Source organism: Crotalus tigris, unplaced genomic scaffold, assembly GCF_016545835.1.
Source record: "Crotalus tigris isolate CLP2741 ecotype Arizona unplaced genomic scaffold, ASM1654583v1 scf7180000018371.15429387391:27106975, whole genome shotgun sequence".
NCBI classification, from domain to species: Eukaryota; Metazoa; Chordata; class Lepidosauria; order Squamata; family Viperidae; genus Crotalus; species Crotalus tigris.
Genome location: NW_024096970.1, coordinates 21,492,913 through 21,637,091, shown reverse-complemented (window position 1 = coordinate 21,637,091; position 144,179 = coordinate 21,492,913). Strand labels below are relative to the sequence as shown.

Here is a 144,179-nt window from a genome sequence, read left to right as displayed (position 1 = left end):
AACATGTGCTTGTAGGTACCAAGCTGCTTTTCTTGCTGCATGCCAGAATACATATCCTGCATATTTTAAAATTATTCTTAAAAATTAAAAGTCATAATTACCATTTTAGAAAGTATTCACCACCCTCTTGACATTTTTGGTTTTTGAATGTATAATTTTTGTTAAAAGATTTACATGAGATTAAAAAAAACCTACAGAAACATAAAAGGAAGTATAGAAAAAGGATATGTAAAGTGAAAAAAAAAAAAAAGCTACCTAAAGAAGCAACTTCTGATCTTTGTAATTACCATCTCCGCTGTCCAAAATTATATATCATGGTTCCCTTCTTCCCATAAACAAACCTTTTTAATTAATAAATCCTAAAATCAATTCCTTTTTATCCATTTTCAGCAAAAAGTCTACAAAAGGTTTTCAATATTTTATAAAAGCAATTTATTTCCTCAAAAGTCTAGCCATTTCTGTAAGCTCAGCCATGTTCATAATCATTCCCTATTCCAGTTTTTTGAAAATGAAAATTGGAATTGTGCTCACCCTGTCTAGGAAAAAAAAAATAAGACAAAGCATCTTGGGGAACTAAGGGGGAGGTGGGGAGCACGCACATCTCTTGATCAATGGCACCCATTTTATAAGAGTGCCCACAACATAGTTCTAATATTCGAAAAAGATCTACTGGCCTCTGAGAATACATAATCAACAGAACATCAGATCAGATTACTTTGTTATTAAAGCTTTTAGGCAAAATATTTTGGTCCAGCTCTGGTACATGAGAGAAAGAAAGTGTGTCAACAGAATTGTTTTTGCCCTTTTGGCACTAGCATCTAAAACTATCCTATGAAATAAATGAGCATTAAATTCAGGGCAGACATAATAAATTATTTCTTCCCAGATCTCTATGCCCTTGAGTATTTAAGACTTGTTATCCTGTGAAGGAAAAGCTTAAGAAAAAATAAATGAGAGGCCAAACCGGCCACCTTCTATAATTTGGATTCTTGAAGTAGGGTCTGTGCACGTGATTTGCTTTGGGGTGGTGGATAGACATGCTTGCATTTAGGATGAGATAAGATGCATAACCTAGTGAGATTGGGAATTTTGTGCTGGATGCTTGAGTTAGAAGAGAGATAGAGGATGTTCTAAACTACTGTTACAGGATATAGTGTTGGGACATAGTCTGATGAAAAAACTTGAGTGATTTAATAAAATTGTGGATTTTAGAATCTCTGACCTTTCTCATGATAAATTAAGTTGGTGATTAGGAAGAAGGTACAGTAGATGTCATGTACCCTATTGAGACTTCAGCTTAGCTCATACTAAATGCTGACCTCTGAACCTGGAATAAAAAAACACCAGCTCTGCTGGTCCACCAATATCTTAAATATGATGGCTTGATTCATACAACAAAGTAAGATAATGACTGAGTTCCCACAAAAGTCTTCTTAGCCTCTTCCACAATTTCACCAACCTTAACCCAATGACAAATGTTTGAGGGCCAATATAGAATTGTAACCTAACTCTCTATATCAAACACTTCTAGGGACCCTTCCAAAATAAAAGTTGGGATAGAACAGAAATATGAAAAGGGAATTGGAGTGAATGGATCAAGAAAGCATACATTTCCTAATCTGGCGACTCCCAGATGACAATATTGGGAACTAATATTCAGCATGGGAAAGATCATACTAAAGGTACATTGTGTATGCACTTAGCCATAAAAATTAAACTAAATTCAGTGGTACAGAATTGCTCTCATGTCCTGCTTAGATTTAGGCAATCTAATCAGAATGGGAAGTGGGATATTGTGAATTAGAAAGGCTTTTGATTTATCTAGCAGGTCCTCTGATGTTCTTATAGCTTTTGAGGATAAATTGAGGGTGTCCTGATTAATGAAGGTAGTAATATGAGGAGAAGGAGACAGTGATGGAATGATTTGTATACTTCCAACTGCAGTTTGTGGGATCACATTGGTGGAAGTCTCCCTATATTAAAATTGCAAACAGGAAATTAGAGCAAGAGGGAACAGGTAAGCCTGGACCTTTTTAATCTAAAGTTTTAATTATTTTCATGTTTGCAAAGGGTGTTTTTTAATGGGAGGAAACATTAAAAATATGTTTCTATTTGCATAATTCTGGCACCTCGGGGTACTGAATTACTGGTTGAGACCTGAATCTAGATAATAGCAATGCAACATAACACAATCCAGTAATGTTTCTCCTTATCCAAATGCCCAGGTCTAAACATTATTGCATTTTTGGTGAACAAGGATTGTAATGCTATAATCTTACACAATCTTCAATATATAAGTGGACACTTGCCAAAAGAAGTTCAGTACTATTATGTTTGGCTTTCGAAGAACAAATTTCTCCAAAATGAGGACACTGAAGAAAATAAATCTAAAAGAGAGAGTCAAGACATTCAATTTTCTGCAAGCTCCTTGGAGATTATCCAATGGTACAAGAAAAGAATCTCAGCTATATATACATAGCTCCTGTTGGAATAAGTATCAAAATATCTGAGAGGATTCCATAATATTTAGAGGTCAGAGATGATATTAAAAACAAGAAGATGTATGTCAAAAGTATCTTGCCCAAATGAAAAAATTAATGTAAACTCTGGCAAACACCTGGCAATAGTGAATAAAATATGAAAAAGTTGAACAGAGTGTTAAGTCAAGCAATCCTGTTTTCTAACCAACTAGGAAGTCACTGGAGGCATTAAGAATTAAACTAGGATAGTGAATTACAAAGAAACTGAATGAATTCTTCATTACTGAGAATGTAGAGCAGGTTTGTGTGTCCAAACTGTCTTTTTCATAGGGAAGATTGGATGGTAATAATTAGAGATAAAGTAATTCAGGCTTAGAGCCAGTTTGGTGTAGTGGTTAAGGCAACAGGCTAGAAACTGGAAAGCTGAGTTCTACTCTTGTCTTAGGCACAAGCCGGCTAAGTGACCTTGGGCCAGTCACTTTCTGTTAGCCTAGGGAGGACGCAATGGCACTTCTGAAAAACTTTGCCAAGAGATTTGCAGGGATCTGTCCAGGTAGTCTCCAAGAATTGGACACATTTGAGTGGAAGAAAACTAGCATGATTCAGTTATCTTGCTCCATTTGTTTTCCAGGAAGTTGGAACTTTGCTTCTCTGAAGAAAACCATATTGAAGAAATCTGCCTCTAATCTACACCACATCTATTTCTAAAAATGAGAAGTTTGTGTTTAGTTCAACAATGAAGCAACCATAGTGACTTTTACAAATCCTGTAGAATGACATAATTTGCTTTATGCTGACATATTCTGATTTATAGCCAAATCTTGATCAATGGGTCACAAGAAAAAAAATCTGTCTATTTGGGTAGATTGAGGTAGAAAGGCAGAAGACATAATTAAAATATGGAGCATTTGCTCAACCTGCCACCCCCCCCACCAATACTTTTAAAGTAAACATTGTCAATTGCAAATGTCAGTGCATTAAGCTACTGTTAAAGGCAAAGTACAGGGAACTGTAGAAAATTCAGCAGTTATGTTCCCACTGCATATTCTTATACAAATCACTATTGCTACTTATCAATACTGTATTTACAACAATGCCATGTATATCTATTTCACAGGACTAGTAAAAAGTGAAAAAGAGATAATGGAGAATTTCACATATTGTGATGAACTATGATTTGTTTAACAATGGTTCAATAAATAGTTGGCTAAGTTCATATTATGTTCTAAGCCATAAACAGTGATTTTCAAACAATGATCACTCTGTTTGCCCAACATATTGAACTCAAAACAAAGAAACCACATTATGGCTTAATGGGATGTCAAATCAAGACATAAAGAGGCCTGTGCCTCATTATCTAACATGATCTCTCAAGAACTGTTCCGCCTGGAAAGTTGTGCATAGAAGGGAAAAAAATACTAAGTGGAGATGCTAAAATTCCAAGAAAATAAGACATATAGATTGTATATAAGCCTCATAGAAACCACATGAGTAAATGTGTTAGCTCTTTGATCTTTAGAATATACAGAAGAATTGAGTGGGTACCTAAGCAGTGTTGTCATGCACCACTGTATTGGGCTACAATACAAATGAAGGATAATAATGTCCTCAGGTTAAATGTGACTTCCAGAAAAATTTCATTACTCTTGGTGTTCTGTTATTGCCTTCTTCAACTTCCTGGCCTAACCTAGAGCTTACTATTCAAGGAATGACCGGCCCATACCTATCAAACTTCCCATTACAGGCTGAGTGCTACTATGTGCAAAGGCAGACAAAAATAGAAGGAATTTAAAGAAAGACTGAAAGAAATTAAAAGATTCCAATATATTCTCCAGTTTTGTTAAAATAGAGCTCATTTTACAAGTGTGCATTCAACTGAAAGTTGAACAGTACTTCATAGTAATGGAACCAATGTGGAGGTGATCTGACAGTTTCACACTAATGCAGTGTGGCGATGACGTTGTTGGAATGAAACCAGAGAGAGACCCAAGTTTAAGTCCACCCCTGCCCACAGAAGACCACCGGGTAACTTTGGGCCAGTCATCTTCTTTCAGTCCAATCTATGTTATAGAGTTGTTATGGGGAAAATGTAAGGACAGAGCACTACATGTGCTGACTGGAGTTTCTGAAGAAAGGCAAATAAAATGAAGTCAGGATTGTATCTCTATTATGTGTGAAATGCGCCTTCTGTCCTTTGAATCTCATTCTGCAATCTTCCTTGCATTTTTATTTGTTTAAAGATCACATCTTAAAAAATAGAGCAGAAAAATGCATCGTTTCTTGAGGCCTCTTGTCAGATCAGAATAGAAAGTCAGACAAACTTAAAAGAGCTCATCTCATTCTCAGTTTAGTGGGAATTTGAGTTGGGATTTTTTTTCACAATTCCTAAAGTAACTTTGAAACTCTCCCCTATATAATAAGCCTTTTCCCTTTAGGATTTTACATCAGAGTTTTGTTATTTATGGAGGGAAGGTACAGGTTTCATGCAGCTTAGAAAGCTAATGGAGAGACAAATACAATAAGAAAATCATTGAGTTTTTACAGAGCTTGATATTCTTAGGATTTTGCACCACAATTCTTTTGTTTCTCCTCAGTTCTCCTCCTCCCCTCTTTTTTGTTTTGTTTAGGTTGCAGCAAAGAAAAAAAACAGTTTTGCTTTTGATACTTTCCTTTCTTTAGGCAAGAAAATCTCATGGAAGAAGAGTTTTATATCTACACTGTGATTCTTCATTAGAATACACAGTGTGTGACAAATATCATCTTAGATTAGAGTTAGACTTTGCTACATTTTTTTTTTTATCCTTAGCTTAGAACTTGGCAGGAAGAGCGGGGAAAAACAGAGAGAGTGAATTGAATATATTTTTGCTACTGCTTTCTCAGGGCCTTTTTGCCAGTTTAAAACATTTCTGAATGTATAAACATGAACAATGGCCATAATTTTGATTTCATTCCTTATATATGCAAAGATGTTTATCTTTGCAATTTAAAAAAAATCCCACTGGTTTAACACTTGTTTATTTTAGTATTCGGCTCATGCACATCCCAGAGATTCAAGTTAATAAGAGTGAAATAATTCAGTAAGACAATTGTGGTGAGATACCACAGAAACCAATGGCCTAGGAATAACCAGGCTTTTTTCAGCTACAATTATCCAAAAGATTTAAATTCTGAAATTTAGTCAAAATAACATGTTTTAATTTTATACATGTTTAAAGGAAACCAGAACACATATTATATATTTCCATTTCCAAGTAAAACTTTAATAAACTTCATAGCCTCAATGTTTGTTCCCTATGCTTACTTATTGATTGATTTATTTAAAATATAAGTTTTCCTGATCCACACAGAAGAGGACAACCAGCAGCAAGGTGGACGGACTTAATTACAGCAGCAATGAGTGCAGGATTGGGAGACCTGAAGGGCTAGAGACAGATATTCCTGGAGAAAATCTATCTATAATGTTACTAAGAGTGACATTGACCTGATGACTATCTGAACCCAAATAAGTAGGTCTGTTGGAACAATGTAGCTTGAACTTGCTTCTGAAAAGCAAGGAAAATTGGTGCCACTTGTACTTCCAGGTGTTCCATAAACTGGTGAGATCCATCACCAAGAAAGCCTGTCCACCCCCTGGGTAATTAGGTCCTTCATATAAAGGTCTTCTCTGTGACGCTACACATGGGAGGCTCTGTTTTCAGTGCATCTTTTGATCTGAAGATGGTGTGCATGCAAAGCAGGCTAGCACATGGGCAATATTAATCTTTCAATTAGGAAAATAATTAAACTAAAAATTCTAATTCCAGTTTATTAAAAAGTCAAGAGAGATAATATTGGAAAAACTACTATCAGTAGTTTTTAAAAAACAAGACAATAAACAATAGATATAGTAGTTAAAAGCTATCTGAAGCCTAAGTCTAATAACTCACTAAAGCTGCTTAAAGCACAATCAGATGTAAACTGAGATTCTGCACACAAGAAAAAAAAATAGAATGTAGATTTGGTTTGAAGATAAAAGACTTTATAAATAAAGTTATCTAAGCATAGATGGAATTCCCAGAATGGAACTGAAAATTCAAACTGACCCATCAGCGTGAGAATATGATGCATGCTGCTGTTATATAAAGTTGAACTATACCAGGGGTGTCAAACTGCCGGCCCATAGGCCAGTTGCATCATATGGAGGCTGCGCCCACCCCAACTGTGGCAATGCAAAAAAAGTTGCGATATGTCATGACACGTCACGTAATGCGGCGAGTTTGACACCCGTGAACTATATCATAGGAGGGTGGTAAATGATAATGTTGTAATGCAAATCTGGGTAATGCATATCCCTGATTATTGCTACCTCTGTTAATATCTGTGGTGGAAAGGTTCAGATTCAAGTCCAAACTCAGCCTTAGAAATCCACTGGGCAAATTTAGACCAGCTTTTCTCTTTGTCTAATTCACAGAATTATTGCTGGGACAAATGAAGAGAACTTTCATGTAGCAGTGTGAGTAAAAGTAAAATATAAATCTAAGAAATACTGTTTGACTGGCTTTCATCTAACATTTTCGTAAAATAGTTACAATTCCATTCGTTTGGGCTAGGGAATAAAACACATTATTAGTAGAACCTGTTTCTTGGCCACGCTTAGACTCAAATTGCATAATTAATATGACATTTAGTATAAAGACTCCCTTGAGTCGAGCGTCTAATGATTATATGGGCATATTTTTGAGGTTTTCTTGGCAATAATATGAAAATGCATTATCATTTTCTTTTCTTCTGGGATACATTTTGGGACTTCCCAATCTAACCTATAGCCACAGAACTATTTGATTATCTTCCTTCCAAGTAGTAACTTTAACATTTTCTGAGATCAGCCTAGATCATCTGTGCAATCTGCTTTGAGCAATCTGACATTTACATATGCTTAATGGATACAAAGTTTTACAAATTTAACCCACAAGATAAATCATTTAGAATGTTTTGGGAAGTGTTTTTTGTGCTTTGCACATTCATTCGATTTTATGATGCCTATTCTTGAGTAACCTTCTGCTTCTTCTATAATTTTTCTTATCACAGAAAATCCATTAAAAAGGACATCTGGATAGCTATAATTGCTTCTCAATTACTAACATTAGGAACCCTATATATATGAAAAAATTCTAAAAAAAGAGCTCCTCACAAACCCTTCCTTGTCCCCCTCAGGATATAAATTTCCTTTATGCTTCCCAGTCTACATGAAAATGGCAAAAAATAAATGAACATTTAAATATTGTATTAAGTGTGTAGGTATACTGGAATATTAGTATTGAGCTGATTTCTGTGAAAAGCATTATGTATTGTGTGGAATAATGCTATCCCATATGAAAGAAATAACAATAACTGCCTCAAAATTTCATTCCAAATCCTAGATTCAAACCAGTCATCATTTTGTCCTTTTCTCCACAAAGGTTCAGCTTTCTTTTTCTAGAACAGTGGTTCTCAACCTTTTTAATGCCGCGACCCCCAACCGGTTGTAAGTCGAGGACTACTCAACCGGTCGTAAGTCGAGGACTACTCAACTGGTGCAGCACCGTTTGCAGAATGGGACTTTTGGCGGCTCAGCAGGGCAGAGACAGCCTGGACAATTCCTATTGGCTTTTGAAAGCCAATAGAATTAGACTCTATTCAAGAGAGTCTATTCTATTGGCTTTCAAAAGCCAATAGAATAAAAGGGAGTAGCGCAGCTAAGGAAAAGGGGAAAAAATGGCGGACTGCATTGTTTGGTGACCCCAGTGAAATGGTCGTTCGACCCCAAATGGGGTCCCGACCCACAGGTTGAGAACCACTGTTCTAGAACTTTTTAAGGACTTACCTCCTTCTGTCACTTTTTTCAGTCCCTATACAATACGCATACACTGTGTGGTACTGTTAAGCTTCATTGGCAGGATCTACTCTATATGCATTTTATACTGGACAGAATATTCTTTTTTTGTCTTTTCTTCAAGACTTCTGGTGCCCTGTGGAAACTGGTCTACTTGTGCAATGAACTGATTTGTGGGGAACTTACAAAAATGACTGCAATTACTATTAATTTTTTGTCTTTTCTATTTAGTGTTTCACCTTTTGATTCACCTTGATATTATAAGATATTAAGCATGAGACATCTTTGCTTGTTGGCTTCTAAAGAGACCCTCTCTTCTATTATAATAGTAGGGAAAATTTCATCTGTACTACTTTAGGAAATTGGACATTGTCTTCAATCAAACAACAATTGTATTCAATCAAACAATTGATAAGAGATTGTATTAAGAAACAAACATGGATATTTGATCCGGGACCAATCAGGTTTAATTTTGGGGATCATTTGGCATAGTTAAGAAGCCATGGTAAATTTTCTACGAGTTGATTACAATAACACTTTGTTAATAGAGGGTTTTGGAATTTTAATTTTTTTATTATTATTAATGTTCTTCCTGTTAGCTATTTTGTTATTAATATAACAAATAGGTGACAGGTTGGTAATTTATAAATGGAATTAGTAGTTTAGTAATTTAAAATTCTTTGGGTCTGTTTTACAAAGGGTGGGAAAGTAATATTGTAATATATTATCAGCATTCAACTAGGGAGGACAATACGTGTATATGTGTTGGTCTCCTTTTTTAATGCACCTTTTTTAAAATGTCTTGTTTGTTGTGTTTTTTTTCTTTTTTTTTCTAAAAACATTTTGGTACTGTTTTTTAAATAAAATAAAAAAATAGTAAAAGAAAATAGAGAGACCCTCTCTTTCAGACAGCAAAGAACCTATGGCAGCATACAGCCAGAAAGTTTGGAGAATTGAATCTGGTGTCTAAGATCAAGATAATCTAAAACAGAAATTAAGACCTTTCAGGAAAAACTGGACCTAAAACCAAATTCTCTTAATTGAATACAGGTAGTCCTCAACTTATGTCCACAGTTGAGACCAGAATTTCTTTCGTAAGTTATTGTGATCATGAGTTGGACCCAATTTTACAACCAATTTTATTATGGTCATTAGGTGAATGCCATGGTTGTATGTGCAAACCCATTCTTCTGAACTGACAAAAAAGTTGCAAATTGTGACCATGTGACAGGAGGACACTGCAATTAGTTGTACATGTGAGTTGGTTGCCAAGCACTCAAATTACAATCATGTCACTATGGGGGTGGTGTAACAGTTATAAATGTGAAAACTGGTCATAAGTAATAATAATAATAATAATAATAATAATAATAATAATAATAATAATAATAATAATAATAATGTGCCTAGAAATAACAGGAGTCAGTAGAAACATCACAAAATTTGTGCAAAGATCGATGGCACAATGGAAGACACAGTTGCAGATCAATGGTGAGAGGCTGGGAGAGGTTAATATCAAGAGAGGAATATTTCAAGGAGATTCATTATCACCATTACTATTTGTTATTGCACTGTTTCCTCTGTCAACAATACTGAATAACTCAGGACATGGCTACCAAACATCAAAAACATCTACCAGACTATCCCATCTCCTTTACAAGGATGATCTGAAGGTGTATGGAAAAACATCATCTGAAATAGAATCGCTGCTCAACACTGTCCGTATATATAGCCAAGATATTGTTATGGAGTTTGGCTTGGACAAATGTGCCAAACTTACTATCAAACAAGGAAAAGTAGTGAAAACTGAAGGAATCAAGATGCCCCACGAAAATAACATTAAGAGTCTGGATAAGGAAGAGTACTACAAATACTTGGGTATCCTTCAAGCTGACAACATCAAGCACACTGAAGTCAAGAAAAAGATTAGAGGTGAATACATCAAGAGAGTGAAGAAGATCTTAAAGTCCAAAGTCAATGGAGGAGATACCATAAAGGCAATCAACACCTGGGCAATCCCAGTAATTAGATACACAGCTGGAATAGTGGACTGGATTCAAGCAGAACTAAAAGCAATGGATAGGAAGACCAGAAAAATAATGACAATGAATCATGCCCTTCATCCACGCAGTGACTTTATCTACCAAGGCAAATAGGTGGGCGTGGAATGCTACAAGTACATCAGATGGTTGAAGAAGAAAAAAATGGCGTTGGAAGAATATCTGAAGAACAATGATGAAGATGTACTGAAATTAGTATATCAGGAAGGCTTACTGACTACTGGAGAGACCAAACTGGCCTACAAGAAAGACCAAATGAAGAACAGAATAGAGGCATGGGAAGACAAAGCACTACATGGCCAATACATTAAAAAAATAGTTGGGAAAGTAGATAATAACAAGACCTGGCAATGGCTGAAAGCAGGAAAATTGAAGAAAGAGACTGAGGGACTAATTCTGGTTGCACAAGACCAAGCCTTAAGGACAAATGCATATAAAGTCAAAATTGAGAAGACAGCAACAGACAGTAAGTGCCGCCTATGCAAAGAAGCTGAAGAAACAGTGGACCACCTGGTAAGCTGTTGCAAGTAGATTGCACAGACTGACTACAAGCAGCGGCATGACAAAGTAGCAACAATGGTGCATTGGAAGATCTGCAAAAAATATCATTTGCCTGTAAGCAAAAGCTGGTGGGATCATAAAATAGAGAAAGTCATAGAAAATGAAAAAATTAAACTGCTCTGGGACTTCAGAATTCAAACAGACAAGCACCTGCAACATAACACCCCAGACTTAACAATTGTCGATAAGAAAGACAAAAAAGTCTGGATAGTGAATGTGGCAGTGCCTGGAGACAGCAGAATAGAAGAGAAAGAACTGGAGAAGATAACAAAATACAAAGACCTACAAAGAAAAATAGAAAGACTGGCAAAAGCAAGCAAGGGTAGTACCAATAGTGATAGGCTCCCTGGATGCAATCCCAAAACAACTGGAGCACCACTTGAACACCATTGGCATTGACAAATTCGCTATTAGTCAATTGCAAATGGCGGCCTTACTAGGAACTGCTTCCATCCTGCGACGATATCTGTAATACCATCAAACATCCACAACTGCCTATCCCAGGTCCTGGGTAAGTACTCGATAGGTCGACAAAATGCCAAATCCAGTCTGAACATCTGGCTGACTGTGCAATGATCCATAATAACAACAATAATAATAATGACATTGGAAGGGACCTTGGAGGTCATTTAGTTCAACCCCCTGCTCAGGCAGGAAACCCTATACCATTTCAGACAAATGGCTGTCCAGTCTCTTCTTAAAAACTTCCAGTGTTGGAGCATTCACAACTTCTGGAGCCAGGTTGTTCCACTGATTAATTGTTCTAACTGTCAGGAAATTTCTCCTTAGTTCTAGGTTGCTTTTCTCTTTTATTAGTATCCATCCATTGCTTCTTGTCCTGCCCTCAGGTACTTTGGAGAATAACTTGATTCCCTCTTCTTCATGGCATCCCCTGAGCTATTGGAACACTACTATTATGTCACCCCTAGTCCTTCTCTTCATTAAACTAGACATACCCAATTCCAGCAACCGTTCCTTATATGTTTTAGCCTCCAGTCCCTTAATTATCTTTGTTGCTCTTCTCTGTACTCTTTCTAGAGTCTCAACATGTTTTTTATATTGTGGTGACCAAAACTGGATGCGGTATTCCAAGTGTGGCCTTACCAAGGTGTTATAAAGTGATATTAACATGATCTTGATTCTATCCAGTGGTGGGATTCAAATATGTGAACAACCAGTTCTCTGTGTGGATGCCGCTTCCAGAAGTCCATTCTGGGCCTGGGCAACAAAAAATTAGCTACCGGTTCTGCCGAAGTGGTGTGAACTGCTGAATCCCACCACTGATTCTATCCCTCTGTTAATGCAGCCTAGTATTTTGTTGGCTTTTGGGACAGCTGCAGCACATTGCTGGCTCATATTTAAGTGATTGTCCATTAGGACAACGAGATCCCTCTCACAATTACCACTATTGAGCAAGGTACCACCTATACTATACCTATGTCTTTGGTTTTTCTTGCCTAAATGTAGAACCTTACTTTTTTCACCATTGAATTTTATTTTGTTAGATATTGCTCAAAGTTCAAGTCTGTCAAGATCCTTCTGTATCTTAAGCCTATCTTCTGGAGTGTTGGCTATTCCTGCCAGCTTGGTGTCGTCTGCAAATTTGATGATTTCCCCATTTATCTCCTTGTCCAAATCATTGATGAAGATGTTGAAGAGCATTGGGCCCAGGACAGAGCCCTCGGGCACCCCACTACACCCCCCCCTCCATGTAGATGCGGTTCCTTTGAGGACCACATGCTGAGTACGGCCAGTCAGCCAGCTACGAATCCATCTGGTGGGGATGCTGTCTAACCCACATTTTTCTATCTTATCAGTAATAGGCTGTGGTCTAGGTTGTGAGGACTAGAGTTTTTTCAATATTGCCGTAACTTTTAATTGCCAGTAACTAATGATTGTAAGTCCAAGATTTCCTCTATAATATGCTCCTGATACAGATTTCTTTGTATGATGTACTTTTTAAATTTTGACTATGAAGGTTTTACATGATTTATGAATGAGTATTTCTAGTCACAAAAATTATTTGATTTTCTGTGTTAGTATAGTGTTCCACCATGGCAAATCATCTTTTCAATTTGTTTATTATAGGATAACATAGAGACAGACATGAGAATGTTTTCAAGATTCTGAAACACCCTGAGGCTATTGATTTAAATAGTTTCATACAGTATTGTGTTCTTCTTGTAGCTTGTAACAATGTAATTTTTAAAACAACTTGCAGAATCCTGTCAAATATACCATTCCTGCAGTAAACATTTGTACCACAAACTGAGGCAATGATGTGGCAATGTGGAAGACCATTGTTATTCCAAGGAGTTTAGTGACATATTTTGATTTTTTCTCCATATATTAAAAACAGTTTAGAACTCATTGTGAGTTAGCCTGCTGGTTTTTATTAACTCTTCCTTACTGAATAAAGGAGAAGAGGGTGGAACTTTACATAGCTTCAAAGCTTTTCTTACTGTGAAAATCTTGGACTTCCAATTCCCATCCCAAAATCCTGTGTCACCCAGTCAAAGTCAGGTCTTGCAGTCTTCTCATAGCAGGACCATGGCGTTATGGTGCGTTATGATAAAAACCTTGGGGTTGTGATTTGTTGGGAGCTTCTGCACTGAACTTAACATTGGTTCTTTGGAAACTGACTGCCCTTGAATATCTCTGCTGTCATTATTAAGGAATTCCTGGCAGCTTTTGAGATTTGGCTATCATCTTGTTTGGTATGTATGTTGTTTATGTTATATTTTTAAATCTGTTTGCCTGAGTTAATAATAAAGCTTAAAAACCCTTCATTTACTGTAGTGTTCATTGTTCAACTGGATCCAAAAGAACCAGTTGCCTGCATATCTGATCACTGCCCTAATGCTTGGCAAAACAGGTAAGTCATAATTTCATAATACACGTAGCTACTTCTTAATCTCTTACAGCACCTCAGCAGCACTTTTGTAACATGATCTGTCATGACTGAAAGAAAGTCAAGTGAAAGCATTGTAAATATATTATCAAGATACTCTGCTATCTGTCAATTACAGCATGTTAACAGTCACTGCAAAGCAGGAAAGGAACAATGTAAAAACATCTCTGCACAGAGATTCATAGTGGAAGCAGACCAAGCAGTTTCCTGATTTTCAACCACTCTGAAGCTGAACATATAGGGAGAGGCAGCTAATTACTAGCCAAGGAAAATCAGAATCAGAGGAGTTGGAAGCTATTTATGCCAGAGCTGATTTAGCATTCTCTCTCTTAGGCAACCCACTTAGTCAGGCTACATGACACTTCCCTGTACTAGAAAAAAGAGGGAGTAGGCACCAATCACTATTTCTGTTGATGAGATATCAAAGTACTGATTCCATTTGCAATAGTGGCAAACATCTGTAGCTCAGGTGTAGGATGAAGGTGAAGGTTTGTTCTCCGAGCTCGTGGGTTGTGTTGTAATTCCTCGCCAGCCAGTGGATCCGGCAGCTGAGTTTGAGGACTCAGATGAGGAAGAGGGGCCTGGAGTGACATTAGAGTCAGAGGAAGGCTCTGAGGAGCTCCAAGACTTACGGTTGGATGAGGAGCCTGGCCCCTCTACTCATGCTTGGGCTGAGACACAGCTGTGCTGGGAGCCTGAATTGGACAGTGATGAAGAACAGCTGGGACAAATCCCAGATGCACGAATGTGCAGACAGGAGAAGCAAATGGGACAGAGGAATGAAATGGGGAGGCTCCAAAGGCAAAGGAGAAGGGATTAGGAAGCTACACCTTGGCTGTATTATAAAAGGGGAAGGTGCTGGTTGCCGAAGCAACCGTTCATGCTGAGGATCGAGTTTCTGTGGACTGTGTTTATTTGCCTTGGACATTGACTCAGGTCTGTGAGAATAAAAGGGATTGGTGTTTTCTTGCGGTTCCTATTTCTTGTTGTACTCCTTGTGAGTACAACAAGGACTCACGTAGGCTGGGACAGAACAGGTTGGTTTCTGGATGTTTTATTACCAGACTAGGTAACATCAGGCAAGATGGTACCTAGCCTGGTAACAAAACGTTCAGAAACCAATCCACAAGCTCGGAGAATGAACCTTCACCTTCATATTGGTTCCATTTCTAAAATTTTTAAATGGTAGTATATTAACAATGGTTTCCAAGGCATGCTTTCTTAGTTAATTCATAGTAAAAAGCTATTTATGCTCATTTTGACTACATATAGCATATGATTCATTTGCAAAACATCTAGTTTAATGCTGTATTAACCAATAATTACATACATATCTCTGAGATACATATGTGTTACATGGAGTTGCTGTTGAAGACCAATCAAAAGCTACATCTGGTCCAAATTCAGTGACAAGAGCGATGATGTGCATGTTAGAATATTTGCAAGCAGTGCTTGTTGCCAGTTGGCTTCTAGGTGCAATCCAAGGCACTAGTTATCACTTCTACGAAAAAAAGGCTAAATGCATAAAAACCACTGCTGTATTCCATTTCTCCTCTCTAATTATTAAAACAAGAACAAAAATCTCCAACTTCTTGATGAGATTTTCAAAATTTATAGTGTTTAGTTAGAATTCTGTTTGCCTTGGAGCAAATACTATAAATATTAAATCTAGGGAGGAGGTATGTATGTGGTTGATTCTACTATGGTGTGTCCCTTTTGTGTTACCACACTAAGTAAATAATTAGATTCACTGTTCTGTCTCTTTCTGTTGTAACTGTCAGGACTAAAACACCAGATTTTTGTTTTTAAAAAACAAGAACAAAGAGCTTTGGGTCAGTGGGATCCCCATTTGGAACTCCATGCAAATGGCAGATGGCAGAGTTTCAGTTAGTTTGCCCAGTGCCAATGGCTGATTTGTGCATTGCTATTAGAAGTCTTTACACAGAATGATCCTGAGTCCTTTGGGAAAGGGGTGATTACAATTCTCCTGGTTTTCTAGCAGCTGAGACTTGAATGATGTCTGTAATTGGCTTCTCTGTGTATAAATCCTGTACCTTTCTCTCCAGAGACATGGTGGTGCCATAGGCTGAGCCTTTCTTCCTGCTTCCCAGCAGAGATGGGGAAGGAAACAGGGAGAGGGGAATAAAAGGCAGGTGATTGTGTTTTTGAAAGATTATATAACTCTGCAACTATAGAAAATTTACCTTATGGTAATGAGATATTTCCAGTCTCTGAAAGTAAATTATTAATTATGTAGTAGGGGTCTGTATTTCCCTCTGTGTTTTTGTTCTTCAATGCAGTTCTGAAATTAAGATTGAATGTTGCTCCTTCTGTTTTAAAACAAGGAATCAAAGAGGGTTTTTTTGTTTTTTGTTTTTAAAAAACAAGAACAAGGAAGTTTGGATCAGTGGGATCCCCCATTGGATTCCCCAAATAATGTTATCCAAACTCCATTACACTGTTGAAAAAAAAATCTTCATCAGGGTCCAGTTCAAGCCGGGAATAATCAAAATGGAGACTGCTTTAGAAAGAAGGCTATAGTTTATTAAACAGGAGAGCCAGGCAGAAAGATGGCTCTGGGAAAGCTGACCACATGTATTAGGGGGTGGTAGGGTTTTATACCTTCTTGAGATTTTGTTTGGAGTTTTTCTTGTGGCATGAACTTTGACCTGAGTCTGAGTGTGCCTTTCTGGTATTCTGATGGTGGTAGGTTAATCCTATTATGTCCCAAAGGTCATATCCTGCTTCCCTGGGGGTGTGACTATGTCCTGTGTTGGATTTTGTGTATGTGAGGGATTGTTGATTCTAGGGATCTTTGTTTTTCTAATCCCATCTTCATGGCTCCAATCTTTTTGACAAGATTATCACATCTGCATTTCTGCAGACCTGGTTTCTGTTTGGGGCACAGAGACTTGGGGGCGGGGTTCTGCCTTTAAGATCCTTTGGGGAAATATAACATTCTGCCTTTTAATATCCCCAAAAATATTTCTTTCTTTGGGAGGGCTGACTTTCCACAATCCTCCCTTTGTGCCATAACAGTGTGGGTGACACACACATTTACTGGCACAAGATTAAAATTGATCTGGTCAGGGAGGCTTGATAAACAAGCTTTTAAATTGTTAAGCCAAAAGAGAGAGAGAGAGAGAGAGAGAGAGAGAGAGAGAGAGAGAGAGAGAGAGAGAGAGAGATGGGGGAGAGAAAACACTAATAGAGGCAGAAAAAGATCCCTCGGCAAAAGTTCTGTTAAGTGTAAAAGAAATTTATAGTGTCCAATATTCTATGCCAATTATTTTAGATGTTTGATGCCACTTTAAGTTTTCCAGTCAGGTTGTGATGACCCAGGGCACAGCACAGAGGCAATGCAGTCAGCTGGCAATTCAAACAGTTCTTTTATTGCTCCAAATTTTCCCCAAATGCTCCCATGTTTGCTGGCAAGCCTCCAACACACACAACATACACACACACACACACACCCCTTCAGCAGACTGTGGCTGAAAGTAGGTTCCAATACAGTCTGATTAGCATAAGAAAGTACTCAAGGAGTATAGATAACAAGGAAGAAAACATAAACTTAACGAGTCTGTTTGAATCCTAGCTTGCCTGAGCAGTTTTCAAAAGAGAGAATCTGAAATACAGTCTGAGGTATTTAAACATACAAGTAACGTGGTCAGTCAATCCAATAGTTCGAGTTTACAGGTTTCCAAACAGAAGTCACAGAACAAGAGATCAGCAACAATACACAACACTCCAAGAATCAGTGTTTGTTCCCAACAAATGCCATTCCCCACAGTGTCTCCTTAAATTTCAATCTCCAGGTGTTCCTTGTGGAGAACAGCGGACGCTCTTCTCCTAAGTAATTGAACCTGCCTGCATTGTTCCCTCCTTCTCTCTACTCTGTGTTCTAGGATCAGGTGGGGGTGGCTCTTGTTCATTGCCTGAACTCTGCCTCTCCTGTTCCAATCCTGAAGGGCCCTGGCCTGCCTCGTCCTGCTTTTCCCCACATTCCTCTGAAGCCACAGACACCTCTCCCTCGGCCTCCATAGAGTCCTGTTCTAGTTCATTTTCCTCTGCAGATTCAGGCTCAGATGGAGGCATGACATAGGTTTGCACATTCCTCAAAACTCCTCACAGCCATGTTTGCCTCAGTACATAACCACTGGCTGCCCATTTTCAAGGGTTTCTTCCTGCCTTAGCTCTTAATTCAGTGCATCCAGGTTTGTGATGTACAATTAAGGTTAATGCAATCTATTAAATTGCACACAGTGAGCCCTAGGATTCTCACTATGAGTCCCCCAGTGCAACATATTCAGGGCTTGAGTTTGGAGATCTCTTTCCTGCTACCTCCTCAGTGAAGGCATATGAATTGCAAATCGCCTGAGGGGCTTGATTCCCTCCTCCTTGGAATTTGTAGGAACCTGTGCATGCAAAGCTTTAATGCCATAGGGCAAGAACCAGCCTAAGGAGCTTTACTGAAGGTAGGTGAAGAGGATAGACTCAGTGTGATTCTGAATGGTGTGTGTGTGAGGGTGTGTGTGCACGCATTTGTGCATGCAGCTACTCATACAAAACAGGCAATACAAGTATCCTGGACAAATTTTCCTCCCACCAGACAGAAGTCCAAGGTGTTCAGTACTTGCAGTGCCAACCATTCCCTAATGCCATCCATTCATGAATCCATTCAACTGCTTAATTACAATACAAATGAGTCAAGAAAGAAAACCTTAAAATGAGTTTCTGCCCTTCCCCTATTGTTTTCCCAGTTGTTTTCTGAGGCTTCACGTGGGGGCAAATGGTTCCAGAAATCCTTCTTTCCTCTGCAGCTTTCCACAGGCATTTGGATGATGGTAGGACTTGGGAAGATCTGTTCCATTCTGGTTGCATGATGGCTGGATTCAAACCCAACTTCCTGGCTCAAATGGATGGAAGCAGCATCTGGGTCAGTGTGCTCTGCTTCCAAAGGTTGTGGAGGTCATCTGTGTAGGACATAAGGATATGAGAACAAGGTCCCCTCCCCCCTTTCTGAATGACTCTCCCACGAGAGGCAGACAAAGGCATGGAGAACAGAGGATAAGAAAAGGAGAACTAGAATTGGGCCGGGGAGCTTTCAGACAGAGTTTGAAAAAGCATTAATACTGCAGTTGTTAAACAGATAAGACCAGTCACAACAAAATGAGGATACCACAGATGAGGACAAAAGAAAGGTTGGAGACAGATAAAACACATTTGCAACAGATACAGAAAAGGAAGAATGAAACTTTTCCTGTAGATGAACTTAAAACATTTCCTCCTGACAACTTTGGGCTATTCTTACAAGGAGAGAGAGAGAGAGAGAGAGAGAGAGAGAGAGAGAGAGACAGAGAGAGAGAGACAGAGAGAGACAGAGAGAGAGAGAAAGAGAGAAAGAGAGAGAGACAGAGAGAGAGAGAGAGAGAGAGACAGAGAGAGAGAGAGAGAGAGAGAGAGAGAGAGAGAGAGAGAGAGAGAGAGAGAGAGAGAGAGAAGAACACATTTAACTTCACCCTGTTTGCTGGCCAGATAAACAGAGTGAAGGTATTTTCCTTTTGGTGATTTATTTTAAGCAGAATTTTAAAATTCTTGTCTCTAGGGATTAGGGATACCCAACAGTTACAGTTACCTCACACACAAACACTTTGACACACATACACACATGAAGACTAGGAAAAGAGAACAGAAAAGGGAAAAAGAACTCTTAGTTTTACACATCCTGGTCATTCTCACCATAAATCTCAATTAACTCAAATTAGGCAAGGCACAACTCTTAAACATATCACGTGATTGCAGAGAGAGAGAGAGAGAGAGAGAGAGAGAGAGAGAGAGAGAGAGAGAGAGAGAGAGAGAGAGAAGCTGTTCCTATATATATATTCCTTTTATGTACCTTTATTTAGCCAAATTGGTTTTTCCTGCTTCATTCCTGAGCAGAGTCTACTCTTGCATAATTTGCATTCCCACCTGGACAGGCAATTTGTCCTGGCCCCAGGCATTCATTAGTATTCTTAAAGGAGACCTCCCATGCTCTTTCCCACTGTCCACGATGGGACTCCAAGGCTTTCTCCTTGGTCTCTCTCAACCTGCGGAATACACCACCCATGGAATACACCGCCCCAACAGGTGGAAGTACCTTGGTTTTTCAGGCAAATGGCCTGGGAGGATTCTGTCCAAGATTAACTCAGAGTACAGGTACTTCCTTTCCAGAATAGGGCTCTGCTCAGTGATTCTTAGCTAGTTGTCCAAATCTGATTCTCTCAGTCACTTTACCATTCCATTTTTACACAGCCTTTCCTTTTTTCCTAACAAAAGGTCCTGTGATCTGGCCAAACCCCCATGCTTTCCAAGGTCTGTCACTTGAACAGATCCTTTCTGCAGTTAGGAAAGGCCAGAGAGAGCAAAATCCAACTGTGATTGGGAAAAGGTCTTCTCACTCACACACAGAGAGACATACACACATTTCCCTTGCTCTCCTGGGCTTTAAAATTAAAATTTAGAGCTACTAACCTTCTTTACAAAGCATCCCTTGAGCTCAAACTCAAAACTTCCTTTGCTATGCTCGCTTCACATGGGCAAGGACTGGGAAATGCATCCACAGAGACAAGGGGTCTGCTGCTGGCAAAAATGAGGCTTACCAGTCCCAGTCCAGTCGAGAGTTAGATTGGGTCCCATCTGGGGTACCAAATTGTTGAAAGAAAAATCTTCATCAGGGTCCAGTTCAAGCTGGGAATAATCAAAATGGAGACTGCTTTAGAAAGAAGGTAGTAGTTTATTGAAGAGGATTAGCATAAGAAAGCTGACCACATGTATTGGGGGTGGTGGGGTTTTATACCTTCTTGAGGTATAAACTTTGGAGTTGTTCCTGTGGCATGAACTTTGACCTGAATCTAAGTGTGCTTTTTTGGTATTCTGATGGTGGTAGGTTAATCCTATTATGTCCCAAAGGTCATATCCTGCTTCCCTGGGAGTGTGGCTGATAACTATGTCCTGTGTTGGATTTTTGTATGTGTGAGGGATTGTTGATTCTAGGGATCTTTGTCTTTCTAATCCCATCTTCCTGGCTCCAATCTTTTTGACAAGATTATCACATCTGCATTTCTGCAGACCTGGTTTCTGTCTGGGGCACAGAGAATGGGGTGGGGTGGGGGGTTTCTGCCTTTAAGATCCTTTGGGGAAATATAATATTCTGCCTTTTAATATTTTCCAAAATGTTTCTTTCTCGGGGGGGCTGACTTTCCACAACACTTCGATAGAACAGGTAGAATAAGAGGCATACCTTTTTATTCTCAAAGCTATTGCTGAGACAAGCTTTCTTTCCATTCAGGAATGCTGATGTTACCAAAATGCTCAGCGGCTCTGTTATTAATTTATATTTTTCAGTTCCCCATATCCACAGCTACTTAAAAATGCAAACAAGTATTTGGATATAAAAGACAATAAAAGCAATATGCTGATTGAATTTTTTCCCATGCATGCTGCAGGCCAAATCCTTCCATTAATGGAATGAAGATAACCTTGTAAGTCAAGAATATTTCACCACACAATTTCAGTTAAGAAATCAATTACTCTCAGCCTAATCATGCAGCAAACCATGTGGAAATGTATAAGATTTAACTAATTTGGTAGATGTATTCTTACACACTGACTAGAAAGAAAGTGCTACAAATCAAATGGTAATTACTGATTGCAGTATGCTGAAAGGATTCTTTAATAACAGAGTTCTTGGCCTGAGCTACATATATTCTCTTCTATGCTTTAATAGTTTAGCATGATTAAATACTTAATGGAGATAGTGTACTGCTGATTAAAATAAAGTTCCAATTGTCAGAACTATTTGCTTTCTCATCCTCTGAATGGATGACATTCCAGTCACGCTAACAGAAATCTATTATAGGACATTATTTTCCTTTTCTTTTCCATGCTGCTCTCAACATTCTCGCCCAATGTCCAAAGTATCCCCCAAATCTCTAGAACAGATGTTGAGGATGCAAGGAGGGATGGGAATCACTCAGCCGCATTTCACTGATGGATGTAGCTATGTTAGCAGAAGAACTGCTTAATTGGATAGCACTGTTTATTACATCAGAACTCCAAAAATATTCCCAGAGAGACTGAATCAAGGGCATGTGCTAGAAAGGTCAAGAACCAGTTCTTAACTATTAATATTTCTCGGTCTGTCACTCTAAATACTGGATACGATTTTGGCACTTTCTCTTTTATTGAATTACATTTTCTCTTTATATTTGCACTGAGATTTTTTTCAGGCGAAAAATATATACACATTATAATGATTGGTAGCAGCATCTGGTTGCCAATACAACAACAATCCTTTCCCAGATAATGCACATGACCATATCTTATAGGAAGTATACAGTATTTAACTTTAAATCAGCCATGAATAGTTACATTGCCATGGTTATAAAAAGAGTGCAAAATGATTAAGAACATATTTTAAAGGAGAATAAAAGAGAATGAGATAATGATCACTGATGAGAATAAAAGAGTTATCTTTCTATGCAAAATCAATAGCTTCCACCTTCATTTTAAGGGACAAATCTAACACTGACCTGACTCATGGCTTTAGCTATATTTTTTAGCTGTATTGACATAAATTAAGCCATGGATGCTTCCACATTGCCTCTTGAGTCTCAATGTCAATGCATTTGCTACAAATCATGAGAAGTTCACATAACATTTTGATTTGTACGTAACTTGAAGACATGTTTGAGTTCACAAAAATGGGTTGAGTTTATACTGAGTGGAACTGTAAGTGGAATGATGTTTGAAACCTATCAGAAATTCAGTTCATAATGGTCCAATTTGGTACATCAAAGCAGCTATGGAAAGTTTGCTGGGAAGATGCTAATTCCTCTGGTTAAAGTAAAGTCTAGAATAGCTTTCTCCAGCTCACTGACCTCCAAAAATGGCAACACTGCACTTTCAAAAATTATCCATATAGCAAGCTATGCTAGCTAGGAATTATGTAAGTTGCAGTTCCAATGAGATGAAAGATACTATAATAATCAGTTTGGATATCTACTGGGACAATTGATTGGAACTGACTAGCGGGTGGGGGAGTAGAGAGGTGTCAGGGAATTAACATTTTGGGTGCTTAATTTAAAATGCCAAATTAATTTGAACTATGATTGATGAATTGTCCTCAATAATGCTTTCATGGTTGTTGAAATCAAGACTATCCATCCTTCTGCTGGCCATATTCTTTTTTTTCCAGTTTTCCAAGCATTGTGGTTGTCCTTGAGGGAACTGGATTTTTGCATAATGGGTCCAAAATATGATAATTGGAGTCTGATTATTCATGCCTTGACTGAGAATTGTGCACTGATTTATTCTATCATCCATTCATGTTTTTGGCTCTCCGTGGTATTCTTCAAAGTCTTTTCCAAGACTAGAGATTAAATGTATCAATAAAGCTTTTCTCCTTCTTTTTCAAAGTCCAACTTTTGCAGCCATAGAGGTCATAGGAAAAACCATTTTCTGGACAGTTCTAATCGTTGTTATGTGTACACATATTATAGCATTTGAATATTGAGATATCCTTTAGTAAAATATGTATTTATTTAAAATTGTATGCATCAAGATTAGGAACAGCATGAGGAAATGTAAGATAATAATCTGAATAATAACCAAGATGCTATTTGGAATCACTGCGGGACGTAACTGCTACTAGATCTGATAGCCTAGATTCACCATATTGCCTCTTTCCCAAAAGAAGAAACTGCAGAGACAGAAATATACCTATATCAGTGTCTACCAACTCATATATGAATATGTTATACATATAGAATTTATATGCATTAATAAAGCATGTCCATATAAAATAAGAAAAAAATAAAAGATATAATATCATTACCTGCATCCATAGTCAGTCAGTTAGTACATAATCAAAGGAAAAGGCAGAGTTAAAATGTATCTGAAAAATATTGGAATTGATCTCACCCGCCATACAGTACATAATGGAACAGAATGACATATCAGTTAGTTTTACTGATTTTATGTTTGTATCTTCTTAGGCATCAGGAAGGCATCCGGCCAGTAAATGCTTAGCTCCATTCAGTTGCCCTGACTCCACACTGATAAAAGTGATTACAGAATTGTAAAAAGAAAAAAAAAAGAATCTTTTTGTGGATTGCATGCTTTGCTATTATTGAGAATAATACTAGAGTTGAGAGCCAATCTGATTTAGTGACCATGTTCCAGTCCTGTCTTAGGCACAAAGCTGGGTGATCAATACAGAGGTGTTTAGGTATGTACTGGAAGCTTCTGTGGCTATAGAAACCACCATGGTTTCCTGTTTAGTTTTTGGTGTCCATTAGGTAAGAGCAAGGGTGTATATTATTTCTTGCCCTAAAGCAGACATGTCAAACACAAGGCCCGGGGCTGGATGCAGCCAGCGAAATGGTTTCATGTGGCCCGCGAAGCCATCCTGGAAACAGTGAGGGAACGGCCCTCGCTGCCTTGGCCCTGGCCCAGGCTGGCTGGGAGCCAATGTACAATTTTGTGGTGGCCATCTATGCTGAAATGCATTCAGTCTTAGCTTCACAAGGCTGTCCAGAAACAGTGAGGAACCAGCCCCTGCTGTGTCGGCGCCGCCCCCTGGGTGCATGCTGGGGAGGTGTCACCTTTGTAAGGAATGAAGAAATGGACCATGCCTTGGCACTTGCCCCGGTCCCACCCCCTTCTGCCAAAGACCCTCAGACCTGTCCCACTCCTACCCAGGCCCCCACAGGCACCCTTGACGTGAATGATGTAGAACTGGCCATGCCCCCCCCAGTAGGCCCACCCACTCCAGCCACGCCCACCCAGTAGGCCACACCCACCCGGCCCCCCTAGGGCAACTGCAATGCTGATACGGCCCTCAATGAAATTGAGTTTGACACCCCTGCCCTAAAGCCTTACCTCCCTTGCAAATAGGAAAAAACTCAAGAAGTTTGGGGAAAGATTTTCTTGCAGAGGAAAAAGAGGGAAAACAAAACAGAAGCAAATGTAATAGAAAACAGATTCTACCTAAAGCTGCTAGAAAGCAAAGGTGGGCATGAGATGATATGAATGGAAGCAAAAAGGACAAGATGGTGACTTTCTACAAGATGATGAGTGATGTTCACACACATTGTACATGCAAAGCCATCCTCCATCTCTTAATTTAAGGAATAATAGAATTCCAGCAATTCAATCCAGTCAGCTGGAAATTTCAGGAATGAAAATGAGGACATGTCCTAGAAAGACTGAGTATATGATAGCTGGGAAATCTAAAAAGATAAAACAGCTCAAGGGCAGTAAGAGGAAAAAGGATGCATGAAAAATTCAAAATCAGTGATATGTCAGAATCGGATAATTTATCTCTCTGTCTTTTCTGGCCTATTTAGAATAATGCAGAATACCCAAAAAACATTTTGGACTCCTAAGTTATCATTCATAATAGTTCACTGAGGAAGTCTGGGCAGTGTTCTGCCATTTCAGTGAACATCTGGCTTTCTGCTGCCTCAAAGCAATGTTCCTTAGTAAATAGAATAGATTCAGTCCAGAAATTATCCACACAGCAGGCACTAGTGTCCTGGCTTGTATGAAATCTGGAATTTCTTGGTAGAGTCTTATGAAGTCATCTGGGACAAATGCCAAAAGAATAATAACAGGAAAAAATAAGAGCAAAAGCCCAAGCTGTCAGCCTTGGTTCCGCTGAATCCTTATATTAGATCTGAGTCAGTCAACCTGAGCCAGTCTGTTTGATAACTTTGTCCTTTCACAGCATCCTAATGGACAGCAGTGTACAAAACAAACCTACATTGTTAAAAGAAATTCTCATATCCTCATATTCCATTTTAGAAAGACAGCATTATTTCTTTTTAAAAGCTGTTGTTTAGAGTGCAGGTTGAAATTACCATACTATATCACTTGGAAAATTTCCTGATGATGCTATAAAATGAACACAGAAACACATTTTTGGAAATTAATAGACGAACTGTGGTAACCTGCAGATCTGTGGGATTACTACTCACTTCATCTCCAACCAGAATGAACTATTATTATATTGGTTGGAAATAATAGTTATAATAATAGTTATATATTTGTGAGCACTTTTTACCCAAACTAAATAACATCATCAGCACTGTAATCAAATGTCTTCAAAAAACCAACCAAGCTCAGAGAGCATCAAGGACGCTGAGCTACAAATATTCTCCTTTATTGGTAGTTTTTTTTAATAAAAAGAATGCTCAGCATAGGCTAACACTGGTTTATAAAAATAACTCATATCAACCTGGTTTCCTCTTTGATAAAACAGTTTAGTTGCTCATGGGAATACAGAGGTCATAATGTATTTTGATTTTAGCAAAGCATTTGACAGAGTCTCCCATGAAAGTTGGGTGGAGAGGATGACAAAATGTACATGAACTATACTACTAGTAAAAAGGTGGTTGAACAATCTTATCCAATGGGTGTACATCAGTGGCTCTGCACCAGTCTGGACAGAAATGTCAAAGGCCCACCACAGCATTCTACTCTAGACCCTACATCAAATATCTTGCTTAGAAAATGTGATGATCAGTTGTGTAGATGATACAAAGATATAGGATATAGCAAATACCTAATCAATAATATCAAGACTCAGGAGGATCCTGATAAGCTGGAACAATATGCAAAACCCAGCAAAATGAATGTATTTCAGAAGTGTTGAGTTTTATGGCAAATGTTGCCAAGTGTAAAAACAACTTTGATTATTGTATTTCTTGCCCATTTTTAATAATGAATTATCTAGTTTTTATAATCAACACTGGGTAATATATCAGCAAAAAACAACAACAGAAAACAAAATCCCATCTTGTACCAATTTTCTCTGAGTGCAATATTTGTAGTAAATTTAATCTTCTATTGGTGTACTCATTGTGGCATATCAGTTGTCTTGCTTAGATTCTGGATTCATTTAATCATTATATCTTTGACTTGTTCAGTTTCTAAATCACACTTCAGTAACAGCTAGCAAATAACCCCCAAGAGATGTTCTAAATCTTAAAAGCTTTTCAAATTTAGTCAGATATTTGAATGCTCTGCCTGGTTTTGTAGTTTCTTTTTAACTTTGCTATTTATTTGAACACTTTGTAACTGGGGAGGCATTTTTGACCCTTGTTTTATTAAATCTTGCTATCTATATGAATTATTATTAATAACAACAACATGTACTGGTTAGAAAGCATATCACTAGGAAAAATGAACATTCTAGCAAGGATTTACTTTCTATAGCAAATGATTCCAATAAGAATTGAAGAAAAGAGATTGAATGCATATTAAGACAAATTACTAGCTTTATTTAAATAAAAGACTAAGAATTAAATTAAGGATTTTGCAAGTTGCTAAAGAATGAGGAGGTCTGTTATAATTTATCATCAATATGATTTATAAATATAGATCTTATATTATATTAAAATGCCAGTTGTTTGACATATATTACAGAGTCATTGGGAGTCAGGCAGTATATAAATTTAAATAAATTGCCATATTGCTGGTACATTGTACTGAAGGAACTGGACTCTCATAAGGATTACATAAATATCTTAAATATATTTGGACAGATATAATTAGAAGTGGTCAGACTAAGAAATTATTCAGTTATAAACAGTATGTATAATTTTTATTAAAGATTTTAATTAAGTAATAAAAACGAATACAAACTAAACAGAGAAAAGAAAGTAAAAACAGAGTAAAAAGTGCAAAGAAAGGAAAGTAAAAAAGAAGAAACAAGAAAAAAGAAAGAGTGAAATAAATAATATATAAAGAAGTGACTTCCAATATTCATCATAATAAGTATAAACAGGTTTGGTAACTCTTCACACCTATAAGATTACAAGTAGATTCCTTTTTTCCCCATAGCCCATCCCTACAAGCAAATCCATAACTTTTCAATCCTGGCATCAGCAAAAAAGTCCTTAAAAAGTTAACAAACCTCTTTTGTAAATCCAATATAAGGTCATTCCCTTCTCTAGGGGCTTGTTATGACCCAGGTGGTCAAGGCAAGGCAGGCCTCTAAAGAGTTCTTAATTTCTCTTAACCATTGTTCCAGCCAATGGCCTCCAACAACCAGTAAGGCTCCACCCTCACACTACCCTTAAGACATCCACCCTCAGTCCCCAAACAACAGCCCCTCTAGTACAAAGAAAGCCCACAGAGTAGTACCACTGCTGGTCAGCACCCAATCTTCCCCTGTGTTTGTGCAGGCAGGCAGCTCTCCGTCTGGTCAACCACGTCCCACAATATCTGAGGGGCCCGGGACAACATTGTCCTCATCCCCGGCCGTGCCTTCCCTGTCGGATGGTCCCAGCTCCAATTCCTCCTCCTCCTTCTCCTCCTCCTCCTCTGAACTGGCCTTTGAGGGGTCAATGACAGGCCTCCATAGTAAAGTATTTCTGCATTAGTTAGGGGATTGGACAAGATATTTTCATTTCCCTTCCAATCCTTAATTTATATGATTCTATGGGACATACAGAATGCAAGAGGTTAAGGAAACTCCACAGGTTTTGGTCTCATCCTTCTCCAGAAGGCTCATTCCCAACCTGTATCTGGAAAAAGTCAGTGCCATTTCTTCATGTTCTAAATATAATGTATCTGACATAAATATTTATAGTTGATAACACCTTAAGGATTAATATATTCCTTTGTAAACTATCACTTCAATTTCAGGATGTCTTAGCTACAAAAGGCACAAGTCCATTCCAGCTTCCTGGAAAGATTATGGAATCAGATTTTAACAGCACCCAAAATTTACAGAGATATGATCTATGATTCTTGTCAGCCAGAAATTGGTAGTTTGAGGCCTTCTTTATGGAAAACCTTTAAAAAAGCAAATATTTCCCTTTGATTGCATAAATGCATGCTGACAAAAATAATGGATTCTCAAACACAGCCCTTTTCCTCTATGGAAAATTTAATTTCAAATTTGGCACAGCAACAGGTACAAATAAAGACATTTATATACATGTTTAGCAGATTGTGATTAGCATAACGAAAACTAATTGGCTTTTACTTTAAATTACAGTGTCAAGAAATAACAACTAGGAGCAGAGAGAACATTTCCAAACAGTAGGCCCTCTGTGGAGACTATTTGGTTCAAACAAGCATAAAAATATTAAGGTATCACTTATCCAGATTAACTACTACTGTGTACTATTATTCTTATATGACAACCTTTTAATTATTTTGCAACACCATTGTACATAGATATTGGAAACATTATTGTGACTATTTTTAAAAAATCTGGAATCATTAAAATAGAGCACAGTCTCTCTGAAAATATATTCTAATACAGATATAATAAGTTAGGTGAAAAAACGTATCAGCAAAAGCTATGAATTTTAATTGTACTGACTCGGTGGGATAAGGCTGATTTCTTCTGAGAGATAAATTGAATGCAAACTTGCAAGGTGTCTAGTTTTAATGCAGCCAGATGATTTGGTGCTCTCTCTCTCTCTCCCTCTCCCTCCCTCCCTCCCCCCCCCTCTCTCTCTCTATTTAACTTATTTTAAGCTCCTTAACGTTATAGGAAATTTTTCCTGTACAGAAATATGCAGGTGATCAGATTTAGTAAGATGAAAATTTACCCCAAAATTAAGTTGCTTTAATTTCTTTGTGTTTTTCTTTTCTTTTCTGAATTGAATATTTTTGGTAAGATCTACATAATGGTTATATGTGGAGAACTGAAATTATAAAATTCCAAAACTTATTCGGAAGTTGTCGGTGCCCCATCCTGAGGCTTTTAAGAAGAGACTGGACAACCATGTGTCAAAAATAGTATAAGTCTCCTGCATGAGCAAGGGGTTGGACTACATGACATCCAAGATCCCTTCCAACTCCAACTGTTTAAAAGGTAACTGTAAATACAACATGCCTGTAAGTAATTGAGCTATGTTAACAATACAAAATGGATTTTTCTGTTCATTGGATGCTGCCCGTAGGAAAGAACAGTATAGTTAGTTGTTTTAACTAAGGATCCATGTCTCTTGTTTTGCAGATATTCAGTGCAAGGCAAATAAGTATATCTTTACTGTCCCTTTCAATTTAATACTGGGGGAGGTCTCTCCATGATGGCATTGATTCCCAATTTTGCTGCATTGAGTGGCAAAGGTTGCAGATTTATTTCTGAGCCAGGAACAAAGGATATAGGCAGTTGCTTGAATCAGAGGTGAAGTTTAGTCTCAGAGTGCAATATACAAAATCAGCTGTTGAAGGAGGTTGCACTAACTCTTCTCTAAAAACCCATTATATAAATAACTGTCCCCATCATGGTGAAAAGCTGCAATCATTGTAATAGAGTCAGTCATGTGACCAACCTGATTTCATAACCTTTCTTGCAGTGATTGTTAAGTGAATCAGTGATTGGCTATGGCGTGCAGAAAACTGGAAGTAAATGCCAGTTTTTGGCAAAACCATTATAAAATGTAGTCATGTGACTGCAGGATGCTGCAAGTGGCTGTAAATAGGCCTGGTTGCCTAGCCCCTGAAGTTCAGTCACATGACTGCAGGGGTGGGGACTGTCATAATTTTGAATCCAGGTCATAAGTAGCCCCCAGGTAGGTCCGTTGTCACTTCAAATGGTTGTTAAGTGACTGGTCATAAGCTGAAGACTATTCAATGAAATGTTCATCTGATTAACATTTGTGTTTCCCATTGCATTTTAATCCTTGTCTAGAGCTCATTCTAATTTGTGAGTCTGAACCTTTTATCCTGTTATGGTGGGAAGAATGTGTGTGGGGAAGGCTTGGTTTCTTTCTCACAGAGGCTAAGGCAGCATATGAATGTTCATCCACAGTTTCTTTTGTTGGGTGGATTAAACTCTTTACTTACTTAAGATTCAGATGTAAGAAGCATCTTTATTTCCATTGCAGCTGAGGACCAAAAATTCCATAAGCTTGAAATTGCAGTGGTTGATTTTTTTTCTTCAATAGCATTTTTTCAACGGGTTGCATCCATTTTATTCTAATGCCTCAGATTTTTTTCACCGAGCAGGAAACATTTACAACTGGAACTTTGTGTTGGTCCCAAATCAGCTCAGCACCTGTATGCTCTCTGTTTGGCAGCTAACTGATTTACTTCTGATTTAGCTGCAAATCTTATCTGCTGACACTTGAGATCCCGAAGTTCTAAAAAACTAAGGGGCCAACTGGTTTCCCACAGATGGGACCTCTCACATCACCCCAGCTTCTAATCTTAGCTTAGCATTTCCCTGCTTGCTCAAGCTATTCAGCTGTCATAAATTCTTCCCAAGACATAATTATTCCATATGCAAGGAAGGGATAACATATTAGTGGTTTTCAGCCTCATTCCCTAATAGAAGGCATTCAGTTTTGAATGGAAAGACACTAAGCAAATGCACATAACATGAACTAAAATGATAATGGAAGGAGGAAGGACACTGCTTTAAATGCTGTGTTTTGCATATTTTGATTGCTCTATTGGGCAGACTGCACTGATTAGCTTCTAGTCTTTTCAAATTATTAGCAGCTAAGATGATGGGAAGTTAGTTGCTTTCCTGAACTATAGGGTGATAACAAAATCCCACTAGACTTTATCAGAATTTCAGGTTAATGTTAATTTGCAAAGTATAAGGCCTAGAATTAGTGTTCCCTAAAAAAATGCCAGAGAGTGGCTCAACCATCTTAGTTACTGGGGCTGTGTATCACTTTGGAGTGGGGGTTGGGGATAGGGATGGGGATGGGGATGGAGATGGCACAAACAGAACACTTGTCTGTAACTTCTTAACATCCCCACACCCTTCCCTGGGATCATACATACTGTTTGATTCTGAGAAAAATCACTTTTATTTAAGGTGTCAAAAACAAATGCTGTTTGTGTTCTTGCACACTCTGAAGCACCTATTTGCTTTTGGATCCAACATACTGTCTTAGAATGTAGTTCCCAAAACCATTGAATATCCCTGGGGCTGACTGACTGACTTATTAATTGGAAGCAACTACTTGCAGAGCAACTGTGGATGGCTAATAGGGTTGAAACAAAACAACAGTAAGGAAATAAAATCCATGCTGCATTGGTAGCACAACTATAGTGTCTTATATGGAGAGCATGTTCACATGTCAATCTGTACCAGTGCTTGGGAGAAGTTGTTGGTCTTAAAATGCTGACAGGATGTTCTACAGGACAGGCATGCCTTCAGATGACCTTGTTTAATTGATGAGACCCAGAGTTTTTTCTAGCCCTGTTGGATTTTGTAGAGTGGGCAGAAATAATTGAAGACAGTTCCTCAAATATGTAGGTTCCTTCCTCTGATTGATCTGAAAAAGTCTTGCTGATTCTGTCCCACTCTAAATAAAAATAATGATTAAGACTTTGATTCCAAAGCCCATACTGAAACCAAACTGAAATGTATTTAGACATTCTAGCTTTAATAATTTAAAACTAACTAATCACCATAATGTTAAAAAAAAGGAATATTAGAAAGGGGTAGGGAATACTGAATAACAGTTGGAAGGGACTTTGGACACCTTCTAGTCCAGGGGTGCCAAACTCACAACGTCACGTGACGTGTCGCGATGTATTGTGACTTTTTTTGCCATTGCCGGCAATGGGGTGGGCGCAATTTCACTGTGATGCATCCTGCCCATAGGCCAGCAGTTTGACACCCCTGTTTTAGTCCAGCCCCCTGCTCAAGTAGGAGATCCTATACTACTCCGGACAAATGGCTGTCCAGTCTCTTCTTAAAAACCTCCAATGATAGAGCACTCACAACTTCTGGAGGCAAGCCATTCCACTGATTAATTATTGTCAGTGACAGGAAATTTCTCTTTAGTTCTAGATTGGATCTCTCTTTGATAAACTTCCATTACTTCTTGTCCTCTCCTCAGGTGCTTTGGAACCTCATTTATCTTTAATTAGACAGAAATAAAGCAGGACTACTATCTCCATCAAAATGGCATGCACCTTCAGGAGGCATTCAGGACACCTTTTGTCCGCCCTGATGGTCTTTCTTTACTAGCTCTAATCAGTCAAAATGAGCAAAACCCATTTCTACATTTGTGGAGGGACCTGATTCAATTGTAATGCCCATTTTCTTAGGGTGAAACAATGAAACTGATCCCCAAATTCTGACTTGGTAGGGGTCTGTTCTGCCAGTTTCTTGAGCCTGATCACAACAGCTTTTGCCATTTGAAACAACTTTTGTGGATAACCCTTAAGTATATAAAAATAAAATGAAATAAAAAGTGTAATAATAATAATAATAATAAAAAACTCCTTCATTGGCACGTAACATGTTTCCCCAAAAATAAGACTGGGTCTTATATTTGTTTTTGGTCCAAAAGACCCATTAGTGCATATTTTGGGGGGGATGTCTTATTTTTCTGGGAGGTGGCCACAGGAGAGTTGGCAGCTGGAGTCACGGCAGCACAGTCTTCAGAGTGTCCCCGCTGCCAGTCCTGATATAACTCTCCCATGACTGTGTGGGGAGAACCACGAAGGGGGCCAGGGGGCCGAAACCACCAGCCCAGGGATGATGCAGAGAGCCTACCACTTGCCTCCAGACCTGCAGCCATTGAAACCATACAATACAGGTGGCAAATGGGGAGCAGGCAGTGTGAGGCAGAGCTGCAGAACCCAAGTGGCAGGTGGTGGAGGAGGTGGCTGCCAGCGCTGGGCAGGTGATCTGTGAAGCGGGGGGGGGGACCAAAGAAAGCCTCTCCAGTGGCGGACATGACTATTGTGCAGTGGTGGCGGAGTCCTTTCACTGTCACTCCTCCCCGGCTCTGAAATGTTGGAGGGGGGCCAGGTAAGGGGACCAAGCCTCCCCCCATCCACCCTCTGTAGCATGGCAGTCCAGCTCGGGAGGGGAGTGAAAGGGAAGAGGCTGGTGGGCAGCTGGGTCATTGAACAGGCAGGGGGAAGTCATCGATTGGGGAGTGGCCTGGCTGTGGGGGCCCTGAGGTGTATGGGTGCGGGGCATATGGGGCAGCTTCATCCCCCTCCACCTGCCTTGCCTTACCTCATGGCGGCAGCACCAGCATACCATGCAGCCTCCTACCCCATTGCGGCAGCAAGCAGCCAGACATTGGGATGGAGTGGGCAGGCTCTTAACTAGGGCTTATTTTTGGGGTAGGGCTTATATTAGGCGCATCTAAAAATCATGCTAGGGCTTATTTTCTGGGTGGATCTTACTTTCAGGGAAACACAGTAGTAGGAAAAACACTGTAATGTATACTGTTGTTGGTCAAATCTGTTTCCTGATTTGTGTTACTTATCCTTGGGTTGTTTTTTTTTTTAATAATGGCCTTCCTATATCCTTTGAAATATAGCAACAGAGGGGGCTAGCTCAAAATAAATAAAGGGGTTGAATACTCTTTGCATTCTTGTGATCTAAATACTAAAGTTGAACCTTTCATCCTCAGAGACCATTTGTCAGGCTTCACACCAGGGCTTGCCAGTAAATCACAGCTTTTCCCTCAGTGCTTAGCCCCTTATTCAGTTTTTGGCTTGACTTTTCAGAAGACTATCAGAAGTGATCCAGCTAGATTAGAATTCTTATTGCAGACATGAATAAAGCCTTAACACAATAATCAATTGCCTGCTGCAGAACAAAGAAGAGTTCAAACTTACTGGACTTTTTTTCTTTTTGCTTTTCAGAGTTAGTGGGCAGGGCACTTCGTTGTTCTGGGCTGAGATACGTTTTTGTAATGAAGTCTAGTCTTGGAACTACTGGTTCCTGCCTCATCCACTTCAGCCATGAGAGTTGAAGAGATTGGACAGACATGACCGTGGGAGTCTGGTCATTTGACAAACAGGAAATTGCAGTTTTGGTTATCAGGTCTCTCATTTTATTCTTGAGCTGTATGATTGATATCTTCACACAGATCTTCTGTCAATCTTGATTTAGCATTTGTGGCCCTGGGAACCTTTTCTCAGTTCAATTTAATATTGTATGAACAAACATGAAATTTATAAGACTGCCCATCTCAAATACATGACCCTGAGTGGCTAACAATTAAAAACAAAATAAGTAAGCAACAGAATTATAAATAACATAGATAGCAATTGAAAAACTGATCCACAACAACACCGATAAGCATCCCAGTTGGCACATCCCACACAATCATTGTTTCCTAGTAACCTCATGATTTGCCTTCATCTCATCCGCAACTCATCAATCCATCCATCCATCCATCCATCCATCCATCCATCCATCCATCCATCCATCCATCAATCAGAATAGAGCTGGAACGGACCTTAGAGGTGTTCTAGTCCAACCCCCTGCTCAAGCAGGAGACCCTATACCATTTCAGATAGGTCCAGGCTTTTTTTAAAAACCTCCAGTGATGAAGCACTTACAACTTGTCCCCACTGTTAGGAAGTTTCTCCTTAATTCCAGGTTGCTTCTCTCCTTGATTAGTTTCCGCCCATTGTTTCTTGTCTTGCCTTCTGGCGCTTTGGAAAATAATAATGATCATAATGACACACCTTAGAGTTTTCCTGAGTTTTAGTTTTCCTTTACAAGCAGTGAAGAAATCATGATGATTTTTTCCATAAATATGATTTCGTCATTTGGTTAACTTCTAGAGATGGGATACGCCAGGTGACTATTAATAATTTTTGGCTTTCTCTCTCTTTCTTTCCCACCTTCTGTGGGTGCCTGGGTAATGTTCTACACAGTCATTCTTTGGGCGGTGCAATTAGGCTCTTTTATACACTTATAACTCTTGGAAACAATTCCAATTGTAAAGTAGGAGAACCTCTCCTCTTTTCTTGGACAGTTAGTCAGTCAGACAGTGTTGCAATTAAGGGATAGTTTCCAACCAGTTGGTGACGGAAAGGGGGCAGAAAAACTAGATGGTTTGATCACTTAACATTCCTGCATATCCTGAATCAGGACATCCTCATCATCCAGTAGCAGGCCAGAATAAAGGTTTTAAAGGCAGGATTAAGGATTGGCAATATGGGTGTAGCAAATGTTATAACAGTATAATTTGCTGAAAAAGGTGTCTAGAGAGTGCCTTAACATGACAGTGTGGAAAGTCACTTTCGTGGAACAATATTACAGCAGAATAATAGGAAGAATTACTGAAATAATGTGAATGGAAAGATGTTGTATATGTATTTATTATTTGGTGTACTTTATTAAGATTATTTATTGAACAAAGTCCTGCAGATTTACTATAATGGGCCAGGAGGGCTTCAGGTTAGAAAACAATGGTTCTTGAGGCTGGAATTCTATTTTAAGAGTCTGAACAAATTCCTATAGTTGTCACTTCACCTGATTATTCTTTTTCATGATTTCCTTTGCTCCAGGGGATGCAGAACACATTGCAGAATCTATAATAAGTTATTCCAAGACAGCCTCCATGCTGATACCATGGATTTCAATTTCCAGACTTTCCCCTCCAGACTGTTTCTAACTAATATCCTCATTTTGCAACACCCCCAAGGGAATACTTTTACACTGTCCTTTCCTTCTGGGATTAACAGAAATTCAACTTATTAAAGGAAAACAATTTCTGAAACTGTCAGTGGTTTTCAGAACAAGTTTCTTTCCTGGTAGCAAAATTAAACAGTTGGTTAAAAAAAAATGTAATTTAATTCATTTCAATAGACACATAGTACTTTATGGTCTTCAGCCATCAACCAAAAGGTCTAAGAGAATTTTTTTTGTGTGTAATCTATCCTCAGAAAGCCCTGTATACTATTTAAATTTAAAGAGTAGGGAACCTATGGCAAAATATTATGTCCAATATTATGTGGTTTTTGTGCCATGTTGTAGATTCCAATAATTTTAACTTTGGCTCTGTCCAAAGTTGATTCTCACCCTGAAATATAGATCCAGCTGTTTTTATCAAATAATATGGATTTCTGCCTGGAAAAATTCTCCATTTGCATATTGAATTCAATGGCAAATGCAGAACAATTATACAGGTACGTATCTTTTTTGGCAGACAGGTTCATTTTCAGCCCTAAGGCTTGCCTGCCAGAAACCATCCACTGAATCTTTAAACTTTGTGTCTGCTTCCCCCCCCCCGTTATCTTACCCAACTGCCATTTCCCGCCCTTAATCATTTTATATAGTTTTTATTGGCCCTTTGAATCCAAAGTGTTACACAGTTAATTGTAAGCTGCTTCACTGTAATACTGAAGAGATTCCCAGGAAATAATAGAGGAGTGATAAAGATTTCAAATGTATTTGTAACTAAGATTAGCATGCTAATGCTAACATAAAAGCAAGTATAAAGTGTTGGTTACTTGTGTGGGGTGATCAGAAATGATCTACAACTGAAGATCTGCATTTTGGGGTTGGCATTGGGAATCAATATAAATGTCTTGGGAAATATAATTTATACTGCTTATGCAGTTTGTGAAATATGCAAATGAAAAGAGAGTGGACTATTTGTTAATATGCTTTTGGACTGCCAAATTCAATTTTGTAGAGGCATTCATTTAACAATTTATAAAGCATTGTCAAAACATGCTTTTATAAACTGCATTAGTTTTAGATTGATTAGTGAGGGAGATAGAATTATATTGAACAGACACGCAAAGATATTGCAAGAAATAACCAAAATTATTAATGTACCAATAAGTTTCCTAAATGATATTGTGCAAAAGAGACAGTTTATACAAAGCAGAAGTCATGTTTCATTAAACCCACTTATCTTCAAGAGGATTTATTCAGGATATTTTGAACATTACCATAGTCAAATTTAGGCTTGCAAGCTATGTTTGTATCAGAAAATTAGCCTTACAGGAGTTTTGACTTAATTCTTTACAAAAAGGCAATAGTACTTTTCAAATGTAAATAGGGCATACTGGACATATGGATTTCACTGACATATCTGACCACCATATGTTCAAGTTGGCTACTTGTATATCATGAGGCATATAAACATAATCAGCTGGATCTGTGATCAGTTTGAGAGGTAGTCATGTCACTAGGCTAGAGCATCTAAAGTCAGTACTGTTCAGATATATTAAAGAAATTGATTAGGCATTTCTCTTCTTCCCCACTGACTAAAGGTTCACAAATATTGATAAAAGTTTACATCTATTTCTGCTGGGAGGAAATTCATTGTCCTTATCTGCTCATCCCCCACCACAAAATCCTTTTGCCACACTTCTGCATTGAGGCTGGGAAAGTTGCTGTCTGCACAGAAAGTAATCAGGATTATTTTCTGGATAGTAATTAATTACCTGTCCCATTGCTTTCCCTTAGTACAGCCACTATAAATTCCTATTGCTGGCTTAGAGGGAGTCCTGTGTGCTCTTTATCCTAGATATCTGCTGTTCCAATCTTTGGACAACCAGCATTGCCAGAACATGCTGCTTAGAAGAGGTTGGACTGTCAAAAGAATTAGCTAGTTAGTCAGGGGAGCAGAATCAGCCTGCCTGGGAGGAATCATTATAGGAGGTTCCCAGCTTCTCTTCCAATCTTTAGTGGACAAGCCATATTCTTAAAGTACTACAACTGTCAGACAAATCTTAGCTAAGGGAAATCTGGTCCTTTAATTTTGGCTGTAGGTGTGACCTTAAAAAGAGTCATATTTGGTAAAAAAAAAAATAGCCAGAGATCCTGGCCAGATGGAAGGTGCAATCCTGCAACAGGCAGGTGGAAGGCTTGCAGAATGCCAACCTTCTGAAGAACCCTTCTCCAGATGGCACACAACATTCACCTAGGAGATTTCCCCCCCCCCTTGTTTTCCTATGGGAAAAACATTTTCCTACTAGATCACCATGATCTGACTTCAGTTTGCCTCAGGACCATGCTGGTACCAGATGGGATAACAATGGATAAATCTTCAATGATTTGAAAGTGGATTGTCTTGGGATGAAAGGAAGGAGGTTGTGTGGATGGGACTTTAGGAATTGTCTGAAAAATCTAGGATTTACTTTGCAACATATTTCAGATTCCATCAAATATTAAACAAAACAAGGTGAAAAAAATGTAAATGCAGTTGACTTGGGGCCTGAGGGCATGGAAAGAAAGACAACATGGTGGAGGGTGATAACCACTAGAAGATCTAGGAAGAAGAGCCTAGAGATGTTGTGGTTAATTTTGTACCAATGAGCAGATTCAGTATGATCCCATGTTCTTTTTCACATCAGTGTCCAAATATATATATATATTAATTTCTGCTTTTTTATTAACTTGAATAAATCAGGCTCAAAGATGCTGGAGAGAGTCTGTACTCCAGTGGTTTGAGTTCTAGTACTGCATGACAGGATGGGTTCCCATCATTTGCCTCGGCTTCTGCCGAACTTAGCAGTTCGAAAGCATACTACATGCAAGTAGATAAATTGGTACCACTTTGGTGGGAAAAATAATGGTGCTTCACGTGGAAGTACAAACTGGACTTGCCCGAATGCGAGCCCAAACGAGGGAAAAAGCCCCAGATGGTGCTGCAGAACGCTGTTAGCCATTCTCAGTGTTGAGCTAGTTCACCCCTTGTGGAGCACTCTGGATAGCACGTTAAGTATGAAGCAAACAGACTAGCAATCTTAGGTAGCCAAACAACCAGTGGTGGGATTCAGACAGTTCGTACCAGTTTGGTAGAACTGGTAGCTAATGTTTTATTGCCCAGGTCCAGAATGGACTTCGGGAAGTGGCATCCACACAGAGAACTGGTTGTTCACATATTTGAATTCCACCACTGCAAACAACTATTCTGTATTAACACTGTAATCTCCTGGATAATATACCATAACCATATGCTAACTAAATAAACTTGAATGATATAAAACAAAATGGGCCATTTCAAAGGTTTCTTTTGAACAGGTTTCTTTTCTTATGTGCTTCTTTCCATTATGGCTCAAGTACAATAGAAATGTCAGACATTAACATGCCACTTGGCAATAAAACATATATCTCAACTATACAGAACATGCTGAGCCGTTTACAGAAAAACTGCAGCGTGCAGAAGGATCCATGACAGAAGAATTCCAGTCTGTACCTCTAGTTGCAAGTGAGAGAAACTGGGGAAAAACAGTGAGATTATTAAAGGCTCCAAATTGAAACTTGAAGACGGACGTGGAGGAGAGCAGATTGAAAGTCAATGTTCCAAGTTTTTGGTGAAAGCATAACTAGAAAATTTCTCTACAATATTTCAATTTGTGGCTTAATTCACAGAACATTTTATTGTGTAAGAATGGACCCAGGGGCCATGTTATAAACTGGCCATCTCCAACCTGGTGCCCTCAGATATATTGGACAACAAGCAGCTTCCCCAAATTATCGTTTAAACTAAAGGACATCATGTTGGACAAGCCTGCTGTAGATTAAAGATAATTAAAGGATCATCTTCCTCTAACCATTACATCATTGGCTAGATTTCCTCACATTTCAATGATTATTACTGTTATGGCTACTACTTTATTTCCAGTTGTCTGTTCTTCTCATTCACTTTTGTTCTTGAATATTCCCAATTTTTATTTCTTCCTCTCCCCCGTCCCTGAACATCTCTCTCATGACCTAGCAATCTCTACAGTCCTTTTACCTTTAGGACATCATTAAATTATTCTAGCTGATGGCAGCACTTCCAAATTTCATGTAGGTGGAAGAGTGTTGAACCACTATTCAAAATTAAATCTCTATGGCAGCCCTAAGTGCTTAGAGTTTATTTATTAGTTTGCTCATTTCCCTGAATTGTCTAAAATACTTTCTACATAAGATAAACCTCAGTGTTCTTAATTGTCATCCTCTGAGTTAGCAAACAAAATACATGCACCATGTAAGTTTTGGGAGGAAGCATAACCAAACATATAGCCCTGAAATAAAAGCAACTATTTTCTTGTGATTTTGCACATTTCTTACTGTATGTCTGATATTCCCAAATTTAAGCCAACAGTTATCTTCTATACTTCAGTAACCAATACCACCCTCAAGCAGTGAAAAGCAGAATTAAATTTTCTGCCTCCAGGAAAATGAGAGTTCTTGGTTTCAATATTCCAGAAGGATAAGTAAAATTCAAACACTTGTGGTTTGTGGACATACTTGGAAGTGTACTTCACATTGAAACAACATAGGTTGGGGAAAAATACACAACTTGAGTTAATTATTACCCTCTAAAGGAACATGTTATTTTCGCACATGGTTTCTCAGTTCAAAATTCAGTTTGTTTTTTACTATCTGCTTTGATGATGGAAGATTACTTACTTATATATTACAATTGTTACATTATCCATCTCTAAGAAATTGGGGCAGCTTCTAAGCACATTAAAACATTTAATAGTTGAATTATCAATAATAAAAAAGGAGAACACACATTCTTTTTTTAAAAAAATGCACTGTACACGTCCTTTGCTATCCAGTGATTGCATGAATAGAAAAGGCCTATATTTTCAAGTGGTCCGAAGATACAAGCATAGTTGGGCTTTTACTGAAAGAAATCCTGTGTGCAGAGCAAACTCATTTAGAGAAAGTCGTTCAGTCTACTGTAGATGAGCATGATTTAACTATACTCAACTTCTTACTATGAAGCTACAGAAGCATCATGGATAGGCTCTAATATAGTAATGTTAGCACCTTCTATGGCACCCAGAAGTATACTATGTATTACTGGAGCATTGCTAGCAGAGAACAGGCAAGTGTTGTTGTTGTTGTTTTAAATCACCCTTCAAACTATTTCCATGGTGTCCTTTTCTTTCAGTTCAAAGCTAAGGCCGATGAGAGATTCAGAATGGAGATTTAAGCCCCAGCAAAAATGAAAGTATATTTAACTGGATGCAGTCTGCTTTCAAATGTACCAAGTCTTCCAATATTAAATTATCTCTCTAACAAATGTACAAATGCTTATCATATGGTGATCTACTAGAACTCTAAAAACCTCAAAATGGAGAAATAACAAAGCTTGATGATTGCTCTGAGTTCTTAGATTACATGTTTGCTCTGATTTAGGCTTAGTGTCTACAATAACCATAGAAATGAATATTTGAACTTAGAAAAAACAAACTGAACAAAAATCAGTGTGTAATTTAATTATGTAGGTGTCTGTACAGCAATAGACACTACAAGGTTGCCATTTTATGTAGAAGTGCTACTGGTGGTTTTAGAATCATTTCTAAAATGGTTATTGGGACTAATCCCAATAATTGTTCTGACCTGGGAGAAATTTTAGTAGAAGTGTTCCTCTTTTAACAACCACTTGTTTAGCAACTGCTTGTGGTTACAATGGTGCTGAATGAGGAGATATATGACTGGGTCCTTGTAGTCACATGATCATGATTTAAGTGCTTGATGGCTGGTTTGCAGTTACAATGGTCACAGTTTCCTCTGCCCATGTAACCACTATTTGTGACATTCACTGCCAGCATTCAACAAGCAAGGAAGCTTGCAGGACAAATGGTAATCATGTGATGTCATGCTTAATGACCACACAGGAGTCACTTAACAACAGCAACCAGAATTGCCATAACTGACATCATAAGTCAGCATGGTCAAGTAACATTGTGCTTAACAACTATGTTGCTTAGTGATGGAGTTGTTGGTCCCAATTATCGTAGGTAAGCAAGAACTATCTGTATAAGAATTTGTATATAGCATTTTTACATGTGATAAAAAGTAATCATGCTAAATTATCTGTTGATGGGTTTTTCATGTCATAATAAAATATGAAATAATATTAATTCATTCTATTTGGTACTGTAATATGCATCCTAAAATATAATTAAAAAATAGAAGGCCCAGAGGATTTTCCCAAGCCTGTTCAGTTAGAATTATTATAATTACATACTATTTGTGTGTGTCTTTTTTAAGCAGGTGCTATCTTATAACTGAAGTGACAGCTGAATATGATTATTCAAAGATGAATGAGATGAGGCTATTGGGAAAATCTGACATGAAAGAGAACTCTAGGTGTAGAGACAAGCTGTATAAGAATGGCTCTGAATGAGAGCTTTGGGGAAAACTGGCTTTGTGTGATAGATACAGATGAATTGATCTTGTAGCTTGAATCTCTGGCTCAAAATAGAAGCATCTTGACAAATATCACTGCGACCCCCAATACCTTAATGAAAGTTTTTCAATGAACATTCCCCCATTTTCTTTACCATGTGCTCTGAATAATACCAGGGCTTAGTTCCAATAGGTAATTGAACTTCACAAATGGCATATTTAGCTCACAGAAAAACTGGTCTGAGAACACACTGCAGACTTTTTTTGTTTTTGAAGAAAAATTCCATTTCCCTCTTTTGTTCTTGGCCTCAAAATCCAGGCTGTTCAAGCGTGCATTCAATTTTGCATGAAGGTTTTTATATATATATATATATATAGCTTGTCAGACTATAATGTAAAGTAGGTCAGTGTTCATTCAAAAAAAATCTATACAATTTATTTGACCGTGTGAGGGGAAAAAAAAGCTCCTTTTCAGTCTTTGTAAGCATGTTGTCCATTATGGCACTTAAAGCACTTAATCCAGGAGGCTCATCCATTGGGGAATGACGGATATTTTATGTAACAGTCTTTATTATACATGCCCACCTTTAGATAGGTAAGCAATCAGTGTTACAATCACTCCAACATATACTCCTGTGCCGATAGTAATTGAAAGTGCAGCAAGGAAGAGTGCTCGGCGAGAAGCTGAGCTTGCCTGGTGAAAGTCCCCCTTGGAGATGGCCTTGCTTGTCTGGAAATAAAAAAAAAACAGATTACTATATTGTATATTATTCACTGTAACTTGTTATAGTTAATAATAGCTGTTTTTCAGCAAGGGAGTCTTCTTGTCTACAGAAAATTAGTTCTGTCTGTGTCTGGATTGGATGAATAAAGCAATTTATGTAATTCTATTTTAGTCTTAGGTTGAAAACCAATATGAAGTTATGGTTATGACGTAGACCGGAGAGATTCAGGTTCAAATCACCATTCAGCCATAAACTTTATTGGATTAGCTTGAGTCAATCAATATAACTAAGCTCATAGGATTCCTGTGAAGATTTTCTTTTTCCGTTCATCTTATTTTTTAATATATAAATTGTACATCAATTGCAAGATAAATAAACATTTTGCAATCTATCTGTCAATCAATGTCACACATCTGTCCAAGGATTAAAGATTAAACTGGCTATGATTTCTGGGAGTGCTGACAGCTGTTTGCTGGCTGCATTGCCAAATAATATGGAATGTTAAATTTTTGCCTGTTCCAACAATTATCCATTCCATTATTAATGGTATGTTATTGCTTCTCACAAATATTTCCTTTGAAACAAATTGATTCAATGTCACCAAAATACACATTATAGCAATAGCACTTTAGACTTATATACCACTTTACAGCCCTCTCTAAACAGTTTGCAGAGTCAGCATATTGCCCCCAACAATCTGGGTCCTCATTTTACCGACCTTGGAAGGATGGAAGGCTGAGTCAACCTTGAGCCGATCAGGATTGAACTCCAGTACTGCATTCTAATCACTGCACCACCACGGCTTATGTTCATACAAGAAGCATAACTCAGCCAGCTTGTTAATGACAGTTCTAGCAGAACATTTATTAAATGTGTAGGCAAACCCAAGCATCCAGAAAAAAGAATGCCAACACTGAACCCGTAAGGGATCAACTAACCACTCATGTCCAAGAATCGGGGGAAGAATCAGGTTTTAAGGGCTCATTTGAATAGGCCTTGGGGAGGTATGCAAATCTCAGAGAGGGCATCATTTTAGAGAGCAGATGCTGCAGCCAAGAAGTCCACTTCCTGTATTTCATCTATTTTAATTGATGGAACCCAAGGCTTGCCACTGTTGCCTGATGGTACGAAGATGGTTTGAAACTACTGAAGACAGTCCTTCAAATAATCATTAGGCCAGAGGTGTCAAACTTGATTTCATTGAGGGCCACATCAACATTGTGGTTGCCTTTGAGGGGCTGAGAATGGCTAGGTGGGCATGGCCAACTATGTTGGCATGGTAGTCTTGATGTTGCTTGTGTCAGGGGTGCCTGTGGGGAGCTGGGTGGGGCTGAGGGGGTCTCCAGCAGAGGAGGATGGGACCAGGGCAGGCTTTATTGGCCAAGTGTTGTTGGACACATAAGGAATTTGTCTCCAATGCATAAGTTCTCAGTGTACATACAAACAACCAAGTAATATAATCATAAAATACCAACAGGAGAAGGCAATAGGAAAGATCACCAGGACCAGATGGATTACACCCCAAGGTTCTCAAGGAACTGGCAGATGTGATCTCAGAACCACTGAACTATATTTTTCAAGGATCCTGGAGCACTGGGGAACTACCAGAGCACTGGAAAAGAGCTGATGTAGTTCCCATCTTCAAAAAAGGGGGAAAAAAGGACCCAGGAAATTACAGACCTATCAGCCTGACCTCAATACCTGGGAAGATTCTGGAAAAGATAATCAAACAACAAATCAGCGAACACCTACAGGCAAACAAAGTCATTAATGAAAGCCAACACGGGTTTGTCAAAAACAGATCATGCCAGACAAATCTTATTGCATTCTTTGACCAAGTGACAAAATTAGTGGACCAGAGGAAAGCTGTGGATATAATTTACTTGGACTTCAATAAGGCATTTGACAAAGTAGATCACAATCTACTACTTGGTAAGATAGAAAAATGTGTGTTAGACAGCATCACCACCAGATGGACCCGTGGCTGGCTGACCGGCCATACTCAGCATGTGGTCCTCAATGGAACTGCATCTACATGGAGGGAAGTGTGTAGTGGGGTGCCCCAGGGCTCTGTTCTGGGCCCAGTGCTTTTCAACATCTTCATCAACGATCTGGACAAGGGATAGATGGGAAACTCATCAAATTTGCAGACGACACCAAGCTGGCAGGAATAGCCAACACTCCAGAAGACAGGCTTAGGATACAGGAGGATCTGGACAGACTTGAACACTGGGCGCTATCTAACAAAATGAAATTCAATGGTGAAAAAAATAAGGTTGTACATTTAGGCAAGAAAAACCAAATGTACAGGTATAGTATAAGGGGTACCTTGCTCAATAGTAGTAACTGTGAGAGGGATCTCAGAGTCCTAGTGGACAATCCTTTAAATATGAGCCAGCAGTGTGCTATAACTGCCAAAAAAGCCAACACAGTGCTAGGCTGCATTAACGGAGGGATAGAATCAAGATCATGTAAAATGTTAATACTACTTTACAATGCCTTGGTAAGGCCACACTTGGAATACTGCATCCAGTTTTGGTCACCATGATGTAAAAAAGATGTTGAGACTCTAGAAAGAGTACAGAGAAGAGCAACAAAGATGATTAGGGGACTGGAGGCTAAAACATATAAGGAACGGTTGCTGGAATTGGGTATGTCTAGTTTAACAAAGAGAAGGACGAGGGGGGACATGATAGCAGTGTTCCAGTATCTCAGGGGCTGCCACAAAGAAGAGGGAGTCAAGCTATTTTCCAAAGCGCCTGAAGGCAGGACAAGAAGCAACGGATGGAAACTAACCAAAGAGAGAAGCAACCTAGAACTAAGGAGAAACTTCCTGACAGTTAGAACAATTAACCAGTGGAACAACCTGCCTCCAGAAGCAGTGAATGCTCCAACACTGGAAGTTTTTAAGAAGAAACTGGACAGCCATTTGTCTGAAATGGTATAGGGTTTCCTGCCTGAGCAGGGGGGTTGGACTAGATGGCCTCCAAGGTCCCTTCCAACTTTATCATCATCATCATCATCATCATCATTATTATTATTATATGAGAAGGATAGTAGTAATACAGCCCTACTACATGGGTAAATATCCTTAGACATAAGACAGTGCTCTAATCTGTTTTGGCATGCAATGTCCTAAAGCAGCATCCTGAGGGGAGGAGTTGAAACAATTTATGTCCAGGATGTGAGGGTTCTGCAGGTATTTTCTGTTTTTTTTCTGGCTCACGCAGTATACAGGTCCTTAATGGAAGATAGGCTGGTTGCAATTGTTTTTTCTCCAGTCCTGTTGAAGTCTGTACCTGTCCTGTTTGATTGTTGTACCAAAACAGACAGTTATAGAAGTATAGATGACAGACTTAATAATTTGTCAATAGAACTGTATCAGCAGCTCCTGGGGCAGTCTGAGCTTTCTGATGTGATGGGGAAAAACATTCTTTGTTGTGCCTTTTTAATGATGGTTCTAATGTTAGGTGACCATTTCAAGTCCTCGGAGATTATAGAACTCAAAAACATGATACTGTGTGGTCTAATATTGTAAGAGATGGTAGAATAGGAGAACTCCTCCTAAAATCCACTATCATATCTACAGTTTTAACTGCATTCAGCTCCAAATTCTTCTGGCTGCACCACAGGGCCAGTTGTTCAACCTCCCATCTGTTTACAGATTCATCACCATCGCAAATGAGACTAATAACTCTTGTATCATCTGCAAACTTCAGTTCTTTAACAGAGGGATCCTCAGAGATGCAGTCATTAGTATAGAGAGAAAAGAGTAATGGAGAGAGCACAGAGACCTGGGGAGGGGGGTTGCCTGTGCTAATTGAACAGGTATTCGCTGTGATTTTACCTAGCTTCACCTGCTGCTTTCTATCTGTTAAAAAGCTTACAATCCACCTACAATTGTAGTCAGGCACAGCTAGCTGACTTAGTTAGAGAGAAAATTTTTGGGAATGATGATATTGAATCTGAGCTGAAGTCCACAAAAATGACCCTTGCGTAAGTCCTTGGAGATTCAAAATGTTGTAAAGTGTAGTGCAGTGCCATATTAACAGCCTTACAGTCCAGTATGGGTGCAATTGGCAGGTGGCAGAATCCATGTCACGTTTAGTAAATTTTCCACATAGGAGGTCTTCTGCTGGGATAGAAAGAAAGAACTATTTCTATATCAGAACTTGGGCTGGTATGGATGATCTTAAAGTCTATCCTCTTCGTGGTTTAAGTAGCTGCTAACTAAATGTTGTGTCTTACATCTTCTTTTGCTAATTGGTCATTGTAAATATTATTTGGTATTTTAGGTGAGAGATATACTGTATGGGCCTCGGGGAATCAGGCAGAGTGAGTGAGACATGTCACATTGATGGAGAGAGCTGGGAAAATACCAATTAGGCTCAAAACAAAGAAGGAATACTGACTTTATGTCTAATTTTGACTATCATTAGCTCTTAGGAAACAAGTACACATTTCTTTACTCCTGATTCTCTTTCCTTGTAACTATTGGGTTGCAGTGTTAAAAGACTCTACCAGTAGGCTCTTTTACTGTTTCTCTCTAATGCGGGGGTCCCCAACCTGTGGGCCATGGCCCACTACTGGGCTGTGGCCTATTTGCAACCGGGCTGTGTGAGTGGTGGGCTCATGCACACACATATAACCCTTCACATGAGTGGTAGACACGCCTGCCCACCACTCACACAAATGAACCTGTGTGTGTGTGTGTGCGCCTGCCCCTTGCACAAATATCTTTTTTCCCCCCTTGCCTGGCTGCCAACCCGGAAAGGTTGGGGAACCCTGCTGGATTTGTGTGTATGTGAATGCCTATGCATGTGAATTGGGACCAGATTCTGCTTCTTATAGATCAGTGTTTCCCAAACTTGACAATTTTAAGGCATGAGGACTTCAACTCCCAGAATTCCACAGCCAGCGAGGTCTCTCATTTAGAGGTCCCACTGATGGAAAGAAGGAGGTGATCCTGAAAGATTCTCTTCTCCTGTTTCTAAAACTGATCTCTCAAAGGTTAGAAAAGTGGGGAAGGTAATACTGGGGACTAAAAAGGGGAAAAAGAGTTAAGAAAAGTGGCTTTCTTCCTCTCTGCTTTTTTCAGTTCTTGGTACCTTTCTGAATGAGCTCTCCATCCAGACAATATGACAGCAATGCAAAAGAATTAGCATTCAGTCTATTGCTTTTTGAAATGATTGTTGTATAGTTTAATGTTGTATTATAACTTGTTTTCAAATTACACATTATATAACAAAAATCCTATGTATAAAGTTAAACTGGACCTTAGTATACGCTATATTTAAATACTTTGAAATACAATGCTTACGGGTAATGCTTACAGATAATTCCTGTATTTATATATTATTATTTCTTAGACTTTGATTTCTCCAGGGTAATCTGGCAGCATAATTTGGTAGACATCAATTATCGTTAGTATGTAAAAAATAACCTGCACATTGCAAATGTTTTAGAGCAGGGGTGTCAAACTCGCCACGTCATGTGATGTGCTGCGATGTATCGTGACTCTTTTTGCATTGCCGACAATGGGGTGGGTGCAGCTTCGGTATGCTGAAACCGGCCTGCGGGCTGGCAGTTTGACACCCCTGTTTTAGACAGCCAGTTTGGTCTAGTGGTGAAGGCAATTAGAAGCAAGAAGACTGAGTCTTAATCCCGCCTTAGGCACGAAAGCCAATTGGGTTACTTTGGGCCAATCACCATCTCAACCCACAATGTCAGGTTCAAGATGGCAAGCTGCAGTCAATTCCTGTCACAACCAATAGATCAACACTTGATTTGAAAAAAGCAGACCCTCTACTTGCGAGAAAATGCTAGGAAGAAGATATTGCAAATGTTTTAAACTGCTTTTATTTCCTTCTGCAAAATTATCATATAGCAGAAAAGTAATTGTTATAATTCTGGAGTCCCTCCATTTGATAGCCAACAGTGCTGATATACTTACAGATACTTCCCTTGGTGCTCACAGAGTAGCAGTTCTTATTTTTACATTTTTAAAAAAGTAAACAGGTATGCTTGCTTCTTATCATCTTCATTTCTGATAGTATCTTTGGGCCCCAAAAGGTCTCTTTATATTTTTTTGGAAAATAAAATTGCTTACTGATTGCATTCCTATGCTTTGCCGAGGTGTGCACATTCTGACTCTAACAAAAGCAAAGGAAGCAGGAATAGCAGGGTATGTTTTGCAGGAATGAAGCTGATGCTACTAAATCTGCTACTAAATTAGCAGATCAGGACCAGCACCATTAGCAGCCATTGTTTGAAGTTCTCAGAACAAGCTCTCTAAATTTTAAGCCCAGCTCCCCAAAATTGAAGACAACAAGTATATTCCCTGTGGACATCAGTCAAGTATTTTGTAAGTATCAGAAAGGAAATTACTTTTTAAATTGAAAACAATAAAGATAGTGGTAGTTAAAAAGAAATAGACAAACTATTTAAGCTCTCCAGTTAAAAAGATATACTGTAAGTGTACTTGTTAACAATCAGTCTTGGAATCTTTTAAAAAACTACGAAACGGGAAGTTCCTACTAAAATCTGTGAATGGTACCAAGCCTCTTAAGTACTGGATATTAAATAAAATGGAATAAAGTAATGTTACAGGTAGTCCTTGGTTAACAATAGTAATTGGGAGAAAAATTTCTATTGCTCAGCAATGCAGTTTGTAATGCACTATGTCATATGACTACGTAGCTTAATGATGGCAATCCCTGCAGTCGTTAAGTGAGGATTGTGGGTGGTTAAGCGAGGACCTCCTTGCAACTTCGTGCTGGCTTTCAACAACCAAGTAGGAAGCCAGCAGGAAATTGCAAGTTGCAGGTACCTTGCAAGCAGGCTGGCAGGCAGATGAGAACCTGTTGCCAAGTGGGGGAAGGGGTTGTGTGATATTGAAAGCACCCTAGAGCCACAATGTAGCATGAAGCTCAGAGTTGAGCACCTCCCATGCCTGACCATGATGGTGAGCCCAGTAGACAGTAGTCGGGAAAAGATGAGGAGTGGGGGGGGGCAGCAGGGTGTGTGGATGTAAATACAGGTTGGCTCAATTTTTTATTACGGGACCATGGGGACACTGCAATGGTAAAAAGTTCAAGGTTTAGTTACAACTCCATTTTTTCAGCATTGCTATAAATTCAAATTATTGCTAAGCAAGGACTACCTACATATTGATTGATTAATTGATTTATATCCCATACAAAATATTTTTACAAGACAGTGAATATATCCAACACATCTTCTTCCTATTTTCCTCACAACAATAAGCACTGCAAGGTGGGTTGGGCTGGGAAAAAGTGACTGGCTCAAGTCACCTAGCTGGCCTTCATGGCTAAAGTGGAACCTGAACTCATGATCTCTTTCTAGCCTGCTGCCTTAACCACTAGACCAAACTGGCTCTCATATTGCTTATTTATTGCTTCTTTATCACTTATTCAAGCACTTTCTATCCTTCTATTTTAAATATTAGATATTTCCTGTATTTTTATTATCATGTTTGAGATGAAGAGGAAAAATGTTTTATTAAAGGACAATCACCATCTGATTGCTAAGTTGCTATATGTTTACATCAGCTTTATGCAATTCTTCAAAGTTTGTTTATAGTTTTGGATACAGAAATATTGATACTCTATGTAGGTTAGCAGTTTTTCATTGCCTGCCTTCAATTTTAAATGGGTGTTTTCTTATGAAAGGCTTGCCATGGAATTTTATTGCTGTGCTACCAAATTACTTGCTACCAAATTACTCCTGATACCAAATATTATTTTCAGGAGTGGTGGTTTGCTATGAGCAAGATAATTATATGAAAAGGTGTATTAGTTCTAACAGTATACTATTATAAAGTTCAGTTTTATCATGGTGGTCCTATGGTAAAAAGTTCTTTTGGTATTGCATTAAAAAAAAAAGTCAAATTTTTTGGTTTGATTTTGTTTTGAACACGCTGAACAAATTATTCAGAATTCCTTTAATACAATATAGTGGTTATCTAGACTAGAGCAGGCATCCCCAACCCACGGGGTTTAGCACACTACCAGGATGCGGCCTGTTTGAAACCAGGCTGCGTGAGCGATAGGCAAGTGTGCTCACGTGCGAAGCTCCACCAGTGCGAGTGGTGGGTCCTCACACTCACTCCATTCGTGTAAATGGAGGGCAGCTGTGCTTACCTAGGAAGCTCCACTTGCGTGAGCGGAGGACACTCTTACGCTAAGCTTCATTTATAGGAATGGAGTTTCGTGTGTGAGGACCCTCTGCTCACGCGAGTGGAACTTCGCACACGAGCACCTTCCTCTCATGCGAATGGAACTCCATTCGCCCACCACTCACACCTGCCAGTCACACCAATGGAGCTGTGTGTGCACCTGTGCACCTGTCACTCACATGCCTCCCCCATGCTGGGTTGGCCGCCAAGGTGGAGAGGTTGGGGACTGCTGATCTAGAGGGCTTCCAGCTTACATTAAAATGGGGATGGACTACGTGCGGTCCTCAGTGTAGGTTTATGCAGTTCTAGCCTCATTTAAATAAATTTTTGCTAGCTATTTCAGTTTCTGGTAATGGAGATCCACCCTTCTTTTTTGCCAGGCAGGGAAGAAAAGAGAGTGAGAAAGATCCATGCATGGGTATGCTTGAGAAAAAGAGGAAAGTAGGTTTAGTGACCTTTGGTTCCTGCCCTGTCTGCTATTGATTTCAGGTCTTTTCCTCACCTGCGTGTAACTCAGCGAAGTTATTCCTGAGCATGGGTCTCATGAAGAGGCATCATGACATTATGACAGACATCCTGCCTCTTAAGTATTTACATGCAACATCAGAAAGCAAGTAAGAAAGAATGGAGTTTGGGTCACGATACATATTAAATCTTTTTGATCTCAGAGAGGTTAGATGCAGATGCTAATGCTTTTCAGGATATAAAGCTGATAGCAGGAAAAATATTTCTTAAAAAAAAACAGATGATAAATCCTGATAAATCCTACTTGTTTATGAAATTAGATCCAAGCAGAAATCTACTGCAAAACAGAGAAGTCTAATATTTCTCTCTTGTTCCTACACAGACATTATCATTACTCAGAAGAAGAAGACTATCTGAGCTGTCTACAGAGCCAAGTCAGATGGAAGTAATATTAGAGCAATTATTTAATATATATATATTGTTCACCAGCATAAGTAGCAATATTGTGGGTTTTTTTCCTGTCTTTCTTTGACTCTAGCTTTTTTTTTTAAAAGAAAAAATCTATACAGGGAACATCTTACATCTCAGGAAAATCCCAAGTAATTTTAGATTAGGTTTACTACTATGAAATGGTTATGGTAAAACGAGTAGTTAGACCTGGCATCGTTCATATATGAAGGCATTTAGTAAGCCAAGACTAGTTTACATATAAGCATATATTAGTAGATGTAAATTCTTACCCCTTGAGAAAAACAGAAGGCAGCAATTCCCAGGGGCCAAAAACAGCAGAGCATTGAGAAAATGGCCAAGCCTAGGTGGTCTCGTGGAGGAAGCATCAGAAAATTATCTTCACTTTCGCTGTCGCTTGAAGAGTCACTCTAGAAAGTAAATTAATTTGAGAACAGTGACCATTAGCGAACTGTAAGCTTGCCCCATAAAGCATCCCGCAGGACTACAATCCAAACACTATGCATGTTTAATGTTGTTGTCTTGACAACATGCAGCATTTCTCCTGAGACCTGGTAAGCAAATAATTTTCACCTGGCAAAAAAACTTCCCAAATGAGGAATGTAGTATAGTCTCAATATTGTGTTTATTTGGGTGGATTAGGTAGATATGCCAGACTCTTCTAGACAGGTGCAATAATCATAATAAAAGAGATCAAGATCTGAAAATCAATAGTTGAAAGATTATGGCACAAATTGGCCATGGTGGTCATCAGCACACTGGGTGCCATGCCAAAAAAATCTTATATGGCACTTAGAACACCTGTGCATTGACAAAATTTCCATCAGTCAATTGCAAAAGGTGATACTGCTTAGATCCACATATATACTGTGCTGGTTCATTGTGATACTGAAGATTCTTGGGAAGAATTCAGTGCATATGAAGGCTTATACCAGCTAAACAACTGGCAGATGGGATTTCACATTTTTTAATATATAAGAATAATAAAAGATATGCACCAGGAAAGAACATATAAAGCAGAACCAAAACATTCCAGACAAAAACGTACAGGAGCTCACCTACCACCCTGTCCTAAGGCCTGGGAAAATAGCCAAGTTTTCAGTGCTTAATGGAACATCTTCTGCATGAGAGTCATATTCCAGAGGGCAGGTGTTGCAACAGAGAAGGCAGTAAGTCCTGCCCAAACTCAAGGAACAGAGTCAACCTCCAGGCTCCAGGATTCTTACCTGCCACATAACTGACTAATATGAATAATCCACTAAGAAAAGAGATCTAAAAGATGATATTTGGTACAGTCTGGTGTACCTCTTAAAAATGAAAATACCTGACATTGCTAGGGAAGCAATTATGCTATCAATAGGCTGACTGAGAAATTTCTCATTGGCGTCAGTCCATAACTTAGTTTGAATGTCCAACAGTATTTTATAGATTTATGGTAGGATTTCATTCAGACAATAGTAGACTAATGATTTTGAACAATTAAAGGTAATCCTCAACTTATAACTCTAACTGAGCCCAGAATTATGGTCATAAGTGGTGGAAGTTATTAAATGAGGCACCCACATGATCACCTCACTGAATGACCATAATACTGATTTTCCCCATTGGGTTGTTAAGCGATTGCATGAGTTGTTAAATGGAGCACAGGGTGTCTTAGTGGGTGGGGAAGATTCTGGGACATATGGTGTAGGCCTGCACTGTGACATCTCCAAAGCTCACACATGGCCTGTCCCAGGCCTCCCTGGACCTCCCCCACCATCTGAGGCACCGCTCGCACAGCTTTCCATACTGCAGAGTCCCACACCCTTGGGCCTCACCCTACTTGTTCCACTTAGTTTTCCAAAGATCACCTTTTCCAATGAGAAGCAGCTGATCCACTATGTGGCTTTCCTGTACAAAGTTCGCCTGTTGCCCTCCTGTAGTGGCTATTTCCAAAATGACACCTACCTTTGGGATGGCACCATGTAGCTTCCATATGGGAAGACCATATGATGATTTGGCTACTTCTCTTTCTAAAAGGCTACATAGCAGACTGACCTGCTGTCCTTGGGAAAGATGATTTTTGGAAGAGTAAATAAAGTGAGGCAAGTTGGGGGAGGGAGGAGGCCCAGGTGTGGAACCCAGAGAGGTGGGAAGCAGGCCTAAAGCCTGTGAGGGCCCAGCAGAGTGGGAGTTAGGACCAAAGGACCCAGTTGGGCAAGATGGGCAGAGAGAGATAGGCAGTGGGATAACTGCAGGGTCCCTATGGTTGGTCATAAGGATAGGCAAATTGCCAAGCACCTAAGTTTTATTCATGTGACCACTAGAACATTGCAGCGATCATAACTTAGGGTACAGGTGGTAAATCCCTTTGTTCAGGGCTGTTGTAATTTCAAAAGGTCACTGAACGAATGGTCATAAGTTGAGGACTATCTGTAATACATAATTTTTTAGTTTTATGCTGTGTTGATCTATTAAATCTTATTTAAGGGTGAAGTAGGCAAACCAGACCCCCCTGTGACTACAATTGCCAAAAATGGGTGCAAGTTTCATCAGTTCGAGAAAAGAGTCACATGAAAATTGTTGTGAAAACCCTGAACAATGCTTATCTTAATTAAAATATAATAATACAGGAAAAGGCCCAAACCTTCCCCTGAATTTAAAGCAAAACAAGCAGAAACATCTGGCCATTGTTTTTTTCCAATGGAAAGAATATATGTAGCACTGACAATGATACCTACAGTAGATGGATAATGAAACATCTGCAAGCAAACAACCAAGCTCATGAGCACTAAAGACTCCACACTATGTCTTTATTTACTATATATTTATACTACCATATCCACAAAGACTCATGGAAGTGCACAATTAAAGTTGAAAACCAAAACACAATGAAGTAATAAGCTGAATAAAATAAGTAAAAGTTATAAAATCTCAGCAGGAAGTTTTCAGAGGAAGGCTGCTTCAAAGTGTGATCCTGGTAGAGAAAAACATCAATTCCTTACTGTTTCCCAAATTCTCTGTCTGGTTAGAATCCAATGTAGTAGACAGTGCTGCAGGTATCTGATGCCAAACCATATAGGGTTTTATTAATCAAACTAGGACTGTAAATTGTTTTCACAAATCTAGACCAACCAGTGCAATATCTGCAATGAAGGTGCTGTGTAAAAATTCCAGGCTTTTATTTGCTAACACACGGACTCCTTTTTCTGCTGCATCTTCCAGCAGTTGCCTGCTTCTCTCATCCCATAACAAAGAGAAATATCTTTGGGCTCAACCTCCTGGTCCTGCCAACCTCCCAAATCCTCGCTTATCCATCTACATCTTTTGATTCTCTTGGACAGGGTGAACATTTTGCAAAAAACTCACAACCCACTTAGACCATCCTTTTCCCTACTCACACAAGCATCCATATCACTCTCATGTCTCACTTCTCATTCTTTTCATTAATAAAAATCTTTTCAAAGGCTCATCCTCCCACTCTACTTTCACTGGAGCTGACCAAGATTGATTTCTCTACCTCCCACTTCTTTTACTTGTGAGGAGATGCTTTTTTCTTGCCCAGTCTCTAAAACTGTGCAGCATCAAGCCACCAATATGTCCTTTCCCCTCCCTATAACATTAAATTATCACTCACATAACTAGCCAAGTGGTGCTTTTTCTAGTCTTCTATAACAATAGCAGCTAAAAGCATAAAATGTATCTGTAGGTAAACAAGTAATCAGAATACAAAACTAATCCAGTGATAATGATGGTGTATAAATAAGGGGAAAAATAATTTAATATTATATCAGGAGCAAAGATACTTAATATGTATGTCTTCAAATAATTTATTTCAATTTTTATGGGCTATTTTAAGAATCCCATGATTTGAGCAAACGTCCGGCCTCTAGGAAAATAAAAAAGGAAGGTAATGTTAGCAGCTTGAGTTGTACTATATTAGAGGTTTTTTGTTGCTTTATAGCTTAGTGTCAAATATATGGGTTAGCAAAAAGTTCAGCTTCTTTCATCTGAACTTGCTTTCCAATTATTCGTACTTAGTGTCACAATCCTTTGTTATTAAATAACTCTGTGTGAACTAGTAACACAGAAAATTACAATGATAATAATAGCGATGATCATGGTAATAGCAATGCAGAAACAATGTTAGAATAGCACTCACTGCAATCAGCTTCCACCCTTGGTGTAAAGCAGTTGGCATCCTATTGATTTTTCTTTTTTCCCACTGAAACCTGCTTTTTCTGAATTACCTTGCTATAATATTTCCAGGACATCTATTATTACCTTGGCATTTAAGTACAGTAGCATTTTCAACCTTCTAGTTTTCCTTTTATGAAGTATTTGACAGTCCTTCCCTCCATATTTTCATTTGACCTTCTTTCCAGCTGCATTTTCATACACTTCCCCCCCCCCTTTTTAATACTCTAGTTTCACACTGGGAGGAAAAATGGATGTTATAATTTCCGTAAGCCATATCCTCTCATTTCCCCTTAGTTGGGGACAATATGCTAACATTAAAAGTTCTTGAATTAAAACATATTTTTGTTTTTTCTCTCAAGCTGAATTCTTAGTTTATTAGTTGGGGATTTGGGATTTCACTGGAAAATTATTTTCCCTTAGTATTGGTAAAATTGAACCATTTTTCATATTTAAGTACGTTCCTCATTTAGATTCTAAAGTCCTAAGCTACTAACAATTTATCTTAGCCCTGTTATTCTTAATTAATTATGCTTTAATTTCTAATTCTCTGAATTAAAGAAAGATGTCTCTTGGGTAGAAACAGTTATTACGTTATATATAATATCCATGTTGTCTATTATTATTGTTTGTAAATTAAACATTTAGAATTGTTATTTAAAAATTAGTCCCAAAATGTGTACTCAGAAGTTTCTGAATGTACATTATCAGTGTATCCTTAGAAATTTACCTCATATTCCTGCAATTCCTCTTCCTCTACATCATAGGATACTGTTTGGATTTTGATATCATTTTCCATTAGAGATCTTCCCTGTGCTTCTTGCTCATCAGAAACATCAGCAGATGGGTCTTTGCTTTCCATGAAGGTTGTCTCACAATTGTCACCTTTGTTGTCCTTGACTTTGACACTGCTTTCATCCTTCACCAGAATGAAATTTGGACCATACAGTGCTTCAACAGCTAGTTGGAGAGAACTGGCATCCAACAACTGGTGTGTCCTTGCATTACCTGAATTTTGGAAGATATAGGAATATAATTTGCCATGGCAATGATGACTGTGATAATCCTGGTGATAAGTACAGTTACCATGAAGGTGTCCATTGCTCTTGGCCAACAGTGGATTCTGAAGTTCACTCACACTTTCCATTTTCCTTAAAAAATCAGTGGCAGATGCTTCTGAGATAAATTAGTGTCCTGAAAGAAAACAAACAAAAGGCCAATGATGCATAAATTGTAGAAATGAATTAAAAAATTCAGCAATGAATATATCTATACTAAAAAGAATTCCGTATTAGTGGAAATCCAAGGACTGCAGCCATATCAGATGGGTTCTAGCTTATACTTGTCCCTTAGCACTTGAGCAATGACCTTTAGAGAAAAATTGAGGAAACTCTCTTTCTAAAATAAACATCAGCCTTCCTTTCTTTGTTCATGTTCAAAAGTACAGTATTACTAAAGAGAATAAAATACAGAAGAACAAATAATGATGTAAGGAAATCAAGCTGGCTTTCACAGAGAAAAATCATGTCACACTAAACCTTTTGCTTTTTTGAATGTCAGTGTAGACATGGATGATCAAAGAGTTAAATGCTTAGAATTTTCAGAAAGCCTTGGACAAATCCCAAGTGTCATGGGTTACCATAGATTTGCATCTGGTTAAAAAAGAGAAAACAGAAATAAATGGGCACTTTTCAGATGAGATTGTATGTTTTCTCATAAAATTATGTTGTGGCTTGTTAAATTTATATATATATATATATATATATATATATATATATATATATATATATATATATATATATATATATTGAAATCAATAAATAGTCGAACACCAAGAGAATAAAATTATAAAAATGCTAAAATTTTATTTACTAAACCTAGCTTTCGTCAAGAGCTCTTGACATCATCAGGGTGTAAACTGGTGCATAATCTCTCCTCTACAAGGTTAACCCACTCACAACTCTCCCTGCTGCAATGCGATATAGGACATAACCTCACAGATGCCCACTTGCTGGATTTCATAGCAGCATTAGAACCTGCTATACATCGTGGGGAAATAGGGGAGGACTCCAGGAATCACATAAAACAACAGGTCATTGGGCTTCTCATGCACCATAGGTGGCATCGGATGTTATCCAGGGAAGAGACAGAGGCCCTAGAGCAGCTTAAGAACAATAGCTCTATAGTTGTATTACCAGCAGATAAAGGGAGGGCCACGGTGGTACTGGATAAGGCAGTCTATGTGACCAAAGCACTGGAACGGCCTATAAGGTCGTTAAGAGAGACCCCATGATAACAATGAAGAATGAGATCAACAAATTATTAGACAACCTCAAGTGCACCAAAAGAATAGATGATGACACCTTGAAGAAAATACGTCCCAATGATTCAGCACTTCCTAGGTTCTATGGACTGCCTAAGGTTCATAAGGAAGGTACCCCACTTTGCCCCATTGTTTCTTTCAAGGGCACACCAACTTTATGGGAATACTCAATTCGATTTATCCGGATATTAGGTTTACGGTGGAGGAGAGCCGGGGCTCGATAGCCTTCTTAGATGTACTTGTCCAGCGAACATCAGAGGGCTCAGTGCGTACGAAGGTCTATCGTAAGCCCACCCACATGGATCGAAGTGGCTTAGTGGATGTATCTCCTATTTAGTGAATGGCAACTCTACAGTAGTTAAATCCTCAGAGGAGTTTCTAGAAAGAATTAAGGCACTCAAGGTGGAGGAGGATGAGGTGATGGTCTCATTTGACATCACCTCACTTTCACCTCCATCCCCCGTGACCTGGCTGTTACTGTTCTGAGGAATCAGTTAAAGAGAAAAGAAGAGACTCAACCTCGAGACTCCCTGAGAGTAGAGGCCCTAGTGAAACTTATAGAGATGTGCTTGGTCACGTATTTCACTTTTCAAGGTGTCACATACGAGCAGATAAAGGGCACGCCCATGGGCTCTCCTATATCCAGTGTGATAGCAGAGGAAGTTCTCCAGCAACTGGAACGTGAGGCTATGTCCCAGTACCAGCCCAAATTTTGGGCTTGGTACGTAGACAACACGTTTGTCATCATCAAACGATGCCAAAAAGCCAACTTTATGGGAATACTCAATTCGATTTATCCGGATATTAGGTTTACGGTGGAGGAGAGCTGGGGCTCGATAGCCTTCTTAGATGTACTTGTCCAGCGAACATCAGAGGGCTCAGTGCGTACGAAGGTCTATCGTAAGCCCACTCACACAGATCGAATCCTCCACTATAACAGCAACCACCTAGTATCCCATAAGGTTGGCTGCATCAAAACGCTGTTTAAGCGTGTACATACGCATTGCAGCATGGTGGAGGCAAAGGAGGAAGAGAGGAGATATTTGTACCAAATTTGCCAACTCAATGGATATCCACTATGATTTATAAGACACCATAGTAGCATACCTAGACCCTGACATGACCACCAGGAAAAACTCCCCCAAGGACAAGTAACACGCATCTCCCTACCATATATTCACAACATGTCCGAAGCCACAGCCAGATTGTTGGCCCCCCATGGCATAAGAGTGGCACATAAACCTGACCAGACTCTGCAATCAAAGATCATGCACCCCAAAGACCCGCTTCCCAACGCAGAAAGGTCTGCGGTGGTGTGTAAAATTGACTGCATGGATTGCCACAGCAATTATGTGGGGGAAACATCGAAAAGATTGAAGATCCGCCTACATGAACATAAGTTGGCAATCAAGAGGGGTGAACAATATTTGCAGATCTGGTCACATATGGCCGAAAGTGGCCATAACTTTTGACTTTGACCACACACAAATCTTGGCCAGTGATGCCACGAAGGGGGGCCGCTTACTAAAGGAGGCCTGGTTTTCGGGGGAAAATTCCATTAACCGCCATATAGACATGTGCCCAGCACAATGGACACTATAAACATGGCACATGAATCGCCGCTTGAACCATTGGAAAAGATCTAAGCACCGATTGCATGTGTGGGAGGAGAACAGGGCATCTTCCACACAGCATGGCCAAACGGACATCCTTTCAGTGTCGGATCAAGGCAGTAGGACCTTGAATAACTCCCCACGAATGACAAGTATTTACCAGAAACCCGGCCATCGACAACGGAGCAATTCCCCGACGAATGGAGCGAGTGGAGGTGTTTTGACAACTGAATTACATCAGGAAAGAGAGGGCAAGCCCCCCTCCCAACCAGCGCAGTAGGAGAACGAAAGATCATGAAACGGATCACCGCTGACACATCTATAGTGAACTCCACTCAGAGACGTGGGGGGAGAGGCAGCATACAAACGGAGACAATAACCGTGAAAAGAGGGGGGAGAGTAGAGAACACGGCATGGGATAGAATGCCCAGATCACGATCATGCATGCCGAGGGGAATGGTTTATCCCCCGATGAATGAAATGGACATTTGCGCGATGTCAGTTGGACCGGGTTGCGAGAGAGAGAACAGTTTCATGCTGATTGATCCATCAGGGGAGCAGAGAACTACGGACGGAGCGCGCCTGAAGGCACAACGGAGAGATCCTCCGACGAAGGATGAGGACGGAAGCCCTAAAAGGGGTGAACAACGGACCGGCCAGTTACGAGCTAGGCGACGGTGTACTGACATGTGCACACTCCGGGGCGATTCCCCCCAAGAATATAGGGGGGAGAGTGATGATAGACTCAAGGGGGTGATGGAAAGGAACAGGAGGGAGAGTAGTACAGAATGGGATGGCATACGTGGAGTGCAATCACAGAGGATAGGAGGATTAGAGCGTGGCTCGGATGGGTTGATTGGAGGAACTAGGAGGAAGCAGGAAACAGCGTGCACACCCCTTAACAGACAGAATTGAGAACGAGAAACCAGTGAAACACCCACCAATTATAAAGAAAGGGGAAATACTCCAGCTAACCCTAGAACTAGCAAGAGAGATACGCGCAACAGAACACGTAGAAGGAGTGAGAAAGAACTACACCCCAATGCAGGACATATACTTAGATTACAGCGCACACAGCTGGGACCCATGACACGATCCAAGAGCCGAGCGCAAATGATTGGAGGCTGCATATAAGCCCTCCCAACGACTGCCGTTTACACCCTGATGATGTTAAGAGCTCTTGATGATGATTCACGAATTTTAATCAACAAAATCTCTAATGTTAAAACAAACAACAACGGAGACAGAGGACACCCCTGTCTTGTACCCTTTTCAATTTGAAAAACCTCTGATAAACCTCCATTAATTATAAGTTGCGCTGATTGTTTTTGATAAATACTTCTAAAAGCTTGCAAATTTTTTTCCCCAAAATTCATTTCTTCAACCAACCTCAACATAAATTGCCAATTTAACTGATCAAAAGCTTTTTCCGCATCTAAAAATAAAATAAAATAAAGGGAATAATGATTAATAAGGGAGAATATAAATTAAGAGCTTTTGCAGATGATTTGGTTGTTACTTTGTCTCAACCAACTGATTCAGTAATAGAGTTGTTGCAGATTATAAATCAGTATGGGCAAGTTTCTGGTTTTAAAGTTAATAAAAATAAGACTAAAATTTTAACAAAAAATATGTCTAATTCGGATAAGGAAATGTTAGTTAATTTGACAGGTTTTGAAATTGTAAAAAAGGTAAAATATTTAGGGGTTTATATAACTGTTTCTAATGCAAAACTTTATAAAAATAATTATGAAATGTTATGGCTTAAAGTGCAGAAGGATTTGAATGACTGGAAAAAATTGCAACTATCTTTGTTAGGGAGAATTGCTGCAGTTAAAATGAATCTTCTGCCAAAATTTCTTTTTCTGTTTCAAATGATACCTATTTTAAAGAAAGAGGCAAATCTAGAAGAATGGCAGAAGGGTATTAACAGATTCATTTGGTCTGGGAAAAAACCAAGAGTTAAGCTTAAAATTATTCAAGATGTTCGAGAGAGAGGTGGACTCAAGGTGCCGAATTTAAAATTGTATTATGATGCAGTGGTTTTGACTTTGATTAGTGATTGGGTTAACTTAACAAACTTAGATATACTTTTTTTGGAAGGATGGGATTTATTATTTGGATGGCATGTGTATTTAATTTATAATAAAAAGGTGGATAGGGTTTTTAAATCCCATGTTTTAAGAATTGCTTTACTGCGTGTCTGGAAGAAATATTATAGGTTAAATTCTAGAATACCACTGTGGGGAATTCCTGGGCACGCGATATAAGGGATAAGGAAAGGAGTGATAATGAATAGGATTTCTTATAAGCAATTGACTAAGTGGGAAGGGAATAAGTGGCAATTAAAATCGATGGAGGACTTAATGCAAGAAAATATTATTTATTCATGGCTTCAGTATAGGCATTTATTAGAAAGATGGAGTATAGATCAAAAAGTGGGTTTTATTGCGGAAGATGTGAATTTGGTGAAACAAATTAGAGATCAAAATCGAGCCCATATAAAAAGAGTTTATAATGTTTTGGTGGAATTGGATTCAGAAACAGAATTAGTTAAGGATTGTATGGTTAAGTGGGCTCAAAATTTTGAAGAGCCGATTCCATTAGATACATGGGAGATAATTTGGGTGAGAAATGTTAAGTTTACCCAAGCTCAAAATTTACGAGAAAATTTTTATAAAATGTTTTATAGATGGCACCTTGATCCACAAAAGATGTCTTGTATGTATCCGAATTTACAGCCCAAATGTTGGAGATGTGGTTGTATGGATGCAACGTATTATCATATTTGGTGGTCATGTAGAAACATAAAGGCTTTTTGGATTAAGATTTGGTGGAATATTCAAAAAATTTTTAATAGAAGGATAAAATTTACACCACAATTATTTTTGTTAGTTATTATTGAAGATTGTGATAGTAAAGAGATTATTTTAATGCTGAATTTTATTACGGCGGCAAGGTTATTGATTGGGCAATATTGGAAAAAAGATTCCTTGCCTACCTTAGAGGAATGGTTTTTTTTAAATTTCTTATTTATCAGAAATGGCTAAAATTTCGGCTTATCTGAAAGACCATTCACAAGAGAGATATAATTCTGTATGGAAAAGATGGGTAAATTTTGTTCAGAATAAATATGGGATTAGAAAGTATTATTTAGCTTTTGAATAACTTATAGTGTAAAGTTGTTATGGATTTTAATGTAATGGAGTTAAAGGTTTTTTTTTAATTTTTTAGGATTTATGTATAGTTGATTGATGTTTATTTAATTTTTATGTTTTTTCTTTTGCTGTTTTTAGCTCTGTATTCAGCTCTGGGAAGGGGGGGAGGGGTAAGGGGGGTGGAGGGAGGGAGGTGGGGAGGGATTTCATTGTAAAAAGTTTATAAAAATTTCAATTAAAAAAAGAGCTTTTGACGAAAGCTAGGTTTAGTAAATAAAATTTTAGCATTTTTATAATTTTATTCTCTTGGTGTTCGACTATTTATTGATTTTAATATGAATATACCCAAGAGTCATATTTTTACTCACATAGCTGACCATATATATATATATATATATATATATATATATATAATCATTATATTTTACTAATATTATAGAAATAGAAATAATATCAATTCATGTCAATATCCTGTTTTTGTGCTCTTATTAAAGTTTGGTTTCCTATCAATATTTACACTATCTTTATCAGTTATGATTTTCTCAATATTAATTATATTTATATAGCTATTTTTTATATACCAATCCTCCTCTTATTTTCAAATTTCCCATATCAAAAGAAGAAAAACAAAACACTATTTTAATTCTAAATCATATCTTCCATTATAAAAATCTAGTTATATCTTAGAACAGAGAACATAGAATAACAGAGCTGGAAGAGATCTTGGAGGTCTTCTAGTCCAACCCCCTGCTCAAGAAGGAGACCCTATCCCATTTCAAACAAGTGGCTGTCCAGTCTCTTCTTTAAAAGGCTCCAGTGGTGGAGCACCCACAACTTCTAGAGCAGTGGTTCTCAACCTGTGGGTCGGGACCCCATTTGGGGTCGAACGACCATTTCACGGGGGTCGCCAAACAAAGCTGTCCGCCATTTTTCCCCCTTTTCTTTGGCTGCACCCCTGGCACCCGGTGATGTATAAGTGGTTGGGGGTCACCACAACATGGGGAACTGTATTATGGGGTCGCGACATTAGAAAGGTTGAGAACCACTGTTCTAGAGGCAACGTATGTTGCACTGGTTGATTGTCCTCACTGTTAGGAAGTTTGTCCTTAGTTCCAGATGGCTTCTCTCCTTGATTAGTTTCCATCCATGGTTTCTTGTCCTGCCTCCAGGTGCTTTGGAGAATAGTTTGACTCCCTGTTCTTCGTGGCAATCCCTCAAATATTGGAAGGCTACTATCATGTCATCCCTGGTCCTTCTTTTCATTAAACTGGACACAGAAAGGAAGTCAGGTCATGAAATGTGTACAAGAAAAGCACCAAGCTCAGAGAATACCAAGGATCCCACAGTCCTCCTCCTCTAAGGGTCATCTAAGGGTCATCCATTCTTTTAATCATATTCAAACAGGTATATTAAACAGAAAGTGCCCCCTCTGATAGATGAAATCTTCTATATTGTAAGTCTAACTCTCACTTTCTTTCTTTGCCATGTAGCTTTCCAGGCCAAGGCAATTAAATCGCCCAAAATTTTTCTTTATATTTTTGTGCAAGCTGTTTGGCATGAGAAAGGCAATTTAGGTAGAGTATTTTGGGAGGAGAACTCCTCCCATTCACATTCCCTAGATATTTTCCCTGCTTGCTCCATGTTCCATTTTCTAGAATCTTCTTCCTTGTCCTCAGGTGTAATTTGGAGAAGGAAGGGGTCTTTTGTATTTTCATTGTTATAGATAGGTCTTGCCGTATTTTATTTGTATATGGCAGTCCATATTTCCCTTCTCCTATCTCCTCCATCTCTAGATCAATTTCTTCTGCTTTATTCTCTGATTTCTGGTTTATTTGTTCATACTTTGTAGTCATCGTCTGGAAGCTTTCCAGCTGTATTTCTATTTGGAGATTTGGTCCTTTATATCATCTAGGTTATTTTTAGTCTCATTATGATTTCTTTTTATTTCCTCTTTTTGTACAACAATTGTTTGATGGATTTGCTGTAACATAGAGAGCATTTCCTTCTGAAAGATATTTGTTTTTTCTTGAGGGATCATTCCTAGAAATCCTTTGGTATCACCACTCTCAGTAAAAGTGAAACAAAATTTCCTCCAGTTTTCTGGTCTTTATATATAGCCTTTATAATCCAGTCCTCATAGAAATATTTTATAGTAATCCTTTGTCTCAAGTATCCTGGGAATTATCAATCAGGCAAGGTTGTAATCTGCAATGTTCCAGGAGTTCACAAAGTTCAACCTCCCTGCAGCCAGACATATTCAGAAGTCAAATTTTTCTTTCTCTCCCACTAGTTCTTGAGATTAAAAGACTTCAGCTTCCTGGCTGGCTCAGGAATTCTGGGAGTTGAAGTCCACAAGTCATAAAAGAGCCAAGGTTGCCTACCCCTGGTGTAGGATATATTAAGCCTGTTGAAATGCTTCATTGCCCCTTTTTAGGACAACAGTCAAGGCAGAGCTGTTCTGAGTTTCTTTCTAATGCCTTCTCCTTTCCTGGGTTTAAGCAACTGTTTCCCCACTCCAATCTTCTTCTCAAGGCCAGACTTAAATATCTGTACAGTGGCAAGAGGGTGAAGTAGGACTCAGGTCTCCTATCCTTGCTTTTTAACATCTATGGAAATTCACTTGAGGAAGTCATCCATTGATTTGGAATGAGGTATCATTGACATGCTAATGGCAGGTAGTTACACATTTCTACTCTAAGCCAAACTGGAATTCTAGTAATCTTGTCCTGATGTCTGGAGATATGGAGGCCTGTATAATGACAAAGCAAACTGAAATTGAATAAGCTGGAATCAGCAGTTGTTGTTGTTTAGCTACCATCTGCTTCTCTCCCAGCTCTGATTTTGACCCTAATGGTATTATATTTCCTCTGAAAGACCAAGTCTATGACTTGGAGGTTCCCCTAGAGTGGCTACTGCTGGAAATGCAGATGAGACATTGTAGCCAAATGTTACAGTGAATTTTGTGAGTATTGCCTTGTATTCCAATGGGCTTCCAGGTCCAATTGAAAAACTGGTTTTAACTATTAAAACTTATGTGGCTTGACTCCCAGAATTGCCTCCAAGTAGAACTGTCATAACCTGTTTCATTCCCAGGGAAGATCCCTCCCATTTGTGAAGTTTGTAGAGAAGTGGCCCAGGTACAATGCCTCTCTGTGCGTAATTCCTTTCCTATGGAATAACGTCTACCCAGAGGTGAGGGTAGTGGGTACTCTGCTTTTGTTCAGGGTGGCTGTGAAAACTGTGTTGTTTGAAAACATTTTGGATATCTGACAGTTGCCATGAGATTGCAAATAGAACTTTTGATAAAAAAATATAGTTTCTACCTTAAAAAGGATATTATAGAGTTTAAAAGGCATCAAAATAGCATCCAGAAATATTTAGGGGCCTGGAACAGCTACCGTACAATTGGCAGCCAGAAATGTTTAGTGTAGCATTAAAGATGGCAAGGAGAGATATAACAAAGTCAATAAAATCAGCATAGCATAGATAAATACATACAGAGAAGTAGTTTCATCTTTCTCTCACAATGTTAGAATTCAAGGTTGCTCACTGAAACTAATTATAGGGAGACTGGATCAACAGAAAGAAACCTGTTTTCATATAGCGCATAAACTGTGCAATTCACTGTTAGAAGTTGTGGTAATGGCAGCCAGTTTGGAGAGCTTTATGGAGGATCAGACTACTAGTTCCTACTCATATGGGTGCTTACTTACCCTTTTCTGAGTGAAGCAATTATGTAATAAATACTGGTTGCTTACCATCCAAACATGTGGCACTAGGTTATACAGAATGCTAAACTAGTTGGACCCATATGTTATGGTCTGGTTTGCTGAAATAAGGATCAACCAAAAAATGCTGGAAGTTACTAAAATCTGCCTGGTGGTGGTAGAACTATAGCTGAGGATTCCAGTATAAACATTTCTACTAATGGTGTGATTTTAAAGCACTATTGGTAGTAGAAATAGAGCATTGAAGGTTTGTTTGAAAAGGAATTTTCAAGAAGGGATGCCTAAGTGGTTACTGCATTTGGAGATTATGAATTCCTGGCACATCAGTCCTTTTCTTTAATCTTACATTTAAAACGAATGGTTTACTTCTGTCTCTTCTCTTACATATCTTTAGATCATTCAATGTCATTCTAGGACTGCCCAGGTCTTACATACCTTTATATCAATTTCTTGCAAGCACCTTATTTAATATTGTACCAGAAACTATAAACAGGCCATGAAAATGCTTCAGGGGAACAACAGATTTGAAATGCACAATGCTGAAATCCAGTATCAAAGTGCTAAAGATGTGGACTGCATGTTACACAGTTCTTTGAGAACACAGAAAAAAAGGAAAGTGTAGTCATTAGAAAGTGAAGCAAAGTGTGGACTTACTTTGTTTTAATAGAAAATGACAGTATTTGGCAACATAATTGGGCATGAGAGGTTGTACTTGTCTTCTAGCTGCCAGAATATTGTCTGAACACTGACTTTATTTGAGTCCTTATGCCAGCCTCCTTATGGAAGGTAGTGAAATCAGAATCATGATTTGAATCATATGAAAAGATGAGAAGGTCAAAGCTATCATGATGGTTAGAATGTGTTGAACATTGCCCTTTCTTCTTGGCAGCTTGAGATGGAGAACAATAGTTGATGTAAATGCATAGTGCATTCTTTATGCTGGATCATAACTTCCTGCAGAGTTACAGTGAATGGCAGATGGTCTCGGCACAGATCTGAGTCTGGCATCCCCTGAAGAAACCTTCTATGCATGATAAACAAGTGAGGTGCACAATGAATTACAGCCCTTTCAGTTGCAATTGATTCCAGTAAGCATGATCTATTTTGCATGCTAAAGGACTGCTAAAGAGTTCTTCAGTGCTAATGGACTACTAGAGAGTTCTTCAGTGTTTTGACAGAAACTTGCAAGGAAACAGTGGAAATCAAGAAAGAAAAGGGAATGAAAAGCTGCTTCATATGAAAACAACATCTATCCATGCCATGGCAGATTTATAACAAATGTCCCCTTTGCAGTGACAGTGCATATAACTGATAAGAAACACATATTTGGGGTGCCTTATACCGGTAGTTGAGCTTGATGACATCAGCATATCATACAGCATATTGTAACATTCTAAGAATTGTAATTCATTGGCTGAGCCAATGTAAGGCTGGGAAAACCAATAGATATAGTATTGTTTTTTTAAAAAAATAGTTGTGATCATAAAGGCCTATTTTTTCTTAAAGGCAAAATCAAATTGCAGCCAACGGAAAGATAGACAGCTGCACACTAGGGCAAGATTTTGAGTATTATTTTGCACACATTCTTAGTTGGATGGTCCACAGACAATTGGACCCTTATTTAAACAAACTAGACTATAACATATTGGTCCAACCAATATAGCATTCTGCATAACTTAGTGCCATTTGGAAAATTCACATGCTTGGATGGGTAGGCAACTTGTGATTTTAAGTCTGGGAATTATTACTTTTGGCCAGTGCTTTTTTTGTAAAAAAAAAAAAAAAAAAGGTGCCAGAACTCACACATGTCATACAACCCACCTTGCCTACCCTACAAGGTTCCATCCAAAAAAGGTGCCAGAACTCTGTTCTGGGCATTCTATGACAAAAAAAGCCCTGCTTTTGGTAATTGGCAAATGGGATTTTTTTTTAAAAAAAATCTCATCACTAAGTTTTAGTCAATTACTAAATTAATCAGATACAGTGTTTTTTGATATAGCCATGTAAAAAAAATTCCATCAAACTAGGGCTTATACATTTAAACTAGCAAGAGCTGCTACAATGACAGCTTTGTGCTTATCTTCAGCAGGATCAGAATTACAATCTGTGACAATTTACTATTATATTGTCATATGTCCAAAGATATCCAACTGTCAGCTCATTATAAACAGGTTTCAGAAAGAAGGGAGGAAAAGGATTTAGGCAATCACTTTTGTATAAATGTAAATTTTATTTTAATAAAACATTAGATCAGCTGTTAAGCAAAATTACTTATCTGTAGGATATGAACCAAAAGAAGTTGGAGAGGAATGCCTCTTGTTCAAACAATTGTATATTTTAACAAGTCCTTGGCAGCTGGGTTTATGACAATTTCCTGCCAGCATTGTCTTAAATTGAGATAGATGGGAAATTATTGCATGAACTGATGGCTGCCTGAAGGATTGATAAAGAGCCTTCTATGAAGTTGTCAGAAGTATTTTGCTAGCATGTTTCAACATTCTGTTGGTGCTTTACAGGAGGACATTGCTAATAGTCTTGATGAAAGGCTAAGGCACAAATTAATGAAATCATTTGGATGGAAGAATATTGTCAAACAAAAACAGTATAAGAACTGAAGAAAATTAAAATATTACCAGAAGGTTTTGATAAAACACAAAGCAGTTAAAACATGGGGTGAGACTGTAGAAATTCTTGTATATTTGAAAAGTAGACATAGAAAGCCTCTTAACAAAGTGCCAATGCATTTATATAGGGTTCTTTAACCTCACCCCTGAATATCAACACTGTCAACTCTACAAATGAGCATGGCTGCAGCCATTTTCCTTCTCATTCTAGGTTGCCACATAGAACAGAAGGAGGGGAGGTTGCCCAGGTGCTTCACTAGTCAAAACAATCTTTTGTCCATGGGAACCAAGGTCATCGGCTGCTCCCGAGACTAGAGACTGGGCGTTTCATAAAAAGTCCACCAAATAACCATATTGGGGAACATAGTTGCTTACATAGCTTTTGTGGGTGGGACATTTAACTTTGTATTAGGAAATTGTTCCTTGTGTATCCAGACTTGGTTTCACTCTTGACCATGCCAATACTTTGTAATTAATAAACATATTCTTTGAGGAACTTGCAAGCCTCGGAGTTCTGCTTTTTTTGTCTCTGTCTGTCAGAACCATGACATAAAACCAAATCTGATAAAACTTCATTTTCTCAGGATGCTGGATCCTGACTGCCTACCCACTCACTTTTGGGAGAGCAGTAAAGACTCAGCGAAGATTTAAAATGGACAAGCATGAAACCGCTGCTAGCCACAATGCAACTCCGGCTGTCAGCACGCAAACTGGTACTCCAGCCACCGAGGAGGCATCACTGGCCAAAAACCAGGTTATTCCAACCTGGGAGACTGGTATTGCAGGAAGGAGCTACAATCCTGGTGGACCTCTATCAAACTGAGGCTGCTCCTCAGCACAGGAGTATTCCTGTAACTGCTGGAGAGGAGCTACTATTGCTACCGTCCCAGGGTTCTTCATCTGCAGATAGCAAGAAAGGAAAGGGGTTGATGGGATGGGACAATTCCAGAGAGTGGAGGTTTCAGTCCCCAGTCCACAGCCTCTCACTCAAACAGCTGATGAAGGACATGTTAGCTTACCTGCTAAAGGAAATTTTTTTACCAAGCTGGATTTAAGAGAGGCTTATTACTGGATCCAGATTAAGGAGGGGGACAAGTGGAAAACTGCCTTTAATTGCCCTTTGGGGAGCTTCCAATTTAAAGTGATGCCTTTTGGACTGCAGGGGACCCTGGCTGTATGCAATTGATAAATCAAGTGCTCCATGATCATTTATACAACGGGGTTTTGGTTTATCTTGATGACATCTTTATTTACTCTGAAACCATGGATGAACACATCAAAATGGTCTGTGAGGTATTAAAGAGACTATTGAAAACCAAACTATATGCAAAGTTGTCAAAGTGTGAATTTCACCAGACATGCCTTGATTATCTGGGGTATCAGATTTCAAATGAGGGGATAGAGATGGACCTTGCCAAAGTAAAAGCAGTGCTAGAATTGCAACCCCCATGCACCCGTAAGCAGTTTCAAAGCTTTCTGGGTTTTGTCAACTTTTACCATCAATTTATTCCCTCTTTCGCAAAGATAGCCATGCCAATCACCGATTTACTCAAAACAGGAAAAGGAGAGGGAATCCCTGATCTTGTCAGCCATTGCAATGGTCATTAGAGTGCCAGGCTACATTCAAAAAATTAAAGAGATTCTTTGCAGCTGAACCAGTCCCTAAGAACCCTGACCCTGAACAACAATTCATCATTCAAGCTGATGCAAGTGACCATGGGTGCCGTTCTCTTACAAAACAGTCACAGAGCACAACCCTGTGCTTACACTTCCCAAAAATTAATTGACACCAAGAGGAGGTTGGCTGTTTGGGAGAAAGAGGCTTTTGCAGTTCGTTGAGCATTGCTAAACTGATTGGGTCCACCCAGGGGCTTTCATTGGCTTTTCATCTTAATACTAACAGAGTTGCTAAAAAAGCTAATGTAATGTTGGAACAGTACCTCAGATGTTATATAAATACCAGCAGACTAATTGGGCTGACCTCTTGCCTTTCACAGAGGTAGCCTACAACAGCACTATGCACAGCAGCACTGGACTCATCCCATTTAAGATAGTAATGGGTTGAGATTTTTGTGCCCATGCCTAAGTATCCCCAGGAGCCTCCTACTTCCCAGATTTTGGATCAATGGGTGACATCCTTCCAGTGGGTTTTGGTAAATGTGAAGAAAGCATTGACCAAGGCCACCAAGGTTTACAAAGAGCAAGTAGATACATGACGGTCCTCTCAGAAACCTTTTCATGTTGGGCAATTGGTTTTGTTGTGGTTCCGGCTAATGAAACATTCCAAAGAACTTCCAGGCATTTATTTTCCTAAAAGTATTTTATTGTTACAAAATGTTGGCACAGGCACAATGGAGGGATGCTAGGATTTAAGTTCTCTTCCTCTGAGCAGTTACATTATCAGCATGTTCCCTCCCTAAATTAGCCGTCATATCTCACATTATCCAATTAGTGTGAAGGTCAAATGTTTTCTTCCTCTTTCTTTCCCAGGCTTTACCCCCAACCCCCCTTCTGCTCTGTATTAACCCCATAATTACCAGACAATTCTACATATTGTCAAAAGCAAGAATATACAATATTTCCAGGTTTATCTTTCAACAAAATATTTAAGGTTAAAGTTACCCAGTAGAAAATTAGGTCCAAAATTCCATGGTCCTTTCCCCATTACTAAGATCATAAACCCTATCACAGTGGAATTGACAATTCCACAATTGTTAGGAAAAGTTCATCCTGTATTTCATTGCAGTCTACTGAAATCTGTGTCAGAATCCTCTTTGAGACCTGTCCCAAAGAAGCCACCGGATCCAGTAGTGGTAGAGGGGGAGATACATTATGAAATCAAATGAATTCTTGATTCTAGGTTGTACAAGGGAAAATTACAGTACCTCATTCAGTGGAAAGGCTACCCTCTTTCAGAAGCTACATGGGTGAAATGTACCAATGTGAAAGCAGATAGGTTAATAAAAAAGTTTTATGATAAATATCCTCACAAGCCTCGAGGAAATACTTAACCTGCTTTTTGTTTCTCCTACAGGAGACTCTTTCTTTTTGAGAGGGGCCGACTGACAACTCTACAAATGGTTTGTAGAGGGAGGGGGTTGCCCAGGTGCTTCGCTAGTCAAAATAATCTTTTGTCCTGTGGGAACCAAGGTTATCAGCTGCTCCTGAGACTAGAGACTGGGCGTTTCATAAAAAGCCTGCCAAATAACCATATTGGGAAACATAGTAGTAGTAGTAGTAGTAGTAGTAGTCGTCGTAGTAGTCGTAGTAATAATAATAATAATATAAAGTCAAAATTGAGAAGACAGCAACAGACAGTAAATGCCGCCTATGCAAAGAAGCTGAAGAAACAGTGGACCACCTGGTAAGCTGCTGTAAGAAGATCGCACAGACTGACTACAAGCAGTGGCATGACAAAGTAGCAACAATGGTGCATTGGAAGATCTGCAAGAAATATCATTTGCCTATAAGCAAGAACTGGTGTGATCATAAAATAGAAAAAGTCATAGAAAATGATAAAATTAAACTGCTCTGGGACTTCAGAATTCAAACAGACAAGCACCTGCAACATAACACCCCGGACTTAACAACTGTTGATAAGAAAAACAAAAAAGTCTGGATTGTGGACGTGGCAGTGCCTGGAGACAGAAGAATAGATGAGAAAGAACTGGAGAAGATAACAAAATACAAAGACCTACAAAGAAAAATAGAAAGACTGCGGCAAAAGCAAGCAAGGGTAGTACCAATAGTAATAGGCTCCTTGGGTACAATCCCAAAACAACTGGAGCTCCACTTGAATACCATTGGCATTGACAAATTCGCTATTAGTCAATTGCAAAAGGCGGCCTTACTAGGAACTGCTTCCATCCTGCGACGATACCTGTAATACCATCAAACATCCACATCTGCCTATCCCAGGTCCTGGGTAAGGACTCGATAGGTAGACAAAATGCCAAATCCAGTCTGAACATCTGGCTGACTGTGCGATGATCCATAATAATAATAATAAAGTTGGAAGGGACCTTGGAGGTCATCTAGTCCAACCCCCTGCTCAGGGAGGAAACTCTTTACCATTTCAGACAAATGGCTGTCCAATCTCTTCTTAAAGACTTCCAGTGTTGGAGCATTCACAGCTTCTGGAGGCAGGTTGTTCCATTGGTTAATTGTTCTAACTGTCATGAAGTTTCTCCTTAGTTCTAGGTTGCTTCTCTCCTTGGTTAGTTTCCATCCATTGCTTTTTGTCCTGCCTTCATGTGCTTTGGAAAATAGCTTGACTTCCTCTTCTTTGTGGCAACCCCTGAGATATTGGAACACCGTTATCATGTTCCCCCTCGTCCTTCTGTTCATTAAACTAGACATACCCAATTCCAGCAACCGTTCCTTATATGCTTTAGCCTCCAGTTCCCTAATCATCTTTGTTGCTCTTCGCTGTACTCTTTCTAGAGTCTCAATATCTTTTTTACATCGTGATGACCAAAACTGGATGCAGTATTCCAAGTGTGGCCTTATCAAGGCATTGTAAAGTGGTATTGACACTTCATGTGATCTTGATTCTATTCCTCTATTAATGCATAGTTGCTTACATAGCTTTTGTGGGTGGGACATTTAACTTTGTATTGGGAAATCCAGACTTGGTTTCACTCTGCACCATGCTGATACTTTGTAACTAATAAACATATTCTTTGAGGAACTTGCAAGCCTCAGAGATCTGCTTTATTCGTCTCTGTCTGTCGGAACCATGATATAAGCTTCAAACAACAACACTGAAAAAGAATGTTTCTTAGCTTGAAAATATTTTTTGCAAATAACTCTATACTATGTCTAATAGAAACTCATCCAGGATTCTAGCTTCTTGGAAGTATATCTTTAAAAAGCTCAAGAAACATCCTATTATGTTTGCTGGCTCCTTAAGTATAAAATGGGGAAACATCCTTTCCATCTTCCATAGGCAGCATATAAACTAAAAAGATTGGACAGCCATCCCCTTTCCACCAATTATTAGTTAAATTTAATATTAGCTTTATGTCAAGTTCAGCTATTGGGGAATTAATGGAAACATTCACTTACGTTTCTTGGCAGCAATATTCTATCCAAGTTACCATCGTTCAGGATACTAGAAAGATTTTCTAGCAATTATTCCCTCTTGTATAGAAGTGAGTTGAACACAATATGCAAAGGTGTAATGTTGAAAGAATCAGAAAGCCAGTGTCTTTAGTTGATCTGAGAAGAGCATCAAAGATGATTAGGGGACTGGAGGCTAAAACATATAAGGAACATTTGCTGGAATTGGGTATGTCTAGTTTAATGAAACGAAGGATGAGGGGGGACATGATAGCAGTGTTCCAATATCTCAGGGGCTGCCATAAAGAAGAGGGAGTCAAGCTATTTTCCAAGGCACCTGAAGGCAGGACAAGAAGCAACGGATGGAAACTAATCAAGGAGAGAAGCAACCTAGAACTAAGGAGAAACTTCCTGACAGTTAGAACAATTAACCAGTGGAACAACCTGCCTCCAGAAGCGGTGAATGCTCCAACGCTGAAAGTTTTAAAGAAGAGACTGGACAGCTATTTGTCCAAAATGGTATAGGGTTACTTGCCTGAGCGGGGGGTTGGACTTGATGGCCTCCAAGGTTCCTTCCATCATCATCATCATCATCATCACATCATCATCATCACCAATAATGATATGTACTGAATATTTCCTTACCAGGTGTAGAAAGCTCAGCATTTTCCGACCAAATTAATACTTGAATGTGGCTTATAGGCTGGTTTGGAAAATTGAAAAGTGTTTCAGCCTTCAGATAAAAGTTATTTATTTATCAAATTTATATACCACTCTTCTTGTGGTACAAGGTGATACCACTAGAAAGGATGCCTACATCCTTGAAAATCTACCACTTTGATGGATTTCTGGACTTGTTTTGACTGGAGCAACCAGTCTGAAAAGTAAAGATAAATAGATTGATCAGGAGATTCTTTAAGATGAACAAATGTGTGGGATCATTGCAACCCTCGGTCAACTTGGCAAAGGAAGTCCTAATCAATTTAAAAGCACACTTCCACTGGTAAATGCATACAAAAAACTACAGAATGTCTTTCTTCACTGATGACAGAAATACTTATTTTAGATAATTCTTTAGGACAAGAATGTCTCTAGATGTAAGAAGCTGCCAGCATCACTTTGTTTTGTCATCAGTAACAGACCATCCAGAGAAAAGGTCAGAAATGGCAAGTCATTAAGGATCATTTTCTAAAAGTGAAGTTGTTGACAAAAGGAACTCATGACATTTCTGAGTTAGATTACAGGGGGCTCGGTTTGAGCTTTAGATGCACTCATCCATCAAATGATAGTCATTTAAAATTTATGATGAGCTACACAATTTAATAGCACATGCATTACATATAAAAGATCCAAATTCCAGCCCCAGGTATTTCCAAAAAGAGCATGGAAATATCCGGGTTGAAACTTTAGGAAAGTTGCTGCTAACTACTGTTAATGATAATTGGTTAGTGCAATGACTTAATTCAGTATAAGGCACCTTCCTGTGTTTCTAGCATATCAGTACAGAGCAACCTTCCTCAGTTTATGTCTCTCTTGGATCTTAGACTTCTATTTTGCCAAATCCAGTCAGCATGGCAAGTAGAAATAATGAGAAATGATGCCTCTTTCATGCCTTTGGGGAAAATCTTCTGGTTTTAGTTTGATAATAACAGATATCTACACAGCAACACCTTTCTGGCCAATCATTTTTTAAAAAATAGTTTCAAGCGGTTGTATTCTGCAGAACGTGTTATTAGGACAATTTAATTGGGGGATGGAGAGAAAGAGAGGATGGGCAAGATGGGTGTAGTTTTACATATGTTAAATTGCATTCTTGATTAGGTTGCAAAAGGAAAAGCACGTTAGATATATCTCGAGGAGTCTATTGTTGAGGAATTATTGTTAAATTACTGCACAGGTACTTTGGCAGTGACATAGATAAGTAAACTGCAAATAAAGAAAGACCTAAGTCCACCATTTTTGCAAATACAGCCTCTAGTAGTCAAAATCCACACTATTTCTATGGATTATTTCCACATTTCCTATCTTATGCAAGATGTAATAATCTCTTTTTAGTAAATAGCAGCCAAGAAATCATCTCTGAAATTTTTATATTTACAAAGCTGATAATTCTTGGTAAGTTAAGGCCAAATTAACCAATATTATTTAATAGTTTATAGCCACATTTCAAATCCTGGGAGACTAAGGACCTCACAAAGAGACTCTATTTACACAGGGCCTGAAACTTTGGCTACCCCTTCCAGAAAGTTTTATGATTATCAAATACAGGTACCAAGAATATGAAATGCAATGAATGGAGAATAAATGAAAGATGAGAACATGGCCCATCGGGACTCATACAATATGCAAAGAAACTATGCAGCACAGCTACACCAACCTGGTCTCATTAATTAGTGTTTGTAAGCTATACCTAGGAGAGCCATTTGTTGTGATGCCCATGTCCCATCAGTGCTGTGCTCAGTCATATTCTGATTTAAGCCTCAGGTGTGTTTCCTGCATTAATATCAGCACGTTCTCTAAACATATCCCTCAATTTCTCACCCAAAAGAAACATATTAATGGGGGGAGGAGAAAAAGAAAGAAAAAGATGAATGTGGAGTGGCACATTTCTTGCATTTATGATAGTTGCTGACTGCTTTGACAAAATGTGATTGCCAAGAATGAAGCTTCTTTTGGGGTATGAGTTGCAGTCCTGCTGGCCTAAGAAAGATCTGATTTATGCTAGAAAGAGGGATCCTCTGGGGATGGAATACATGGCAGAGCAGATAGAATGCTAAGCATATCACACATGGATCTGCAAAACAGATTGGGCGTTTCTTGTGCTAAAAAATATTTTGTTTAAATTGGGTTTTGTTACTCAACATCAGGCTTTCAAGATATAAAAAATCAAAATCAATTCAAAGTGAAGCAGTTTTGAAGCAGATAAAATTTGCTGAAACCAGTCATGATCTATTCTCATTTACTGTAAATCCACCTCTGTAAGCCAGCAGAAAGCACTGGTATTCTCCTTCATAGCACTAGAATCTACAGTACTTGCAACTGATACTAGTTCATAGCACAAGAAAAGCTAAATGTACTTACCAAGGGAAAAGTTGGTGTTAAAGATGAATGATACAAACATGGATTGCAATCAAATGAGATTGTGTACTTTTCAATTACTTGGGAAGATTACAATGTATCCAACAATGTCCCTTATGACTAACAATTTATTAAAACTAAATATGTTCCATTAAAGCTCATATTAGATTTAAGAAGGTTCAGGAAGCTGAATCAGTAAATGTTGCATCATTTGTTTGTTTATTGATTTGATTTGATTGATTTCCATAGCTGTCCATCTCAACAAATGACACTGAACAGCTTAGACTTAGGAGAGTGTAATATTCCAGTCTAACATTTGAGTCATGATGGCAGAATATAATAAAACAAATAAACATTGGAACAGCTTGTTTCAACCAAATTAAATGCTCTATGACATATGAACTTCAGAATTATGGATGCAATTATGAAAGTACTACACCGAAAAGGATACGGCAAATCTTTGCTTCTATCTGAAAGAATTCCAATTAGAATTATATTAATATGTATAATATATTTCGAGTTCCGTTAACTCTCTTCAGCCAGACTTACTCTTCTGAGATTCGAACCTGGGCTTATCTGCATGTTAGGCAGTTGTTATAACCTCTAAGCCACAGGCTCTCTCCCACTCTGTTAGCTATCAGGAGAGAGACAGGGGGAGGAGATTTTTACCTTGAATGTACACCCTGTCAGCCCAAATATGGCAGAAAGAAATCTTCTTTCTTTTTCTTTTTCTTTTGCCTGTATCAGCTCAATCTAGAGCCATCCACAAGCACGAAGCTAAAAACACCAGCCTGAAGATGATGAATGGGACTTCGTCGAAACGTCGCCAAGACACTTCCAATTTTACGCGGGAGAAAACCCGAACAACCAAATATAAATAAACCTAAAAATTGAGGAACGTAGTCTCCTGGGTGTATACATATTCAAAAGATAAAAACGAGCACCAGGAGATAAAACAATTAAATGTTTAATAAATAGATAACCTAGCTTTCGATGGTTGTATTGCTGCCATTATCCTCAGAGTGTTAAAAGCCAGAGGGTGGGGGAGCTCGTTTATAAGCACAAACATGCCTGCACACGGCTCATAGATCTCGTTATGGGGCCCCGTCGATTAATCCTTCCATCACTCATGTCAGATGTATTTCTGAGTTCTAAGTTCCTGCAGCTGATTACTTCTCTGTTGTGCGTGGCTCCTAAACTGGGAGGCGAGCATTCCATGTTACTTCGCACCAGAGTAACCTGTGTAACTACAGACCGATCCTGCGATGAAATCCCAGATCCGGCTGTCTCCCTCCCCCGTGTCTGACGTATCACTCTCCGGGGGCATGCTACCCCATCCATGCTCCCATCTTCCCCTATAGCCCCCAACCCACCGCCCTTCTGTGCGTGGGATGCACAGCAGTTCATTACGATCTTCATTCCTGTCAGTTTGGCGTCCGATTCAACTCTCCCCTCAGAGGAAATTCCAACTGAGGTCTTCGTGCGTGCGCCCTCACGCGTCCACTGTGCTACTCAGGAACGCATGATGGGACCCTTAATGGGGCAATTGCAGTCATCATCCACCCCAGAGGATGAGGGGAGCATTATTCGCAGATCCTCACCCACATGGTAGAGCTTGGACACAAGTTTGATTTCAGTGGGGTGCAGGTTATTGCTAGTGATGCCTCCAAGAGCAGCAGACTCCTCAAAGAGGCTTGGTTCTCGGATTGTAAGTCTATTAATCGATGTGTGGAGTTACATCCTGCACACCAGGTCATGAAAGCTTGGGATGCACGCATTTGTTCCAGACGGAGGAAGCACCCCACTGTTTGCAATCTCGATTGCCCCAATGAAGAGATAGACAACGAGATAAGGGCGATCCTACCATCCGGAGTGCCCCCGGCTATTAGCAATTCCTACGCACACCCACTGATGAATGAAGAATCCGTTGACAACAGCAACCCACCCCCTGGTGCCCTGGATGCTCCAAACACTCCTCCCCTTCCCCCTTCCCCTCCTTGATATTGCGTCCGACCTACCGACCTTTGAGGTCATCGAGTCCAACCTCCTGCTCAGGCAGGAACCCTACACCATTTCAGACAAATGGCTGTCCAGTCTCTTAAAAACTTCCAGCGTTGGAGCATTCACCATTTCTGGAGGCAGGCTGTTCCATTGGTTAATTGTTCTAACTGTCAGGAAGTTTCTCCTTAGTTCTAGGTTGCTTCTCTCCTTGATTAGTTTCCATCCGTTGCTTCTTGTCCTGCCTTCAGGTGCCTTGGAAAATAGCTTGACTCCCTCTTCTTTGTGGCAGCCCCTGAGATATTGGAACACTGCTATCATGTCCCCCCTCGTCCTTCTCTTCGTTAAACTAGACATACCCAATTCCAACAACCGTTCCTTATATGTTTTAGCCTCCAGTCCTCTAATCATCTTTGTTGCTCTTCTCTGTACTCTTTCTAGAGTCTCAGCATCTTTTTTACATCATGGTGACCAAAACTGGATGCAGTATTCCAAGTGTGGCCTTACCAAGGCATTGTAAATTGGTATTAACATTTCATGTGATCTTGATTCTATCCCTCTATTAATGCATAGTTGCTTACATAGCTTTTGTGGGTGGGACATTTAACACACACACACACACACACATATATACACACACACACACATCATACATACATACACAAACACACACATATACATACATACATACCTCAGGATTATATTGATTGGAAACATGCAGAGGAGGCCTTCATCCTGTAGAGGACAGACAATAGCTAAAATGATGATGATGATGATATTTACATTAATTATGATGTAGGATTTCTGTAATCTATCATATCATAGGTGGGCAACATGTAGCCTAGGGTTTATATAGTGTTCTGCTGAAATTTGGCCTGCAATCTCCCACAAGTTTTTCTCCTGTGATAGATAAGTGCTTATGTTTATTTACTAGGCTTACAGTATTATAAGGATGCTTTTAAGACTTACTTTATTGATGGAATATATTCAGGATATAACTGAATGATGAGAAACCCAGGAATCTAAAGTTGATTTATTTAAAAGGCAAGAAATCAATAAAGGAGATACATTCACACATATCACCTTGACAGTAAGAAAGCACCATTACTGTATTCCATTGATAAAATTCCCACAAAATCTTCTTCCCCTTTTGAGAGGCAAAGCAAATTCCCTTTCATCATAAAGATAGGAAAAAATGTAGTTGTTTGTTTTCCCTGAATGTGGTACAGACTGCCACGGGATGCCTTTATGCCAAGAATGCACTCTTGTCATGATAGTGTGGTGCCAACAGTCACAACTGTTTGGCAACCTGTGGGAACCCAATGATCTGAAGCAGGTTTGCTGAAAGTAAGGAGAAATTATATGCACTATTTTTCTTCACAGCAACCCTCCTCAAAATGATTGGGTTCTCACCAACAGTAGAAATAAGTGCATCCTTTGAGGGCTAAAATTTTGCTCATCCTGCTTTAATAATCATTCGCACAGTTTGTTGCTTCTCTGATGCTACACAGATAAAATAATTTTTGTAGTCCTGGGGAAAATTGCACACACTACCCTTTTTCTGGTTATCATAGGCACGGGAATCATCCTCCCTGCACCATTTTATCATTATTAAGTAGGCAGACTGAGAAGATATCATGTGTACTTGCAGTTTCATCCATGGTGTACAAATTAAGTACTAAATCCACAGCAACAAAAAAAGATCAGCTATTTTATTGAGTAATTTATTCTCTTACACATTTTAAATGGTTCTCTTTTGTTTATCACTGACCATGTGATGGTTTCAGACTACCCACCAGAGCTGGAGTTTGGGGACACTGTTTTGCAGTGGCTCTCATTTTTCTTTTGTGGGTGGTTCCAACTGGTAGTGAAGGAGGAGACATTAAGATCTTGGATAGTCCAGTGTGAGATTTGGCTTCTTCTGCATTTGACTGATTTGTTTGATTATACAATTTACATGTTTACCCCACTTACTATTCTAACTCTTGCACCTGATACCCCTTGCTTTGATTTCTGCTATATTCTCTACATAGGAGTGCTCTTGAAGATGGCACAGAAGTTACAGGTGCTGGTACCTATGTAGTCAAGACTGCATTGGTTGGCAAGCAGTTTCAGGCCTAATTCAAAGTATTGATAATTAGTGATGCAGACTTTTTTCGTCCAATTATTTGGGGGGGCCTTCATAGCAAAAGATGCTGTATAATCATAGGTAGCTGTTTTGGATGGTCACTGGTTGAACAACTTACAAGAGGAGTTTTACTAAATGATCTTACTGCTTTATGGAATGTAAGGCAGTAGCAAATGAATGAATGAATGGATGAATGAATGTATGAATGAATGAAGCCATTCTCCTCCTCTTTTTCCCACATACAAAAGAAGTCCATTCTTCTAATATAGAATATAGATACAAATTACTTAGATATTTGACTATGTGTTTTTAGTTAAATGTACTAAGTGGCCGTCTGCAGTGCTCTAAAACTGTTATTCATATGTTGCCAGGGAACAAAAGGTAGAATTTCTTGACCTACATTAATGATTACTAAGAGGAATTATGTTAAAGGAAAAGGATTTTCTGTGCAAGAAGAGAGGATGAAATGAGCACCAGATGCAGTGTTAATATGAAAGGTGTTAATGCAGGATTAAACCAACAGGAAGATTAGGGAATTGAGAAGTCTATGGGGGAGTTTGGTTAATTCACCTATGTGAAGGTACTCATTCAACAAAGCTGGAGAACAATGCCTAGTAATAGCAATAGAATCAACTACCCCTATGATGGGTTTCTGGATCTGACAGAGATTAAATTGCTTTGAGAATTGGGATATTATGTGTTGTTGTTTAGAGGTACACTAGTTAAATTGGCCAATGTTCAGATGGGAATAAAATCTTTATTCTCACTGATAAAAATGTTTTTTTTTTGGCAGAGGCAAAATGCTTACTGCCAAGACTTCTCTGCTAATGGTGAAAAACTAAAATGAGGTGCAGAATTCTTGATGAGGCTTAAAGTTCCTGAAAGTGCTGGCATCTCAGTGGAGAGCAGTCAAAAGTTTTCTTTTACTGTCATAAATTCTCCAGTTGCATTTTAAAAATATATATCCTGCAATCTTTGCTTGGCTTTTTCTTAGACCTAGCTGAAAACAATTAAAGTTGGGGGATGGGGAGGAGTTATGCCGATTCCTGCAAAACTATGAAGTCATGAGAAAAGATATAGTTACTATACAGTATTTCTTGCCTACTGACCTCTTTTTCCCAGCTCCAGTGAAGCAAAATTGGAATCCAATTTCTCTACAGTGGAATGAAGGATAAATAAGGATCCTGCTTGTGTTGCTGCAAGACAGTCCATGGAGAAGTTGACATAGGACAGCCTCTATAAAGCCAAAATGTTAAATTTTAGACCAGTATGTTCTTCAGTACAAAGGAAAGTGGCAGATGTTATAAAACATGTATTGTATTTATAACCTTTCTTTCCTCAGAGCTCAGTATATTAGGGTTGCACACGTTTTGAAAATGGTCCATTCAGTATAATTCCTGAACAGCAGAATGCAGAAGCCTGAAAAAGACCAGACTGCTTTAATTAATAGCTATGCTTTGCTGTGTAAGGTCAAAAGAACTTGCATAGGCAGACCTGTGTTTTTCACTGCCCCATTATTATCTTCAAAGAGATTTTTAACTATTCAGGGGCATCAGTATTAATCAGAACTGAGTAAAGACTAGAATCCAAGTTTCTCCACCCCTTCTCCAATATTATTACTGGCTACACCATTGGTTTGTTATAATTTTTTGGTTGCAATCTAAATAGTAGTCTGAATTTGGATTCATCAAGGAGGTGCATCATGTATCCATTGTGGGAAGATCTTTTGGGGAACTGGGTGTGTAAGAGATTGGGCAAAACTGTAAGGGACTACATTAATTCTGAATCAATGAATCATTGTTGTTTTTAAATAATTTATGCCATAGTATATGTGAACTTGGACCTTGAAAAAGGTATTTAGATACTAGGATGTGTCTATATGTACAAAGATCAGAATTATACAATCAGTGGTTTTCCCTGTGACCCTTTTACGGGAGCAAAACCTGGACTTTGAAGAACCAGGATAGAAAGAATATTGATGCTTTAGAACTTTAGGTTTTGGGTGGAATTCCTGTGAAGGAGTTTAGGGCTTTGGTTTCTACCTCTTCCATGTAGAGATTGGCCACACTGGGGGACACAGGTGAGCCCATGGTGCAGCTGTGTTAAATACAATGACGTTTTCCACAGACAAAAAGACGGCTGAGCCATGGGTTCACCTGTGTCCCCCATTGTGGCCAATCTCTACATGGCAGAAGTAGAAACTAAAGCCCTAAACTCCTTCACAGGAATTCCACCCACTCACTGGTATAGATATGTGGACGATACTTTGGTCAAGATCAAAACACAGGAATTGGAAGTGTTCACTAAACACATCAACTCTGTGGACAGATACCATCAAATTCACATGGGAAGATGTTAAGTGTTGTGTCCTGAGCCTGCAAAAGCAGGCTCGGGATATTGCTATGGTCCTGGGGTTTCTGCAAGCTGCCCGGTACCAGACTGAGAGGCGCCAGCCTTGCACGCCATTAATGTTGCTGTTTTGCCCAGGGATCAGGTCACTAAAATATTAACAGATTTTCAAAATTCCAAGGTGTGCGTTAAGGGGGAGGCCACCCTTACAGTGCAACATAAGGAGTTTGAAGGTCCATTAGATGTGTTGGTTGTTGGGGGTGAACGCACGAGTCTTATAGGACTCGATTGGTTTGAGACCTTGGGAATCCAGGTTACTGGGCTGCACCATTTGCAAACGTTGGGCCTAGTAGAAGTCTGCAAGGAGTTTGCAGATGTGTTTAGTCCAAAGCTTGGGTCCTACAGGGGGCCTCCAAGTTCATTAAGATTAGACCCAACCATCACACCCATCAGAGTTAAGGCTAGGAGGGTACCCTTCGCCCTCAAGGGCAAGATTGATGCTGAGCTGGATAAATTGCTCCAGCAAGGCATTTTAGAACCTGTAAATTCAAGTCCATGGGAAACCCCCATAGTAACGCCTCTAAAGGCTAATGGGGACATACATATTTGTGCAGATTACAAGTGCACACTAAATAAGGCGCTGCAACAGCACACTTATCCAGTACTAGTAGTCAGTCACATCTTAGCTTCCCTCAAAGGGGGGGCGAGTTTTTGCAAAGCTTGACCTGGCACAGGTATATCAACAATTACCTGTTGATGAAGCTGCTGCTGAGGCACAGACCATTGTAGCGCATAGGGGTACATTCAAGGTCAAGAGACTGCAATTTGGGGTAAATGTAGCCCCAGGCATATTCCAAAGTGTTATGGAGAGCACACTTAGGGGTATTCCTGGAGTTTGCCCCTATTTTGATGATGTCCTTATTGCTGGGGAGTCATCTCAAAACTTAGCAGAGAGGTTGAGGGCTGTTTTGCTCCGTTTTCGAAGAGCAGGCCTTAAGTTGAAGAAGGATAAGTGTAAGATAGGAGTCACTTCTACTGACTTCTTAGGATTCAGGATAGATGCTCAAGGTATTCACCCTGCTGAATCTAAGCTGCAAGCTATACAGCAGGCCCCAAGTCCCAAGTCTAAAAGTGAGCTGCAGGCCTTTCTGGGCCTCTTGAACTTTTACAATGCATTTCTCCCACATAAAGCTGCAGTAGCAGAGCTATTACATAGGCTTTTAGACAAGCAGGACTCTTGGCAGTGGATAAAGGTCCATGAAAAGAGTTTCAACGAGGTTAAGGCATTGCTCACGTCTAATGCTGTGTTAGCACATTTCAGTGAACAATTGCCTGTTTGCATTGCCTGCAATGCATCTCCTTATGGGGTGGGAGCTGTACTTAGCCACTTGAGGGCTGATGGGACACATGTTCCTGTGGCATATTACTCTAGGACTCTGTCTTCTGCTGAGCATAATTATGCCCAAACTGACAGAGAAGCACTGGCCATAGTGGCTGGCACTAAGAAATTTCATGATTTCTTATATGGCGGCCATTTCACAGTCTACACGGACCATAAGCCTCTGTTGGGTTTGTTTACAACAAACAAACAAACCCCTCATATAATATCCCCTAGAATGCTGAGGTGGTCCATTTTCCTGTCAGCTTATGACTACACTTTAGTTCACAAACTGGGAAAAGAAATGGGCCATGCAGATGGCCTAAGCAGATTACCTCTAAAACTGGTAGAAGCAGACCCTGCTCCTGCCATCAATATTCTCTCCATCCAGGAGTTGCCGGAATCGCCCCTCAATGCTAGGGATGTGGCTGCAGAAACTGCCACTAATCACACACTTACACGTGTGCTCTCATGGGTATTGTCAGGTTGGCCTGACAAGAGTCCAGGTACTGAGTTCCAAAGTTTCTGGCTCAAGAAGCATGAGTTGTCCACTTTTAAGGGTTGCCTATTATGGGGTAGCAGGGTAGTTATCCCTGCCTCATTGAGGCCTAGAATCTTGGTCTCTCTGCATGAGGGACATCCTGGAATTGTCAGGATGAAAACACTTGCGCACAGCCATCTTTGGTGGCCTGGGCTTGATAAAGCTATTGAGGCTCAGGTGCACGGGTGTCAGTTGTGCCAACAGTCACGGCCAGAAATGCCTCAGGCCCCAGTTCATAGGTGGGAAGAAACCCAAACACCATGGTCCAGGGTGCATATTGATTATGCTGGGCCCTTTCAGGGGCAATTCTTCTTGGTTGTTTTTGATAGCCATTCCAAGTGGCTAGAGGTTGTTCCTTTTTCCTCCACTACTCCTGCCAGGACAATCCAAGTGTTGAGAGGCATTTTTACTGCACACAGCCTTCCAGATATTCTGGTTTCAGATAACGGTCCTCAATTCACTTCTTCTGAGTTCCAGGCTTTTCTTCAGGCTAACCTGATCCGCCATGTGACTTTGGCTCCTTTCCACCCCTCCACCAACGGGATGGCTGAACGGATGGTCCGCATCACCAAGGATGCCCTCAAGAAACTGACTTACGGTAACTGGCATCACAGGTTAGCAGACTTTCTTCTAGCACATTGCACCACACCTTGCACATCCACTGGGAAAAGCCCTGCTGAACTGCGTTGGGGCCACCGGCTCATAACTAAGCTAGACAGATTGCACCCTGATAGGGTGGTGTCTCAGGTCTTGCAGCCAAGGGCACCAAGGAGCTTGCAACTGGGTGCTCCGGTCTGGACTTGGAACTACGGGCCCGGTCATCTTTGGATTCCAGCTGTGGTCTGCAAGGTGTCGGGACCTTTGTCCTACGAGGTGTCCTTGGACGACGGCCGCGTTCTCCGATGGCACATAGATCAGCTGCATACGAGACTGGACTCTTCCTCTTCTGCTCCTGCCTCTACTCTGGGGGGGGGGAGGAGGGTTATATTGTGCATTTTGGGGATCACTATCAGCAGTCACCGGCCGCTGAGTAGGCTGGGGAAGGCCCATCTCTGGTTTCCGCAAGTGCTCCCAACAGGAATTCATTGGGAAGGGAGACATTCCCCATACCAACACTTACTTCAGCCAGGGAGTCACAGGGGGTATCCACATTACTCACATACATCAAACAGCACTCCAGACAGGGAGACTGACCGGGGGTATCCAAACAAATCAAGACATATAAGAGAACTGGCATCACCACAAAGGAACTGGCCCAATTCTGCAACTGCTCCCAGAAGGAAGCCACCTGAAAGGGGGGTAAGCAGAGAGGCAACTCCTGATTCTGGCACCTCTTGGGGGACCACAAGGCACTGGGGCACGGCAACTATCCCAGACCATCCATCTGCTGGGTGTGGGGTTGAGGGGCTGTGTTTCCAAGGAAGGTCCATTGTGGACCTGCAAAATACCACCCCTCCAAGGGACACTGGTTTGGACTTAGAGGGTCCAGCCAGCCAACAGATGAGCAGGGTAACTGGGTATGGAAGTGAGCAAAGTCCTGGCCTGACGAGCCTGGTGGGCGAGCAAGCAGGCCAGGCAACAGAACCAGGGTCACCTGGGAACATGGGGCAGCAACGAGTGGGCACACCTAGCCTGGTAGGTGAGCAGGGGAGCTCACCTCTTAGGGACTTTGTGAGGTTGCTGTCAAGTTCCAGGGAAACATGGCAGAAATGCCATTAATGAATGGCGGAGTTGTTGTGGTACTTTTTGGAAATCAGATACATTTATTCCCAGAATGATAGAATGGAAAAAAGGTGTGGCTTAAGGGTAACATCCATGTCCACACTCCATGCATTTGATTAATGGAATTATATACCATGTCCCCTATGGAGGTCGCACATGTGTGCGGAAAAGAAGTTTCATCTAGGGGGAAGGGGTGTTGTGTCCTGAGCCTGCAAAAGCAGGCTCGGGACATTGCTATGGTCCCGGAGTTTCTGCAAGCTGCCCGGGACCAGACTGAGAGGCGCCAGCCTGCCGCACATGCACAAGGCATGAAAGCGTGCCATTAATGTTGCTGTTTTGCCCGGGGATCTAGTCACTAAAAAAGAGGCCTGCGAGCCTCGCTGTTGTTGTTGGAGTGAGCAGAAGGAGAAATAGAGCTATTGATTCTACCATGTGTGATCTTCATTCGCCATCGAACGAAGGACTTAACATTAAGGAAAATAGTCTGGCCTTCCGGGACTGTGTAGTACACATTAAGGAAGACAGAAGCCTTAACATTGAAGTTTACAGAAAATCCACATTTTGATTCTTACCATCCACTGCAGCACAAAATGGGAGTTATCAGAACACTACACCATCGCACTGAAAGTCTGCCTACCAGCAAAGATGGGAAACAAAAAAGAACTAAAACACATCAAGGAAGCCCTCAGAATGTGTGGCTATCCTGGATAGGCCTTAAACTGGTATAAAGACATTATAACAGTAACGTTAAATTCATCATGGAATAAGATAGGATTATTGGATCTCAAACTTTAAAAATAGTCAAATATTTTCATGAATAGCAAGTCTTTAATCGGATACAACATACTGAATTATAGAAGAGATAATCAATTCAATTGCTATTTGTTCACTAGAGGTCTCTGTTGCTCTATATTACCATATAGTTCGATTTCTAAAGGAGTTCTGAGTAAGGATAATTTTGTTTTGGAGATCTGGAAGTCAGATCTGCCTGATTCAACCAAATATTGACATTACTCTGTGGAAAACTCTTTATAGGTACACTCTCAGTAACCACCTTTCTTGTTAACAATGCAATTTCTCAGTGAACAGTGCCATTGTTGAACAGCATAATGAGTATAATTATGTGGAGCTTTTACTGGTCAATAGTCTCAAAGCTTTTTACAGCATTTGAAAAGGAAATGTATAGTCTGGCTAGATGCTCCTCCAATCCACAATCTGATTCATTGGGAACGTGCCACAGCCTTTTATGCATTCTCTGCCTGTAGCCCTAAATGGTGCAGTGGACTCTTCCATTTAAATTTTTACCACCTCTTTGAGCTGTTTGTTTAGAAGAAAACCAAGTTCAACATTTATCAGGATTTAAATTAATCTCAACAAATTTCTCAGTGTTTCTGGTTTTCTGGGACATATATATTACTGATTCTGTGGCAATGCTATTCCTCAAATATGAATCTGGATACTAGAGAATGAAACTACTTTGTTTCTGGCCTGTGATAGCCTAAAATGTGATCCATACCAGGAATGATTATGGAAGACTTGACAACATGGCACTGATGTCACAAATGGAAGCACAGTAGACTTTGGGGGCCATCTTCCTCATTTGGGACAGTGTTATGTTTAGCAGTATTGTATATAAAAGGAAAAAATAAAAATAAATAGGAAATCCAGTGGAGACTGAATTTCAGCATTGGTCAGTAAGGGATTCAGAGTTTTAAAAAATGAGATTCAGGGCTTTCTGTGGCCCACAAATTCTAGTTTGCCCAATTTAATCTAACATTAGTAGTGTAATATCTGGCTTTTACCTATAGGTCAGTGGTAATAGATTTGCTGTTGAAAGACACCAATAGGCAGAATGAGACAGTTGTCTCAAGCAACAGACTCTACATATCTTCAAAAGACAGCAAATTCTCAGTTGCTTAGCTGAAGATAGCTTATTTGTCATTCTTATATTTTTATGTTCAAGAGTGGAGTACCAGAAGCACCAAATAACTTTGAGTACTCTGCACCTTGACTTAGGAGGCATCTGTTGCTGCTGTTCATGTATTAAAATGTCTGGACATTCCTGGGGGATCATGATAGTTATCCTGCCTTTCACAAGCCTTGCTGTTGTGCTGTTTTAATGATATAGGATAAAATTGGGGGTGCCAGGTTCATGCAGCTAGAAAATTGATGATAGCAAAGGTTTTAGTTTTAGGGTGCTTTTTTTAAAGTCAAAAATGAAAGTCCCTGAATTGAAGAGTAGAGGCAGTTCTATGTGCATATGATAAAACTGGTATACAGCAGGGGAAATTAAAAAGAATAGAAGTTATAAAACTGTTCAGTTTTAATGAGAGTTGTATGTATTATTGCTGCCTATTACACTTGTGCAATCACATACCACACACCACTCACTAGGCAGTTGCTTTGAAAAAAGAATACAACTTCTTTAACTGCAAAATGCTCTTATGTTGAACACTTAGCAAACATATTCTCACAATAGGAGTACAGCCTGGGTAAATAATTTCTGTATGATGTAGATAAAAGAGTAACAGATGCAAATTTACTGAATAAAAACTGGTAAAAACTGTAGGCCCATATTAAATCAGAATAAGAGTTATTCAGCATATGTAGATCCATTCACTTCAGAATTTCAAGTGGAAGATCATACAACCAGGCTGAAAGACAGAATTCCAGTTTAATAGTAACTTAGCTGAGCTGGCAGGAAGGCAGCCCACCAACTGTGTATGATAGTATACAAAGTAGTTAATGAATCTCCCATTCTAGAATGCCTATAGGGACCTTGAAGCACATAGATGGCCGCAGTATCTTTTATATGCACAGGAACATCTGCTGGGTGGCTTTCAAAAGAGATCCAGTGTGGTTTCTTATGCTAGTTAGCATAAAAAAAAATAGTTTGATACTCTGACATTATTGCCTCCATAAAAGCAGCCATACTAAGGCAAAAGAATCTTACTACAGATGTAAATTAGAACACAATTTAGAACATTAGCCTGTTTGTTTTGTGAACCTAATTAGTAAAACAAACAAGATAAAGCCAACAAAATAACTGTACAGGTGCATAATCTTTAAAGTGTGAAACTGAAATCAACTGAGTTCAGTAACAAATGGCTGCTAAGAGGAAGCAAACTAATTCCTGACCCTAATACTTTGTTTATACAGTATATTTTTAGTTTTAAATGAATGTTTTCCCCAAAGTGCCTTGGACTGATTTGAATAATCACAACAGAGGAGGCTACCATTTTTTAAATTATGAGTTATACTCTCAATATTTGCAACCATTTCCTGCTTTTTTCTTCTTCCAGTCACAAAGATTTAGATGCACAGCAGGCCTTAACTGAAGTCAACTGTATATCTCTTCCTTATTAAATCAATATGGCTTTCCTTTGTATATACTTATCAAACACATAGTTGAAGCACAGACAGATTACCATGTCTATATACAAGGCTTGTGATAACTCTTAACTTGTGTTATCAAGTTTGGGTTGTGGTTGCGGCTTTCAAATGTGCACTTCTTGGTCCTCACCCAACACCTTATACCAGCTGGTTAGGGAATTCTGGGAAGTCCACACATATTAAAATTGCTAAGATTGAGAAACACTAACTTATATTCATGCCTTGATTTGTGCTTATCTTTCCAGCTTAAGTCCATATGGTTTCGGTTTTTCTGTCTGTGAATAAGAACTTTTCAAAAAACTAGGAATTCTGTAATTCTTAGTTCTTGAAAGGACATTCCTATAGGGGGGCCTTTATTTCTCAAACTAAACATTCAAGACATTCCTAAATAGGCATTCTTGTTTTGACATCTTTACTACACACCTTACCAAATGGTATAATCCAAAGTCCACCTCAGTTCTGCTTCATACTACTAGTTTAGCATTCTAATCCTAAAATGGGGACTCTTCTAAAGAGGTACACAGGATATGTTATGTACACATATGTACACATATTTGGCATGCTGGCAAAGTGTCTTTGATTTGAGTTGAAGTAGTAATGCAGTATTTTTCCAAGAGCACTGTCCTCATAAAAACCTTGGTGCTGGGGTTGGAATAACATCGGCTAGCTACTCCTACCAAATATGAATCAGCTTGTGTTTGTGAACTGTATGCTGATTGCATGCATTATTCCTTATTGTGTGCAAACCTCCCCCAGATATTCATGCCACTCCCTATTTCTGAAGTCCATGACATACATTTGATCCCTTGGAGAGCATTTTGCCTACTTGCAGATTGTTCTGGGTTTCCTTGTCCTACAGAAATCCTCCACTTACATTTCACTGGAATACCTTTAAATCAAGTGGTTCAAAGGTCTCCATAGCTGAGTTTCTTCTTACCTATTTTATATTATCACTTATAAATTTTTATGTTTATATTATCATATGTAATCAATAAACATTCACATATCATATTGCTATACCACTTATTCCATGGATCAAAAACTTTGTCTATTGTCTCTGATCTACTTTGTCCAAGCATGCATTGTTTCAGCCAAAGGAGTTGTCCTGAATGAGTAGAGCTGCTGATGCTTAGTTGGGATTCTGGCAGAAAGCAAAAGTGTTGTTTTTTTTGTGGGCAAAAGTGAGGATGGAATCATGCATGTACAGCTAGCTAGGGAAGTGTTAGGCAAAACTTTAATTGAAGCTGAGTCACCAAACATTATAGCAGCTGGACTTGAAAGAAGTGTGAATTATGCAACATCTCTCTCCCCAGGATCTCTCTTCTCATATCTTCATGAGAAGGCCCTGGAAATCAACTTTCACAAGTTCAGATTTTGTAAGGTAAGACATTGGATACACATAGCCAATCATTGATCTAATATCATTATAGTAAATTGCCATACATATCTAATATGTGTCTGGATAGCAGTCTTAATTAACAGAATCTGGGTAAATTCTTATGCATTTCAACAAATGAATGAGGTTGCTGATGATTAGATAGTATATGTAGGCTCTATTACAATTAATAGACAATTGATTTCACCCTTTGAGAACCCAATCCAGAAGTGGTTTGATTGGTATATAATGAACTGTTTTAATACTCTTGAAGTGTGCCTACTTTATGTTCTGTGGTCCAATTTGTGTCATTTAAAACAGAACCACAGGGATTGTTGTGATAATAAAAAGGTACAATCCAAAAAGGAAGGACAAGAATCTGCACAAATATTTAGTTCTTGTTTGGTTTTCTGTTACTACTTAAGACTGTGGTGCAAGCAGGACACTGTCCTAACATTCTTCATTAAAAGAAAAATGAAAGCAATTTAGGGAGGGATTTTGCAGAGAATTTTTTTCTTCTAAGGAATAACAACCAAACAGGGGAAATGTGGGCAAATGATGTTGCATGTATTATTGCACAAATGACTTGAATTATGTACTTTTTGCACCAAGTTGACTAATACACAATTTATACAATTACATCATGATCAGGGGACTGGAGGCTAAGGAACAGTTGCTGGAATTGGGTATGTCTAGTTTAATGAAGAGAAGGACAAGGGGGACATGATAGCAGTGTTCCAATATCTCACGGGCTGCCACAAAGAAGAGGGAGTCAAGCTATTCTCCAAAGCACCTGAAGGCAGCACAAGAAGCAACAGATGGAAACTAATCAAGGAGAGAAGCAACCTAGAACTAAGGAGAAACTTCCTGACAGTTAGAACAATTAACCAGTGGAACAACATACCTCCAGAAGTGGTGAATGCGCTAACACTGGAAGTTTTAAAGAAGAGACTGGACAGCCATTTGTCTGAAATGATATGGGGTTTCCTGCCTGAGCAGGGGGTTGGACTAGATGACCTCCAAGATCCCTTCAAACTTTATTATTGTTGTTGTTGTTGTTATTATTACTATTGTTGTTGTTGATGCTGCTGCTGCTGTTGTTGTTGTCATTATGTCTTCCACATGCCAATGCTGCCAAATTCTACTTTTTACCACCAGAATGAACCTTTATAGCATATACTTTTGTTTCTTTTGCTATTCCTATTGTTGTAGTCATAAGATTAATTATAAATTGATTTGAATAACTTGTTACTTGCCTTATCTTTTATGCATCCTAATATCAATCTATTTTTTAAAAAATGAGCATATCATAGTCAAATCAGTGGCATATATTTATTTTTAGAAATATGTGCATTCTACTCATGTAGAATGCTTTTTTCCCTTTTTTATAACTAGGTTCCTTTTTATCTACCTTTTAAATTATTCTCTATTTTTGATACCATTGTTCTTTCTTTATTTCATCCCTCAGATGACAGGGATTATTGCTATAATTGTCTTTGCATATCCAGAATGCATTGCTGCTGAATTACAATAATAATACTGTATATTTAAGGAACATATCAGCAACAACCTATTTTTAGATTTATTCTGCTGTCAAGTGTAAAATCGTACATATTTTGGAATCAGCATATATTCATGGAGCTCTTGGAATTTCTGAAACATGTTACTTTAAATTCAAAGACTGGAACATAAAAGAATTTTACAGAGTAAAAGAAGAAATATTTCTCTTGCTTGCTAGATGTGCTGAAGAATAAAGTACTGGTATTGTGATTCCTGAAATAAGGTCTACTGAGTTCATTAGAATTAGGATGTCTGTGAATGCATCTTAATGGAAATGGATTAGGACAAAAAAGGCTGTAGTTTTGCATAAAGTTTCTGTATGTTAATATATAAGCCAGGTGTGAACAATCCGTGGCCCCAGGGTTGTATGTAGCTTTATGCCATTTTTCTTTTGCAGAGCTTGCAATTCCTTTTAACTGTCATTGCTGAAAATCGGCTGCATTGCTTTCTGCCATTTTGACTGAAGAATCACATTTAAATTATAGTGTAGGGATAAATAGGCTTAAAATAACATTGACATACATACCTACATATATGCCCATCAAACTATTCCCTTTTGTGGTATACGGTAGTACACAGGAGAGCCAGTGTGATATAATAGTTAAGGCATCAGGCTAGAAACTGGGAAACTGTGAGTTCTACTCCCATTTTCAATACAAAGCCAGCTGGGTGACTTTGACAGTCACTTTCTCCCTGTCCTATGAAGGAGGCAATGGCAAAACACTTCTGAAAAAAAAAGTTGTCAAGAAAACTGTAGGGACTTGCCCGGACAGTCTCTGAGTATCATATAAGATTGAATGGAAGAAAAATAAAAATAAATGTCCTTATTTTTCACAATGTTCAATTCCACATATCAAAGTGGATAGAAGAATGCTTGCATTCAAAACATTTTGAATGCAATCAAACAATCATCCCTTGCAGCAAACCATTTACTATCCATTCAATTTCTATCAACACTGGAATGTCTAAAATTCATCTAATCACTTTCTCATTCTTAGTACTAAATATTCTACCAAAATACATAAATATTGTCTATATACATGTTCTGGTTTTTCAGCATATATGGTAACACTCCTAATGTGTTACCATAAGCATTCCTGATAATATTTGTAAATACCTAAAGCAACTGAACACCATCGTGTTTTATTCCCCGAGCAATATTGATTCACTTGCTTTGTAATTTATTTACTACCACATATATTTTACTTTCACCATATGTCACTTTTATCATATTAACTAAGGTATGTAGGAAGCACATCACAATAGTATTGGGGGACTTTAATTACCTTGACATCACCTGGGAGATAAACTCTGCACCAAATGGAAGATCAAACAGATTCCTGACAAACCTAGCAGACAACTTTGTCTCCCCAAAAGTAGAGAGGGGATTAGCTATATTGTACCTAATTCTCACTAACAGGGATGAAATGATAGAAGGTGTTGAACCCATAGAAACCTTGGGGGGGGGTGATCATGCAATATTGGAATTCAACATTATGCAAGAACAAGCAATAGAACACAGTCTATTGGACTTCAAGAGAGCTAATTTCAATAAACTTAGAAACAACTTGGGAAGGATTCCATGGATGAGAATCCTCAAGGGGAAAACAACTCAAGAAGTTTGGGAAGTTTTGAAAAGTGAGATAATAAAAGCCCAGTCTAGTACAATACCAACGAAGAAGAAAAATAACAGCTCTCAAAAGAAACCAGCATGGCTGCATAAACAACTCTGATAAATTGAAAGACAAAAAGGACAAGTATAACAAGTGGAAAGAGGGCACATAACTAAGGCAGAATATCAGCAAATAGCCCAAGCCTGCAAAGATGAAGTGAGGAAAGCTAAGGCTCAAAATGAACTAAGGCTTATGACAAAAGTCAAAAATAACAAAAAAGCTTCTTTCAACATGTAAAAAACAAGAAAAAAATCAAGGAAATGATTGGCCCATTAGTCAGAGAAAATGGCAAGAAGGTGACAAGCAACAGGGAGAAAGCAGAACTATTTAACTTGTTTTTTGCATCCGTCTTTACACAAAGGGAAAAAAACAGCCCAACGTGTTAAAAACAGTACTGCAAAAAACAGATTAGAAATACAAATTAAGATAGGCAAGAAAATGGTAATGCCTGGGAAGATTCTGGAAAAGATAATTGAACAATGAATCAGCGAATACCTAGAGGCAAAAAAAAAAAATCATTACCAAAAGCCAACATGGGTTTGTCAAAAACAGATCATGCCAGACAAATCTTATCGCATTCTTTGACCAAGTGACAAAATTAGTGGACCAGAGGAATGCTGTGGATATAATTTATTTTAGATCACAACCTACTATTTGATAAGATAGAAAAATGTGGGTTAGACAGCATCACCACCGGATAGATTCGTAGCTGGCTGACTGCCATACTCAGTGTGTGGTCCTCAATGGAACTGCATCTTCATGGAGGGAAGTGTGCAGTGGCACACAGGGCTCTGTTCTAGGCCCAGTGCTCTTCAACAACTTCATCAACTATTTGGATGAAGGGATAGATGGGGAACTCATCAAATTTGCAGACAACACCAAACTGGCAGGAATAGCCAATACTTCAGAAGATAGGCTTAAGATACAGGAGGATGTTGACAAATCTTATCGATGCGTCTGGCCCACAGGCTGGCAGTTTGACACCCCTGCCCTAATCCCTTTTTCTCACATTATATAGTGAGGTGCTGAAGACAAAAATCTAAGTTGCACAACTCCTGCTTCACATAAAGTCACATTGCAATTCACAAATTTTGCTTGCCTTGTTTTCAGCAGAATTCTGCCGAAGGCTTCCTAGGCATACTTAAGAAACTACTCCATTTATAATTTCAGCATTCATTCTTGCTGCCTTTCCGCATAGAATGCAGTTTTCACATGCATATTAAGTAGCTTGGACAGCAACAATCTTTCTTCAGTTATGCTCTTTACACCTGGAGCTACTTTTAATGTTCTCACAACATATATGCCGCCCCTTTCACCAATGTTTCTATCATTTGTTTCAGTTGTACATTTTAAATTATCACTGCCACGATAAATCTCTAAAATACTGGATCCCTTCTTCCATTTAATCTCTGATCATTTTATTTTCATTCACCCTGCTGAAATCTCCTTCTATAACCGTCTTTATTACTTCTGAAACAATATTTTACTTCCATGCAAATTACTCTTTATTTTTTGTAACCCCTTTAATCTAAAGTATTTCTTGCCTGTCTTTAGCTATATTCCTGAATAGTTTGTCTCCATACAACATGATACACTATCTTTCATAAGCAAAGGCAGTGTTACAAGGAAAACAAATTTAAGATCAGCCTAGACATTGGCAAATGAAATCTTGTAGGCAAAAGGAAAGAATGGAGAACCAAAGGGAAGATGGAGTGCAGTAGAAAGCAAGGCAGCCACTGGTACACACAAGACACTGACAAAGTCGAAATGGGAAAGATATAGCAGGCACAGGGGAAGAAGCCAGGAAGAGTCACCTATTTTAGGTGTAAGAGGAGTGACTGGGCTGGGTGCATCTGTCCAGATGAAGGTAAAAAATGAAGGGAGGTCATAAGAAGGCTAATTACTGAGTATAGAATTAAAATAGAAATAAGATGGGTGGAACCAACTGGGAAGTGTGTAATGGATAAAATGAATGTAAGATAAAGTACAATAGCTATTCCTATGGAGTAGAATTAACTACAGAAAAAAGAAAGAATGGAAGAAACAATAGGAAAGTATCAAGAATTTAGGAATTTCAGTAATATTGTTAAAAAAGAAATCCTGTAGTTTTAATGGGGCTGAGCCACTTTTTAGTACTGAACTGGTCTACAGTATATGGGGTGAGTTATAGTTAAGCCATTAGAGGATATTAAAAGACTAAAAAACCCCAGATGTTGGAAGGGTAAAGCAAAATGTAGAATAAGAGAGTGTTATATTGTAACAGAAGATATAGAAATAAACTTAAAAGTAGATAACAAGTTTAACAGAATAACAGAGTTGGAATGGATCTTCCTGTTCAATGCCCTGACAAGCAGGAGATCCTATACCATATCAGATAAATGGCTGTCCAGTCTTTCCTTAAAAATCTCTAGTGATGGAGCATCCAGAACTTCTAGAGGCAAGCCGTTCCATTGATTAATTGCTGTCATTGTCAGGAAATTTCTCTTTAGTTCTAGGTTGGATGTCTCCTTGATAAGTTTCCATCCGTTACTTCTTGTACTGTCCTTAGATGCTTTGGAGAATAGGTCGACCCCCTTTTCTTTGTGATAGCCCCTTAGATGTTGGAAGACTGCTATGTCATCTCTAGTTCTTCTCTTCATACCCAATTCCTGTAACGTTCTTTATATGTTTTAGCTTCCAGAACCCTAATCATCTTTGTTGCTCTTCTTTGCACTCTTTCTAGTGTCTCAAAATCTTTTTTGTACTTGGTGACCAAGTGTGGCTTTACCAAAGCATTATAAAGCAGTACTAATACTTCATGTGATCTTGATTCAATCCTTCTGTTGAGGAACTGTGTTGGCTTTTTTGGCAGTTGCAGCACACTGCTGGCTCATATTTAAGTGGTTGCTTACTAGGACTCCTAGATGCCTTTCAGTTACTGCTGTTGAGCCAGGTACCACTTATTCTGTACCTGTGCATTTGGTTTTTCTTGCCTAAGTGTAAAACCTTACTAATCTCACTCCATTTTTTGGGATAGGGCCTAGTGTTCAAGTCTGTCAAAATCTTTCTGGATCTTGAGCCTAGCTTCTAAAATGTTGGCTATCCCCCCCCCCAGCTTGGTATCATCTGCAAATTTGATGTGTTTATGAAAATGCTGAAGAGTACTGGGCCTAAGATAGAACCTTGGGGTACCCCACTTCATGCTTCCCTCCATGTAGATGTAGTTCCATAGAGGACAACATATTGAGTCCAGTTGGTGAGCCAGTTATGAATCCATCTGGTGGTGATGCTGTCTAACCGATCTTTTTCTATCTTATCAAGTAATAGGTTGTGATCTACTTTGTCAAATGCCTTAACTAAAGTCCAAGTATATTATGTCCACAGCATTTTGCTGGTTAAGTAAAGCTAGACATTAGCAGGAATACCAAAATAGGATACAAAAAATAGGAAATTTACAGTAAGTGAGAGAGCATACTATTGTTCATTGGAAATAAAGTTTATTTTTGTAGTGGACTTTCTCCAATGGTAGTAGGAAGGTGTCTTGCTTGGATTTGTCACGATGTCTGGACCTCTGGCTTACAGGAAGGTCTAATTCGATTTTTGATTATTTAGGGCAGGGGTGTCAAACTGCCGGCCTATGGGCCAGATGCATCATAGCGAAACCCTACCCACCCCATTGCCGGCAATGGCAAAAAAGTCACGATATGTCATGACACATCACATGACATTGCGAGTTTGACACCCCTGATTTAGGGTCATTCTCACATGACCCTAAATTTTCATTCACACTTTACAAACATCCATTTCCAATAAGAAAAGGTTTAACACAGTGGTTCTCAACCTTTCTAATGCTGCGACCCCTTAATACAGTTCCTCATGTTGTGGTGACCCCCAACCATAAAATTATTTTCGTTGCTACTTCGTAACTGTAATTTTGCTACTGTTATGAATATTAATGTAAATATCTGATATGCAGGGTGTATTTTCATTGTTACAAAGTGAACATAATTAAAGCATAGTGATTAATCACAAAACAATATAGCAATACTTGCTGGAGAAGCTTACTCTTCCTTGCTCAAAAATGCTGGGAGGGAGGGAAGGAAGGAAGGAGATTGAAGGGGAAAGGAAGGAAAGAAGATTGGAGGGGAAAGGAAGGAGATGGAGAAGGAAGGAGATTGAAGGGGAAAGGAAGGAAGGAAGGAAGGAAGGAAGGAAGGAAGGAAGGAAGGAAGGAAGGAGAAAGAGATTGAAGGGGAAGGGATGGAGATGGCGATGGAAGGAAGATTGAAGGGGAAAGGAAGGACATTGAGGGGGAAAGGAAGGAATGAAGGAAGGGAGAGATTGAAGGGGAAGGGAAGGAGATGGATGGATGGAAGGAAGGAAAGATTGATGGATCTTTGGAGAGTCATGTTTTTCCATATGGTGATGAACTGCAACTCCCAGCATTCCCCACTCTTTCACAGTGCTTTTTAGGGCTGCTGGGGATGGTAGTCCAGTAAGGTCTCACACACACAGATGCCCTCCGACGGCGTGGGAGGCAGGCCGGGCGGTGCGGGGGAGACTCCGGCGCGGAACGGAGGGTGGCCGGGGCGGAGCATGGCCGGTCAACCAGGAGGCGTGGGGATCGGCTCGGCGCCACAGCTCAGCTCAGCCAGCAGCAGCAGCAGCAGCAGCAGCAGCAGGAGCGCATTGCCCGAGCAGGGTGGGAAGAGAGGGGGTGGTGGTGGCAAATCATGAAAGCAGCATCCACACATTCAGGGTGCAAACGCCTTGGACCATTTGGCTCCCCCACCCCTTTATTTAGTGATCTGCTACAAGCTCGTGCAAACAAGCCCTGAACGAGTGGTTGTTTTAAAAAAAAAAGCTTTCAGCAACGAGGCAGAAAGGGGAACTCGCTCATGGCTCTTTCCCCCCCCCTTTCTCGGCGACTGGGAAGGCAGTCTCTTTCCTCTCTCTTTCTCTCTTTACTCTTTCTCTTTCTCTGTTTCCTCCCTCTTTCTCTTTCTCTCTCTCTCTTTCCTCTTTCTTTTCCTCTGTTTCTCTCTCTTCCCTCTCTCTCTTTCTCTCTCTTACAGCAGTATCGTCGGGGGTCCCCACCACCCCTGGCCTCTGCGCATCCTCTGCCGAATGGGCTGAGGAGGGGGAGCAGGATGGGAGGCAGCGGCTTCCACAGCAGCGGCAGCAACAGGGCAGCATCTTCGGGGTCCCTGCCGCCCCCGGCCCTGCCGCTGCCCCCACTGGGACTCCACGCTGCCCGGCCTCACCCTCCGCCCATCTATGGAGCCGCGGTGGAGGCAGCGCCTGCCCGAGCCACCTGGGGGGGCAGCAGGAGGAAGGAGAGGAGGAGGGCTAGGAAGCAGTCGCCCTAGCTGGGACTCCGCGCTGCCCGGCCTCGCCCTTCGCCCATCCAATGGAGCCGTGGTGGGGACTGGTGCTGCATGGCCACTGCCAGCCCCTTGTCCAGCCCAGCTGCTCCCCCCAGGCACCCCTCTTGTCCCGGCGCCCACCCAAGCCGCTTTGAGGGGCAGCAAGAGTAAGAAGGGGAGGAGGAAGGGGAGAACAAGGAAGCCGCTGCCAGCGCTGGGCCCCAGGAGGCGGCTCTCCTCTCCTACCTTTGCTGCATCTCCTTCTTCCTTCCCAGCAGCTTGGATTCCAGTGTGCCTTCCCGGCCAATGGGTCCAATGGTCAGGCTGGCTGGGGATTGCAGGGGCTGTCTCCCTTGGGCCGCGGCTTGCAGGAGGGCTGCCCCGCTCAGCGGAGCCTCCAGCGGGCCGCTCCCAGCAGGGATCCCGGGGCTTCCTCGGGCGGCTCCAAGCCACGAGGCCCTGGCCGCGCTTCTCCCAGGGGGTGGGGCACCCGGGCGCAGGGCCAATCAGGAGCTCTGCAGGAGGTAAGTTCACCTGAGAGAGAGAGAAGGGAAGCGAAAGTGCCTCTCTCTCTCTCTCTCTCTGCAAATGGCGGAGGAGGCCGTGCGGAGACAGATGCGGAGCGGTGTCTTGGTTCCTAAGACCATCGGAAATATGTATTTTCTGATGGTCTTAGGCAACCCCTGTGAAACAGTCGTTCGACCCCAAAAGGGGTCGTGACCCACAGGTTGAGAACCACTGGTCTAACAAAATTCAGCCTATTGTACTATAAGCTCACTCTTGCACTCTTGCAAGAGGAAGACTTAATTTTGCACTGTTACAATTTTAGACTGTGAATTGATTTACAAATGTATTTCTGTGATAAAGTAATGAAGACATATGTGAATAGATTTCCCTCTAAAAATATGGCAGATGTTCAACAGTTTTTTTCCTCAGGATGTGCTGGTGAGAACACAATTCAGTCTAATAATTCAAAACACAATTGCTCAGAAAAACCTATGAGGAATTTTATGAAGCACAGATGACAGAAGAAACTGTGACAGTCTCCTATTGTTTATTCTTAAACTTTTAGTCAAGAAATGCCATAATATTTTCAGTTTTCCATTTAGATCTACAGATGTCCAAAGTCCTTGTTTATTAAGGAACATCCTTATTTCTGATTTCTGTCCTGCTAAAATGTTATCTTTATAACAATATAACTAGAAACGTGGGATTTATTCAAGATTATATCATTCCCCAGGAATTTTAGAACTTGAATCTATGAATTTAACTTTTAAATAACATATCTTGTTTATAAATTCATATTTTATGATACTGATGATGTATAGTGTACAGTCTGCCATTTCACATTATGATGAGCTCATTTTGTACAGTGTTGTAAGGTTTTACCCCAGCAAATATTTATATGAAAGAAAGCCTATTTGCTTGGCTTTTAAAACAGTGCCAGAAATGGAGTTGCAGGAATATGTACAGTATTTCACCTGTTAATGTTGCAGAATATAAATCTAATAGAAACATTCTGAATTCACCAAAAGCAGCAAATATTGAATTTGAGGATGCCATGATTTCTGATTCAATGACCAAATATAACCAGACTTCTCAGACTGAAGATAATAGGAAAGACTGATATCACCAAATAGATTTTCTGTACATTTATGCCATAACCTATAACTATGGAAAAGGCTTTTATGTAGTATAATCCATTGGAATCCAATGACTTTTACCAAATAAAGCTTTATCATGGTCAACTGAATGCTAATTGTTGCTGCCTGATGCAGCAACATCTATCACTAAAGCTTGTGTAGAAAAGCACCACAATAGAATCTGTGTTTCAAGTTCTACAGGTAGTTCTAGTGTTATAGCAATAATGGAAGCTATTCATAATGGTCATAACTTACAATGGTCATAAAGTGACCAACTGATTTTATAAAAAAAAATTTTATGGCAGTCATTAAGCAAATGGTAAGTCATAAATGATCACAATGGACATTAAGCAAACCAGAGGTTTATTAGGGGCATGGTTTTGCTGAAAACTGGGAGCAAATGGTGGTGTTTGGCAAAAGCAATATAAAACACAGTCACAAGATCACAGAACTATATCAGATAGTCATAAATGAGATCCAGTTGTTGAGTGCTTGCAGTGCAGTCACATGACTGTGTGTGTGTGTGGGATCATTAGAACTTCTGATCTGGATTGTAAGTACCCCCAGATAGGTGTCTCATAACAACATTACACTGTAATAAAAACAGTGGTAGTTGATCTTCAATATGGCAGAAGTCTCCTTTCTTCCTTTCTTATTCATCTCCAGTTCTAGGAAAGGCAGCTGCTAGCAAACAGTTCCAATGTATAAAAGGGAGGTAACTAAATGCCTTTTCCAATTTAAATATATGCCAACATACAGTATACTGGCAAGTGCATGAGACATATGGCGAAAGTCTGTGAATTTTATCAAGTAGCATATCAGGGAAAAATGTCTTAAAATATTGGACAGGTCTGTTTGTCTCTCTCTGTGTGTGTGTGCGTGTGCGCATAGGTATAGTTATATATGGAACCATCACGCTGTGACCCAGGTCACAATGGTCACAAAACAGGCAAGTTTGTTCTTCTTTCTCCTCCTCAGCTTTTTTCTGTTTATTTTCTCTTCTGCTCTATTGCTTCTGTGGTAAAATATGGTAACTATCACAATGAGACTTTTCGCTTATTTTGCTTATTTCTAGGAAATACCCAACAAGACTTTAGGTGTAAAAAAAAATCAATAAATAATAATTGGTAAAAAAGCTCAGGCATCTGAAACTGCTGCCTACAATCCTACTTGAAAAACACATTTATTTAAGCATATTTGGTTCAGAGATAGAAACTGAAAATCTGACAGATCGTAAATAGAAGGAAGACACATGCAGATAAAGTCTATGAACAGCGGTGTGGAAGGTGTCTAGATTGGTCTGATTTCCAACAGAAATCTGAAGACTGGAACTGGAAACTAATGAGATTGAAAAATGACACTAAATCAGAATAACTTGCAAACCTCAGTGAGAGTAGAGAAATTCACATGCATCCATAGTTGCATAAACTTACTAAAGAAAGTGACACCGAGAGTGATAGAGAGTTCAGTTCCAACTGGAATATTAATGAAAAGAAGAAAGGATGCTCAAGGACCTCAGTGATGTACAAAGAAAATAAACTTTGTAGTATAACATATCTAATTCATCAAATGATTTATTCTTCCAGTCAACAAACTTACACAACCCAAGGACATTAGTTTCAGGAATGTTTGTTTTAATTATTATATAAAAATCTAAAAATATTCCAGTTGAATAGTTCAGGTAATGATCAGTTCAAGGAAATTGAGAACCCTTTATTTTTATGAATGGTTTATTCTCATTTTTTCTTTTTCTGTTCAATTGTGTCTAATTCTCAGAAAGTGCCTGAAGTTTTCTTGGCAAGTTTTTTTTCCAGAAATGGTTTGCATTGCCTCCTTCCTAAGGCTGAGAGAGAATGGCTGCCCCAAGTCACCCATTTAGCTTTGTGCATAAGACAGGACTAGAATCCACACTTTTCTGGTTTCTAGCCCGATGCCTTAATCACTACGCTAATCTGGCTTTCTTATTCTCATTACTGAACATTAAATAGCATGATAGGCTTTTTTATATTATCATATTGTTTTAATATTAAAATAAATATGTTTACATAATAACATATTGTTTTATTGGGTGTTTTATTATGATACTTCATAATAGCACTATTTTCAAATATAATAAATAAAAATACAATAAGGCTTCACTGATTAGTCGTATCCAAATGGCTAATTGATCGTTTCATATTTTTTATTTTTATTTATTTTTAATTAATTAATCAATCAATTTATTTTTATAAATAACTCAAGGTAGCAAAGATGCCTAATACTACGTCATCCTCCTATTTTCCCCACAACAACCATCCTGTGATGTGGGTTGGGCAGAGATTGTGTGACTAGCCTAAAGTCACCCAGACAGCTTTCATGCCTAAAATGGGACTAGAACTCACAGTCTCCCAATTTCTAGTCTGGTGCCTTAACCATTGCACCAAAGTGTTTAATCAAAGAAAAGGGGAAATATGCACCCTGTCCACCAGTATGGAAGAGGGACTTATTTATCATAGGCATTTTCTTTGTAACTCTACGGGCTATAACAATACTGTATAGAAATTTTCTTGGAACTAAGGTCTCCAATAGAGATTTTAAAGCAGGAGCTGTACAGCTGCATATTAGGAATGCTGAAGTTGGTAATCCTTGTATCAGTTCAGGATGGATTAGACATCCTTGCGGATATCTCCCAAACTCTATGATTTTCCAATTGCACTAGAAAGAGGTCACCCTTTCAAGAAGAGAAATTACCCAAAAGACACTATTATAGAATTTTTTGCTTTCCAGAATATGAAACTGTGTGATTTCAAGCTACCTAAACTATCAAACCTCTGGCTTCTCTTACTTTGAAATAAAAGAACACACAGGAAACATTTGTGCAGAGTAAAGGCTAGTTCTTACTGGAATGTATTCTAATAATTTTATACCATTTACAGCTGAATGTGTGAAACAATTTCATTAGTATCAATGTATCAGGAGCGTATGAACTTTATCTGAAGTGTCAATTCAAGCCACAACTGAGTGGTGCTGTCATAAAATTAAGAGTATACTAATATGTATATTGATCTTTATGTAAAATAGCAAAAATTCTTGAAATGCAAAATAGATTGGACTCTTTCTCCATATAGGCCAGTAATGTCTATTTAGGAAGAGATCTTCTTTCCTTTATATGTTACATGTCAACAACTGCTTTTAAGTCTTTTTGCATGCAAAATACAGGCTTTACCCACTAGGTTTGGAAGCTGTAACAAGTAAATGTGAAATTCTACAGACAGAACTATTTTGCAAAGTATTTGGTGTTTTTTTTTTCTTATCTTGGGCCCCAGGGAAAAGACTGAAATGCAGGCACTGAACATCTAACAGTAATCTAGAGAGGATATCTCAATCTTTCTGAAATCATGGATTACTGAACAAACGTTTTAAAAGTGCAAGCTCACCAATTAAAGAAACACACTTCTTCCTAGATTTTTTTTTGTCTTTAAGAATACAGGCATTCACATTTTTACTGAACTAGAAGTTTATGATTGTATTTGTTTATGTTTTTCCAACTTTTCAGTTATGAAGGCCCTGTTAAACTAAATTTTGTAACAGAACATTAAACTGAAAACAACATATTTATTTACCATTTGAAACAATATTAACAACTCTCAGTACAAACTTTTTGAAAAAAAAAACATTCTTCATAGAAATCCTTGAGTGCTTAAGGTGCATTTTTAAATATGCATCATCACTTTACCTATTTGCACTTTGGATGGCTTTTTGGACTGATTAGTTTTACGTTACACAGTATATGCAGTATCATGCATGACCTGTTCATTATTGTTAGTAGGATCTCTGGAGTATTCGGGAAGACAGGTTGAAGAACTAAATCAACTTTGGCTTGTTTACTTGGGAAAGGATCTCTGAGGATAGTTCACCTGCTGAGAATTACTGGGCAAATCCACACAATTTCCTTGTTTTATCCCTGTTTTCCATGTACATGTCTGCAGATATCAATATATATCTCAGTGCAGCTGACCCAGCTCAAAAATCTTTTAAAGCTCGACACTTTGGAAGTGTATAACATTCATTTGAATCTGGTCTCCCCTTTTTTTCTCACTGCATCATATGTCAGCCATTTTTTTGCCATTATTTTCTATCTATCAGTCATGGCTGAAGAATATGATATCATGTTTCATATGATATTTCAGCTCAAAAGTTGAAATAACATCGGCAATCATAGTTACAAATTCTACTGGCTTTAATGAAAAGTACTTATCAATTTGATCACTTTAAATGCCAAACTACTCTCCATGTTTGAGCTTTGATTCCCTTCCTTTCTCCCAAGGTCTTGAATATTTGGTGTTTTAATGAGTAGGGCTATGAGAACTGGAGTTTGAAGGAGAAAGGTGCACAAGGGCACCTATACAGTCCCTGCCAACAATTACTTCAATTAAATGTCTCTTTTTGGAATCCTGCTGCAGCTAGTTTAAAATATTACCAATAAGAATATGTGAGCACCCTGAATGCTCCAAAGCACCTTTTTTCCTTGAAATCCACAGAGCCCTACTTAATCCTTAAGAACAGAACAGGTAAGACCTCTCTTTGCTCCTGTACTGTGGTTAAATTGTGCTAGCTTTTCCCCTTTCTCTTCTGCATTCAGATAGTGGAAATAGTGACATTTGAGATGAGGAAATGCCCAAAATATTATCGTGAACATGTAGGTTATTCTAAAACACTGAATGTAGGTTGCCTTGGAATGCAAATATTGGGTTGACTCACAGTTCTTAGTCCATTAACTCAACAAAATGTCTATGTCTCTCAGATCTGTAATCTTCAGAGACAACCTCTGAAAACCTCTTTCTAAAAAAAGAAAAAGTTGAGAGAATAAAGCAAAATCTGAGAAACATATATTTCTCTTATAAAAGTCCTCATAAAATATCTCTCTGGGGAAATAATTTCCCAAATGCTCAAAAGGCACACTTCAGAAAGAAGGGATATTAGAAGCATATGCTTGAAAAAGACTGGAAAAAAACATGAGAGTTTTTCAAAGTAATGTAATTTTAGAAAATAGCAAAAAAGGGAGAAGGAAATAGGTAATGTTTTTTTAGGGATAAGCTAATGATAAGTATTTTTCCCCATTTTCTTCCACTCTAGCTGAATTCCATACATTTGCCCTTTCAAATTTGCCTTTGGAACTGTTATAGGAAGAGAAGATGGAGATAACATGGAGATGGAGAAAGGGTTAAGCAGTCCCTGTTCAGTTCTGCATTCTACAACCTATCTATTACCAAAAACAAAAAATGTTTGTTTTTAAAGAGTTTGTTTTAAGCTTTTTCACAGAATGTAAATTGCATTTCATGTAGTTTCTCTTTTTACATTCATTTTTGATGTATACACCAACCTTCTCCAACCTGACACTTCAGGCTTATTCTGAGCATTACAATCTGGAGATTGCCAGATTGGAGACAGCTGATATATATGGTTTTACACGAAAATTATACAAGTACTGTCACCATTTAAACAAGATAAACAAGGCAATTAATGCATGCAGCAGATCCCTTAATTGTGTTCTAATGACAAAAATTAGCATTGTGGCATTACACAAATCTATGTAGACCATTATACCATTTTTCCTATATATAGGGGGATTATATAATACCTTTTTATATAACCCCACCATTTTCTGAATTTAAATATTAATCCCATACTTACTATCTAGAAACCTGAGGATAGGTAATCCCTAGGTATCTTCTATTACTCAACCCACAGTTTCTTTCCTACATGCATTCTTACCAAATTATAACTTGCCTTGTTTCTCTAGCACGGATTCTACATAGCCCCTGACCCTTCTTTCAACACTTTATGCTAAAAGAGTTCACCTAGTCACCTTTGTGTCCTACAACTCTGAACTGGGATTAGCTACAGGTGTATTGCAAAGCTGTATGCCCTTCTCCAATAGAATTGTATAATTTCCCTCCATCTTGACAATATGAAGCTTTGAATGACTGAATTTTGGACTCTCTCAGGAAAGTTAGAGCAATCAATTTATTTAAGATTTAGGAGTACATATGTGTTTAATTAATTGTCTTTCTCAAACCAGTTAAATGGTTGAAATGAAACTAGGTGCCAATTTAGTATACTTTATCCTTGATAGAAAAAGGAAAAATAGGTTTCCACTAAGCACGTCTTAGTTAAATAACAAACATATACTTGGAAATGTGAAGATAACAAGATTTGCATAGGTGATGAAAAGCAATTTCCTTTTTTTCAGAACAGCAGTTTGAACAAAACTCGATTTGAACTTCAATTTTAAAGCTGCAATTAATTAATGAATCAGCATGCAACAATCCGGTAAACCAGCATGAGAAATCAGTCCCAGGCATAAAGATGAAAGCATAGCTGGGAAGGACTTTTCTTGCAAGGAAGAAAGGATTCTATTCTACAAAGCAGGCTGGAAGGCAGGAGGGCCATCACAAGAAGTGCCTGTTATAAGGCCAGTTTTCCCAGAGTCAGAAACGAAAAGCCTTCCAGGGTTTTACACCTGAGTAGCTGCATTCCCCCCCCCCACACATACATTCCAAAGGACTCCATGCTAGTTTATATGATAATCATATCTCTAGCCCTGCTGTAATAAGAGGGAAAGAGGAAGGGAGAAAGTTTTCTCCAGAAACAGCTGCTACCTCTGAGAAAAGTGGCAGAAACTACCTCTGGGACAAAACTAACCTGCCTGGAGGAAACAGCTAGAAATGTGCACAGCAACAAGGCTAGAGGGGTATTGTCTCATACCCAAAAGCAAGATAGACTTCTGAAGAGCAGGACCTGGGAGAGTTTGCTTGAACTGAAGGCGAGGGGAAAGTGGGGTAAGACACATGGGCTATTATGCCAGAGAATAGAAGTGTCCCTGAGCTTGTCTCCCCTTATATGTGTGTAGGGATGGATGTTCTTGAAGCCAGGTAGAGAGCAGCAGAGATCCATTTTTAAAATGAATATTTGTTTGGACAATGTTAATTTAGATTCAGGAGCCAATCTAAGGTGGTCACTGGGACCAAAAGTTTATTCTTCCAAGCTTTCAATTTTATATTCAATTAACAGCCAATGTGAGCGAAAAGCAATGACAGATGCTTCGACATATTTTCAGGCTTTAAGCATCACTTCTAACATGTTGCTACTGTGGTCCAATAGTTAATACAGCCCAAAACTGAGAGGGAGAAGGGGGCTCTGCCTAGCTTACATCCGATAAGCTCCTGCTCCTGTTTGGCTGGGCTCCTCAAGTCTTCCTATCATACTTTGAATTGTTCTCAGATGGCTTCTTCATCCAACGTGTTTTACTCCAGGCTTTCCCTATCATCAACTATTTTAATATCCTGAAGAGACTTATTAATCATTTAGATAACTGTAGATTAGACCAATTCTTCATAATCTGGCACCCTGAACATATGTTGGATTTGGCAGGGAATTCTAATCACTGCAGTCCCAGCACACCCAGAAAATGTCAGATTATAATGGCATAAATTAAATTACAGTACATTAGATGCAAACAAGCCTTTCCCAAACTGGTGCTCTCCAGAGATGTCAAGACTGCAATGCCCAGAATTTACAGCCATAACTGGGAATATTGGGACCAGAATTGACACAGCTGAGGAGTGTCCAGATTTGAGAGAAACGGAGCTTCTGCTAAATATCAAATGTACCTACAGTGTGAGCCTTGTTTAAACAGGGGCAATGCTTTGACCCTAACTTTCCAGTTCTGGATTCAAATCCCCTCCTCTTCCACAGAGCATAATGGGTGGCTGAGGATAATCCTCCCCCTAATTACCTCACAAGGAACTTTGATATCCCTCTGAAGTCCATAGGGTCTTCCCCTCCTCCAATCCAAGGTTGTTGTTTTTTCAGAAACAGAAATGGAATTTTTCCTCAACAAAGGTAACTGCCAGACCCGGGACCTTGCTCAGCTTTTAGGCTAAGGCTGCCATTCGTGCTGAAACAGCCACATAACGGACTTGCTTCACAGGAGACAGGCATCTGCTTGTCTCCAGCGCCTACTGAGTCGTGCACAGCCTCCCCGAAGGCAGCAGCGGCGGCGTTTCAAAGCGGCCTTTCCAGCCCTTCCACCAGGTGCGAGAGGCGGCAGCAACCGCGGCGGGCGAGGGAACGGCAGGGGGCTCTCCTCCCCCGGATGCAGCGCAACCTCCCAGGAACAGCATTTTAGGGCAAGCCGCTCCCGCGGATTTGCCCGGCAGTAGCCTCGGCTTCGGAGCGACAAGCCCAGTAACCTTGCATGGTCACGGTAGCCCGGGCTCGCCCTCAGGTTCCTCGGCGGGAGGTGAAGCCACCTTTCCCCTGCGTTCAGGCTCCTGAGGCGCGAGTCGCCTCGCCCTCCCGCCGAACTTCCGTCCGGGACTGGGCAAGAAACTCTCTCCCCGCCCTCTCCACATTTGCCCCGGGCTGCCCTCCCCCCCCGCGGCCCATCCTCCAACCCCAGCCGTGCTGCTCTCAGCAAAGACTTGAGGGAAGGAACGAAGCTGGAAACTTTCCGGGCTTGCTCGTCTCGATGGCAGGCGAGCGCAGTCCCACAAAATAGCCGCCCGCTCGCGGAAAGGGGGGGGGGGAGGGAAGGCGCTTGCCGCGCTTACCTGTGCGAAGGAGGTTGCCTCAGCCGCCGAGCTGGAAGCAGGCGGGGCGGAGGCAGCCGGGCGCAGGCATGACCCCGGGGTGGTCACGCTCGGCTGGTCCTCGGGCAGCGGCGGCGGGAGACTTTCGAGGAGCGGGCGAGCGTCCGCGGCGGGAAGCAGCGCGGAGCCCAAGAGACAGAGCGGCGGCACAGGCGGAGTCAGAGCTGGGCTGGGGATGCGCCTGAGGGAGAGCACGGGCGGAGGAGATGCGCTGCTCCGCACGGCCCCGCCGGCTGCCGCAAAGCCTGGCTTCTCCTCCGGACGAGAGCGCCCGCCACTCTGCGCGCCCGCCGCCTCAATGGGGCGCTGCCAACGCGGGGCTTCTGCTCTCGGCGCGCTTCCTCTCGTTTTAACTTAAGGCAGACCTTTTGCCTTTCCGTCCTTCGTCGCTTCCCTTTTCTTTCAGGGCTTCCAGCGCCCCAGCTCTGTTTTAGTCAACGGCAGTCAGAAAGCAGAAGACCTGCTCCAGAGATTTCGCTCCATCTTTTTGCCCCCTCCTTTTTTTCCACTCCCCCCTATCACTGAAAAATCTTTAAACAAAGCAGCCCCGTGGATGTCTACTGTACTTTCCAAGTACGATTCATTGTCGTTAATGAAGCTTGCGTCTAACTGCACATCTCATTCGGCTTGTTGACTTGATTTATGGCATAAACGAATCAAGTTTTAAACCAAGCAGTTGTCTGATATCCTGAAACAATTTACATCAGTGATTACCAGGAATATCGATATATTTATACCAGTAATTCCACATCTCCTTTTACATGCTCTCTCCTCTTGAAGCAGAGCAGAATATATCAATCCAGTCCAATCAAAGTTGCCACCTCAGATGTTCTCACCTGTTTCATTAGGTGCCAGAGCATGTTTTCAAGGATGTGGATGAAGCAATATGAACTACCCAAACTGTTTTTTTTTATTTTTGTTAAATGTTAACTTGCACCTCTCAGTATCTTTAAATATAACATATAACTTAAAACTCATTATTATACTGATTCTAAGTGCACTTTACCAGAGAGTAAATTTTCAGTTAATTCAACAGGTAAAGATTGGGTGCAGAAGAATCTTTAATCAATGGCAGTCTGAAAAATAAAGAATGGGTAAAAAGTAAGGTTTTTAAAAATATTATGGCTAATTAATTCAGTCTATCTGCAAAGTTGTTTAATGATTCAGTGATAGGCTGCTTGTAAGGATCCACCTTCTCTCAACCCCTTTGTTTGGTCAGTCAAAGGAAGAGGGGGTGAGAAGAGTGTGGGGTTCTTGCAGAAGATTAGTCAGATACCTTTTATGGCTGTGGGTATTCTAAACATTCATTTGAACAGTTTTCTCCTTTGTGATAAATGCCCAAGCATGACCAACGGGGGTGGGGAGTGGATGGATGGGATGGGATAGCTCACCTATGTCTCTAAATTCTGTGTAAGTGAAAATAAATGCAAATAAACTTCTACATCCTTATATCTTTGTAGATGTTCTGTTTTAGTTCCAGTAGAATGTTATTCCTGTATTACTGAACAATTGTATGTGTGGTATGTTGCAGCTGATTTATTGCAATGTCAGAAACTAAAGGACCTCTTGTTTGATCAAACCAAGAATCATATAGGGTTTTTTTTTCACCAACAACCAGATAGATCTCAGTGAAACTACTTATGATGATACTGAGTTGCAGAAAGACTTGAGTAATTTCAACAGAGAGTAGATCTATCAATGGCCATTGGCTACGACTTTTGTACTCTATGTATATTCTTGATGAGCAGAGGCTGATGATAAAAGCAACATATGATTATGATGGCTCTTTGTATTTGTTCAGTTTCAGTATCTGATATCAGATGTTTCTGCTGAATATGGAAGTTCAGTTTGGGGAAAGATCAGTTATATCTTACATAGACAAGGTCCAATCTTTGGCATCTACACTTAAAAGATGACAAGTAATGAGAAATTCTGCTTCTAGACTATGCTAGGACAAAGAGGCTAGATAGATCAAGTAATCAAAGGCAACATTCATCAGAATGAACAAGAGGACATCAGATACAGCAAAGTGATTTACCACTTGTATAGATCTCAACATGGGGCATAAATGTTATTCCATCCTGTACTCCTTAACTTTATCACCAAGCCTCAAAATATATTAACAATTCTTACTGCTCTTTCTTTCCCCATGGAGGAAGAGTATGGAGTTGGATTGCCTCAGCAATTGGCAGGGTCAAGAAGAGAATGTACCCCTTCCATAGCAATATATTTCCTATTTAAATAGCTTATTCATGTGGATTTTACTTACAAACTATTTTGGAAAGCATGCTTAGGTGAAAATCTGATTCAGTTTACAATTATCTAACCTATTGTGTAATACATTTTGGCACGATGTTTAACAAGGACATCCACTTCACTAAGAAGATGTTTTGCATTTTGGCTGGGTTGGACACAAAAGTACTCTGGACAGAAATGCGGGGTTTTTCTGGGAAAGGTAGAAATGCCAAGAGTCCTTGTAAGAACCCTCATGAAACTCTGCTTTACTCTCTTGATTATAAAGATACTTGATACATGAAAGCCCTTGTCCATTGCACTTGCCTAGGTCCACAGTGAAACTATCAATGCATGATGTGACAAGAAATTTGTCCAGATACTATTGTTATTATTACTGTAACAACCACAATGATCTAATTCAGCTACTTTTCTAGAAAAATATCAGCAGGTTCTTGGTCCACTTTATTCATGACCATTTCTCTGAAATTATTAAAACCAGTCACGTACACCTACATTAATGAGAAAATTCCCATGCACTTACAAATACTTCTCCACAAATGCTTTTTGCTCTAATGTTTCAGATGGTATTTAATTTGCTTCTTTTACATTATATATCATCCTTCCCTAACTTTCTCTTCCCCTTCCCCTCTATCCTTCTTAGCTGTTCTGAGAATTGAAAGTCCATTATGGAGAATGCCATATTGAGGAAGGCAGCCTTAAAGTATTCACTGGCTTTATCTGTTCTACTGCCTGAACATTTTCAATCTAGTGTTCTCATTTTTTATCCCTGGGATCTAATATTGCTTCTCACCTGTTCTATTCTCCAAGGTTCCCAAATAATTTTGGAGCAACTATGCCATGCCTTTTTTATGCATCACAATTTTAGGATGTATGCCTAAGTAGTCAACTACACATCCCATACAAGCCTTTGTAAAAAAAATAAGTATGCAAATTTTGCAATGAGAAATGAAATGTTTCTGTGGGGGAGGGGGAACGAGAGAGAAGGCTGATTAAAGCTTTATTTGTCATTTCTGTATGTTATTTGATTCCTAACAGCGCTTTCCCCCCTTTCCTTGGAATGGAGGAAATCATGGAGAAGGGAGCAATCTAAACTGGAAATACAGCAAATGGAGAAGAATGATATGCCCTTCTCATTGTTTAAAAAGCCCAAGTCAATCCAATTCAATCAACCAGCTGAAAAGCTGCTCAGAGATAATCCACTGAATTTATTGTATACTTGGCCTCAAAAATTTTAAATATATATCAGAACATTGTGAAGTCAGATTTTTTGTAATGGGGTAATATCAGAGGTGTGAAGAGATAGTTCTACTTATTGTTCTACTATCTCAACACTAAGACAAAACTACTTTCAAACAACTGTGTGTACAAAAGAGCCAAATATGTTCCAAGCATACTAAATTAAAGTATTATATCACATATTAGCCCACCTCAAGTGTTATCAGTCAGGATTGGGCTAAGTCTTAGAATCTTGTAAATGCAACTCAGAAATTGAAGAGAGTCACTGACCTATTATACCTTGAGAAGTAATGACTCATAAGTCCAGCAGAAGTCTCTTGCCTGAGATAATCAAGAAAACTCTCTGTTCTGACAATGAGAGATTTCAGTAATTATGAATCTAGGATGAGAAGATGCAGTATACAACATTAGAAAGCATTACTGGCATGGTACTACTGTTCTTCCGTTCACTTTACAGCTTCAGCCATGATTCCACGCTGGCCAGGGGACTTAGTCCAAAGCAAATGCAACCATCTAGAGGACTGGTATAGGTTTACAAATTTCATTTCCCTTTTTGTTATACTGATTCAGATCACTGGCCCTTCTTACTGCAATTCACTGTTGCCCTTATGGTTTAAAGCAGAACACTTCTTCAGTCACACCTGATAAATTTTATTAAACTGCAAAGTCTGAACTTGGATTGTTCTGGTTCATGTATGGTATCCCTTGGATATGGTTTCTCTTCAGTGAACATTTTCAGTTTTTTTGCTTTGTCTTTCTAACAACATATGACCCTCTGGCTACAGGTAGTCCTTGCTTAATTACTACAATTGGGACTTGCAACTCAGTTGTTAAGCAAAGCAATCTTTAAATGAAACCACAACTGTGCTTATGATCTTACTTCAGTTTTCCTTTGCTTTACAGACCTGTGATGCTCATAAAGGATTGGTCATAATGTTACTTTTCCATTATTGTTGTTACTGTGAATAGTTCCTAAATAAGGCAATCGCTACATAAGGACTACTTGTTAAACTCCAGCTTTCCCTTCCCAACATGGCCAATGATTAAGCATGATGGAACCTTTCGTTGTATAGTATTGCCCCTTTCTGCTTTAGACTTCTGCAATCTTTTGCCATTGACCCTAAACATAATAATCATGTCCCTAATGCCACATTTCCCAATGTCCAATATAAGGCAAGTAGCTCTAATTAACTATCACAACAAAAAGTGCAAGATCTTTGCAAGAGAAACATTTCACACAAACGTTACAGATGAGGAGCTTATGGATTAATTGTTATAGGTAGGCATTAATTCATGTCTTTCAAAAAAAATTCTGCTTAAATAATTTTACAGAAGATAAGTACGTTGTTGACTCAAGTGAGTTCCAGTAATTTCATGGATCCATGTAAATTTTTTGGCAGCAGCACTGACACGGTTTGCCTTTGCGTTCTTCTGTATTTTTTATTTCCTGGTCTAGCCTACAGTCCTTGGATTTCCTGACAAACTCACAATTGAATGTTGCTGATGCTATTTAATTTCTGAGACCTAAAAAGTTTACCAATGCATAAGTAAATCTCTTTTAGTAAGTGATCTCAAATAAGGCATGATTTCAGAAATTTAGATTTTTAAATTTAGATTGGCAATTTTTTATTCATAATCATTTTGCTGGATTTTGGTTTGGTGTGAATGAGAGACTGATTTGTTTCATCCCCATAAATACCATAGGGATATCAGGTCCATTATGCTAAGTATGACAGGAGGAGGGGGAGGAACAAAAGGGGCAAAATCTTTTCAATTCAGGTTCCCAAAGACAACTGTCTTTCTAAGAAATGGTAAAAAAAAATGTAATTTCACAAGAACAAGGTAGTAGAGCTGCTGGCATGTGATTTGGACATGACAAAGAAGATGCCATGACAATTGATTCTAGCAGAATAACAGAGTTAGAAGGGATCTTGGAGGTCTTCTAGTCCAATCCCCTGCTCAAGCAGAAAACCCTAATTCATTTCAGACAAATAATTGTCCAATCTCTTCTTTAAAATCTCCAGTGCTGCAGCATCCACAACCCCTGGAGGAAACTCATTCCACTGATTAATTGTTCTAACTGGCAGGAAATTTCTCCTTAGTTGTAGGTTGCATTCTGCATATGTCCTCTTGTTTGCAGGTTACAAGCAAGAAATTCTATCTTGGTGATCAGGCCAGGTTATAAAAATTTACTCCTGGTATGGAAAATCTAGAGTTCCCAGAGTCCTGACCAAGCAAAGTAAGATGATATTCATCCATTCCTTTCTAAATTCTTGCACTTCAGGGTAAGATGAGTGTCTGGAACTACTCCAGTCTCTGCAGGGCAATTTGATATGTGTGTGTGGGTTTCTGAAGGAAAGCCAACTTTATTTAAAACTATTTGCAAGGAGTAGTGAGCAAGCACCAGATTTGTGGGAATTTTGACAAGGTGGCTGGCTGTGGATTCACATACACTGAAGTTATCTGGCACTGGACGTTGGGAAACCACCTGTCATGCTAATTCCTGAAGCATTGTTTTGAAGCATTATGGGAATTTCACAGTGACCTTAGATTTTCTTGGTGCCTGATGCTGTAGCCTGACAAGGTAATTACTAGGAAAATACAAAGTAGGGGGAGCCCCAAATTTATACCTTCAGCATTATCTCTGTGGGCCCTGCCCTGATGCAAACTATATAGGGAGTGAAAGCATACAGTACTGTACCAAATGGGTAGCAGCTGCTAGTGGATATTTAACTGCTTGTAACCATGTGTAGCACTTACTGAGTCACACTTCCTGCCTCCAACAATACTCTTCTGATATTTACTGGTAAACACATGCTTTTCCACTCTTCCAGATGGCATGATGGGGTGGTTACCAACGTCACTGCTAACACTTCTTCAAATCCTACATTTGCTGAATAGTAGGGTCTCTGAATAAGGAGCATGGGGCAATTGCCTTGGCTTTATGCAAAGTATTTGAAATAATTGAATTGAAAAGTAAAAGTAATACAATAGCAATTTAATTCATTATTTTATATTTCTTCATTTTCTGGGCCACTGACTTCAAATGGATCAAAACAATGAAGAAATAAATGATAAGATAATTAGATAGACAGACAGAGATAGATAGACAGACAGACAGACAGACAGATGATAGATAGACAGACAGATAGACAGATAGATAGATCTAGATGCAATGAGGAGGAAGGTGCTTTCAGTCTTAATGATGTTCTGCTGGATAGTGTATTAAGTAAAATTCCAATCTTTGTCCATGTAGATCTTCTTGATTCAAGTTCTCTATCTTCCCAAATTTTCTAACAATTTTCTAATATTTCTAAGCTGTGGTCAAATGTAGAAGTTAACCAGAGTGAACCAATGCAAGCTAAGAATCCTTTCTGATTGCCAGTGGTGTCTCAGGCTTTGAGAACAATGACAGCTAAGGTCAAGTGCTGGGAAGCTAAAGATATCAGTGTGATATACATCTTTGCGATAGTCAGAGCAATGAGGCTAGATGGCAACCTTATCTGCTCATGGAGAACAATGATCTGTCAGGCACTCTTGAAAGCAGCAATTTGTCTGAGCTTCAACTGGCATGTGGCCTGAGATGTAATGCTGAGCCCACCCCTATGTCTGAAGTTTGCTCTCATTACCAAGAGGCTTGTGAGACATCTTTCAGACAGGATCCAAACTGGGTTGGCTACTGGGACCAAAGGTTTTGTCTTCTAAGCTTTTGGACTCATGCTGAAGCCCATCCTCAGGGAACTTCTCTATGTGCTATGGGCTGTTCTGTGTATGGAGTTTATATGATGGCTGTTGTGTGTATCTTTTTAGATGTAGATTAGGGTGTTCATGATGGCTATTAAGTCATTGGCTGTGCTTTCCTTGGGCTGCCAAGCTCCCCCACTTCTTAAGTATTCGATCAGCTGGGGGTAAATCAGCATTCCTGTTGATTGATGAGGGATCTGCTTCCCAGGCTTCAATCAACTCTCTGGCTGTTTTTGTGTTTGCTTGTCCAACAATATTAGCAGCTGCAAAATTGAATGTATGTCCTTGTTTATTACAATATGAGGCTACCAATGAGTTTGGGTCTCTTTGTCTGATTGCTCGCTTGTATTCCTGTGTGATGACTCTCCCAGATAATTCCCCAGATAGCTCTCTATATGACAGCTCAGGGGAGGATGATCCAGTTCTTAGCACATCAGGAGCTAACTGATGGCTCTGAGCAGCCATCTGGAAGGGATTTGGCTGAGACTCCAGCTGGGGAAAGCATGCAGTTGCTTTCAGTGAGGTCAGTGAGAAGAAGAGGGAACTGCCTTTTGCATCTGATCCAAGAACACATAGGGCAGAGAAAAGGCAAGAACAGAGAAGGTCAGCCAGGCTACTGGAGAAGAGAAAGCCTCACCCTTTTTGATGGGCTGCACCGGAAGCTAGCTATTTAGCACAGCAGACAGGGAGGCATTGCTGGGAACAATGTGTTTCTGGTCATTGTGATTCCTGTCTCATTTTGGATTGACACTATGTCTTGATTTCAATCATGCCTTGGAAACTCTGGACTTTTCTTGACTTGTGAGCTCTCTTGTTTTGTGGATTTAAGTTTGCCTGGTGGATTTATTTTGTTTGATAAATTTTCAAGTGCTTTGTGAACTCTTTTGCCATTACTCTGTGGACTAACATTGGCCTGCTCATGGCTGGACTTAATTGGGATATTATGGGTTTTTTGGTGAAAGGAATTGCTAGGGAATATTAATAAACTCACTAAACCACAGTTACTTGTGTGTGTGAGTGAGCAGGGCAGAACATCTTATGGCCTGGTGGTTAGCTTTCTCTCCATCTGTCTTACGAAGTAACACCATGCAGCGGATCTGGTAGATTACGTTGGAAGTATCTCCCACCACCAAACGATCTTTACGGTGCATAATTTATCCTAGTATGGTAGCCTCTGGACAGTGTGTGATGCCCTCTTGCAGACCTCGGAAACTGCATTCTACTGCTTCCAAAATGTTTTTTATGTATGGCAGGGTGTGCCATGTAGTTGGTTCTGTGCCTTGTTTCTTCCTTTCTCTCCCCATTGTAATGTGCAGACATCTTGTAACAAATGATTGTGGGTACCCATTCTGCCTGAATTGTTTATGTAGGTAACTGCTCTCCATCTGTTTGGCTTGCTAGGTATTACAGTGGGTTGTCACCCTGCTGTACAGTGTTCTTTTTGTGTGACAGTGGATAGTTGCTGTTGAAATTAAGAATGTGTGTGGTGTTGGTGGCCTTTCAATAAACTGTGGTTTCTAGGTTTCCATCTTCTTGTCTGTTGACAAGCACATCTTTCAAACACTTTGGCTAATGAAATGTAAACATGACACCAAAAGTAGATAAAGCCAACTTTTAATCAAGGCAAGGGGTCATCTTTCAATGACCAGGCCTTGCAAAGAATCTTCCAAAAAAGAAAAGAAAAACAGTAAAGTTTATTTGTTTTGAAAGTGTGTTACAGTGAAACTAATCTAGTACTATATTTGTCAGATTCTCATTCCCAAAGATGTAAGTCACTACAAAATAATTTCCCATCAGAAAAGCTATCCTCACATACAATTTACTAATTTGCTTAAAAGCATCCTTGTTTCAAGAGTGCAACTCAGTGATAAGCTGCCAAAATATATATTCCAAAGCACTGGGGATATGTCCATGGTGACCCATTGCCAGAATAGAACAATTTGTCCTAGATAGCATTTTAGTCCCAAATAGCTACTTTGGCTTTCCTTAATGGGCTGCGGCATCTTTCACGTGGGTCACACACATTACCTGAAATAGAATTCAAATGCAGCAATTACCCAAAGTGGGAGCATATAGAGATTTGACTTGCAACAACAGACAATCCTTTGTGCTTGGAGTCAGTAGCAGTAGATGACTTTCACAAATCAAACAGCTGCATTCAAAGCGGATGTAGCTGGCAAGTGAAAAAGCTAGGAAATACTGTATACCAAAGGAGAAACAAATAGCACATGCACAGTGTTTCTTGTATAAAAGCATTACACATAATCATAAACATACTGTATGTTCTGTTCTTATTGATATTCTAGGATTCTTTGGATCTCTATGATATTCAAGGATTAGGACAGAAACAGGGATGCCATGTGTTGAAGTTCAGCTGCAATACATGACACACCCAAGAATTGTGGTACCATGAATTCTTGGAAACAATTTGATGCTCAGCTAAAAAGATCTAAAATTTTAGGACCAAGTAATTTGAGGTAATACCTTCATCCATATGAACATTAAGATCTTCACTGGAGATTCAATTCAAGTTGCTGCCAATAAGATCTATTTGCTGTAACTTTAACATTTAAGACCTTAGAAAAAGATGGGAACAATATAAGCATTTCTTCATTTGAATGTACCTGATATTGAAACAACTCAAGACAAACATGAAATCAAGTGAAAGGACTACAGAAGAAAATATGAGATGGAGTTATTGTTTATAAGGGGAACAAAGAAATAGAACCTTTTTGTTTCACCAGAACTCATTTGAGTCTTTGAGAATGACTAAAAGTGACTCATAAAAGAGGAAGAGATGTAAGTGCTCCCCTGATTGTACTTTAATGTGGGAAGATCTTTAAGAACAGCACAGGAAACTTGGAGGAAAAAAAACTTATCTCAGTCTCATTATCTTAAACACCATGTAATGTACTGCATTATTATTTGATAGGCTTTATAGATGACACAACCACTGCTGTGTTGGTTCCATTTGGGAAAAAGAAGCTTTCTATAGTTTGGAAAGACATGATAAAAAAACAGTGCTAATGTACTGCAGTTCCCTTTAGTGGTGGGAGGTGGCAAGTACCTCTTTGACAGAAAATTTTCATTACTAACATGAGCAATGTTTTGCACTCTTCATCTAAAAACAACACACATATATAGCAACAAATAAATTCTATATGACCTATTTGTTGATGCTGCATTATTGGCGGCCCAAAAAAAGATCACCCTGAATTAGACATTTGATTCCTGCTGAAGTACCAAGTAGATTGACAGCTTAGGAATTTCATGCAAGTGAGGGAAACATTATAAAAGTCACAAAGATAAAATTTCTAGACAAAATGTTCACTGTTAAATGAAAATAAAGCATAATAATCCCTCAAGCCATTAAATGTTTGCTGGGCTAAATAGCTGTAATGTACAAAAATAGATATGCAATATTCTATGGGCATAATCCAGATGTAATTGCAAGCTCAAGTATCCCATTAAAATAAATGGAATATAAAATATGAGTCAAACTGAGATCCTGATGATGACATCCTGGCAGTTTTCCTGGCAGAAAACGAAGTACTGTAAGTTGTTTGCTAGACTATAATAGTCTAATCATAGTCTCAGTAACTGAACCTTTAGGGATACCAAATTGTAAAAAAAAATATATATATATGTCATGGTACACTGAATTTTTCCATACCTATGATGCCTGTTGAACTTGCATGGCTGGGAATGAATTAAGGTAAAATCCAGTACATATGGAAGGCACTATTTTGCTAGAATATTAGACTTTGATTATGGACTGAATCTTTGTTTATCTATAGAAAATGACTGAATGACACTAATACTGAGATAAGAACATGAGTTCTTACCAACTTGCCAATTCTCTCACTTAATACCAATTTCTATTTCATTTCCCCTTCTTTATACTTGCCTGTACTATTTCATGAGCAATTAAACAAAACGAATCTTTCCAAGGAACAAGTTTCTTAATATAAAATAAACATTTGCGATAAATTTGCAATAAACACTGTGATATCAGAACAAAGCACTTTACAAGAATGTACTTTCTATAATATAAGAATGAACACATTTTGCTGACCCCAAAGCAAAATATATCTACATTAAAACCTAAGGAGTAGAATAATATACAGTCACAGGAGTGATGGGAGGAGTGGGCGGGATGAAACAGGCAGCAAAACCTGCTGCTTATGTATTTGCATTTTTTTGTTGGGACACAGGTATCCAAGGGAATTTCCTTTTTGCAATGCCTTTGTTTTTTAGTCTTACATCCGTGAATGTTTTAAAGTAGCAACTCTGTCCTACAAAGACCTTTCATTACTAAAAATATTAAAATATCACAAATGTTTTTTTTTTGTGTATGACAATACCTGTACATGTGTTTTGCTCTAATTTCAATATGGCACCAAAAGAGGAAATGAATTACAAAAATAAAAGAGGAGTGAGGTAACAATTGAATGCCCTAATGATCTTCAACAGGTAAAAGAGTTGCAAAGGTTTATTACAGATTTATTTGTTTAATTAATTAACTTATATGCCATCTCAATCAAAGGCAGTTCCAGGAAGTTTATATAATAGCATTACAACTCCCAACATAACAACAATAAACAATGATAACCATCTGCATATTGAGAAAGAACAAAATAAAAACAAAAACAAAACGGGTGATACCTGATTGAATAACCTTGTGCAGGAATGGAGAGAGCGTTGAGCCATATGGCAAGGGTCTTGGGCTCAATCTATTTTCCCCAACTAAAAGACCACCCCCAAAAAGAAACAGATGGACATGCACTGCAATACAAAACCTCTACTGCTAACTTCCAGTTTGGGTAGTAACCAGTATTCATGCTTTCAGAAGCGGCTGACAGATTAAACAAAATCAGGAGAGCAGCCCCACTCTCTGGAGTCTTGCCAAAGATCATCCATAAACATCAATACTGTTTCAGTGATGGACACCGGGTTTATCCTCGCATCCAGGATAAGATCATGGATGAAGATTTGTTACAGGCAGACCTGATGTTAAGTAGGAATTGCCATGAGAATCCAGTGACCTGAAAGGAGGGATAAGTATAAGATACAAAACCTTTTCCCTGAGAACTCCACCTCCCATTATAACTTTCTTTGTTTCCGCCAAAATATTCCTCCTTGCCTTCAAATCTTAATTCAAATGGGAAGCTTATCAAATAAGGTTAAGTAAGTTTATAATCTCTTAGGTGAATGTTCTTCACAGGACTGGTATAATAAGGGTAATAGTGAAATGCACCGGAAAAATATTAGGATAAAAATATGCCATGAAGAAATATGTCCTTTAGAAGGAATAGTTATTTTGCATTCTTACTAATTACTGTTGCCCAGTTTGTGAGTATTTAAGAATGGAAAAGACCAGGACTTTCTGTGACGTATCTACCTGTTTGAAAATAGAGCCCCTTGGCTTAGTAGAGGCATAGTATCAATTCAGCGTTTGTGATGCAAAGCTTTGGGGAGCATGTAACAACTCTTGGCAAGAGACTAACTCTCTGGAAATAAGCCTTACATATCACTAAAGCTTGAATTTAAATGAAATGAAATGAATACTCTTGGGAATAAGACATGATGGGTGAGCTGTAGTGTCAGTACAGTGTACTTATCCACTTCAGTTCACTCACTTATCTGAAGGGAGCTGAACTCAATACATATCTATGCCCATAATGCATATACTATGTGTGTGTGTGTCCAATAGAACCAGTTTGCCAGTTCATGCTTCATGCCCCAGGCATAATGGAATTGAGAGAAAGACTTCACACCTGACCTTGTGTTCTAGATCAGTCTCCCCCATCCATCCAACTTTATAGGATCTGATCTAACATGCCTAGAGGCCACCATACTGGGGAAAGCCAATCTATAAATAAATCTTCCAAGGACCAAACTAGAACTGTAAAGGCAGGAAAAGAGGCATTTTAGCAATGGTAATCAGCACTAAACCCTGGGCACATTGTAAATCTAAATGTTGGATCTCACTACTGGCTTCTGAAAAAGAAAGCAGGTTATATAGGTTAGAAGAAGATAACTCTTACCCTATAGGGACACTGTAATTGAAGATCAGTTAGAAGTAAAACGTGTAACTTATATCAGTACTGTAACTCTTGAGAGCTGGTGTCAGTTTTAACCAAGCATAGTGTAATCAGACCTCCTGTGTAATTGCATTAGAAACAAAATGGTTTAATCTTTGAATGGTAAATTAATTCCTATCAAAATATAGTCCTTCTGAAGCTGTAAAGTGCCCAACATACAGTTGGAAAGAACATCTTTTAGTGTGACCAGATGAAGGTTTTACTCTTTCAGAAGAAGATTAAATTATGTTAAAACTGGTTACTTTGTAAAAGCATCTCATCAGTTGAAATATGTTGGGTACTTCATTGTTTTGTAAAGCTTAACTTTCAATAATAATTCCTTTTTAGTTAAATTTTGAGATTGTAATTGCTTTTGCTTCTATTTATGTTCCTGCAGGTCACTGGACAATTTGTTTGTTTGTTTGTTTATTTTTCATATTTCTAAACTGTCCATTCCCCTCATTTTAATATATTATATTAAAAAGAAAGAATATTGTGACACTGTAAAGATTAATACATTGCATGATGACATTTAGGCAACCTATTCCAACTTAATTCTTTCTGTCCTGATGAGAGATGTTAGGAGTTATAATCTGAAATCTACGTAAAGTATCAAATTGTGAATGGTTGGCATAATTGTCAGGGATTGTGAGATGGATAAAACGTGATTTCTTATTTGTCTGGTACCCATGGAGCTATAAAGAAAAAAGAGAAAGGCTGGAGTTAAGTAGCAATGGAATACAATATGTACAACTTTTGACAATTGAACTGGAGCAAATAATTCTTCATGACCATCACAGCATTACTGTGTCATATAATGTGGATTTTCTGAGGTCATATTGGAGGCTGAAAAAATAATTGTCTCTGTTCCTCTTGAACTGAACTGAATTTCAAGTAATTTCTCTCATCATTTCAACTTTCATAGGAATAGGAATAGGAATAGGAATATTATTTATTGGCCATGATTGGACACACAAGGAATTTGTTTCCAGTGCATAAGTTCTCAGTGTACATACAAAAAACAAGGCGGTAAGTCATAGATCATAAATCAAAAGATACAATCATAAATCATAAGATACAAACAAGTGATAAATCATAAGATACCAATAGGATAAGGTAATAGGAAAGATGAGAAGAGTAGAAAAGCATTTTTCTAGAATACTTTTTTCATCTTAGGAATGGAGCCTTATAAATATTAAGTATATAAACACAGGCTTATGAACTGATGCCCAATGCTTAAATACAGTGAATATCAGAACAGAGTTGCCTTTGAATGGAGAGGAAAGTAGCCAAGTTCACAACTGATGTTCACAGCAAGGCAGCTTCAGAGCCTTTCATAACACTCGGCTCCTCTCAGTGATTACCAGCAAAATAAATTATGCGAAAGAATCAAACAAACAATATTATTCTCAGTCTGCAGAACACTTTGTTTGGAGCTCCCACTTTCTCAAGCAATAGGAAGCTTCATGAGCAACTTTCACTGCATCAGTTGCATTATTCAGAGAGAATGGATAAGGATGATGAGGATGGTGAAATATCTGCTTACTTAAAGAGATAAGTGGTAGCCAAGACTGGATATGCTGTGTGAGAACAGGAAATGAATGGAATGCTTAAAATTGCGTCCAAAGGGAAATGGCAGCAATGTCCCCCAAAGTTGTTGCATGTTAGTCACTATAAAACAAAGTGGATTTCTCTTTCTCCAAAAGAAAAAAAAATCTAGCCTCTATCGTGGCCATAGCTAATCAACAATTGTAGCAAGCCCAATTGATTAATAAGCTGCTCAAAACTTAAAGACAAGGGATTATATCCTATTGTCACTTAGTACAATAGGATAGCAATTCATTCTCCTAATAACTGAATGCATATTACAACTGCTATCTCTAATCTTCTTACATACATTTGGGTTAGATTTCTCATCATTCTTCGTTAACACAGCCATCAGCCATATTCATGGCAAGACATTATTTGAATTGATTGTCAGTCCTTCTGAAGAGTCTAAGATGAAGTAGACAGTGTAACATCTTAATCAGTGTTAGAGGATGATGGAATTATAGTTCAGTAGCACAGAGCAAGCCCTATATTCCATAGCCTCCTTTTTTATAATACAGATCCAAAAAGTATCTTCATTCTAAATCACATCTAATTTATGTGTAATGTTTACTGTATATTGCCAGCAGGTTTATCCATCATACCATACCAGTGATAAAATGTCTTGATCAAATATTAAAGTAATGAAAGACTGACCTTATTGTGACAACACACAATAATTTTCGAGGGCATACGTTTTTATGTGGAAAAAACCCAGAGACCTTAAAAAAAAGGAAAACAAGCTGAAATGCTGGAATTTTCTTCAACAAAATGCTAAAAGGAATACAGATTTTCATGGCAGCAGTAAGATATTTGGCTCAAATGCTTATTTGTTTATTTATTAAATTTGTATTCCAATGAAATTTTTCAAAGTCCTGATAGCCTACAACAATACCATAGTTTCAATTGGGAAAATGTGACAATCCTAAATCAGGCCAAATCCAAAAATACCAGGGAGTTCGTAGAAGCCTGGCACTCTGACAAATCAGCCATTAATAGACACATAGACATTAACAGTATCTATAGACTCTGCAAAAGAGACAGTCTACCAGCTGAAAAGAGGAAAAGACTCCAGCAGTTCTCCACCAGTAATCAGCACCTAGATTAGCCTAGGTCAGTGGTTCTCAACCTGTGGGTCGGGACCCCATTTGGGGTCGAACGACCATTTCACGGGGGTCGCCAAACAACGCAGTCCGCCATTTTTTCCTCTTTTCCTTAGCTTTTGAAAGCCAATAGAATAGACTCTCTTGAATAGAGTCTAATTCTATTGGCTTTCAAAAGCCAATAGGAATTGTCCAGGCTGTCTCTGCCCTGCTGAGCCCGCCAAAAGTCCCATTCTGCAAACGGTGCTGCACCAGTTGAGTAGTCCTCGACTTACGACCGGTTGAGTAGTCCTCGACTTACGACCGGTTGGGGGTCGTGGCATTAAAAAGGTTGAGAACCACTGGCCTAGATTAACTCCAAGATCAATCTCAGACCAACAATCAAGTAAGCAATACCCCAATCAAGAAACTGCCAAAGAGCCAGTAGTAAACAGCCCAACCAAAGAATCTCTAAGACCACCCCCACGCACCCAGACAGGCAAAATAGCAAACAGCACTCCTTACTAGCACTGATGATGTTACCTAGTTAGGGTAATGAAATGTCTGCAAGAAAACAAGCAAGCTCAGAGAGCACCAACGACCCCTCATTTCAACTCTACAAATATTCTCCTTCATTGGAGCCTACAACAATTATACATTATAATCATATGTTCACAATAATAAATTAGGTGCCTATTTAATTACTAGGGAAAATATTAATACAGATCCACAATAACCATAATTTACCAAATGAAAAAGTATAAAAATATAAAACAATTCCCAAAGCCCCCCCTGGAAAAGTTCAGTTTTAAGCAAGGGTGCCAATATAATACCTACATCATTGGAAAATATTTTGTAAAATTTGAAACTAGGAATAACCATTGATCCCAAACAACGGAATTCAGAATAATTCTATAAGCCTAATAAACCTAGTTCTGTGCCTGAGGTTGGGGCCCTGCGTGGGTGCAGGGACTTAATTCTTGGTTGTGTTAGTGATTTGGGTTTGATGTTTCTTGGCTACTTGATATTTTAAGTTCTGTAATGTTTCTAATTCTTTTTGTCTTATTTTAATTCTGTTCACTGCCCAGAGTCACTTGTTGAAATGGCCAGCATATAAATCGGATAATTAATTAAATTGCAGGCCCTTTAGTTTCAGCTGTCTTATCTAAAATCTTGCGACCAAGTGATAGTTAAGAATTATAAGAATAATGATAAAATTATAATGCTGTAATCTCTGTGTTTTATCACTTTTTCTCAGAATGTAGTTAATATTCTGCAATTCTACAAGGCAACAGAAGAAGGGGACAACAGAGAATGAGGTGGCTGGATGGAGTCACTGAAGCAGTAGGCGTGAGCTTAAATTGACTCCAGAAGATGGTAGAGGACAGGAAGGCCTGGAGGAATGTTGTCCATGGGGTCACGATGGGTCGGACACAACTTCGTAACTAACAACAATTCTACAGCATGTATGTCAGATTTGCCTGTTGGGATTCTTATTGCCAGCAAAGCAGGTACTCTATTATCCTCCTAGTGGTAATCATGCTGAGGAATCTGCAGGCAAGAAAGATGTTACCTCTTGTTACCCAAGAGAAAATTATGTATTTCTTTTAAAGTATGATTTATACACTCTGGGAATATATGCAGCCCACCTCTAGACTCTAAATCATCCACATGCCTTCTTCCTCTTATTTTCTTTCCCTTTCTCTGACTCATCAGAAAAACAAACAAAAATAAACAGTTGGAAATAGGGTGGAGGCCATTACAACCTTACAAATACTTCTCAGAAGCACAGCCAATGCCATTAAAGGCAGTTTTCATAGCTGCACTAACATTTTGGGATCTTTTGGACTACAGACCCAATTTGATCTTTATGCACAGCAGAACAGCAAAGCACAGAGCTGTGCAAGGTGAGGTCTGATCTGAACCTCCCCCAAACCAGTATCCCACCAGCAGTGTTGAAAATGATCCCCTGACGGTGAATTTTAATGTTGGAAATAGTATTAGAGTAAAAATAGTATATGCACTAAATAATATGAGAATATTTGTATGATCACCATGCTTAGATGGAATTCCGGTCGAGTCTTATAAAAAATATGAGTGTTACTACAATGAATAATGTTGGATTCCTAGTAAGTAGTAGAATATGAAAGAATGAAAATGTAAATAAGAAACAATGGGGCAATAAGGACAAATATTTCAAAGAAGAAAGAGGGGGGAAATGTAAAGAATAGAAGAGTACTGTTACAAATTGCTGTTAACAAAAACCGATATATTACGTGTGTATGTGTGTAATGTTTGTTGTGTTTTGTTTTATTTTGTTGGTCTAAAATAAAAAAAAAAAAGAAAAAAAAAGAAAATGATCCCCTGACAATTCTGTTGATTATACAGAATGGAAACAGGGAGAAGGAGGGAATCAGCTAAATGCTATAGGTCAGTGGTGGTGAACCTATGGCACGCGTGCCAGAGGCAGCATTCAGAGCCCTCTCTGTGGGCACGCGCGCCATGCCCAGAAGATGGCAACCGTCCCTCTTCAACTAGCCGCCCACTAACTCGCTGAGGTCCCACATAGCCGGATGCATCCCAACACCTATGCGCTCGCTGGCCTCTGTGTGCAGGGGCCGATGGTGTCAGGCAGCAGCCGCCCCGGCCTCACCTTGCCCTGTGACAATGGCACCCCTGCCCTGCCTCATCTTGCCTCGCCTCACCCAGCGGGACAAGCCTCCTGCCCACCACCCCACCTGCCAGAGACCCCCTGGATCTCCCCCAACCCTGCCCAGCCCCCATAGGCATCCCTCCCCACGAGCAACATCGAGGTGATCACACCCACCTTGTCCACACCCACCCAATCTGCCATGACCACCACAGCCACGCCCACCCAGTGAGCCACGCCCACCTGGCACCCGGCGATAAATAAGTGGGTTTTGGGTTGCAGTTTGGGCACTTGGTCTCTAAAAGGTTCGCCATCACTGCTATAGGTTGACCCATCTCCATCAATGCAAATTCCCTGTAGAGAAGAACACTTCCATTCCAATGTCCTTTGCCTATGAAATTCTTGCTTGCCTTAAATCGTTTTCTTATTGCTTCTGTTATTTATAGTGTTTTCATTATAAGCAGGAATTGATATTATATTGTAGATTTAAATGATTGTGAGCCTAGACTAGTGTGAGGTAACTTAGAGAGCAGGATATGAATTTGTGAGCAAATAATTTTTAAGAATTTTGTAAAGGCATTAATATTAAAAAGGGGATTTACTTATATTTTAAAACAAATTCTAAGAAGAGCAAGAAAATAGACCAGTGTAATTCTTCAGATTTAATTTTTTAAAAATATTTCATAATATACAACCTAAAAATGTGGCACTGGTCTATAATTCTTTAAAACAGTTGCATAGGGGTTCAGTCTATCCTTCCGTGTGGATCAAATCCTTTTTCTGTCTTAGTTCCAAAGTGCTGTTCAGGTCTGGAACATTTATTACTGTGCAAAAGTGTTAGGCATTGTGCAAAAATGCTGTAAATTAAGAATGCTTTCAGAAACAGAAGTGTTAATAATTTATTTTTAATCAATTAACAAAACTGAAAGTAAATGAACAGAAGAAAAATCCAAATCAATATTTTATTTGTGACCACCCTTTGTCTTCAAAACAGCACCAATTCTTCTAAGGTACACTTGCATACAGTTTTTGAATGAACTCAACAAGGTTCCTTCAAGGTTGTTCCAAAGATCTTGCAGAGCTAACCATAGATTTTCTGTAGATATAGGCTTCCTCAGATACTTCTGTCTCTTCCTGTAATCCCAAAATGACTCAATGATGTTGAGACCAGGGCTCTGTGGGGTCAAACCATCACTTCCAGGACTTCTTGTTCTTTATGTTGAAGATTGTTGCAATTTATTGTTGGAATGTATTTCTATGCAACAACTACAGTAGTATTCAGCCAATAGATGGCAGTACTTACAAGTTTGGATCTATGGCTGTGGTGGTGAACCTATGGCACTCTCTGTGGGCACGCATGCCATTGCCCCAGTCCTAGGCCTTTAGCTGGGTTTTATAAAACCTTTTCACTTTAGGCCTCCACCGCCGTGTGCAAAAAAAAAAAAAAGGTTTAATCAGTCAATTTCAGCTTCTCGCGGGAAAAAAAGTTCTCACAAAGTTGGAATTGATTGATTAAACTTTTTAGTCCCACCCAGTCTGCCATTACCACTGCAGCCATGCCCACCCAATGGGCCATGTCCACCCAATGGGCCATGCCCACTCAGTACCCGACGATACATAAGTGGGTTTTGGGTTGCAGTTTGGGCATTTGGTCTCTAAAAGATTCGCCATCACTGATCTATGGTATATATTCCATGTTCTTTTGTTCTAAGAAGAGTTTCATGTTACAGTTATATAGTTGAGCAGTAAAGCACATGGTGACTGTACTCTTTGTTTGCTTTGTGTGGTGCTTTATATAAATAGAATTTCTAACAAAGATAGTTCTTAATGACATTGGCTATATGTTTGGGGCCATTGTCCTGGTGCAGAATAAATTTGGGGCCAATCACATTCCTCCCTGATGGTATGGCATGATGTATTTCTCAGCATTGAGGACATAATTAATCCTGACAAAATCTCTAACTCCTTTTGCAGAAATGCAACCCCAAACTTGCAAGAAATCTCTGCCATGCTTCACTGTTGCCTGCAGACAATCATTATTATACTACGCTCCAGCCCTTCGGTGAACAAACTGCCTCCTGCTACAGACAAATATTTCAAATTTTGACTCATCACTCCAGAGCACCTGATGCCATTTTTCTGCACCCCAGTTCCTATGTTTTCATGCATAGTTGAGTCACTTAGCCTTGTTCTGTGTTAGAGGTATGGCTTTTTGGCCACAATTCTTCTAGCCACACTTCTCCAGACAGTAGATGAGTGTACCTGTGTCTGACTGTTTTCCACTAGTTCTGTGCTGATGGCACGGCTGGACAGTATGACCTGTGACATGAAAAAGTCTTCCACAACCTCATGTTAGTAGCAGATTTTGGCTGTTCTTCACCCAGTTTTTTTTATTAAAAAGTTTTATAAAAATTACAATATTAACCCACCCAAACCCCCCTCTCCCTCCCCCACTTCCCAGAGCTGAATACAGGGTTACAAATATGATAATCATAATCTAACTAACATTACCAGCTATATAAATAACCAAATCCATAATGCACTTTAACTCCCCTTTAACATAAATATAAACAAATTAAAAGTGAACATAATAATAATGAGAACATAAACAAATTAATATCCTAATTATTAAACAATACAGTCCCCAAATAGTTAAACAATACTAATACTAAAAATAATAATAATATCATAATAATACTCTAAAATTCACTCATAGGCTAAATGAAACTTTTTAGTCCCATATTTATTCTGAATATAATTTATCCATCTTCTCCAGACCGAAATGTATCTTTCTTGTGAATGATCCTTCAAATAAGCAGAAATCTTAGCCATTTCTGCTAAATTTGACACTTTAATTGTCCATTCTTCTATAGTGGGCAAGCAATCCTTCTTCCAATATTGCCCTACTAATAACCTTGCAGCTATTATCAAATTCAACATCAAATTAATTTCTTTAGCATCACAATCTGTAATAACACCCAATAAAAATAATTGTGGGGTAAACTTTGTCTTTCTCTTAAAAATCTGTTGAATGTTCCACCAGATCTTAATCCAAAAGGATTTTATATTTCTACAAGACCACCATATATGAAAATAAGTGGCTTCCAAATTACCACATCTCCAACATTTGGGCTGTAAATTAGGATACATACAAGACAACTTTTTAGGATCCAGATGCCATCTATAAAACATTTTATAAAAATTTTCTCTTAAATTTTGTGTCTGGGTAAATTTTACATTTCTAACCCAAATTACCTCCCATGTATCCAATGGAATCGGTTCTTGAATATTTTGAGCCCACTTTACCATACAATCTTTAATTAATTCCATTTCCGAATCCATTTCTATTAAACATTATAAATTCTCTTTATATGCGCTCGGTTTTGATCTTTAATCTGTTTAACCAAATTCTCATCCATTAAAGTAATACCAACCTTTTGATCTAACTTCCACCTAACCAACAATTGATTATACTGAAACCAAGACTGTACAATATTTTCTTGCTTTAACTCAACTAATGATTTTAAATGCCAATCATTCCCTACCAATCTAAGTAATTCCTTATAAGAAATCACATCCAAATTCACACCTCTAGATACCCCCTCTATCGTGTGTCCAGGAATCCCCCAAATTGGTATTTTATAATTTAACCTATAATAATACTTCTTCCAGACATGCAAAAAGCACTTCTTAAAATATGGGATTTAAAAACCTGATCCACTTTTTTTATCATAAATTAAATATGCATGCCATCCATATAGTAAATCCCATCCCTCAAGAGAAAGTATATTTTTATTTGTTAAATTAAGCCAATCACTAATCAATGTTAAAGCCACCGCATCATAATATAATTTCAAATTAGGCGCCTTAAGTCCGCCTCTTTCCCGTACATCTTGTATAATCTTAAACTTAACTCTTGGTTTCTTGCCCGCCCAGATAAATTTATTAATACCCTTCTGCCATTCATCCAAATTGGCATCTTTTTTCAAAATAGGTATCATTTGAAACAAAAAAAGAAACTTTGGAAGAACATTCCAAAAAACTGTTCTTCACCCAGTTTTAAGGCTCCTACACAGTTGTTTGTGTTTTAGTTAATGACTATGTTTCAACCTACATATGAAATTGATGATAATTAATACCTGCTTGGTATAATTGGTTAATCATACACCTGACTCTAATCCTACAAAATCCCTGACTTTGAGCAAGTATGCATGTGTAAGAATTGATGCTCTTTTGAAGGCAAAGGGTGATCACACCAAATATTGATTTGATTTAGGTTTCTCTTCTGTTCATTTACTTTCCATTTTGTTACTTTATACAAATAAACTATTAACACTTCTATTTCTGAAAGCATTCTTAATTTGCAGTATTTTTGCATAACAATATAGCCCAAGCAAGGCTCTATGGATCTACTTCTTAATATTTTATCTTATTTACTATGACCTTTGTTTAATGGGCCTCCAATTAGCCAATTTTGGATTTAACAGACAAAATCTGGATCCAGAAATCATCCTCACTCAATAATGCACTAACAATGGCATCTTTTTACAGGTATAAATGGTAATTTACATTGATTGTGTAAATTGACATAATTTGCATACATATTTCATATTTTTTATTATAACAATGACATAAATCACACAGTTTAGTAGACTTTTGGATAGCACAGAATCCCTTTCCCTGAATGATTGGTATATTTGCAAGCTAGGCTTGCACAGTACACTAAACCCTAAACCTAACCAGATAGGTGGTAAGACAATAGGGGAACTCAGGCACCACACAGGTTATGTAGAAAGGAAACACAGGGCCACCCACAAAGGACTCAAATGTTTATACACCAATGCACAAACTATGAACAGCAAACAGGGTGAACTAGAAATTCAGGTTAATGAGGGCAGATACGATATTGTTGCCATTACGGAAACATGGTGGGATGAAACTCACACATGGAACACACAGCTAGAGGGATTTAAATTATTTAAAAGAAACAGACCAAATAAAAGAGGAGGTGGAGTTGCTCTCTATATAAGAAATAAATACATCTTCACAGAAATAGAGTACAACAATGATAAAAACTGTCTTGAATGCATTTGGGTCAATATAAAAGGGGGGGGAAATGACATTGCCATAGGTGTATACTACAGACCACCCAACCAAACAGAGGAAATAGATGAACTTTTTGCTAGTCAGCTAACTAAGGTATGTAGGAAGCACATCACACTAGTAATGGGGGACTTTAACTACCCTGACATCAACTGGGAGACAAACTCCGCACCAAGTGGAAGATCAAACAGGTTCCTGGCAAACCTAGCATACAACTTTGTCTCCCAAAAAGTAGAGAATGGAACTAGGGGATTAGCCATTTTGGATCTAATTCTCACTAACAGAGATGAAATGATAGACGGTGTTGGAGCCATAGGAACCCTGGGAGGAAGTGATCATGCAATATTAGAATTCAACCTTATAGAAGCACAACCAATAGAACACAGTCAAACTAGAGTCTTGGACTTCAAGAGAGCTAATTTCAATAAACTTAGAGAGGGCTTGGGAAGGATTCCATGGATGAGAATCCTCAAGGGGAAAACAACTCAAGAAGCTTGGGAAATTTTGAAAAATGAGATAATAAAAGCACAGTCTAGCAAAATACCAACAAAGAGGAAAAATAACAGCTCTCAAAAGAAACCAGCATGGCTGCATAAAGAACTCTCTGACAAATTGAAAAATAAAAAGGACAAGTATAGAAAGTGGAAAGAGGGGACCATAACTAAGTCAGAATATCAGCAAATAGCCCGAGCCTGCAAAGATGAAGTGAAGAAAGCCAAGGCTCAAAATGAACTGAGGCTTGCGACCAAAGTCAAAAATAACAAAAAAGCTTCTTTCAACATGTAAAAAACAAGAAAAAAGTGAAGGAAATGATTGGTCCATTAGTGGGTGGAAGTGGCAAGAAGGTGACAAGCAACAGGGAGAAAGCAGAACTATGTAACTCATTTTTTGCATCTGTCTTTACACAAAGGGAAAAAACAGACCAACCTATCAAAAATAGTGCCACAAAAAACAAAACAGAACCACAAGTTAAGATAGGCAAGAAAATCGTTAGTGAGCACCTGTCCAGCCTAGATGAGTTCAAATCGCCAGGACCAGACGGATTACACCCCAGAGTTCTCAAGGAACTGGCAGATGTGATCTCGGAGCCACTGAACTATATTTTTCAAAGATCCTGGAACACAGGAGAACTACCAGAGGACTGGAAAAGAGCTGATGTAGTTCCCATCCTCAAAAAAGGAAAAAAATGGATCCAGGAAATTACAGACCTATCATCCTGACCTCAATACCTGGGAAGATCCTGGAAAAGATAATCAAACAACGAATCAACAAACACCTAGAGGCAAACAAAGTCATTACTAAAAGCCAACATGGGTTTGTCAAAAATAGATCATGCCAGACAAATCTTATTGCATTCTTTGACCAAGTGACAAAATTAGTGGATCAGAGGAATGCTGTGGACATAATTTACTTGGACTTCAGTAGGCATTTGATAAAGTAGATCACAACCTACTACTTGACAAGATAGAAAAATGTGGGGTAGACAGAACCACCACCAGATGGATCCGTAGCTGGCTGACCGGCCGTACTCAGCGAGTGGTCCTCAATGGAACTGCATCTATATGGAGGGAAGTGTGTAGTGGGGTGCCCCAGGGCTCTGTTCTGGGCCCAGTACTCTGCAACATCTTCATCAACGATTTGGATGAAGGGATAGATGGGGAACTCATCAAATTTGCAGACGACACCAAGCTGGCAGGAATAGCCAACACTCCAGAAGACAGGCTTCAGATACAGAAGGATCTGGACAGACTTGAACACTGGCCACTAACTAACAAAATGAAATTCAATGGTGAAAAAAGCAAGGTTCTACATTTAGGCAAGAAAAACCAAATGCACAAGTACAGCATAGGTGGCACCATGCTCAATAGTAGTAACTGTGAGAGGGACCTCGGAGTCCTAGTAAACAATCACTTAAATATGAGCCAGCAGTGTGCGGCAGCTGCCAAAAAGGCCAACACAGTGCTAGGCTGCATTAACAGAGGGATAGAATCAATATCACGTGAAGTATTAATACCACTCTTCAATGCCTTGGTAAGGCCACACTTGGAATACTGCATCCAGTTTTGGTCACCACGATGTAAAAAAGATGTTGAGACTCTAGAAAGAGTACAGAGAAGAGCAACAAAGATGATTATGGGACTGGAGGCTAAAACATATAAGTAACGGTTGCGAGAATTGGGTATGTCTAGTTTAACGAAGAGAAGGACAAGGGGGGACATGATAGCAGTATTCCAATATCTCAGGGGCTGCCATAAAGAAGAGGGAATTAAGCTATTTTCCAAAGCACCTGAAGGCAGGACAAGAAGCAATGGGTGGAAACTAATCAAGGAGAGAAGCAACCTAGAACTAAGGAGGAACTTCCTGACAGTGAGAACAATTAATCAGTGGAACAGCTTGCCTCCAGAAGCAGTAAATGCTCCAACACTGGAAGTTTTTAAGAAGAGACTGGACAGCCATTTGTCCGAAATGGTGTAGGGTTTCCTGCCCGAGCAGGGGGTTGGACTAGATGACCTCCAAGGTCCCTTCCAACTTTACTACTATTACTATTACTATTTTCTAAAACAGCATCTCATGCATAGAAATTAAGGTAAGGGCCAAATGACTATTTTCAGTCCTTTTTGAAACTGGATATGATTAACTTTTACTAAGAGGATTGTATCCAGTTTGGATTATGAACTGATAGGAAAAAGCCATCTCCCCCTACAAACTTTTATTTCAAGTATCCTTTCTTATATGCTTTCTGTTTAATTTTAATTTGTAGTCCCACAGAAGACCTATTTTTTACTCTCATCTTTCCTGTGAGAATAATAGCAATAGACCATATTCATTTTTTTTAAAAAAAATATATTAACTATATATAATTTTATATTAGCTATTTCAATTCTAATATCTTGATTGTAAATTACTTCAAAATATTTTACAGCAATCAGAAGGTAATTCACAGTTTCACATTTGTAAAAAGACTAACTGCCCCTCCAACATCAAAGCTTCCATTCAGAACCAAAATTCACTTTGTTTCATAAGGAAATACAAATACCACTGGAACTAGCCCATGCCAGTACTGTTTTAGAGGATGTGATGATTGCCCTTATGTGAGTTATCTTTACAATTTAGAAAGTACCTCAGTCTAAGTTAGTAGTAGCCACTGAATACATAGCTAATTTTCTGAAATGATTTCTTTTCTGCCCAACATTCTGCAACGGTATATGTTCCATGTGGTGATATTCAATAGCAGTATACCTGCCTATTTCATTACATGTTACATGGTAGAAATCCAAATCCATGACTGGTATATTTATAATATACATATATTATACAGTAAAAAACAAAGGAGAGTCATATCACGCCACTGGGGGAACAGTGGTTAGAACGCAGTACTAAAGGCTACTTTTGCTGACTGCCGGCTACCAGCAGTTTGACAGTTCAAGTCTCACTGGCTCAAGGTTGATTCAGCCTTCCATCCTTCCAGGGTTGGCAAAATGAGGACCCAGATTGTTGGGGGCAATATGCTGACACTGTAAACCGCTTAGAGAGGACGGTAAGCACTGTGAAGTGGTATATAAGTCTAAATGCTATTGCTAAGTGCTATATGTAAATGACTTTTGTTTAAATCTCAGTAGATGAAATGACATAAAATTCAACTCAATTAATTTCCACAAAATGTTATTACAAAATGTTGAGCAGAGTTGTGCAGAAAATATACCACAAAATGTCTGTCATGGCAGGATTTAAGATGTCTTTGATTATACAAAATTCAGTAAGAATCTTTTGTAAGAATCTTACTGGAGTAGGCAAATGAACAGCTTCAGTTACAGAATTTAACTCAGGTTTGATACAAAGATACTGTAGTGGTTAAGGCACCAGGCTAGAAACCAGGAGACTGTGAGTTCTAGTCCTGCCTTAGGCATGAAAACCAGCTGGGCGAATTTGGGGCAGTCATTGTCTCTCAGTCCAACTAATCTCACAGGGATGTTTTGTCAGAAGGAGGAGGAAGGTGTATTAGGTATGTTCACATCCTTGAGTTATTTATAAGAAATAGTAAAGATGGGATTAAAAAATATTTAAAAATGCACAAATGGTTGCTTTCAACTCTTTTTAACACCTTATCTTGCAAACGTATTAAATATCCCCTTATCCTAGAATTAAAGGTAGGTATAATTTACCTTTTTCTTACCATCCATTTATCATTTACTATATGCTCTCTCATGTCTAATTTGTTCAGTCTCCTCAAAAATAATAATCTCATTTTGCTCCATCCCAACTCCTCTTTACTATATACATTCAATTTATCTGTGTAGAATAGTCCTAAATTATGCCTCAGGTCTGAAGTCTCTTTTCCTACAATTCCTTTCAAAAATGACATCATCAACTTTGAGCAACTAATGATAATTATCTGCATTTTTTAACCCATATCCAGTCACATTTCTGACAAAATGCTCTCTATGAAGCATGATTAACTATACTAAATAGCCTTCTTATCTCAAATACAAATGGATTACAAAACAATGAAATGCAGGACCCAGAAAACTGTATTTAGCTCAATGTCTCTTCTACTTTACATATAGATTAGCCCAGAGTAACTGTCTTTAAATAAACAGAAATGAAAACAACCTGAGGAAGCGGTACCGTTATCTTTCCTTAGCTTCCAAAGGATTTATTCTCTATAAATATATAGACTCTGGTGAGAAAAGTTCTATTTCATTATCTCTATCAGTCAGCTCCCTTTACTAGGCTCAGTTGGAAGACAGTAATGTAATTTCATTAAAATCTGTAAAGAAAATGTTAAGTTTAGTTCTTCAGATTAAATAGTTAAAAAAGTTTTTAAAAAACTGATAAGAGCACAACCCAATATCAGGCAAAAATGTATAAAAGCTGTAGTGTGTCAGTCTTTCCTTCACATAGCTGGGGAATGAAAGGACAATGGGAATTAGAGACTCCTATATAACTGAGTTACATGATTTATTTGGGGGTTGATATAAATTCCAGCAATTATATATATGTCACACTTGTCCCCTGCTTGACAGAAACTCAGATATTCTTAGTATATTTTAAACTGAGCCTTTTCAATAATTGCAGTTGAAGAAAATGTGGCCATAGTGCTTTTAGTTATACCTTAAGCTTTTCTGTAGTGATGCCGTCATGCACATTTTATCTTTTGGCCCCCTATGGATACCTGTTTTATCACAGTTCACTATCACTTAGCAAACCTGAAGTAGGCACTAAATTTTCCTCTCCTACCCATTTTGTTTATTAGAAAATATACATATACCTTCGCTCTGGAAATTCATTTCAGTATATAGGAACTTTATTTTCACAGCAACAGTGCTATGGGATACGTTGGATTAAGTGATAGGATACCTATGAACTCCTTAATTAAATGGGCGCTGATTTCTTCAGTGCCAGTCCATTAACCGAGTCCAGTAACCTAATTCCCACACCATATTGACTTAAATTCTCTTCCCTTTGGCATGTCATTTTTTTGAGACCAATTTCTTCCAGTGCTCAACGTCAGCTGTAAGAAAGAAGGAAGGAAGCTAAACAGAATGTCATACTGTCTCAAAAGTCACACTCTTTTTCTACTGTGAGCCATCACAGAAGAAATTTCTCATGGTCCTGATCTCATCTCCCCAACAATTGTTTCATTTAGAGTTGAAAAAAGCAAGGCAAAGAGAGATAAGATGTTTTTCATGGCTTAACCACCACAGCACCACATTTTCATGTGAGTTTTTACTAATAATAGCAGCTTTTAAAGGAGCAGTAATATTAGTTTTATAAGTGCTCCAAAAACAGGATGAATATATGCCTTCAACGTTATGTATTTTAAAGGAAGGGATAGCAAGAAAGTGAACTGATAATATATCTTTGATTTCATTATATGTACAAGAGATCATTAATACCATATGAATAATCTCCCTCCAACTAAATCTTACAGATAAGCAAAAGATATACACGTATAAAATAACTGTGCTTATAGAAGCAAATATCCTTTTCACACTTAATCACTTTAAATTAATTTTCCCCTTATGTTGGGTCTCCAGATATTATTGGTTATAGGTTTCATTGTTCTGAGACTTGGTCATGCAGCTGGATTTAGGTAAGACACATCTGGAGATCCAACCATACACATAGATGTGCACACAAACCTCTAGGTGTTTGGTATGATTGGTTTAAATGCAATCTTACTTAAGAGACGAATTTACAAATTGGTATCATCAGACTTTTGGAAATACTTTCTTCCCTTTTGTCCATATCGCTCATTGGGATAAAGAACAACATACACACTCACTTGTTTGTCTGATCTTTGCATGGTCTTTGCCCTTATTTACAGAATTTTGTGGTGACCTTGTAAAAATGACATAAATCCACATGGCCAAAACATTTGGCTTGATTATTGTAATTTCACTCAGCAGGCCCTTTTACTGCTCTCGCTTTGTTCAGAAACAAGCAGCATGTTCACACTCTGGTTTTAGCTACACTGATCATATTAGCTTCACTCCAGCTGCCTATAATACATTGAATTTACTAAACTGGCCCTGTCATTCTTAAAAGCCTTTCACTGTGCAAGTCTGTACTGGTCTCAAGGCATGGGAGTGTATCAGCCTAGTCCTGATAGAAATACCCTATCAAAATCTATTTGTCAAGCTGTTTTTCCACTCATCACTCTGATCACTCCTCCAAAGGGCTACTACAATACAATATATAAAGAGCGCGTGGGCACGTGCTTTAAAAATAGAGAAAGATGGAACCACAAACACACTCTTCCTTTAAGGTACCTGTGATCATCTTGGTATGCTTGTTGTGCTTCCCAAATGGCCATGCTGTGTTGAACTGGGCTGCCCACAAACACTTGATGTACCAGAGAATGTCTATGTAAGAGAATGCTATATAATTTCTCTGCTTCTCTATTTGACATAGTTTGATTTTCCTTCCCCTTAGGTATACCTGCTGAATAATCTAAGCTCCAGCAGTACAAGAGAATCAGTGTCAATGCAGGGAAAATTCAGTTGGAAGGAACTGGGGGGCAATTTCAAGCAACAGACAGGGTCACATTTACCACTGTTGAACACCACTGGAAGCTATTTTCCATTCCTTATTATAAAAGGTGAATGCATGCCATGTGCAGTTCAAGTCACACCTGAAAGAGTGGATAGCTGCAGCAGAATTAGCACCATGGACAGCAACACCACTGAGACCAGCATGGTATCATCCTCACTGGTCTCTACTGAGGTGTGTCATTTATATATTTTTTAACATTAAACATAAAATATTCAAAAGACATGAGCACTGAAGATGCAAAACAATAATGATCTTCACACTACAAATACATAATTTTAACTCAGCTGTAATCTTGATTATTTGTATTTATTATGCTTCACAGGTTTTTGAGTTTAGTCAATAGCTAGTGATGTTTGATCATCCTTAGTAGAAATATAACCAATTAGAAGAAATACAGCTAACAACAGGAAAGACTTATAGATAAACAGGAATAAACTGTGCTTTGTTTATTCTATACAGTACCTTTCAAGATCACCATAATCTCATTTTGTTCTCTCTGGCTTATTGATTTGATCTGTCAAAAAAGGCTCATGAATATAACACGTTTTTGCACTAAGAATATCCCAAATGAAACAGACTTGATAAATATAGCGTTAAATATATACTTTTACTAGTCAAATCTTTACCTATAGGACCAGGAACCAGGTTACCAGTAGGTTTAATATTTTCAGTGGGCTCACAATTGTTGAATCATGCAGAATGAAGCAAAGTTGTTTTTCTATCTTGCTTTATATGGAGCATGCATTTTACTGTAAGGAAACATGTATGAGCATACTTCTCAAACTAAGTCTTCTTCAAGACTTCATCCTACCACTTTAGGATTAAGATTTTTTCTTTTTTGGAGATGTTTTCTAGGTTGTACCCATATTTTGGATATACTTCATGGTATAGGCACACTTTATGGAGCAATCCAGCCAAGCAGACCTAAGAAGGTAAACTCAAATATTTCTTAAAATTGCAAAGTATATATGAGATGGAGTATCCCTTTCTTCCCCTATCCCTCTGAAGCAAGAGTCTGCATTTACATTGGAAAGGAATTTGTGTTGGGACTGAATCATTATGTGTCCACAATCTCACTGAATTCACAAAATGACAATACAAAAAAGAGAAAGAACTTTAACATATCTGAAAAGTATTAATACATATTTCTGAAATGCAAATCTTATTAAATGGAAAACTATATGGCTGAAAATGTATATTAGGCTTGGGCCTAATGAAAACAAAGGAAGAAATGTAGCAAATACATTAAACATTTCCTTCTGAATCTAAACTGTGTTTTT

The 144,179-nt window shown here is 39.0% G+C and overlaps 1 protein-coding gene across 3 annotated transcripts; it reads right to left on the bottom strand.

Moving 5' to 3' along the window:
• Window positions 1–39,657: 39,657 nt before the first annotated feature.
• Window positions 39,658–112,584, bottom strand: SYNDIG1L (synapse differentiation inducing 1 like). 3 transcript variants are annotated; one of them, XM_039351747.1, is made up of 7 exons: window positions 112,064–112,584; window positions 83,600–83,726; window positions 81,054–81,097; window positions 57,866–57,973; window positions 57,510–57,787; window positions 52,876–53,013; window positions 39,658–43,478 (listed from the first exon to the last, which is right to left on the bottom strand). In XM_039351747.1, exons 4-7 carry the CDS (start codon window positions 57,924–57,926, stop codon window positions 43,320–43,322), a joined length of 636 nt encoding a protein of 211 aa, XP_039207681.1. In that variant the 5' UTR covers window positions 57,927–57,973; window positions 81,054–81,097; window positions 83,600–83,726; window positions 112,064–112,584; the 3' UTR covers window positions 39,658–43,319. The 3 variants fall into 3 exon arrangements, with proteins under 3 accessions (XP_039207681.1, XP_039207679.1, XP_039207680.1); XM_039351745.1 differs by having other exon boundaries at window positions 57,510–57,973; XM_039351746.1 differs by lacking the exons at window positions 81,054–81,097; window positions 83,600–83,726 and having other exon boundaries at window positions 57,510–57,973.
• Window positions 112,585–144,179: the final 31,595 nt, after the last annotated feature.

What these genes read in the sequence shown, in the direction of transcription:
- SYNDIG1L (XM_039351745.1), bottom strand. Translation starts at nt 57,926, where the DNA reads ATGGAAAGTGTGAGTGAACTTCAGAATCCACTGTTGGCCAAGAGCAAT. An exon ending in AGGAATTGCAGGAATATGAG is followed by an intron (nt 53,014 to 57,509) that starts GTAAATTTCTAA and finishes TTTACTTTCTAG; the next exon opens with AGTGACTCTTCAAGCGACAG. An exon ending in CCTTCTGTTTTTCTCAAGGG is followed by an intron (nt 43,479 to 52,875) that starts GTAAGAATTTAC and finishes TTTTATTTCCAG; the next exon opens with ACAAGCAAGGCCATCTCCAA.